We start from the raw sequence: 125,750 nt of genomic DNA, 5'->3' as shown, positions 1-125,750 counted from the left end.
CTAAATCTGACAAGCACTGGGGGTGTGGGAAACCACCCAGGTTTAACCACAATGTAACATGAGAACAACAAATCTCCTATGTATTTGTCAGCACTCCTGTAGAAGGTAAGCACCTTGAAGGTAACAGTGGCAATGCACAACTGCTTGTGTGTCATGTTGTGGGATGACCTATTCTAATCATCTTGCTTACCTTTCTGAATCATAGCATTATCGAATGATAGAGTATCTCAAGTTGGAAGGCATCCATAAAGCTCAAGTCTAACTCCCTGTTCCTCACAGAACTACCTAAAACTAAACTATATTACAAAGAATGTCGTCCAGATGCTCTTTGGCCTCTGACAAGCCCAGTGCTGTGAGCACTTCCCTGGGGAGACTGTTCCAGTGACTGAGCACCCTCAGTGAAGAACCTTTTCCTAATGTCCAATCTGAACTTCCCCTAAGGCAGCTTCATTCCATTTCAACTGAATGAAAAGACAATAAAAAAATGTTTCTATAAATACATCAGCAACAAAAGTAGGGCTAAGGACAGTCTCCATCCTTTACTGGATGTTGGGGGAAACAAAGACAAAGGGCAAGGAAAGGCTGGGGTACTTAACGCCTTCTTTGCCTCAATCTAATAGTAAGAACAGTAGTACTTGGGGCACCCAGAGCTGAAGACAGGGAACGGGAGCCAGGGGCCCCTGAGCTTGAAGACAGGGATGGAGAGCAGAATTAAGCCCCCATAATCCAAGGGGAAATGGGTAGTGACCTGCTACTCCACTTAGACATGCACAAGTCTATGGGCTGGATGGGATCCACTCAGGGGTACTGAGGGAGATGGCAGAAGTGCTCACCAAGCTACTTTCAATCATTTATCATCAATCTTGACTAACTGGGGAGGTCCCAGTTGACTGGAAGTTAGCAAATGCAATGCCCAGCTACAAAAGGGGCCAGAAGGAGGATCTGGGGAACTACAGGCCTGTCACTCTGACCTTGGTGCCAGGGAGGGTTGTGAAGCAGATCATCCTGAGCACCATCAAATGGCATGTACAGGACAACCAGGAGATCAGTCCCAGTCAGCACTGGTTTATGAAAGGCAGGTCCTGCTTGACCAACCTGATCTCCTTCTATGCGAGGTGACCCACTTAACGGATGAGGAAAAGGCTACGGATGTTGCTTACCTGGACTTTGCACCTTATCTTGCCTTTGGCACTGTTTCCCACAGCATTCTCCCAGGGAAACTGGCTGCCCATGGTTTGGACAGGCGTGCTCTTCGTTGGGTAAAAAACCAGCTGGATGGCCAGGCCCAAAGAGTGATGGTGAATGGAGCTCAATCCAGTTGGCAGCCAGCCACTGGTGGTGTTCCCCGTGGCTGAGTGTTTTGTTCAGTAGTTCATATCAGTTTTGTGTAATATATTTATCAACGATCTGGATGAGGGGATTGAGTGTGCCCTCAGTAAGTTTGTAGATGACACCACATTGGGTGAGGGTGTAGATCTGCTTGAGGGTAGAAAGACTATATAGGGATCTGGACAGGCTGGATAGATGGGCTGTGGCCAGTTGTATGGGATTCAACAAGGTTCAGTGCTACGTCTTACACTTGGGTCATAACAACCCCAGGCAATGCTACAGGCTTGGGGAAGAATGGCTGGAGAGTGGCCTGGAAGAAAAGGACCTGGGGGATGTTGGTCTACAGGCAGCTGAACATGAGCAGCTTGTGCCCAGATGGCCAGGAAGGCCAGCAGCATCCTGGCCTGCATCACCAATGGTGTGGTATCAGGACCTGGGCAACAGTCATCTCCCTGTACTGGTCACTGGTGAGGCCGCCCCTCAAATTCTGTGTTCACTTTTGGGCCCCTTAATACCAGAGATGCACTGAGGTGCTGGAGGGTGTCCAAAGAAGAGCAATGAAGCTGCCAAGGTATTTAGAGAACAAGTCTCATGAGAAAACTGGGGGTTGTTAAGTCTGGAGAAAAGGAGGCTAGGGAGACATTACTGCTCTCCACAGCTACCTGAAAGGGGTTGCAGCAAGGTGGGTGTTGGTCTCTTCTCCCAAGTAGCAACTGATAGGACAAGAGGAAAAGGCCTCAAGTTGCTCCAGGCAAGGATTAGACTAATGAACAACTTAGAGAAGGGAGTGTACTTTTGAACTGGATCTCAGGAGAACAGAGAACCAGGGGAGGTGTTTGAGAACAAGTAACACTTTTCTTGTGCTGAGATCTGCACACGGGGGTTCGGAGGCTAAATATGTGGAGAGTCTAGCAATTTCTAGGTCTTTCAAGAGAGCATGGAATTCTAGATCACTGTGGGTGTAAAAATCACATAAAGCATGCAATTTAGGAGTGCCTTTTTCAAAACCTGGGAGTTGGGACCAGAAGACTCTGCTTTGTATTTCTGTAATTGAACAGTGCCAGTCGGTGGACAGAAGTGGTATTGTTAGCTAACAGAACAGTATCTGCTTAACATCCAAACATCCCAAAGCATACCAAAACCTGCAGGTAGGGATATCACATCCACTGAACTCCAGCTGATGCTTCACATGAGTACCATTTGCTAGAATACTTTTTTTACCATATAAAACATGGTGTATAACATTTTTGGAAATTCATGGAAAAAAAGAAAGCTTGGTAAAGTGTGAACCCTCTCTGTTTAAGAGTCCGTATTAGCACTGTACAGTCCAGGGTAGGTTTATTTCCTTCAGCCAACCAAACTCAGTAGAGAAAGGATTTTGAATACCTACCTTGTCAGTAGTACTGCAGGGATTCTCATGAATTTTAAGTGCCAAAGGTTAATCATTAACTACTACCATGCTATGCTTCTCTGTTGTGTAGTAAATATCTTGAAGTAATGGGTGCTCTCTCTTTATAAAGTCAGCATTATCCTGGTGACAGTGTGATGCTACATGTTTTTTTTCCTACGAGTCTGTGATTTCTTCTATGATGCTGTATTTTTTCAGACAAGACAGTCAGAATCCTGAGTGCACCAATAAGCCTTAACTGCCCTGAACAACCTCACCTGCACCCTCCAACAATGCAGTCTCTGCCCATTGCCCCACAAGCTGGGGCAATTGATGCTCAAACCTAGGCACAAATTCCCTTTTAAGTTACATAGTAGGTAGTGCCTCTTTACGTTTCTTGTTTCATAGAATCATAGAATTGTTAAAGTCGGAAAGAACCTTAAGATAATCAAGTTCCAACCCCCATACCATGGACAGGGACAACCCTCACTAAACATGTCACCCAAGGCTCTGTCCAACCCAGCCTTGAACACTGCCAGGGATGGAACATTCACAACTTCCCTGGGCAACCCATTCCAGTGCCTCATCACCCTCACAGTAAAGAACTTCACTCCTTATATCTAGTCTAAACTTCCCCTATTTAAGTTTGAACCCATTACCCCTTGTCCTACCAGTACAGTCTCTAATGAAGAGGTCTTCCCCACCATCCTTATAGCCCCCTTCAGACACTGGAAGGCTACCCTATGAGGTCTCCACACAGCCTTCTCTTCTCCAGGCTGAACAGCCCCAACTTCCTCAGCCTGTCTTCATACGGGAGGTGCTCCAGTCCCCTGATCATCCTCGTGGCCCTCCTCTGGCCTTGTTCCAACAGTTCCATGTCCTTTTTATGTTGAGGACACCAGAACTGCACACAATACTCTGAGTGAGGTCTCACGAGAGCAGAGTAGAGGGGCAGGATCACCTCCTTCGACCTGCTGGTCACACTGCTTTTGATGCAGCCCAGCACAAGGGTGGCTTCTGTGCTGCAAGCGCACACTCATGTTCAGTTTCTCATTGACCAACACCCCCAAGTCCTTCTCCTCAGGGCTGCTCTGGATCTCTTCTCTGCAGAATCTGCAGCTGTGCCTGGGATTGCTCTGACCCAGGTGTAGGACCTTGCACTTGGCTTGGCTGAACTGCACGAGGCTGGCCTCAGCCCGTGTCACAAGTGTGTCGAGGTCCCTCTGGATGGCATTCCTTCCCTCCAGGGTATCAACCGAACCACACAGCTTGGTGTCATCAGCAAATTTGCTGAGGGCGCACTCAATCCCACTGTCCATGTCGCCGACAAAGATGCTGAACAACACTGATCCCTGAGGGACACCACTTATTACTGGTCTCCAAATGGGCATTGAGCCATTGACCACATCTCTTTGCATGTGGCCATCCAGCCAGTTCTTTATCCACCGAGTGGTCCATCCATCAAATTGATGTCTCTCCAATTTAGAGACAAGGATGTCGTGTGGGACAGTGTCAAACGCTTTGCACAAGTCCAGGTAGATGACATCAACTGCTCTACCCCTGTCCATCAGTTCGGTAGCCCCATCGTAGAAGGCCATCAAATCGGTCAGGCAGGACTACCCCTTGGTGAAGCCATGCTGGCTGTCACCAAGCACCTTGTTGTTTTTCATGTGCCTTAGCATGCCTTCCAGGAGAATCTGCTCCAAGATTTTGCCAGGCACAGAGGTGAGACTGACTGGTCTGTAGTTCGTTCCCTGGGTCATCCATTTTCCCCTTCTTGAAAATGGGGGTTATATTTCCCTTTTTCCAGTCGTTGGGAACTTCACCTGACTGCCATGACTTTTCAAATATGATGGTCAGTGGCTTTGCAACTTCATTCGCCAGCTCCTTCAGGATCCGCAGACGGACTTCATCAGGTCCCATGGACTTGTGCATGTTCAGGTTCTCAAGATGGTCTCAGACCTGATCCTTTCCTACAGTGGGCCTAAGGTCTTCATTCTCACCGTCCCTGCATCAGCCTTCCAAGACTTGGGTGGTGTGGTCAGAGCATTTGCCAGTGAAGACTGACACAAAGAAGTCATTAAGAGCCTCAGCCTTCTCCAAACCCAGGCTAGCCAGTTCTCCCAACAGCTTCCAGAGGGGGCCCACATTGTCCCTAGTCTGTCTTCTATTCGCTACGTACCTATAGAATCCCTTCCTGTTGTCTTTCATATTCCTTGCCAAGTTTAATTCTAACTGGGCCTTAGCTTCCCCAGCCTGGTCCCTTGCTTCCCGGACAACATCCCTGTATTCCCTAGGCCTCCTGTCTGTCCTTCCTTCCACCTTTTATAAGCCTCTTTCTCCCCTCTAAGTTTCCTCAGCAGCTCCTTATCCATCCGTGGAGGTCTCCTGGTCCTCCTGCTGGATTTCCTTCTCGTCTGGACGCAACACTCCTGAGCTTGTAGCAGGTGATCCTCGATTATCAACCAACAGTCTTGGCCCCCCCTGCCCTCTAGGGCTATATCCCATGGAACCTTACTATGCAGGTTCCTGAAGAGGCCAAAGTCTGCTCTCTTGAAGTCCAGGGCAGTGAGCTTGCTACATGCTTTTCTCACTGTCCTGAGGATCTCAAATCTGACCATCTCATGATTGCTGCAACCAAGACTGCCCTGGAACATCACATTCCCAACCAGCCCCTCCTTTTTGGTGAACACGAGGTCAAGTATTGCACCTCTCTCCTTGTCAGCTCCTCTATTACTTGCCAGAGGAAGTTGTCTTCCACAAAATCAAGGAACCTCCTGGATTGCTTGTGCCGGGACGTACCATCCCTCCAACAGATACCAGGGTGGTTGAAGTCCCTCAGGAGGACAAGGACCTGCAAGTGTGAGGCTGTTCCTATTGGTCTATAGAGTGCTTCATCCACAGAGTCCTCTTGATCAGGCGGTCTGTAACAGATCCCAACAGTAATGCCCCCCATTGCTGTTCTCCCTTTAACACTGATCCACAAACTCTGTGTTAACTGATCACCTGTCCCCAGACAGAGTTCCATACTCTCCAGCCTAACGCTAACATAAATAGCACCACCCCTCCCTGTCTGCTGGGCCTGTCTTTTCTAAAGAGAGCCTGTAACCTTCCATTCCAACACTCCATTCACAGGAGCCATCCCACCATGTTATAATTGATACCAATTATACCGTATCTCCATAGACGTGCACACATCTCTAATTCCTCTTGTTTGTTCCCCATACTACGGGCATTTGTACAGAGGCATCTGAGCCGTTCTCCAAACAAAGCCGGCTCATTGGCTTGAGCGGCTGAAATATCTCTGCATTGCTCCAAGCATTTATTGCAGGTGCTGGCAACTGACTGGGAGTGCTGGAATGGATCAATGCCCCCCTTCCCAAACACATCTAGTTCAAAGCTTTCTTAGGCTGGCAAGCCAACTCCACCAGACTCCAGTAGACCTGGCCTCCCAAATCAAGTCCCATGTTCTAAATACCCAAACCCCTGACTGTGGCACCACTGTTATAACCATTTATTAACCTGACAAATCTGCCTCGTCTTTTTAAAGTACTTCCCTTTATCCTGGAGAATTGATTAAAAACCTATCTGAGCTCCAGAGCCCCTGACCACCTCTCCCAGGGCTCTGTAGTCCTTCTTAATGTTCTCTGGGTTCCTGCTATCTGTATTACTAGCACCCACATGGACCACTAGAAGTGGGTAATAGTCAGTGGCACTTACTAGAGCAGGCAGCCTCTCTGCAATATCCCTGATACGAGCCCCTGGGAGGCAACACACCTTCTTTGAGACTGGTTCAGGCCGACACATGGGTGCCTCTGTGCCTTTCAAAGTAGAGTCCCCTACTTCTATGACCCGCTCCTTTTCCCTGGCAGCACCAGTAGTGATCTTCTTAACCTGTGCATCATCAGCCGGTAGCTCATGTGGCAAGATGTGTGCTTCCTCCTTAGCCCCCTGCAGGACAGCAAAGTGGTTCTGGGTGGGAACAGCAGATTTAGGAGGAAGCCCCTTGTTTTTAATGGTCCTCTTCCTCCCAAACAACTTTTTTTGTTACTAGCTCCCAGCTCCCTGGATTACTGCCCTTCTTTCCTGCATGCACTATGATGGATGCTTGAAGCCCCTTCACAGTTTGGGCCTGGAGTAAGCAGTGCTGCTTCCTCTCAGCTTCCCTCACATCTTGCAGCCTATTGACAGCGCTCAGCAGCTCAGCCCCTGCTGCAGGAGGACCTCCATCAATGCAGACCGAGTGCAACCCTGCCCATTGTGCACCTTTCCCTCACAAGCACAGTGCAGGCACTCTCTACACTCCGAGCTCTGCAGTGCAGCCTCCCCTCTCATCGGCTCTGTCTCGGTGCCTACACTGCCCAGCGCCAGGGCAGCGAGAGCAGAGCTCCCATACCAGATCCTGGTCATGAGGCAAGAGCCCTCCATCGCGCTCACTGCCGCTCTGAATTGAGGCTCCTGGACGCTGAGCTTCCCCCCCGCTCTGGTGTTCAAGGCGTCCTCTCTCGAGCTACTCAGCTCAGCAATCGGCTCGTTGCTTCTGACTTGCTCATTTGGATCACGGATGGCACAGGGTCTTGACTTGTCGCTTTGTGTTTGTCTAATGATCAGCTGATGGAACTTTTCATTGTCACCAGCCCTGCTCGTGTACTGTGGGACTGTTGCCTTATTAGTGAGGATGCTGCTTCTGCCTGCTTTGTTGTCGTCTTCTCTTGTGGGAAGAATTGCTCTTATTGCTCCCTGAAAAAAACAACATTAATGTCCTCATTACAAGGTCCTTTAAATTGTTGCCTTCTTTTTCTTAAAGCATTGGTGGTAAATTCTGGTTACAATAATTACATCTTTTTATGTAAGTGCAGTTCCTTTGCTGGGATATATCCATGGGTTTTACACACTGGAAAATTGCAGTCACAACTGGTGAAACAGGAATAATCTTGGGACGTTAAAACACAAGACCCAGTTTTTCTTCTGTGAATGAAATTGCTACAGAGAAACGTCATCCTGATTAATTTCATTTGGACTATATATGGTGACTTGAGACTAAGCAGGGTGGTCTTGCCTAGATGCCACCTGCATAAGAGAGAGCAGCACTTTGACAAGGTATAATCAAGTAGGAAATCAGCTGTAGAAAAAGAAGTAAAAGTGGTGAAGTTGTTGCTGTGCTTCAAGCACATTGGCCAGGGCACTCACATATATATATATTATTTTATTTTTTTACTTTTCATTTTTATTTATATATTCATATATTTATATTATCTATTTTATTTTCATTTATTTATTTTTATTTGTGCATGCAAGATTTATGGTGCCGTTGTTGCATCCTTACAGTTGATTTTGTGTCTGCTTGGAGAGGACGTAGTGTATGGCTTGTCTGTGCACAAAATGCAGATGAGGAAAAGGATACCTCTCCTACAGTAGCTAATGTAATCTGCTTGCAGGGAGGTGCTTTCTAGTTGCACGATCACGAAGACGAACATAGATGTAGTTGAAAGATTTCTGTGTGTAACTGCAACAGTTTGCATACTTGAATAAGCATTCTTTGGCTCAGAGAAAAACCATAGTTTTAAGAAAAAGCTGCAACTTCAGATAAATACAAGACTGTTCTTGAGACAAACATGAAGGCTGAGAAACCTCACAGGACCAAGCTGACATGGCACCTTTGATCTGTTTAACTCTGTAGTGGAGCAGCTTAGTCTTGAGGGTCTAAGCAGGAGCCGCAGAACAAGATAAATTCTCTTCAGGGAACAGTCAGAAGCCTTTAGGCAGGCAGTGAGGTGGGTTCTGAGCTAGAGAGAGGTTTTGGTTTTCAGACCTTACCCAAGGGTAAGCATTCATCCTGCAGTGCCAGGATGCTTTCCAAAAGTGGCCCACTGAGCGCTCACATTCCCAAGCAGCTGTTAGTTGTGTTCATGGCTAGCTGTGAGGCTTGCTTTAGCAGCATTTGTACTGATGGAATGCTCAGAGGTAATTTTAGTGGTCTGACCCATAAATTCATGAAACATACTACGCTGGAGGGAAAAAATCCTATCCTGTAGGGGAGTTTTCAGGCTCAGAAGCAAAAGAGAAAGGTGAGAAGTCCAAAACCATTTTTCTGCTAACAGTGAAAACTAATGGTCCCTATCCTGATAGGCTAGCAGGCAGTCACTTTGTGCAGTCTACCCCGATAGCAGCTCTCTCTCTCTCTCACGATAGCAGCATCTCTCTATCTCTCTCGATAGCAGCCAGGCAAGCCTGGCTTCCTCTTCCCTGCTGTTGTCCATTCTACCTCAAACACATTGCGTCTGCGTTATCCTGCTACCTGGTGGCGGGCTGTGAGCCAAATGACTGTGCATCAGCACTGGTGTTGGAGCATACTTTGGGATGTTGTGTGAACCCTTACAGGAGCGTTTGGGAGAAACTTCAGCCCGGTCCTTGCATCATTGTCTAGTGTTCTCCTACAGCTGTTCTAGATGACCATGCCCGTAGTTGCAAGCAGAGGGGTTGGTGTGATGGACCATCAGTCTTTCCTTGTTTCTAGAATGGTGTGCCAGGCAATCCGAAGTTGTACAGGAAACCAGAGGCCAGGACTAAGCGTGCTGATCTGCATTATGGCTCTCAGCAATACTATGCATGTCTGTTGTTTCTGTTTGAGTACAGAGAGGCTGTTAACAACTGAAATTGCTGCTTCTTATGCTCAGTGTTGTAAGTATGAGCAAAGGTCTTGGCAAAGCCTGCTTGGATCATCTCCAAAGCTAGCTCCTCCGAAGTCCAGACTTCCAGATATCACATCTACATCATTGTAAGTACATCCCTATAATCATGCTGTTTACCAAACTCATTTTCAACTTCGACTAAACAGCTTCAAAAACTTGTGAAGAAAAGACAATAAGTATTGTTCTGTGATTTCAGGTATATATCTGTAAAAGTTAGTAGTGTTCAAGCTATGGAGAAGCCCATGTATATCTTAGTTATGGCATTTTATTAATGTTTATTTAAAATCCTTTATCTTTCTCTATGAAAAAGTCAAGGCACTCAGATTTAAAAATGAAGCAGTGAAGTTCTATGTGTGCTTCAGCTTGTGGGATATTTTTCTATTTCAAGTAGTAGTCTGGTTATGAACAGAACAGCACAGGGATGCTTTGGGACCTAATTCTTGTTTATGGACCTAACTTTCGTTTAAGGCTCCCTTCTTTACCAGTGCAGTGTCTTAAAGTGAGTGTCAGTAACTGCATGAGTTCTTTACTTAAGGTGAGATAGAATCATGAAATATAATAGGGTTTGTGTACATTGTTGCACAGTGAAAGGAAGCCTGATTAACAGATTACACTCATCAAGCTAGGAGAAAGTTATTAATGTCACTTAGATTCAGCCCAGATGTTTAACTGTTTGTAGAATCAGATTCTAGTTCATTTTAGCCAGTATGTAATAAAATTATTTGAAACATCTGAACAGTGCAAAAATGAATGGGTAGATCTAGAAATAGCGACCTTCTTTCTTTCAGTAACAAGTGCATTTTGAGTGCAAATATTAAATATATTGTCATATCTGTTAATTAAAAGTACCTTAAATGTATATGCCTCTATCTTGCAATACCTTTAACCAGAAAGATTTCCTCCTTCTCCCATATAGTCCTGCTGATCTCATAAAATACAAGCTGAAATGAAACACTGTGGCCCTGGTTCTGAAACACATGTTCTTGGAATCTCATGTGCGCCCTGGAATTTTACAGCTCTTAAGATCCAAAGGAAGATGACCATATTCCATATATATGCTGAGACGGAATATACCTCTGGTATATTTGTTCCATTCCCCTTTCCATGCAGCTCTGCTAATGCAGAACGGGAGAACGGTGGGAAATACAGCATCAAAGGATCACTGTGAGCACCCATTGATTCCAGCAGAGGGCAACATTCCCCTTCGAAAAGAAAATAGTTTAACTAGAACAGGATCATCCACACTGGTTCTAAAAGTTTGAGAAGGAAGGAAGCTGATGAAGGTCTGAGCATCTGTATTGCATTTGCTTTTTCCCAGAAATCAACATTCTGGCAGTCACCAATACCAAAGAATAATTTTACTTGGTTAAAACCAACATTTTCTGGTTTATTCTTGAAAGAAAAGGTCAAAAGAAGAAATCAAACGTGAGTGTGAATAAAAAGACAACTGTCACTTATAATAATACTTTGTCCCACAGAGCAAGAGTCAGAGTCAGTTTCAAACTGTGTTTCCAACAGACACTTCAAAGTGCTTGAAATTTGTTGCAGGAAGGAGCTTGGTTTTCAGCATAGATTTAGCCGTTACAGAGATGGATGCCATTGGTTTAGGAGAAGCATGAGAAGTGAACCTATATAAGGGCCTTGTAGGGGCAGGCACACTGACTATTGGGGCACAAATGAGGATGTGGACGGCTTGGTGTGTGTCCTTGTGCTTCTTTGGAGCAAGTAAGCAATCAGTAAAGCCATGAGAGCTGCTCTGCTGCTGGGAGAATGTAGCTTCCTTGTTTTAATATGTTTCTGTTCTGCTTTGTCTTATAGGAGCTCGAGTTACACAAACCTCTAGTCTTGTGCTGAAAGAAGATGACAAAGCTACTCTGACATGCAGTCAAAATGATAATCACGATGCCATGTATTGGTATCTGCAGCAGCCAGGGAAGGGGCTGCAGTTGATCTATTATTCCATAGGTGCAAATCAGGAATTTGAGGGTGACTTTCACACTGGATACAAAGCTCAACGGCCAAACCTCTCAGACTTCTCCTTGGATATTTTATCTGTGAAGATGAACTATTCCGCTGTCTATTTCTGTGCCAGCAGTGTGAACACAGCACTTCAAAGTCACTTCCTTTCTTTACATAAACTTCTCCTTACCGGCACTTTCTCTCAGAAGGGAGCCACTCTCAGCACAGGAAGAGGGTCTGTAGGTCGATAGCCTGTTCACAAACCAGATGTTGCCAGGGTGCTGGAACAAGAGAGGTAGAACAGGTCTTTGAAGTGCAGGTTAATTGATGAACTCACCTGTCCTGATCACTGTGTGCTCTCTATCTCATGTGAGCAATCAATAAAGATTGTTAACAAAAAGCAGTCATAAAAGGAAGGAACTAGAAACTTTAAAGATACAAGAAGCTAAGCAGACAGACGCGCCACAGATGAGCTTAAAATGACAAAAGAGTATCCATTACCATGGTCTTCAAGTACATAGACACAGTCCTGAGAATTTCCATGTGTATGGAGGCTGTAAAGAGGAAAGGGAGATAGCACAAAATAGAATGCAACTTAGAATAAATTCACATTCAAGGAAAATACTATAATCAAATGGAGGGAGTGAAGGTCCCGAGTCCCAGCAACTGCCTGGGATGCCACCATTCCATGGGGCCAGCTACAGAAAACAGGAGCAGGGGGCCCTAGAGAAAAAGAGGAAAAACTTTAACTCATATTTGGCAAGTGAAGGGGAACATGTGGACCACATTCTAACAACCAGGCTGCATGGGCAGCTTATAGCATCCCTTGGACAGCTTTAGTCCTTTTATGGAGGTGGTGTCATTATCATGAAAGAAACATCTTGTAATTTTCTTCCTGGGTTCCTTTCCTCCTTGGGCCATGAATGTCCCAAATCACTCCTGTGAGACTACCAAGCAGACTGCATGTCTAAGGCCAGTTTCCTGGAGATCCACAGTGCGACCAGAGCAGAGCAGAGGAGAACAGGATAGACCAGAACAGAATAGAATTCAGTTGGAAGGGACCTACAGGGATCATGCAGTCCAACTGCCTGATCACGTCAGGGCTTATCAAAAGTTAAAGGGTGTCATTAACAGCACTGTGCAAATGCTCCTTAAAAACTGACAAGCCAGGGCCATCAGCCACCATTTGAGGAAGCCCCTGTTCAGGTGCTTGCCTCCCTCCCGATAAAAAAATGTTTCCCCTGACACAGCTTTGAACCATTCCCATGCATCCAATCTGGATACCAGGGAGAAGAGATCAGCACCGCCCTCTCCCCTTTCTCTTCTTTAGGAAGCTGTAGATAGTGATAAGGCTACTTTGTGATGTACAACAACACAGAACACAAGAGAGTAGGTTCATTTGGATTGAAATCCTGTTTTGAAACACTGACAACATGGGATTTGAATCCAGATGTTCTTCTTGAACATTTAACCCATTCTGTTATTCACATATGTTAATACACTGTCCCATAGAACAAGAGTCACAGTCACTTTGAAACTTTCTGTGTGTTTCCAACACAAACAATTCAAACTGCTTGAAATTTGTTGCAGGAGCTAGGTTTTCAGCATAGATTTAGCTGTTACAGAGATGGATGCCATTGGTTTAGGAGAAGCATGAGAAGTGAACCTATATAAGGGCCTTGTAGGGGCAGGCACACTGACTATTGGGGCACAAATGAGGATGTGGACGGCTTGGTGTGTGTCCTTGTGCTTCTTTGGAGCAAGTAAGCAATCAGTAAAGCCATGAGAGCTGCTCTGCTGCTGGGAGAATGTAGCTTCCTTGTTTTAATATGTTTCTGTTCTGCTTTGTCTTACAGGAGCTGGAATCACCCAAACCTCCAGTCTTGTGCTGAAAGAAGATGACAAAGCTACTCTGACATGCAGTCAAAATGATAATCACAATGCCATGTACTGGTTTCTGCAGCAGCCAGGGAAGGGGCTGCAATTAATTTATTATTCTGCAGGTCCAAATCAGGAATTTGAGGGTGACTTTCACACTGGATACAAAGCTCAACGGCCAAACCGCTCAGACTTCTCTTTGGATATTTTATCTGTGAAGATGAACTATTCCGCTGTCTATTTCTGTGCCAGCAGTGTGAACACAGCACTTCAAAGTCACTTCCTTTCTTTACATAAACTTCTCTTTACCAGCACTTTCTTTCAGAAGAGAGCTTCTCTCAGCACAGGATGATGGTCCGTAGGCCAATAGCCTGTTCACAAACCAGATGCTGCCAAGGAGATGGAATAAGAGAGGTAGAACAGGTCTTTGAAGTGCAGGTTAATTGCTGAACTCACCTGTCCTGATCACTGTGTGCTCTCTATCTCATGTGAGCAATCAATAAAGATTGTTAACCAAAAGCAGACATAAAATGAAGGAAATAGAAACTGCAAAGATACAAGAATAGAAACTAAGCAAACATGGTACAGATGAGCTTGAAATGAGAAAAGAGGATCCATTACCATGGTCTGCATGTGTATAGACAGAGTCCTGAAAAGTTCCATGCGTATGGAGGCTGTAAAGAGGAAAGGGAGATAGCACAAAATAGTATGCAACTTAGAGTGAATTCACATTCAAGGAAAACAACATGTAGATTGAAATTTATTCAGAAATTGCTCTATATAGTTTACGTCTGGCTACACAGTGAAGAATATGCTACTACGTGTCTTACATCTTTTTATGCCTCATACTTGTACCTCTTTCACAGCTCAATAAGAACAACGCAGTCCAGATTAGACTCTGATTAGAGAAAACAGAATGTATTTTGTGATTATATTTTCCCTCACTTTGTAAAAGCAGGTCAGTACCTCCCCCAAACCCACAAGTCTTTCCTTTGCTCTCTGTTGCTCAACAGAAACAGCAGCTGCAGGTGCAAACCCCATCCGCAGACTCCAGTAACAAGAAGATCGTTTGATAACAGGAGACAAAACCCCCACCAGGTTTCCTAAGGCCCATATGTGTCACTATTTCTGTCCAACTGTAATATGGTGAGCAGAGAGCTCTACCTTGAGCCTCATCCTGAAAGACTGGGGAGGGGTGGTGTGCTGAGAGGCCAATGCATTATCAGAATGATTCTTTTTGGGTGAATGTCAAACCACATCCTGTTTTGCTCAAATTCAGCTGCTGTTCCCTTAAAGAGATGTTTTCAAGCAACTATTTGCAAGTCCCCTGCTCTGATTCTGAGGTACCTTTTTCTGCTGAGCCCTTCAGAGATACGTCTTCCTTCTGTTGAAGACCCTGGCTATTTTCAAAAAGAATATGGGGAATAAGGAAATCCTCCCGTTGGGTCACTGGGTTCAGACTAGACCCCCTTGCTTTCTAAACTTCCTCTCAGAGAGGAGTCTGGATGTGGCTGAACCCAGTCTTAGTCTCAGACCTGGTTTATGTCTAGAGGATGACAGATGTAAATTAGCAGCAGTATGTATTGCTAAGGTGAATCACAAAATTTCTAAAAGCACTCGACTATTGAAGCTTTTATGCATGCACTTACAGTTAAGCGTCTATACTAACACAAGATGCTAAGAGATGTGTGGATATCTTGATGTAGAGATGTGTTACATATATAGACATACGTATATTAAAAATTCCTCTCAGGAGCAGTGAAAAGGGGTATTACTAAGACTATACTCACGTCAGCTTTGTCAGCCTTCCTCCAGGGGCGAAGGCCTCGGTGTCAGTGAACTACAGTGACAGCCCAGGCAGATGATCCCCCTATTGTATAAACCTTGAGAGTTCACAGGCTCTGAGCAGCATCCTACTCAGAGGGAGACAAGTGCCCTCAGTGGTCCAGGAGTGCTCAAAGGGGTTCTCACTCAGGACCACTATTTATAGAGTGGTCGATGATTGGCAGTAGTCTGTAAATCTTCATCCTGGTATCACGGCTTTGCTGGGGAATGATTTGCCATCTCAAAAGAACTCCTCATATGGTAACAGAGTATTCAGGCCTTTCGGTACCTCCCTGTGGCCCTTACTGCCTTTGTTAAGCACTAGAGTTAAAGGGCAGGGCTGTGCCCAGCCATCCAACTCCTTGCGTTTTTGCAAAGGCTAACAGGAATTCTTGGGGAAGCAGAAGGGTTCAGGAGACAGCGGGAGAGAAGCACCACTGCAGTCTCCTGTCCCAACCAGAGATGGGACAATTCTGTACAGAGTGGAATCGGTTCCTCTTCTTGGACCTAAGCGTCAGCCCCATCACAAACATCCCATTCAAAACACTCTTGAAAATGAGCATGATGGACACAGATTTCCCAGCTGGAGCACTTCTCCGATCGTTTGCTGAAAGGGAAGGGAGAAAGCAATAGAAAGCGACAGAGAAAACAAATACTTATTTAGAAAACTTGACCTGACAGGGACAGGGTCTTTTCATATTGCTGGTTAGGATAACTTCATCAGGGCTCTTTCGCACAAGCTTGGATGCCCTCAGCTGAAATACCACGTTAACTTGTCATTGTAGCGGAGGAAGCGGGGGAGAGCCTGTGCAGCAAGGGCCGGGATCGAGGACGGAACCCGGTGCCGCCCAGTGCAGCGGTTGCCACACGACGGGGGCTCCGCGCCCCGCTCGACCCCTGGGTACCCCCGGCTGCGGCAGCCGGCAGGAGGGAGGCGGCGGGGGCCGAGTGAGCCGGCAACGGAGGGAGAGAGGACGCTGCCCGCCGCCACGGGGCCGGGAATGGCGGCCGCCGCCTCCGTGCGGGATCGCGCAGCCCGCTCCCACCCTCGTTTGCTGCCGATCGCTGCTGCGCTGGGCCGGGCCTCGGCACTGAACAGCGCTGGGGAGGGGGGCAGCAGAAGAGGAGGGGCGGGGAGGGGAGGAGCGGGCGGCAGGGGGAAAGCAGCGGGATGAGCCCGGGAGAGGGAGGGGAGGAAGGGGAGGAAAGAGAGAGGCAGCTCCTGGGAAGAGGGAGGAGGAGAGAGAGAGAGGGAGAGAGACTCTTGTAGGAGAGCGGGATCGGGGTGAGAAGAGGAGAGGAGAAGGAAAAGCCGCTCCTGGAGAGGAGTGCGGGGAGCGGGACCGCTCGCAGGCATCCAACCCGTGGAAGGCATCGGTCGAGGGCCAAGAGCTGTGCCCGGGGCCAGGGGACAAAGAGGCAGTGGGCGCAGAGCGAGAGGGACCTGGCGCTGGCCCATGGAGGCGGTGTCACTTGCACCGTGAAAATGGTCTTTGTCCAAGTTTCCTGATGCCGGGAGAGCGGCCGGCATGGCTCTAGCGGGAAGGGCTCCTGCGAAAACTACATGAGCGATGCTGGGAAGTGGAGGGGGTGATGCTGGAGCCCTGCAGAAGGTATTGTGGCGGGCGGGCCGGAGGGGAAGGGCATTGTGAGCCTGGCCGGAGAGAGCTGAGAAAGAGCCGTGGTCGAGGATCTCCTCGGATCTCTGCGTTCGGGAGGGGGGGAAGGGGAAGACCCAAGGAAGGAGTGAAAGGGATTAAAACTCCGCAGGCTGTGGGGTTTCTGCCCTTTGCTGCTGTGTAAAGGCTGTTCCTGGGAGTGGGGAGTGCCCGCAGGGGCCGCCCCCGAGCACACCTCTCCTCTCTCCGGCCGTGTTGGGGCTGGGAGAGAAAAGCTGCATGAAATTGGTCACGGTTTCCGTGCTCACGGAAATCGCTGTCGAAGCCAGAGCCCTTCCACACATGCATGGGGTGCTTGGTCTGCTCCCATGGGTGATGTTGCTCCCTGTCTCTAGCTCCTTGAAGAGCCCTAGCTAAATTCTGCCTTTGGAGTCTGTGAAGCAGGAGGGCAGGGGTAGGTTGGTGCTGCTGTAGGTTCCCGATCCTTGTGGAATGATGCGATGAAGTCTGTGTGTCCTCCTCTGTAGGTAGGGTTGTTTAATGCTCTTCTGGGGGACAAATCTGCTTTGCAGTTATATTGTGACTGATAATCAGTGATGTGGCTGTCAGTAATCAGTCAAATTGTGCAGTACACGAACATTTGAAGGGTAGATGAATCGTGTGTAAAAAACGTTTGCCTTTCCCTAGTTTGGCTGGGACACATGCACATGAATTAATATTTCCCTTGTAATTCAATGCTTTGCACCCAAACTTCTTTCCTCAGTTGTCACTGGCCAGTTGTAAGCTTTCATTATAGGCTCAAAGGTAAAGGAATAGCTAAACTTGTGCCACTTCAGTGGAGCTCCAGTCTAAATGTGTTCATTTATCCATTTTGTAGGAGCCTGCCTATACATTCCAAGCATTTTGACACTCGTCATGCAGATTGACTGCTCGCGTTCTTAAACCAGTTGTTAGTGCAGTGCACCAGGATATGGAGAACATTTAAAAGTTGGTTTGGATGGGTTCAGATCCTGTCATGAAACAATGACAACATGGGATTTACATCTAGATGTTCTCCTTGAACATTTAACCCATTCTTATTGCTGTCAACCATTTCTCTGCCCCCAGTCCCACATCAACCCAGAGGAAACCTGTTTTCTATGTGAAAGGGAGTATTGCTTTCCAGCCTGTTAACCTGCAGCTTAGGACAACTTTTACAGCAGATCTGCTTAGGTACCTCATCAGGCTGCTTCCCACACTGGTTCCCTTCCTTAGCTGCATTATGTTGGCTTTGGGAAATCCTAGTCTCAATCTCAGCTCTGGGATCTTTCTCCTATAGGTAAAGAACTTGTGTGTTCCTGAGTCAACACTTTCAATTCAACATTTCACAGTTGCCAGTTTAATGACTGACAAACTTGTTTCTGGTATATTAGTTCCATTCCCCTTTCCATGCAGTTCTGCTAATGCAGAACTAGAGAACGGTGGGAAATACAGCCCCTAAGGATCACTGTAAGCACCCATTCATTCCAGCAGATGGTATCATTTCACTTCAAAAAGAAAATAGCTTAGATAGCACATATCTTCAGTTGGTTGATTTCGGGAATTCAGTCTGAGGCCTCACTTCAAAGCACACTAGCAAATGCAACTAGTGTGATGGTTCCCACTGAGCATCCAAAAGCCATGGTAGGACAGCCATCAGCCTTCTTAACACGGGTTAAAAGACTGTGTCAGAGACAGTGGCATACTTCTGAATCCCGGAAGCTGGGTTTAGCATTAGTACAGGTACTGCTGGCACAACTAAGGGAAAAGAAGTTGTCATATGTTTACTTCAGGATCAAGCCAAGTCTCCTTCACCTGTGGTGTGCTAAGGCTACAAAAGACTCATGTACAAAGCTCCTTCCAGAACAAGATCATCCATACTAGTTCTGAAAGTTAGAGAAGGAAGAAAACTAATGAAGGTCTGAGCATACTTATTGTATTTCCTCATCTCCAGAAATCATCATTCTCCCTGTCACCAATACCAAAGAATCATTATACTTGGTTAAACAGAACATTTTCTGGTTTATCCTGGACACAAAAGATCTAAAGTTGAAATCAAACATACAAGTGTGAATAAAAAGACAATTGTCACTTATGATAATACTCTGTCTGATAGAACAACAGTCAGAGTAAGCTTGAAACTTTCTGTGTGTTTCCAAAAGACACACACTGCAAAGTGCTTGTAATTTCTTCTAGGAAAGAGCCTGGGTTTCAACACAGATTTAGCTGTTACAGAGATGGATGCCATTGGTTTAGGAGAAGCATGTGAAGTGAACCTATATAAGGGCCTTGTAGGGGCAGGCACACTGACTATTGGGGCAGAAATGAGGATGTGGACGGCTTGGTGTGTGTCCTTGTGCTTCTTTGGAGCAAGTAAGCAATCAGTAAAGCCATGAGAGGTGCTCCGCTGCTGGGGGAATGTAGCTTCCTTGTTTTAATATGTTTCTGTTCTGCTTTGTCTTACAGGAGCTGGAATCACCCAAACCACCAGTCTTGTGCTGAAAGAAGATGACAAAGCTACTCTGACATGCAGTCAAAATTATAATCACCTTTATATGTACTGGTATCTGCAGCAGCCAGGGAAGGGGCTGCAGTTGATCTATTACTCTGCAGGTGCAAATCAGGAATTTGAGGGTGACTTTCACACTGGATACAAAGCTCAACGGCCAAACCTCTCAGACTTCTCCTTGGATATTTTATCTGTGAAGATGAACTATTCCGCTGTCTATTTCTGTGCCAGCAGTGTGAACACAGCACTTCAAAGTCACTTCCTTTCTTTACATAAACTTCTCCTTACCGGCACTTTCTCTCAGAAGGGAGCCACTCTCAGCACAGGAAGAGGGTCTGTAGGGCGATAGCCTGTTCTCAAACCAGATGTTGCCAGGGTGCTGGAACAAGAGAGGTAGAACAGGTCTTTGAAGTGCAGGTTAATTGCTGAACTCACCTGTCCTGATCACTGTGTGCTCTCTATCTCATGTGAGCAACTAGTAAAGATTGTTAACCAAAAGCAGCCATAAATGAAGGAAATAGAAACTGCAAAGATACAAGAACAGAAGCTAAGCAGACAAACATTGCACATATGAGCTTAAAATGACCAAAGAGTATTCATTACCATGGTCTTCAAATATGTACACAGAGTCCTGAAAAGTTCCATGTATATGGAGGCTGTAAGGAGGAAAGGGAGATAGCACAAAAGAGAACGCAAGTTAGACTGAATTCACATTCAAGAAAAATAACATGTAGATTGCCACTTATTCAGAAATTGCCCTGATCACAACTCCTGTGGTCCCATGAGATGACGATGCCCATAATCAAATGGAGGGAGTGAATGTCCTGAGTGGCAGCAACTGGTGTGGATGCCAATGGTCCATGGGGCCAGCAACTAGAAACAGGAGCCAGGTGCCCTAGAGAAGAAGAAGAAAAAACATTAACTCATATTTGGCAAGTGAAGGGGAACATCTGGACCACATTCTAACAACCAGGCTGCATGGGCAGCTCATAGCATCCCTGTGGACACCTTTAGTGCTCTTACGGAGGTGTGTGTCATTATCATGAAAGAAACATCTTGTGATTTTATTCCTGGGTTCCTTTCCTCCTTGGTCCATGAATGTCCCAAATCACTCCTGTGAGACTACCAAGCAGACTGCATGTCTAAGGCCAGTTTCCTGGAGATCCACAGTGAGACCAGAGCAGAGCAGAAGAGAACAGGAATGATCAGAACAGAATAGAATTCAGTTGGAAGGGACCTACAGGGATCATGCAGTCCAACTGCCTGATCACGTCAGGGCTTATCAAAAGTTAAAGGGTGTCATTAACAGCACTGTGCAAATGCTCCTTAAAAACTGACAAGCCAGGGCCATCAGCCACCATTTGAGGAAGCCCCTGTTCAGGTGCTTGCCTCCCTCCCGGAAAAGAAATGTTTCCTAAAGTCAAGTCTGAACCTCCCCTGACACAGCTTTGAACCATTCCCATGCATCCAATCTGGATATCATCCTATCTCTCCCTTTCTCATCTTTAGGAAACTGTAGAGAGCCATGAGGTTACTTTGTGATACACAGCAACAGAGAACACTGGAGTTGGTTCATTTGGATTGAAATCCTGTTTTGAAACACTGACAACATGGGATTTGAATCCAGATGTTCTTCTTGAACATTTAACCCATTCTGTTATTCACATATGTTAATACACTGTCCCATAGAACAAGAGTCAGAGTCACTTTGAAACTTTCTGTGTGTTTCCAACACAAACAATTCAAACTGCTTGAAATTTGTTGCAGGAAGGAACTTGGTTTTCAGCATAGATTTAGCCGTTACAGAGATGGATGCCATTGGTTTAGGAGAAGCATGTGAAGTGAACCTATATAAGGGCCTTGTAGGGGCAGGCACACTGACTATTGGGGCAGAAATGAGGATGTGGACGGCTTGGTGTGTGTCCTTGTGCTTCTTTGGAGCAAGTAAGCAATCAGTAAAGCCATGAGAGGTGCTCTGCTGCTGGGAGAATGTAGCTTCCTTGTTTTAATATGTTTCTGTTCTGCTTTGTCTTATAGGAGCTGGAATCACCCAAACCTCCAGTCTTGTGCTGAAAGAAGATGACAAAGCTACTCTGACATGCAGTCAAAATTATAATCACCTTTATATGTACTGGTATCTGCAGCAGCCAGGGAAGGGGCTGCAGTTGATCTATTACTCTGCAGGTGCAAATCAGGAATTTGAGGGTGACTTTCACACTGGATACAAAGCTCAACGGCCAAACCTCTCAGACTTCCCCTTGGATATTTTATCTGTGAAGATGAACTATTCCGCTGTCTATTTCTGTGCCAGCAGTGTGAACACAGCACTTCAAAGTCACTTCCTTTCTTTACATAAACTTCTCCTTACCGGCACTTTCTCTCAGAAGGGAGCCACTGCCAGCACAGGAAGAGGGTCTGTAGGGCGATAGCCTGTTCTCAAACCAGATGTTGCCAGGGTGCTGGAACAAGAGAGGTAGAACAGGTCTTTGAAGTGCAGGTTAATTGCTGAACTCACCTGTCCTGATTACTGTGTGCTCTCTATCTCATGTGAGCAATCAATAAAGATTGTTAACCAAAGGCAGCCATAAAATGAAGGAAATAGAAACTGCAAAGATGCAAGAATAGAAACTAAGCAGACAAACATTGCACATATGAGCTTAAAATGACCAAAGAGTATTCATTACCATGGTCTTCAAATACGTACACAGAGTCCTGAAAAGTTCCATGCATATGGAGGCTGTAAGGAGGAAAGGGAGATAGCACAAAAGAGAACGCAAGTTAGACTGAATTCACATTCAACGAAAATGACTTGTAGATTGCCACTTATTCAGAATTGCCCTGATCACAACTCCTGTGGTCCCATGAGATGATGATGCCCATAATCAAATGGAGGGAGTGAAGGTCCTGAGTGGCAGCAACTGCCTTGGATGCCACTGCTCCAAGGGGCCAGGAACTGGAAATAGGAGCCAGGTGCCCAAAAGTAGAAGAAGAAAAAACATTAACTCATATTGGGCAAGTGAAGGGGAACATATGGACCGCATTTTAACAACCAGGCCGCACTGGCAGCATGTAACATCCCCGTGGACACCTTTAGTGCTCTTACGGAGGTGTGTGTCATTATCATGAAAGAATCGTCTTGTAATTTTCTTCCTGGGTTCCTTTCCTCCTTGGTCCATGAATGTCCCAAATCACTCCTGTGAGACTACCAAGCAGACTGCATGTCTAAGGCCAGTTTCCTGGAGATCCACAGTGCGACCAGAGCAGAGCAGAGGAGAACAGGATAGACCAGAACAGAATAGAATTCAGTTGGAAGGGACCTACAGGGATCATGCAGTCCAACTGCCTGATCACGTCAGGGCTTATCAAAAGTTAAAGGGTGTCATTAACAGCACTGTGCAAATGCTCCTTAAAAACTGACAAGCCAGGGCCATCAGCCACCATTTGAGGAAGCCCCTGTTCAGGTGCTTGCCCCCCTCCCGGTAAAGAAATGTTTCCTAAAGTCAAGTCTGAACCTCCCCTGACACAGCTTTGAACCATTCCCATGCATCCAATCTGGATACCAGGGAGATCAGCACCTCCTTCTCCCCTTTCTCTTCTTTAGGAAGCTGTAGAGAGTGATAAGGCTACTTTGTGAAAGATAACACCATGGTATACTACAGGGTCGGTTCATGTAGATTCAAATTTCGTCTTGAAACACTGACAACATGGGATTTGAATCCAGATGTTCCTCTTGAACATTTAACCCATTCTGTTACTCACGGATGATAATACACTGTCCGATAGGAGAAGAGTCAGAGTCACTTTGAAACTTTCTGTGTGTTTCCAACACAAACAATTCTAAGTGATTAAACTTTGTTGCAGGAAAGAGCTTGGTTTTCATCAGAGATTTAGCTGTTACAGAGATGGATGCTATTGGTTTAGGAGAAGCATGTGAAGTGAACCTATATAAGGGTCTTGTAGGGGCAGGCACACTGACTATTGGGGCAGAAATGAGGATGTGGACAGCTTGGTGTGTGTCCTTGTGCTTCTTTGGAGCAAGTAAGCAATCAGTAAAGCCATAAGAGGTGCTCCGCTGCTGGGGGAATGTAGCTTCCTTGTTTTAATATGTTTCTGTTCTGCTTTGTCTTACAGGAGCTGGAATCACCCAAACCACCAGTCTTGTGCTGAAAGAAGATGACAGAACTACTCTGACATGCAGTCAAAATGATAATCACATTTCCATGTTCTGGTATCTGCAGCAGCCAGGGAAGGGGCTGCAGTTGATCTATTATTCGTTAGGTCCAAATCAGGAATTTGAGGGTGACTTTCACACTGGATACAAAGCTCAACGGCCAAATCGCTCAGACTTCTCCTTGGATATTTTATCTGTGAAGATGAACTATTCCGCTGTCTATTTCTGTGCCAGCAGTGTGAACACAGCACTTCAAAGTCACTTCCTTTCTTTACATAAACTTCTCCTTACCGGCACTTTCTCTCAGAAGGGAGCCACTCTCAGCACAGGAAGAGGGTCTGTAGGTCGATAGCCTGTTCTCAAACCAGATGTTGCCAGGGCCTTGGAACAAGAGAGGTAGAACAGGTCTTTGAAGTGCAGGTTAATTGCTGAACTCACCTGTCCTGATCACTGTGTGCTCTCTATCTCATGTGAGCAATCAATAAAGATTGTTAACGAAAAGCAGACATAAAATAGGAGATAGTATCTGTAGTCTACACAGACAGAAATTATTGTCCTCTAAGCCATCTTTTTTCCTTATGCTGAACTGTTTCTTGAAGTGTACGTATGTGTAAGTCTGAAATACTTCAGAGGTAGTGTCTCTACTTCACTCATTCCTCTCTGAATCCTATCAAGCAGTGAAAGCCACAATGCTTTTCATTCTGCTTGGAAAGGTTCCCCTAATGACAAGAAATCTGTATTGCTACGACAGTCAACAGTAAGGGGAAGAGGCCTGGGCAAAGATTTAAGAATAGGAGATAAGCAGAAGTAACATGCCACAGATGAGATTAAAATGACAAAAGAGGAGCCTTATCATGGTCTGCAAGTGCACAGACACAGTCCTGAAAAGTTCCATGTGTATGGAGGCTGTAAAGAGGAAAGGGAGATAGCACAAAACAGTATGCAACTTAGACTGAATTCACATTCAAGGAATAACATGTAGATTGCCATGTATATAGAAATTGCTTTGACTGTCCAGTTTACCTCTGGTTACATAGCGAAGCACAGGCCACTATGTGTGTCACATCTTTCTCTTTATGTCTCGTACTTGTACCTCTTTCACAGCTCAATAAGAACAACGCAGTCCAGATTAGACTCTGATTAGAGAAAACAGAATGTATTTTGTGATTATATTTTCCCTCACTTTGTAAAAGCAGGTCAGTACCTCCCCCAAACCCACAAGTCTTTCCTTTGCTCTCTGTTGCTCAACAGAAACAGCAGCTGCAGGTGCAAACCCCATCCGCAGACTCCAGTAACAAGAAGATCGTTTGATAACAGGAGACAAAACCCCCACCAGGTTTCCTAAGGCCCATATGTGTCACTATTTCTGTCCAACTGTAATATGGTGAGCAGAGAGCTCTACCTTGAGCCTCATCCTGAAAGACTGGGGAGGGGTGGTGTGCTGAGAGGCCGCTGCATTATCAGAATGATTCTTTTTGGGTGAATGTCAAACCGCATCCTGTTTTGCTCAAATTCAGCTGCTGTTCCCTTAAAGAGATGTTTTCAAGCAACTATTTGCAAGTCCCCTGCTCTGATTCTGAGGTACCTTTTTCTGCTGAGCCCTTCAGAGATACTTCCTCCTTCTGTTGAAGACCCTGGTTATGCTCAACATAAGCTCCCTTCAGGGTCTTCACTCTATGCCTCATACTCCTTGTGTCTTGCTATTGCATTCCCAGCTGTTCTGCTTCCAAAGCCCCACAAGTACTCCTCTATCTCAGTCTGCATTAATCCTGTCTCTACTGAGGATGCATCTATATGTAAAAGTTATGATTCGAAATATGATTCTCCATTTACTTCAGAGTGCTCTACCTCTGAATTACCAATTGCTTAACTCGCACCATAAACTAATAGCTTAATGAATTGCAACATGGATGAAAGATCTCCAGAAACACTCTCCAGGATTAGCAATCCCTCAGTTTCGCAGTCCATGCTGCACAGAAATGATGCCCACAAACACAGCTTTAAAGAACCACACTGGTTCCCCATTCTCCTCCCCCACAGATTAGATGCTCTTCCCTTTTTCTGAGTTACATCCTTTTTTCTTTCTTTCCTTCTTTGCTTTTCTTGGTCTTTCTGGGTTTTTTTTATACTCCCTAATTTTCTTTTCTAAGCTTTACTTTAAAAAGACCACACATTTTGATGTGTGTGGCACCCAGCCATCCAACTCCTTTCCTTTTTGCAGAGGCTAACAAGAATTCTTGGGGAGGCAGATGGGTCGAGGAGAGAGGGGAAGCGAAGCACCACCACAGTCTCCTGTAAACCTAGAATGTGTCAGGACAACTCTGTACACAGTAGAATCTGTTCCTCTTCTTGGACCTAAGCATCAGCCCCATCACAAACGTCCCAGTCAAAACACTCTTGAAAATGAGTATGATGGACACAGATTTCCCAGCTGGAGCACTTCTCCAATCGTTTGCTGAAAGGGAAGGGAGAAAGCAATAGAAAGCGACAGAGAAAACAAACATTTATTTAGAAATCTTGACCTGACAAGGACAGGGTTTTTTTCATACTGCTGGTTAGGATAACTTGTTCAGTGCTCTTTTGCACAAGCTATAACTTGGATGCCCTTAGCAGAAATACCACATTAACTACTGATTGTATTTAACTCTTGGTAACTAGTGATTGAATTTTCACATTCACTTGGCATGACTGATAAAGAATTGATCCTAAGAATTAAATGTTGGAGGAGGCATCAAATGAAACTGGATTTTGAGTCTTTCTCATGGGAATATAATTTGTAATAGCTCTGCAATATATTTAAGGAGATAATGTACTGTAGAATGCAGTGATTTACCACACTGCCCACTAAAATATCAATGTATCTTTGTGCTACAAGTAGGTCTGCTGCTCTAAGAGGTGTTTTTCATACCGAAATGTTGAGTTCTAGTAGTCAGTCTCATGGAAGGTTTCACAGCAGTAGACAGAATTTGGATGTTCACATCCATGCACGTGTATTCAGGGAGAACATGAATGGATGTGTCCAGGCATACAATCATGCATCCAGGCATGAATATCTGTGAGTGTCATCAAAAGCAAACACAAGACAGACTGAGACATTCACACACAGAACACATCTCTCTTTGTATACACAATTGTATGTACAGATAAACAAACGCACTGTCAAGAGAGGAAAATGAATTGTTTAACTTACCTTTGAAGACACTGCAATCAAAACCATAAGAAAATAAATAGGAGATATTGTTAGCACCCACATATCGTCAGCTCTTTTAAAGTGCTCTGTTTGTGCAGTCACTTGTATAATAGAGGGTGGGTGCGGGGATCAAAATTACATGGCTTGTAGCAAGTTTGGAGAAAACCAGGATTGGATTCCTGTTCTTGGTCTCAGTTTCCTGGGGACTGACAGATCTGAGTTGTATAGTAGCCTGGCAAGAAACATGCCCTCAGTAATGGCTGCTTACTCTAGATATAGGAACCTACAGAGGATGACCTCCATATGCACATATATTTTACTCATCAGCATCACATTTGTGTATCAATTCTAGTATTCCATTCTTAAAAGAATTGGCAAAACTCACAGGAAGTTGTGTTGCAGGATATTATTGCTACAAAACACCGAAATAAAAACCAGTAACTCACGCTTCTTGAATGGAAAAGAAGCTAAAACTTTATTCCAAATACAAGGATGGGTTTTCAGCCTCTGAGCATTAACAAGGTGTTAATTTTAAAGATATGATACTATAAGATACATACGACACGGTGTGATACGATATGATATAGAAGTACAGGGAAAACCCAAAAGTGATTACAACAAAGTGGAAAGGACATTGAATCACCAAGAAATAATATTCAGAAGTTCTTAGGCAGAAGAATAGATCCTTTGCTATAGAAAAGTAGAAATTCTAATTTGCTATGTTCCTGCTGATGGCCACATCTTCATTCATTCATTACGACAGTTCTTCACTTATTCTCTATAAAACTTGCCACCAACCTAATTGAAAACAAAACAGAATAAATATATAATTTTTAAAAAAGGCAAAAGGAACAAATAAACAATATAGGAAATAATAGACCGTACTTATCAGTGTCTCAACTGTTGTGTCTCCTGAGAGCAGCAACAGAAATAACCATGTTGAATGTTCATGCTTTCTCCCCTTTTGCACCAAGCAGTGTCTTAACCTGTACAGATTATTTACTTACACACTGAATAACTTTGTATGTAAGATCTGGTGGCCTTCTGTAGTGGAGTGACTGCATCAGTCACCAGTGACAAGGGAAGAGCTGCGATGTCATCTACCTGAGCAACCTCAATTAGTGAAAGATGTTCCTGCTCATGGAGGGGCTCATGGTGTGGGACCAGATGATCTTCAAGGTCCCTTTCAACCATTCTGTGATTCTATGATTGTGATCTAGTAAAGTACAAAACCTACTCTCTCTAGTATCCTTTTAAAAAGACACTAAACCATAGCTGAGATTGTGTTCATACTCACCCTTTAACTCTAGCAGGTCACTTTCTGAAATATATCTCCCAGTCCTGCTTCTAAAAGAACAAGCACTGATGCTTCCACTACTCTCACCAGAAATATCTTTCAGCCACATGAGAAACTTAACGATTAAAAGTATTTCCTATAGTTAGTTCAACATAGATTCATAGAATCAGCTAGGTTGAAAAAGATCTTTAAGATCATCAAGATCAACCATTACTGGGAAGATCATCACTAAACCATGTCACAAAGTGACTCATCTACATCTTCATCCCAGTTGGGCCTATTTTGCTGGTGAGGAGGTGTGACAGGTAGAAAGGGCCTTGGCTCTGAGTAAGCACAGCTCGGCAATAGTGAAAACATCCCTCAGTTATCAACACTTTTCAGAATAAACCCAAAATATAGCCCCATTCTAGCTACTATGAAGAAAATTTAATTTATACCAGCCCAAATCAGCACAAATATTCAAAGTCTAGCAGACTGTAAGTCTGTAAGACAGTAAGTTTATCACCATGTAAATAGTGATGTATCTCTCCCATTTGTTCAGATTTAGCCCATTGTTCTTTGTAAATCTTCGTTCAGATTTATCCCCCATATCTCCTGAACCCCCCTGTTTATTACTCTCACTGCAGTCATAAGTCGATACCTACAGAGAAGTGCGGTGTATCTGATATTTCCCTTCTTTATTTTCTAGAGAAGTTGTCCTTAATTCTCATATTTTTTCATGTGTTTAAAGACTATTTTGAGGAGGAATTTCTGTGCTAGATAGCATTGATTTTATTTGAGTTCTGGAAAAACAGAAAACTCATCACTTGTGATTTTTCAAACCAGCCTGCCCAAAGCCTGACAGAATACATGAAGAACAGGTCCTCAGCTGAGAACAGATTTTTTCTGTACCCACTGACCCTTGTATTAGTGAGTAATCTCAACCTGCAAGTGGCACAGTAGCCTACCTTGACTGTCCACACCAGACCGCTCACCAAAACTGCGTAGAGCAAGGCTTTGCCACAGAGAATGAGGTAAGTGAGCTTCAGAGAATTTCCATACCGCAAGTAGGACTCTGCAAATCAAACATCATTTGTGCATTGCATCCTCATCACAAGAGACTAGATCTAATGTAGCTCTAATCAAATAAAACCCCTTGAAATCTTTAGCCAGGTGACACACGGGAACTAGAGCCAAATGAAATGGCTCTGTTGATAAGACACAGTAGCAGATGGGAAAGAACACTGTGATTCAAACAACCAAGAGAAAGCAAGTCTAGGAAAGAGAGAGAATGCCTTAATGCTAAGGAAGTAATTCCTGATTGGGAATGTTTAACCATTGTGTTGCCATACCTACTGAAAAACTAGGCTATTCATGTGAATCCCTCTTAGGAACTTCACTTGAGCTGAACCGCAAGATACACATTTTGTTTTCATGCATTATTGTCTGTGGCCTTGTGAGTGCTGCTGCTGTATCAGGGAAGTTTTACACAGCCCACAGTAACATAGTCTCTAGAACTTTAATTCTTGTGGATTTTTCACTCTTAAGGAATTGCAGTTGAACCTGGTCTTGGTTCAACCTTAAGATTCCTGAAGCATAAAAGAAGTTGGTGAAAACCAGGACTGTGTAAAGATGCACACATAGATATAGATATCCTTGCAGTCTGGAGGGGAATGGGACTTGTAATGAGAAATATTCTGAATCTGATACTAAGAAATATTCAGGATTCTGAATCTTAATGTGATAATCACTTGGCTGAGTATGAATTTTTGCTTTCATGGCTGAGCAAAAAGCTTCCCAACAGAAGGCAATGTTAAGGACTGGAGGAGATGATAAAAAGAGCAAATTATGCTCTATAGGGAGACGCAACAATTTCTTCTGCTATACCAAGAGAATCATAAAGAAGAGCTAAACCCCTCAAACCACAGCTACATACAGTGAGAACATACAAACCTCTTGAAGCATGGGGTTTTTTATTCTGAAGTACAAATCACTTGGACGGGGAAGTAAAAGCCATTATTCTAGTTGAAGTCTCACAAACCTTGTACTTCACATCAGCAAAACTGGGATTAAAATACATACAGATACTTGCCTGTGAGAAGACACACATACCTTCCGTGAGTGCACAGCCTGAAAGAGAAAAAGGGACTGAAAGTCATATTTCTCTTCAATCCAAACAGCACCAATTTTTGAAGTTCAGTTTACAGTACACCAGCTAATTAATTTTACTATACTATAGATTTTATGATACTGCACATTTACCATAATACAGGAATTTCTCAGGGAAAATCTGGAAGAAAATTTGAGAAACTATAGCTGTACAATGATAATGTGGATCCAGAGTCCCAGGACTATGAAGTGACATATGCAGATACCTACATATTTACATAAATATTTGTGCCATAACCACACCCCGTGTTGAAGTTGTATAGAGATACGTTTCACACTGTAACCCACACCCTTTTGATTTATTTGGGATTTCTAGTTTGTGATACACGTTTTTTTTCTCACCAGCATCACCGTAGATTAATTTGTGTATTGATTCCGGTGTTCCATCCTTAAAAAAGTTGGCAACACACTCAAAGCGATTTGAAGGGTTGAACCATTCCTGGTCTGAGATCCTCAGTCTGCTGGTCAATGAGTAGGTACTCCCATTGCGTGTGGAAAACTCATCTGTCCCCACCCCTTCTGTCCTCGTAGCACCGTTCACCTTCCAGACCAGATCCAGGTGGTCAGGGTAGAAACCAGAGGCCAGGCATACCAGTGTGGCCTTGTTCTTCTGTTGGATCTCTGCCTTTGAAGGGGAAAAGATGGCCACGGCTGGAGGTATGATTTCATCGTTCTTCCCTGAAACAGAAAGCAATATGGCCCAGGGCTTCCGTAACTATCTTCAGTGAGAAACTGCTTAAAATTTGTGCTTTGTGACTCCTGATATATCTGGCCTTTTAACAATTGCCTATTAGACCATTTGTATCTGTTAGATATATACAGAGACCAGGAAACTGAAAGCATTTGTCTTCTCTCATTACAGAGAAAAAGAAAAGGTCTGGCTACAGAAATGCATGAGTGTTTAAACTTCTAATATATCTCTGTCAGAAGAATAGGAAAGCTAAAAGAACCTGAGCAAACGGATAGGCAGAAAAGTACCCAGTGGTGCTATAAGGCCTGTATTTGTAACATTGTGCCAGTAGCTCAGAGTCTGTGTTAAACAGCACAAGCATCTTCAACTGATTGAATTACATTCCTGGAGATGTAGTAAGACATGATGATTATTGCAGCATTCAGAATTATACTGCTATGTGATACCCTACTGGGACCCCCACACCCCATCTGAGAGGAGACTTGAAAGGAAGCAGTTAATCTTTCTCACTGAAGTGAAGAACACTCTAAGTAGGAAACCTGAATCTGCCTGGGACAAGTTTTGCTTTCTGTCTTAACTTGCTATCCTTCTGAAGAGTATAAAATACAGAACTCTTTATGTTATTTATTGTTTAGGTATGAGAAGCCCTGGACTACGCATCTTCCCAAACTGATGCAAGATTCTATATGCTATATGCTCACAAAACAAAAGTTGTCTCCTGTCCTAAAGTATTTAATACCTTCAATACCTACATACACGACTAAAGACAACAGACTTCCACGATCAAAAGGATGTACAAGGTAACAACAAGGTATTGCTCAGAAGCTATGCAGTGACCCTAAAAGCCACCTCTCCGCAAGCCATCTTTATTAGAGTGACGTTTTTACTCATCTAGCATAATAAACCCACCAGACTGCACGTGGAAACAAAAGTGCCAAAGGGAAAACTTTCACTGCTTTTCAGTGTGAAGACACTACAAATTGTAGATGCTCTTCCTGATCACTCCCTCCTCTTTAGAGTGGAGAGAATGAGTAGAATTAGCAGCAACTTACATCTTGCATAGATCTTGACCTCTAAGCCCCAGTGTTCGCTTTCCACTGTTAGCCAGTTAAGGCTAATGATTGTCAGTGCCTACAAAGATCTCTGGGGTGCTTCTGTGACCATGTGTGAGGTGGTACAGACTTCAGGAGAGATCACTGCATAGTAATGCAGATAAACCCCTAGAAGTCTGGTGCTGCTCCACTTTGCTTACAGTGGATATGAGGAGAGGTTGATCACTTTCGCTGCTCCCTTCTAGTACTTGGCTTTAGGAATATTTTTCTGGTACAAGCAAGAGCAGTGACAATCAGGAAAAAAAAGTGCTATCGACAGCCCATTCTGTTCTGATCTTCCGCAGTGTTCATGGCAGCTGCTGTCATAATGCTCAATCATTTCCATGCACAAACTCATACATTCTCTGTCTCACATTCTTCACCCACCCAAGAGAAAAGAATAACCACAGTTCTTCCATTCTCATCATGGCAAGGTCAGTTTCATGATTTCTTGTTATTTTCACTCCTGTTCTCATGTTGAGATCATTTGTGGATATGCTGCCCGTCATTAATGCAAGGGAAATCTTTCAGTGTTCTCCACATTGAGCGCTCGGGTTAATCACAGCTACTTACCTGTAACTCTGAGCATGGCACCAACTCCAAAGATAACAAGCAGAGCTAGACACAATCAGACTATAACCTACAGTGTGATTATGTTCTTCTTGCCAGCCACTTAGTTCTTTCAAATGGTGCTGTTTAAAGGAGCAGGCATCTGTGTGTATTTCTACAGTTTGCTATAACGTATATATATATATACAGTTCGCATAACATATACAGTGACAGTAGCAGATGGAAAAGGTTTTTTTTCCCACTGGTTCCAAAATGCCTTGATATAGGGGATGTTAAATCCTTTCCTGGGAGGGTATAAGGCAGAGAAAGCAAATATTGAAAAGGAGAAAGAATAGAGGAGAAAAGTGCACTGAGACAAAAAGAATATGATGCTTTTTGAGAATTAGAAGCCATGAAAAGGACTGTTAGAAGAAGCCCGTGCCCAAAAGCAACTCCAGGCAGCCTGCCCACCATCTATGGAGAAGGGGGCAAAGTACCAGCTTTTCCTGTCTGATTCAGCAGACACAAGAATCCACACTCTACCTCTGAAATGCTGCATTTCTTACACAGATGAACTGCAAAAACTCACACAGCAAAGGAGAATCTTTCGTCCCCAACCTCCATGTTTTCTCAGAGAATTGGAGGAAATAGAACTATTTCTACCTTTCTCCTTCATGAATTATTTCTACCTTTCTCCTTCATTTCCTTCATAAGGAAATACAAAGGCAATAGAAGGATCTCAAAATCTGTGCCTGCAATTCCTACACTTCCATATCAGCGCATCTCATTTTAACAAGCAACCAATAAAGCATTAATCCTGTCCTCATGCCTGTATGAAAAATGATCATTATTCTGCTGCTAATTAAGAATGCTCTTGTCCCCTCAACCGGCATTACATAGATCACAGAGATTGGAATTCTATCTTACCTACGACTGTGAGCTTTGTCCCACTGCCAAAAGACAATCTTGCATTATTCACACTGTTTTGCAGCTGCAGGAAAACCTCTCCTCTGCTGTCAGTCTGAGCCAAGCCTGTGGACTAAACCCTGCCCTCATGTAGTACCAGCAAATGAAGAAACACAAAGTACATTTAAGGTCCCCTCCAAAAGGGAGATGTCTGTAAGGAAAAGGGAGCGCTACCACATCTGTGTGTCTAACCAGGTGAGTTCAGTCACAAAAACACCTCTTTCACAGCCCTTTTGCTTCAGGCTTAGATGAATTGATTGTTACAGTTTAGAGGACATTTATCTATTTATCTAGCTGTGCTATCAGAGAATATTTCCCATATTCAGAGGCAATAATTGTCTTTGCTTATTTTCAATCAAACAGACTAATTTCCTTAAATGCCTCATTTTCTTTCAACATCAAGAATATTCTTCTTGTGCAAAAAAAAAAAGCCTTTTATTGTTTTACTTACAAAATAACTTTCAACACACAGAATCCCCATTTGATTGGTTCCTGAACACCCCTCCCTTTCTCCTTCCCTGGAAGGAATTCTCCTTGCTCTCTTATCTATGATTATTAAAGTTAGCTGCATAATTGACTGTGGTCAGTGAGGGATCAGTGTATTGATTTTCACCAGCTCAGGGACCTCAGATTCACACTGGATTTCAAATAATGTGCTGATCACTGACTTTGTGGAGGTTGAATTTTATCACTTGCAGTCATTTGATTCTATAGTGGAATGCTATGATACGAAAGCCTAAGACACCAATATTTCTGACTCCAGAAGCAATACAATGAGATCACTATCATTTATCAGAAGCAGACTTGTTCTCCCAGAAGTGTAGCCCAGATAGAAACATTCCCTGAGAGCTATTTTATTTGAAATGAATGATATATTCACTTTTGTAGTTTTCAGTGGCCTTTTGGCGTCTCCTCTGAAATAGGAAGGTCATTGTCCTGATGAGTCTGTTTTCTGGAAAAACTTGCTAAGTTTTCTGTGGACACCTGGAATTAAACAGCTGCAGAGAGCTGTTAACATTGCTTATTATAAACTTGGGTGTCTTCTATTTTATCAGCTGGAAATGCTAGTACGCTTATTTGTCTTTCTTGGTTACCTGAGTTAACACATGCTTTAGTTTACCCTGGAAAGATTCAAAGTCATTTAAGTTTGTAGAGTCCTTATTTTGTTTTCTAGACCTGTCCAAAGTGTTACTGTAACTCAGTTTTTTCCAGACAGATAACCTTTCATTGACTTGTCCTTCATCATCTATAGCACCAGAAGAACTAGCATTATGGAAATGCATATATTTTTAACCCATTCCTCATTCCAATTCTTTCAATGGTCAACTTTTTCTTCACTGAAAAGGCATTCTTTCAGTTCTCCAAAGTGAAAAGTGTGTCCCTACCTAGAGTATTAAATTTAGTCTATTCTTCAAATTACAGTGGGTTACTAGCACATCACAAACCCACCAGTTTTATAATGAAAGGGACGATAAGGTTGAAGTTCTCTAAAGAAAAGATGGGGGATTTGAAGTGATTTAAAAGAGAAAACAAAAATATCTTACCTAGTACTGTAAGTTTTGTGCCAGCACCGAAAGTCAAGCTATTTGTGGTCACAGTGATGAAGTGTTGTACTATAAGCCAAGAAAAGCAGAAGCTTAAGCAGTGTTTACTGCATCTGAAATCCCAAAGATTCCCAAGAACCCTTGATCTCTGTCTGAAGGGATTTGGCTGAAAACCAGCTTGAAATACCGTTATATAATCTGTATGATAATTTATAAAAGAATTTCCAGAGTTTTTTGATACTTACTTTCACTGGCTACATTTCATCTGAAGTTGTTTTACAACCTTTCTGTATTCTGCATTTTATCTCATTGATATAGAATCATAGAGTCATAGAATCATAGATTGGTTTGGGTCTAAAAGGACCTTAAGATCATCTAGTTCCAAGAGCAGAGATGAGAGGCAGGATCACCTCCTTCAAGCTGCTGGTCATGCTCCTTTTGATGCAGCCCAGCACATGGATAGTTTCTGGGTTCAAGCATGCACTGAAGAGGCTCATGTTAAGTTTTTCATCAGCCAACACCCTCAAGTCCTCCTCTGCAGACTGCTCTGAATCACTTCTCTGCCCAACCAGTAGCTGCTGTGAAGCTGCTATTTTCATTTTGCAAGTGTAGAAACCATACAGATGTGCCTAGAGTGGAGGAGGCTAGATGTCAGTCTTGTAAGCTAAGCACTGTGAAGCCTTCCATTCTGCACCTTGAGGAGGTAATAATCAAGTAATATTTGCTTTGTGGTTGTCATAGTCACATGCCTTTTCACATAGGATGTTCACCTTTTTTGCACTGAACTAAAATCCATTTATTTTCCCTTTCAATGGCAGGTGAGCCATCCTGAACAGTCTTTTACAATCCCATTCAATTTTCTGATAGCTTAAAAGTAATTCACACAAGGGCAGTCCAGAAGAGTAAGTTGGCTAGTCTGAGACAAACCCTTGATATCCATTGGGAAGTACTCCATTGAGACAGTGTGGAGAAGGTTTAGAGAAAACCTTTGTGCGCACAGGCATGAGTCAGTCAGTGGGCACTGGACTTACTTAAGAAAGATACAGCATATTTTGCATAGTGCCTCTGAGAGATGCCTGCTAGATGTCAGAATTCTTCTTCTAACACTCTCATCACATGAATAAAGAGCCATTGTTTATCGCAAACATTATCATGTCATAAGAGAAAAAACACAAACACCAATAAACAACCAAACCAACCTAATTCTCTGCTTCACATACTCGGATAGGCTTTAGGTGCACCTGCAGCCAATCATCCGCCTTACTGAAAATTATTTCAATGTCTCAGAATCCTGTTTTCCAGAGAGGGCAGGGTGGCTCTCAGATGATGAAAGGAAGTCCTAGTATACCAGGTCTGTCAAGAAAAACCAAGGCAGAACATACCTGCTGAGCTGCAGAGTTCTCTGTAGCTGTCTTAACACAGGTTAACCCTCCCACAAGGCACAAAGGGGTTTTTGTAAAGGCCTCCTGGAGAACATATCATTGTGGGTAATCTGTCCCCACAATGATACAACCTCCTACAAAAAACAATCCCACCCGTGGCTCCGCCCTCCCATTTTTGTCACCGTGAAAGATTGCCTTGGGAACCACAGGCCACATCCTTCCTTTGCCTGTTTGCGTGTGACGGTCCAATTACCTCTGAGTGTAGACACTATCCCTGGATTTTTAATTCCGACATTTTTCTCCTATAGAAAAAAAAATATACTTTTTTTATGAACTAGTTTTAAATGCAGTTATTTTGCACTTGGTAACTTTATGACAGTGTTCATGCTGCTTTCCTCCCAACTATTTTTCTCCTGTCCCAGAATGACAAACAAACCTCAAGCCCACAAGTAACTCCTTTGCACTGAGAGCAACTTGCTTGCTACAAACCAGTGTTCCTGTTTGTAGCCTGGTCTGGTTGTGAATATCCACTTTGGTCTCTGCTGTGCTTGTCACAGTTGCTCTGAAAGGGAGGGAAGTAGGAGGCTGAGCTCTTAATTTTGTATTCCTCTGACTGTATTGTTATAGGAAGCTTCTCCCAGGTGCCTGTGACCCTAGCTATGAAAATGCTTCATCTAGGAGTGTGCTTTCAGTTTGGAGACTGACCATAGGGAGCATGGACTGATGGTGACAGGTAACAGATGCTTTTATCTCTCTCCCTTACACATAACCAAATGAAGATAGAAAGTCATATTCTTCCTCCCAAGAGGGCAAGATCTGTGCCAGTGAAGCTGTGCATGCCAACACACACTGAGGCAACACAGGGAAAGATAGCTACATGAACAAAGGTTTGGGACAGTCTAGGCATATCAACATTTTCACCACTGCCTCCCTTCCCTCTTCCACATGCCGGCCACCCCACACCCCCAGGCAGAGCAGCTCCAAGCCAAAACCCCCCATGGAAACAAACTGCAGCACCGCAAACAACACAATTCCCAGAACAGAGAATATGCTTGGCAAGAGGGATGACTCCCAACCTGAGACTCTGTCCAGCAAAAAGAGCTATGGAGCCAAGCGTCACGGCACGTTGAAAGCAGTTACTGCCAAAACCGAGGGATGGATGCACAAGAAGCCTGGCATCAAGACATGAGAACGTAAGGATGCGGGGAAGAAGTTCCAGTCTGTGAGACTGAATGGCCAGGGAGCTGAGCTGCTGACTCAGCCTGGAATGATGGCACAGACGAGGATCAGCGAGTACCGTTGGGGACGCGAGACCGCTCCACGCTCGAAGCGCATCAAGACCAGCACTCGAGGCCCTGCAGGTAGCGCCCGGGGTGCGCCTTCGTGCGCGCAGACACCGAGACCCGGGTAAGGGCCGGGACGCAGCCGACGGGTGACGCGACAGCCACGGCCTGGCTGGAGCTGCCCTGCTCCTCACGCTGCCCCGTCCAGGAAGCAGTGGCTCCCTTTGCCTGCCCACAGGGGCTGCTCCGGGCACCCCTCTCCCCTGCGCTGACCTCACACCCCTTCCTGCATTTCACACCTCAGGATCTCCTCCAGCTCCCAGTCCTTCCACTTGGCTTTCAGAGGGACACGGTCTGCAACCACCGCCGACAGAAAACCCGTGTCAGCCGCTGGCACCTTCTGGCCCTCGGCTGCAGAACTTCTTGTAAGAGTTTCATCATTTGTGATCCATGTTTTATTGGAGTCCCTGTGAATGTAACAATGCCCTTTCTTCCCAAATTGTCCCAGGGGCATGCACCACTCCAAATGCATGCTTTGGACCAGTATAAATGGTGACTCTTTTTCCATGGCTTAACCCTAAGGCTCAAGTCAAAGCTATTAACTCTGCCTTTTGAAGAGAAGCATTACTAGGCAGTGCTCTAGTTTCTAGTATTTGGGTATTGGTTACCATTACATATCCAGCTCTTTGTTTTTCTTCCACTGTGTAGCTGCTGCCATCAGTGAGAATCTCCACAGCAGCATCATTATGAGAGCATCAGCACGGGTTTAATTTGCTGGGATGTGATCAAAAGGGGAAGGAAACCCTCACAGTCAAGAAATGAATGACAACATGAAGGCTGTGAAGAGCTGGCAGCAGATGTTATAGCAGAATGTAAGAAAGAACATGTAAGGTAGTTGTGGAAACTACTAGAACAGTTGTTATTTCCTTTATCATTGTTATTATCGGTGGTAGCAGTAGTGATTTCTGTTATACCTTAGTTACTAAACTGTTCTTATCTCAACCTATGGGAGTTGTATTCTTTTCAATTCTCCTCTCCGTCCCTCTGGGAGTAGGGGGAGGGCAAGAAGGGATTAAATATTTGATCAGAGTGCCATTCCCTGCGCCTGTCCTCCGTATCACAGCCTATGGGGCTGCTCAGAGAAATGCTGCACAAAGAACGGGTGCCTGAAAGTGTTTATTTTTTCATAAATTTTGTATGCCCAGTCCCAAAACAGAAGAAAAAGTTGAGGAGAAAAAGCAGGTCAGGTAGAACGGGAGGGTCTCAATAGGCAGCAATGGTTGCCTTGATCCAGGAGACGTAATTGCAGACCTTAGTGTAAACCCCAGGGTAGCCTTTCTGGGCACATCCAAGACCCCAGGAAACAATGCCCTGGAGTTGCCCGTTGCAGACCACTGGACCGCCGGAATCCCCCTGTGCATATAAAGGATGTGCAAGTGTTACCAGTGTAAGTGATGAGCCAGAGATCCCAGAAATCACTGACACCTGAGGGAGCCCCATCGTGGTTTTTCCATAGAGAAGTTCTACAAAGGCCAGTTCTGATTAGCACTCTACGTCTGATGCTACTGTGCCTGCTTTAGCTCCAAGCACCGCGCAGCTAAGGACGAGGAAGCTGCCTGTTTCTGACAGATGCAGTCCTTGGCAGATGATTAGGCTGTGTTTGTCTTAAACATTATTCTGCCAAGTATTTCCAGGGAGCTTGGCCCATGTCAAATGCAGAGCGATTGCCAGGTACGGCCGCTGGCCAGACTGCCTGGTGTATTGGCTAGTTCATTTTGGTAAGTCCAAAACTAACATTTGTGTCCTAAGCTCTAAAGTCCCAGTGGTTACTGTTCACTCTCTGGTGCAGTGCTCCTCCTTTTTTAATAGCCTGAAGTGCAGAAGGCTGCTTCTAGAAATTTAGTGCAGAGTTAGTGCTGTCTGAGAAGGAGGCAATGACTGAGTGTTAGAAACCCAGCCTCACGCACTAAGGAACTTCGTTCCTACGCCTCCACTGGTGTTAAAAAAACCAGTAACCTTCAGACATGGCAATGCAGTGAGTCTAGTAATTCTCTAGTAGTAAAGCCTCTTCTGTTGGAAAAAGGTGGGAGAGAAACGTAGGTGAAAGGAGAGGCAGATACTTTACCTGGCAGGAGTCTTTTCCTCCCTCCAGGAATCCTACACATATCATGTTATTTGTAATTTCCCCAGGGTAGGCATTGCTGCATGCACTTGAGGAGAGTACAGGAGCCTTCAGGCACTGCAAGGTATCTGGATATGAACCTACAAGAAATAGGGATAGATGGTTGGTATCATCTCTGATTTAATTTCAGAGCCTGGAAATGAGCTGTCTGAGCAGAAAAGGAAGCACCAAACATCCTGGTTCTGCAGTTGTCACTTCTCCTCTGAACAGTAATCACAGCATGGATGGAGCAGGTTTTAGCCATGGGTCCACAGTTCTACGTTGCAGCCACACTGATTTTTCAGGTACTGTATTGGGTTTTCATGGTAAAGTTTTGGTAGTGGGGGGACTACAGGAGTGGCTTCTGTGAGAAGCTGCTTGAAGCTTCCCCTGTGTCCAACAGAGCCAGTGGCAGCTCACTCACCACTAGCTAAGGCTGTGCCCATCCACAACACCGGCACCCTGCCCATGGTAACGTAACCCTGAAGGGGGGGGGGAAACCCTGCACAATTGCAGTGGGAGAGTGGAGGGATTATATGTGAGAGAACCAGCTCTGCAGACACCAGGGTCAGTGAGGAAGGAAGTGGAGGAGGTGCTCCAGGCACCAGAGCAAAGATGCCTCTGCAGTCTGTGGTAAAGACTGCGGTAGGGCAGGCTGTCCCCCTGCAGCCCATGGAGGTTAATGCTGGAGTCGATACCTCCCTGCAGCCTGTGGAGGACCCCACGCTGGAGCAGGTTTGCTGCAGGGGTGCAGGAAAGGCTTTGGTGGGCACCTGGCATCCAGCTCCGGTCAAGCACCACAGTCTGCTAGACAATCATCTGTTGTCAGGTCTGGAGCTGAGCGCTACTGTGAAGCACATATACTGGAGGAAAACTGCGCTTCAGGAAAACCATCCTCTCGCTGCTGCAGCTTCAGTTGTCCCCAGTGGATTAGACACCAGTCACCGTCCATACCTCTGACCACTGGTGTAAGAAAACAGAACTCTCTTGCAGTCATTTGAGACCACAGTCACATATTTATGTCTTGCGCTCAGAGAAGCGACAGCTCCATTGACATCAGTTAAATTGCTTGTGCTTGGCACTGCACAACTGAGAGCTCCAGACCACAAAATCTATGGCACAAAATCTATAACATTGTGAACAGCACGTGGATGACTTAAGTGGTTCCACGTCCATAAAACAAAAACAGAGGAAGATCCTTACAAAGGCTTGCCTTTAAAGTAGTCACATGGTTCCTGTCCTACAGGGACCTACCACTCAAAAAGACCTGTCCCACACCACTTGTCTGTTCTTTACCCTGCACTGTTGACTGTGAGTTAAATGTCTCCCAGGCCCTCATGGTGCCATACATGCCCACAGGGTACTCACTTCCACTGCTGCGTGTGTTTCCCCAGCCAGAGATGATGCATGTGGTGCCTGCGGTCACGCAGCTGGTGGGCAGAGAAACTGTTTGTACAGCTGAATTGAGCTGGGCTGGTGTGGCGAGTTTGATGAGCATAATGTCATTGTCCAGCGTGTCGGAGTTGAAACCAGAGTGACGGATGATTTTAGATGCTCTGATCACCTGCTGTGTCGATTCTTTGAGTGCCAGGTTATGTTTTCCAAGCTGTACTTGCATGGAACTGGAAAAGACAAGAAATGGCATATATTTATGGCTACCGACAAGTTAGAAGGAACCTCCCTGTCACCTTATGCACTCACTGCAACACAGCTGTCGTAATAGCTGCTTTTGTGCAGGTTACCTTTCTTGTCCTAGGAATCCACACTGAGATCTTACCCATTCCCAGTTCCAATGGTGAATTTCTGCAGGTTTATTTTGTTGAGCTGAAACAAGTTGTATGCATTACCGTGCTTTATACAAGCATTTGGGGGAAAGACAAACTGTCACCCTGAGCTCGTTCCTCTCCCTCTTCTCCAGTGCCTGAGTTTTAGCAAGATTAATGGAATCCATAAGAAATCACAGCCTGTAACTCACTGCTCAATGGTCACACTGTCATTTCAGAAAGTGCTCTGCATTCAGAGACGTTTCCAGAAGTGGAAACCCCCTTATGATGCTTCAGCCCAGCTTTCTGAACGAGATGCCCATTCCTTGAACGGCATCACTTACATACTTGGATCTCACAGCTCCGAATTCCTGCTGGAAGTGAACTGGGAGAAAGAAGTAGGTTACAGAAGATCATGGTTTTTCCACTTACTACTTGTAGCAGTGAGCAGCTGTCACGACCCACTGGCTGTTGATCAGGGAGCCTCCACAGAAGTGATACCCAGAGTTCAGGGACACCTGAAATGGGACGGAGTTCGCTGCACAGGTGTAGCCTCCGACAATCTTGTCATCATCATCATCATTGTTGACGGGGAAGGCAACTGGGAGATAAGAGATAACTGTCACCGTCTAGCATAAGGAATCTTGTGCCCCTGTGACTGAAGCATCTCACTTGCCCATAGTCCAATGATTTACTGTGACTTTAGGACTTCATGGGCCAGAGGTTGTGTCTTTATACTTCATAGAGCTTAATAGAGAGCCTGTCTGGTTTTGAAGCTGTGCGCACATTTCAGTACTCCTGGGCCAAGAACCCCTATGAAGTCATTTCGTTCCCCATTTTGAGACACAAGCAAATATGATCAGAGGCAGCAGACAAAAGAAGTTGCAATGCTCTCCCTTAAAAGTTTTGCAAGTTGAACCTGGGCTTCACTTTCCCCCTGTCGAACACCTTCCAAACTTGCTCAGGAAATGAGCTTCCTTAGGAATTCCAAAAAGAAGTAAAAAGTATACTCACCTGCCACGCCAACAAAGGCGACAAACAGTATGTATTTCATGATGGTGACACAGCCCCACGGCCCGACTGGTGGACTGGAAGCATGAGCTGCTAGAAATACGTTTTTCGAAACGGCCTTATCTCTTGTCCAAGGTTTTCTCCAGGCAAAAAGTACACAGTGGAAAATTGGAAGATGCAAATGTGGGGATTGAGAGGCATTGGTAGAAGGTGCAAACCATAGATCAGTTAATCATAAACCTTTCCTCATAGGGAGCTATTCTAAGTTATTGCAGATGGTGCCCTTCAATTTAAAAATACATCTGGGCTTTGGAAGATGTGTAGTGGTTCGGTTGTCTCATTCTTCTATGAACAAAAATACTGTGAGCACAAATACTGAGATGTGCTGAAATCCTTCTCTGAAAGAGTGATAATTCCTGTCATGATGCTGAATTTGCTAAAGTTTAAAGAGTTGGGTGAATAAACCTTTTTTGAAGCAGCTGCTAACTTCATCACGTTAGCTGCTGGGAGACATGGGATACCCAAGTGACTGTAAACGCAAGTCGTATGTTTTGAGATGCTGACTTGGTGTGACAAAGTAAGGAATAATAGTTTTTCTTCATTTTAATTCCTGAGAGCCCTGAGGACGGGTGCACAGTGCCACTGCCCAGATGGGAATTTTCCTTCACATTAAAGTACAAGGGCAAGGCCAGGGTCTCCACCTTATCTTGTGCTTTACACTGGTATCAGTGCACAGTTCTGTTACAAACATGTTTTATCCTGGGGAACAAATTAAGATTAGAAGCTTTCTGTGGAAAAAGGTAAAATCCTGTAATGGGACTAAGCATGGAAAAAAATTTACCAAAACTATGTAATCCCACCATGCTTATGCAGAGCACGAACAATTCTTGATCTGCAATAGTATTTAATTTGTTCTCCTTGTGAATTTATTATTCCTTTGTCCATAACATGCCATTGGCGATAATATTGCTTTAACCTATTGCTTTAACCTTTAACCTGAGATATAGCTTTAACCTGTTGCGTAATATTTAGGCTATGAAGGACAGCTTCATTTTCCTTCATTTCAAAGAGTTCAATATTTGGTTAAGCATCCACCCAAATTTCAGGAAAATCCAGTAATTCAGAGTACAAATTGGGAAGATCAACCATACCTGCCTTTATCTTGGCACTTGTTTTTTGTTTCCCACTGTTACTTATTTAATCTACTCTGATCTTTAATTATCAGTTCTTCTTAAGAGCATGAAAGACATCATATAGGGATGTCTGGTAACCCCCTTGAAGACGAAGGTCTCCCTGAGTCTCTTTATGCTACTTGCTTAAATCAACAAGAGAAACAATTCCCAGGCTTCTGCCAGAGCTCACAGCAAAAGTTTTGGGTCATAGTTCCTGTGGTGCTAGTGTGCCTAAAATCTTGATGGTAGACATCTAGTGAACATACCTCATCCAAGTCCCCCTCATTCTCCTGTCTGCCTCTCAGGGGCCTCTTCTAGAGGACCACATGAATCCCAGAAACCCAGGGTGCTTGCCAGCAGAGCAGCTCATGGAGAAAACTGATCTCAAATGAAGGTAAATGGGACATTTGTGATACACAGCCCAGAGGTCATCAGGCAGCCAGACTGCTTCAGAACAGCCCTTCAGGCCTTTCAGTGAGAAAGATAAACAGGCTCCTTTGCATTCAGGCTGAAATTGGAACGCCTATTCCTGCCCCATTCTCCTTCCTTTATGATGACAAATTGCTAAAGAAATATAAATATCATCTTCTGCTCAATGCACAGACGCATTGTAAAGACTTTTCCATGGGCTTTCAAAATATACACTCCAGGATGTACACCTCCTGCTGCAAACAAGTCTCTCATTGAATGCAGTGATGCTGCAGTAGAATGCTGGCAGCTCCAGAGGCACAAGGAGGAGGAGGACTGGCAAATGGAAGGCAGCTGTGTTAGATATTATCAATGGACAAGCAATGGCAGGTTGCACTTCTAGAAACCTGTGTTCCAAGTTCAAGTATTTCAGTCAGCCACATCATCATTGGACTCAGATAACCTAAACACATTAGCCCAGGCTCATGCAAGCTCCTGGGAAAGAGGCACATGGTGAGACCATGGGTTGACAGAGACAAAACTTCCCAGGAGCATGAAGTAGAGGAGCTTCTGAGGCCAGTCCTTGTACATCTCACAGAGCTTGGCGGCAGAGGCACAGCTAATTCTCTCCTCCCCAATCTCTCCTGCACAGGAGGAGCTGATTGAAAGACAACCCACCTGACCCAGGAACATCAGGTCCCTCGATGCTGGAGGCCAGCAGGGTGTCTGGGGAAGGGAGGGTTTGCATCTTTTGCTCTTTGTATCTGTAATGGACGGTGAGAGATAGGCTCCTGGTTTAGGATGTTCCAGTGCAGTGGTCTCCAAAGTGGGGTGCAAGCCCACTTGTACCCCCATGGGCATGTACTAGACAATCCACTGGGGCATGGGAAGAAAACATTACAACTTTGCTGTTACACAGAAAACATTAGAACTTCAGTATTATATGCCTGTAATTCAGCATTATATGCATGTAATTTCAGTTACTAAATACAGCTATACTTGGGGTGGGTGCTCAAAAATAGTTTACCATTAGGGGTGTGCAATCAGGACTGTTTGGAGACCACTGTTCTAGTAGTTTCCACAAGTACCTTGCATGTTCTTTCTTACATTCTGCTATAACAGCTGCTGCCAGCTCTGCAGAGCCTTCATGTTGTCATTCATTTCTTGACTGTGAGGGTTTCCTTCCCCTTTTGATCACACCCCAGCAAATTAAACCTGTGCTGATGCTCTCATAAACGACAGCCTCATCTGCCGTGTTTCATTTCTCAACCTACATGAATGTGCTTTCCGCCATGACACAGCTGCTGCATCCTGCTCCAAAGGTGTCAGGTGAAGGCTGCGTATATTTCATTTGGGATGCTCTTCAGCAGCCTCTGCTCTTCCATTCTCTTCCTGCCTCAGAGTGATAAAGACAAAGCCTCATGTTTCAGAGTGGCACAGAACTCAAGAGGAGAATTTAGGAGTTGCTGTGAAGACTTGTGAAGTTTCAGACTCTTGTGGCTCTTGCTAATTCCTCTGTAGCCCAGTGGCTGCTGCTGCTGCACTTAAAGAGAAGGGATTCAGACCTTGTGCTTGTGAAACTCGGATCCTCTTTCTGTCAGCTCCTCTTCCTGGGGATGCTGATGGTTGTGGGAGGCTACAATTGGCCAGAACATTCAGTTCCCTACCAGTGTCCTTGAATGTTGGGAGTTGCTCCTGTGGAGGTTCACTCCCCCAAAACAATGGATCCTCTCAGCTGCTCAGTACTTGAAATTGTAAGTATGGATTGGGTCATGTATCTGGATTCCAGTCAAATCTTGCAAAGCCACCAGATTTGGAATATGGTGCCTAGCAAAAGAAGAGAATCCACAACATCAAAGCAGGGTGTATCTGAAAGGAGATAGGAGAAAGCAGAAACACTACCCTCTGTCTTACTGCATTACATGATCTTTCCAATATTCGTGCACTTTTGATATCCTTTTCTGTGCATCCTAACCTGCTTTTCTGGGCACATTTGTCCATGTGGCTTATCACTACTGTTTTGTTCTTTTTAGTTCCTCCAGGCATTCTCCATGGATCTCTTTTGTCCTGAATTTAAGGCATACCTCTGCAGGGAGAGCACAGATCAAGGACCATGCTCCTCTGTAACAGCAAACGTAATCTTCCTTCCGTAAGCATTGCTTAGAGCCTCAGGTGTCTGCAGTGATGCGTCCATGTTTGCATCAGTGCCAAACTTGCTGACTGGTGGTGCACTGGACAGGATGCCCAACTAGCAAGGCTCTCCATACTGTCTGTCATGAAACCACAAAGCTCTGTGACACACAAACCTAAAGTATTGGAGTACATTTACTGAAATTAGAAAAAAATTCCCCTGCATGATGCAGCTGTGGAGATTCTCACTGATGGCAGCAGCTACACAGTGGAAGAAAAACAAAGAGCTGGATATGTAATGGTAACCAGTACCCAAATACTAGAAACTAGAGCACTGCCTAGTAATGCTTCTCTTCAAAAGGCAGAGTTAATAGCTTTGACTTGAGCCTTAGGGTTAAGCCATGGAAAAAGAGTCACCATTTATACTGGTCCAAAGCATGCATTTGGAGTGGTGCATGCCCCTGGGACAATTTGGGAAGAAAGGGCATTGTTACATTCACAGGGACTCCAATAAAACATGGATCACAAATGATGAAACTCTTACAAGAAGTTCTGCAGCCGAGGGCCAGAAAGTGCCAGCGGCTGACACGGGTTTTCTGTCGGCAGTGGCTGCAGACCGTGTCCCTCTGAAAGGGAAGTGGAGGGGCTGGAGAAGAGACCGAGGTGTGGAATGCAGGAAAGGGTTTGAATTCAGCGTAAGGGAGAGGGGTGCCCGGAGCAGCTGCAGGGCAGCTGCAGCCAGGCCGTAGCTGTCGCGTTGCCCAGGTCTCGGTGTCCGCGGTGCTCTGCGCGCATGAACGCACACCTCCAGGACCTCAAGGGCCCGCACTCATTGGCAAAGCACCGACCGGGCGCTGCTCTTGATGTGCTGCTTCAAGCATGGAGAGGTCTCTCATCTCCAATGGTACTCTATGATCCTCTTCTGTGCCATCATTCCAGGCTGCGTCAGCAGCTCAGCTCCCTGGCCATTCAGTCTCACAGACTGGAACTTCTTCCTCGCACCCTTTCATTCCTAGGTCTCGACGCCGAGCTTCTTGCGCATCTGCCCCTTCTTTTTGACAGTTACTGCTTTGAGCGTGTTGTATTATTCTGATGGTATGAAGCAATGAGCAACGCAGCAGGCAACCTGCTATTGGCAGAGATGGGACAGGTAGCAGACAAGGTAAAGAAGTGGGAGATGGAAGCAGTGTGAACAGGCCACAGTTTCAGGCAGGATTTCAGTGTGTGCCTTGTTCCTTGGCTTCTGCAGGTGCTGCATGTGGCTTTGGTTGTCCCTTTCCTCAGGGCTGCTCTCAGTCTAGTCTTCCACCCATCTTTTGATTGCCCTCACCCACATGCAGGACCTTGCACCTGGGAGGCAAAGGGAAAGAAATAAAGGAAATATACATCACTATCTGTACAGTGAATGTGTATTGGGTCTGGCTGGGATGGAGTCAATTATCCCTCATAGTGCTTAGCTTGTATTTGTATCTAGAAAGGTGCTGATAACACACCAGTGTTTTGGATACTGCTGCGAGTTGCTCAAACAGCATGAAGGTTTTGCTCTCCAAAGTCACCACTTCCCTGCCCCACCTCCTACTCCAAAGGCCACTATGCTGGGTTTGGGCAAGAGTCTGGGAGGGGACATAGCCAGGATAGCTGACCCAACCTCACCAAAGGTATATTCCATACCTTATGACATCATGCTCAGCAATAAAAAGCTAAGACAAAAAAGGAGAGAGGACATTCATTATTAAGACATTTCTCTTTCAAATGCTTAAATGCCTTCTAAGGTGCTCTGAGGCCCTACTTCCCAAGAAGTGGCTGAGCATCACCTGCCGATAGGAAGTAGAGAATCAATCTCTTTATTTTCCTTCATATCTTCATGTGGCCTTTGCTTTTTCTTTATTAAATTGACTTTATCTCAACCTATGAGTTCTTTTTCATCTTATTTTCTCCCTTCACCCCTGTCCTGCTGAGGAGGAGGAGTGATAAATGGGGTTTGGTGGGCACAGGGCAGCCAGCCAAGTTCAACCTACCATAGGATGTCATCTTAAATATCCTCTCCTTTCACTATTTGATCTTTTCAGTGTGCAGATATGCCCTGAGGAGGGGTTGCTGCTTAATTTTAGGGCTTCGTGGTCAAAAGCACAGAATGTTTATGAAAAGAACTTCCTAATATCCCTAAAACAAATCTGCAAAGCTCAGGGAGTCTCTGTAGTTCTGCCTGTTTCTTTGTAGCTGATTCTTCTCTAAATGATGAAGGATAATCCAGAGCTGATATAAATGACCCTATCACAACTTCTCTGTGAAATTCCCCAAGTAAAATGACACCACTGTGAGAAAATATGGCCTTAAATGTCTCTTGCTTGCAATATGCTAGCCCTTCCTTGTTGTCTGAAGCTTCATACAGCTTGACCCATGAAGCCTCCTATGAGAGACCTGGAAATGAATATCAAGGAACTACCTGTCATATCTCCCTCTCACTCATTTGAATTCATGGTCTATAAGGCTCTTCCTTTTGGCAGGTTGCAGGTGAACGTTAAAGTGGGACAAGACTGGTCTCTGCTGGTCGTTCTTGGGAATTGCCTTATGAACATGGCCTGAGGAGGCGTCAGCACCGCATGGAAACACTCCTTCAAACCAGTACTGGGGTGATTAGCTTGTTTTTAAATAAAAGGCGGCATGGGAAAGAGAGTCTGTTACAGGCAGTGAGGACATTGAGCTGTAGACTCGAGAACGAGACAGAATCATCTTCAATGAAATGTAGTAGAATGGTCTTGGACCCTGAATAAACAGTGCTGAGATCAGAGGCAGACTAAGACCAAGGCCAGTAAATAATATCTCACTGTTATTATTTAGGCAGAGACAGACAAATAAAATCCTAAATGTATTTCTGAAACTAACTCAATTGAAACAAAGACAAACATCTGCAGTCATGCACAGTTCACTGTGCGGGTGGTGAGGCACTGGAATGGGTTGCCCAAGGAAATTGTGAATGTTCCATCTCTGGCAGTGTTCAAGGCCAGGTTGGACGGAGCCTTGGGTGACATGGTTTAGTGCCAGGTGTCCCTGCTCGTGGTAGGGGGGTTGGAACTGGATGATCTTAATGTCTTTTCCAACCCTAACTATTCTATGATTCATTGCCATGAGTAGTCACTTAAGCACACACTTTTGCTGCTGTAGAAGAGAGGATACTGAAGGGGCACCTGAAATCACCTTCAATATCTTGCATTCTGCAGTTCTATGCCTTAGTGCTAAATGCTTCAGCTTAATCTATGTTTCTCATTCCCTTCCCTGGGATACAAAGAGCTGTGTCCACTGAACAGGACATAAAATGGGTGAAGGAGAGGTGGTTCGGCCCATGAGCAATCCTAGAGAGGATCAAGCAGTGCTGTGAAAATGGTGGAGGTGGTAAACAAAGCACGTGTGCCATGTCAGCAGGTGTGTGCTAAAACATCCTTTCAGCATCATTAAGGTACGCACAGGCCTTTAAAGATACCTAGGCTAGCCATGACGGATCCAAAGGAAACAGTACCCAGCAGAGCAGCATCACCCAGACACACAAAGTTTCAGGCTGCCACTCTGCTTACCAAGACCTGCTCGCTTCCTTTTCAAACATGGTCCTCCTGTACCAGTCCTCTGGCTTGAGTGACAGACACCACCACCACCAGGGACTTTCCTTGACTAGTCTGGTTGGATTAGTTATTTAGGTTAGCTTAACAGTCACTCCAAACTGAGAAATTGCAACTGGAAGTGAAACCTCTGACTACGTAATTCTCAACCATGATTAGCAGGGAAACTAGTATCCGTGGCTCCCTTTTTTGCCAGGACTGCAAGATACAGCCTACTGCAGCAAAAGGCTAGCATTTCAAGAGGTGATTCTGGAATTAATTTCTGCTTGGAGCCTAAAAACCCTGTCTGTTTTGCAGCACTGTATACAGAATTTCTGGACCGTATTTGCACTTACCTCCAGCTACCATTCATCGCTCAGTTCCCCTCAGTTCCATCTTCTTGGTGCAACTTCACACTCTCTTCTCCCTTCTCTTCCCCAGGAATCAAAAAATGATCAAAAATGTATTCTTGAAGAGCACTGAATCCCCCAGTGAAGAGAAATGGCAAACAAGCACAACCAGATATGACAAAAGAAGAAAACACACCCTAAATAGGAAAGAAACATGAGATTTATAAGGCTAGGAATTGTTCCAACCCAGATGTAGGACCTTGCACTTGGCCCGGTTAAACTGCATAAAGTTGGCATCAGCCCACCTCACAAGCATGTTGAGGTCCCTCTGGATGGCATTCCTTCCCTCCAGCGTATCAACCGAACCACACAGCTTGGTGTCATTGGCAAACTTGCTGAGGGCTCACTCAATCCCACTGTCCATGTCGCCGACAAAGATGCTGAACAAGACCAGTCCCAACACCGATCCCTGAGGGACACCACTCGTTACTGGTCTCCAGCTGGACACTGAACCATTGACCACAACTCTTTGTGTGCAGCCATCCAGCCAGTTCTTTATCCACCGAGTGGTCCATCCATCAAGTTGATGTCTCTCCAATTTAGAGACAAGGATGTCGTGTGGGACAGTGTCGAACGCTTTGCACAAGTCCAGGTAGATGACATCAACTCCTCTGCCAACAGTTCCATAGGTTCATCATAGAAGGCCCCCAAACTGGTCAGGCAGGATTTCCCTTTAGTGAAGCCATGCTGGCTGTCACCAAGCACCTTATTGTTTTTCATGTGCTTTAGCATCCTTCCCGGGAGAGTGTGCTCCAAGATTTTGCCAGGCACAGAGGTGAGACTGACTGGTCTGTAGTTCGTTCCCTGGGTCATCCATTTTCCCCTTCTTGAAAATGGGGGTTATATTTCCCTTTTTCCAGTCGTTGGGAACTTCACCTGACTGCCATGAGTTTTCAAATATGATGGTCAGTGGCTTCGCAACTTCATTCGCCAGCTCCTTCAGGACCCGTGGACGGACTTCATCAGGTCCCATGGGCTTGTGCTCGTTCAGGCTCTCAAGATGGTCTCAAACCTGATCCTCTCCTACAGTGGGCCTAAGGTCTTCATTCTCACTGTCCCTGCGCCTGCCTTCCAAGACTTGGGTGGTGTGGTCAGAGTCTTTGCCAGTGAAGACTTACACAAAGAAGTCATTAAGAGCCTCAGCCTTCTCCAAACCCAGGCTAGCCAGTTCTCCCAACAGTTTCCAGAGGGGGCCCACATTGTCCCTAGTCTGTCTTCTATTCGCTACGTACCTATAGAATCCATTCCAGTTACCTTTCACATCCCTAGCCAAGTTTAATTCTAACTGGGCCTTAGCTTCCCCAACCTGGTCCCTTGCTTCCCAGACAACATCCCTGTATCCTTCCCAGGCCTCCTGTCCGTCCTTCCTTCCACCTTTTATAAGCCTCTTTCTCCCCTCTAAGTTTCCTCAGCAATTCGTTATCCATCCGTGGAGGTCTCCTGGTCCTCCTGCTGGATTTCCTTCTAGTTGGGACGCAACACTCCTGAGCTTGTAGCAGGTGATCCTTGGATATCAACCAACAGTCTTGGCCCCCCCTGCCCTCTAGGGCTATATCCCATGGAACCTTCCAAAGCAGGTTCCTGAAGAGGCCAAAGTCTGCTCTTTTGAAGCCCAGGGCAGTGAGCTTGCTGCACGCTCTTCTCACTGCCCTGAGGATCTCAAATTCGACCATCTCGTGATCGCTACAGCCAAGGCTGCCCTGGAGCGCCACATTTCCAACGAGCCCCTCCCTGTTGGTGAGCACAAGGTCAAGCATGGCACCTCTTCTTGTCAGCTCCTCTATTACTTGTCAGAGGAAGTTGTCTTCCACACAATCGAGGAACCTCCTGGATTGCTTGTGCCAAGCCATACCGTCCTTCCAACAGATAGCGGGATGGTTGAAGTCCCCCATGAGGACAAGTGTCTGCGAGTGTGAGGCTGTTCCTATCTGTCTACAGAGTGCTTCATTCACAGAACCCTCTTGATCATGGAGCCTGTAACATCCCCACAGTAATGCCCTCCATTGCTGTTCTCCCTTTGACTCTGATCCACAAACTTTCTGTTGACTGATCAGCTTCCCCAGACAGAGTTCCATACTCTCCAGCCTATCACTGACATAAATAGCAACTCCCCCTCCCTGGGGAGGAAAAGACATGCTGGGCCTGTCTTTTCTAAAGAGCCTGTAACCTTCCATTCCAACACTTCATTCACAGGACCTATCCCACCATGTTATAATTGATACCAATTATACCGTATCTCCATAGACGTGCACACATCTCTAATTTCTCTTGTTTGTTCCCCATACTACGGGCATTTGTACAGAGGCATCTGAACCGAGCTCCAAATGAAGCCGGCTCATTGGCTTGAGTGGCTGAAATCTCTCTGCATCACTTCGAGCATTTATTATAGGTGCTGGCAACTGACTGGGTGTGTTGGGATGGAATGATGCCCCCTTCCCCAGACACATTGATTTTAAAGCTTTCTTGACCAGCCTGGCAAGCCTCCTACCAAAACCGCGCTTCCCATCAGCTCCACCAAATCTGGTAGACCTGGCCTCCCAAATTGAGTTCCATGTTCTAAATATCCAAACCCCTGATTATAGCACCGCTGTTATAAAAATTATTAACCTGCTAAATCCACCTAGTCTTTTTAAGGTCCTCTCCTTTATCCTGGAGAATTGATGAAAAACCTATATCTGAGCTCCAGAGCCCCTGACCACCTCTCCCAGGGCTCTTGGTTACTGCTATCTATATTACTAGCACCCACATGGACCACTAGAAGTGGGTAATAGTCAGTGGGACTTACTAGGCTAGGCAGCCTCTCTGCAACATCCCTGATCCATGCCCCTAGTAGGCAACACACCTCAATTGAGGCTGGTTCAGGCTGACATATGGGTGCCTCTGTGCCTTTCAAAATTGAGTCCTCTACTACTATGACCTGCCACGTTTTCATGATGGCACCAGTAGTGATCCTCTTTACCAGTGCATCAGCTGGTTGTTCATGTGGCGAGGTGCGTGCTTCCTCCTCAGCCTCCTGCAGAACTGCGAAGCAGTTCCAGGCAGGGACATCAGATTTAGGAGGAAGCCCCTTGCTTTTAGTGGGTTTTTTCTTTTTTTTTTTTTTTTGTTTTGTCTTTTTGTTGTTTTTTTTTGGTTTTTTTTACTAGTTCCCAGCTCCCTGGATTACTGCCCTCTTTTCCTGTATGCGCTATGAGGGACGCTTGAGGCCCCTGCACAGTCTGTGCCTGGAGCAAGCAGTCCAGCTGCATCTCAGCTTCCCTCACATCTTTTAGCTCAACAACACCGTCCCACAGCTCAGCCCCTGCTGCAGGAGGACCTCCACCAGCGCTGACCAAGAGCAGCCCTCCCCATTGTGCACCCTCCCCTCAAGAGACCAGTGCAGGCACACTCTACACTCCGAGCTCTGCACTGCAGCCTCCCATCTCATCGGCCCTGTCATCCGCCTGGGCAGCCGGAGCAGAGCCAAGCTCACAGGCTGGACCCTGGTCATGAGGAGAGAGTTGCTGCAGAGAAGAATGAGACAACCGAACCACTACACATCTTCCAAAGCCCAGATGTATTTTTAAATTGAAGGGCACCATCTGCAATAACTTAGAATAGCTCCCTATGAGGAAAGGTTTATGATTAACTGATCTATGGTTTGCACCTTCTACCAATGCCTCTCAATCCCCACATTTGCATCTTCCAATTTTCCACTGTGTACTTTTTGCCTGGAGAAAACCTTGGACAAGAGATAAGGCCGTTTCGAAAAACGTATTTCTAGCAGCTCATGCTTCCAGTCCACCAGTCGGGCCGTGGGGCTGTGTCACCATCATGAAATACATACTGTTTGTCGCCCTTGTTGGCGTGGCAGGTGAGTATACTTTTTACTTCTCTTTTTGGAATTCCTAAGGAAGCTCATTTCCTGAGCAAGTTTGGAAGGTGTTCCACTGGGGGAAAGTGAAGCCCAGGTTCAACTTGCAAAACTTTTAAGGGAGAGCATTGCAACTTCTTTTGTCTGCTGCCTCTGATCATAATTGCTTGTGTCTCAAAATGGGGAACGAAATGACTTCATAGGGGTTCTTGGCCCAGGAGTACTGAAATATGCCCACAGCTTCAAAAACAGACAGCCTCACTATTAAGCTCTATGAAGTATAAAGAGACAACCTCTGGCCCATGAAGTCCTAAAGTCACAGTAAATCATTGGACTATGGGCAAGTGAGATGCTTCAGTCACAGGGGCACAAGATTCCTTATGCTAGACGGTGACAGTTATCTCTTACCTCTTATCTCCCAGTTGCCTTCCCCGTCAACAATGATGATGATGATGACAAGATTGTCGGAGGCTACACCTGTGCAGCGAACTCCGTCCCATTTCAGGTGTCCCTGAACTCTGGGTATCACTTCTGTGGAGGCTCCCTGATCAACAGCCAGTGGGTCTTGACAGCGGCTCACTGCTACAAGTAGTAAGTGCAAAAACCATGATCTTCTGTAACCTACTTCTTTCTCCCAGTTCACTTCCAGCAGGAATTCGGAGCTGTGAGATCCAAGTATGTAAGTGATGCCGTTCAAGGAATGGGCATCACGTTCAGAAAGCTGGGCTGAAGCATCATAAGGGGGTTTCCACTTCTGGAAACATCTCTGAATGCAGAGCACTTTCTGAAATGACAGTGTGACCATTGAGCAGTGAGAAACAGGCTGTGATTTCTTATGGATTCCATTAATCTTGCTAAAACTCAGGCACTGGAGAAGAGGGAGAGGAACGAGCTCAGGGTGACAGTTTGTCTTTCCCCAAAATGCTTGTATAAAGCACGGTAATGCATACAACTTGTCTCAGCTCAACAAAATAAACCTGCAGAAATTCACCATTGGAACTGGGAATGGGTAAGATCTCAGTGTGGATTCCTAGGACAAGAAAGGTAACCTGCACAAAAACAGCTATTACAACAGCTGTGTTGCAGTGAGTCCATAAGGTGACAGGGAGGTTCCTTCTAACTTGTTGGTAGCCATAAATATATGCCATTTCTTCTCTTTTCCAGTTCCATGCAAGTACAGCTTGGGAAACATAACCTGGCACTCAAAGAATCGACACAGCAGGTGATCAGAGCATCTAAAATCATCCGTCACTCTGGTTTCAACTATGACACACTGGACAATGACATTATGCTCATCAAACTCGCCACACCAGCCCAGCTCAACGACGCTGTACAAACAGTTTCTCTGCCCACCAGCTGCGTGACCGCAGGCACCGAATGCCTCATCTCTGGCTGGGGAAACACACGCAGCAGTGGAAGTGAGTACCCTGTGGGCATGTATGGCACCATGAGGGCCTGGGAGACATTTAACTCACAGTTAACAGTGCAGGGTAAAGAACAGACGAGTGGTGTGGGACAGGTCTTTTTGAGTGGTAAGTCCCTGTAGGACAGTAACCATGTGACTACTTTAAAGGCAAGCCTTTGTAACGCGCTTCCTCTGTTTTGTGTTATATATGTGGAACCACTTAAGTCATCCACGTGCTGTTCACAATGTTATAGATTTTGTGCCATAGATTTTGTGGTCTGGAGCTCTCAGTTGTGCAGTGCCAAGCACAAGCAATTTAACTGATGTCAATGGAGCTGTCGCTTCTCTGAGCGCAAGACATAAATATGGGACTGTGGTCTCAAATGACTGCAAGAGAGTTCTGTTTTCTTACACCAATGGTCAGAGGTGTGGACGGTGACTGGTGTCTAATCCACTGGGGACAATTGAAGCTGCAGCAGCGAGAGGATGGTTTTCCTGAAGCGCAGTTTTCCTCCAGTATATGTGCTTCACAGTAGCTCTCAGCTCCCAACCAAACAACAGATGATTGTCTAGCAGACTGTGGTGCTTGACCGGAGCTGGATGCCAGGTGCCCACCAAAGCCTTTCCCACAGCCCTGTCTTCTTCCTGGGATTAAATTTCCTCCCACATTCTCTACCTCCTCTCCTGTAGCAGTGCAGGGAGTCAGGGAATGGGGGCTGTGGTCAGCTAATCACACGTCTCTGCTGCTCCATCCTCATGCCCTTCCAGCATTAACCTCCATGGGCTGCAGGGGGACAGCCTGCCCTACCGCAGTCTTTACCACAGGCTGCAGAGGCATCTTTGCTCTGGTGCCTGGAGCACCTCCTCCCCTTCCTTCCTCACTGACCCTGGTGTCTGCAGAGCTGGTTCTCTCACATATACTCCCTCCACTCTCCCACTACAATTGCGCAAGGTTTCCCCCTCCTTCAGTGTCACATTATCATAGGCAGGGCGCCACTCAAGTATCTCTCACCACCCTTAACTGGTGGTGCCTGAGCTGGCATTGGCTCTGTTGGACACAGGGGAAGCTTCAAGCAGCTTCTCACAGAAGCCACTCCTGTAGTCCCCCCACTACCAAAACTTTACCATGAAAACCCAATACAGTACCTGAAAAATCAGTGTGGCTGCAACGTAGAACTGTGGACCCATGGCTAAAACCTGCTCCATCCATGCTGTGATTACTGTTCAGAGGAGAAGTGACAACTGCAGAACCAGGATGTTTGGTGCTTCCTTTTCTGCTCAGACAGCTCATTTCCAGGCTCTGAAATTAAATCAGAGATGTTACCAACCATCGATCCCTATTTCTTGTAGGTGCGTATCCAGATACCTTGCAGTGCCTGAACGCTCCTGTACTCTCCTCAAGTGCATGCAGCAATGCCTACCCTGGGGATATTACAGATAACATGATATGTGTAGGATTCCTGGAGGGAGGAAAAGACTCCTGCCAGGTAAAGTATCTGCCTCTCCTTTCACCTACGTTTCTCTCCCACCTTTTTCCAACAGAAGAGGCTTTACTACTAGAGAATTACTAGACTCACTGCATTGCCATGTCTGAAGGTTACTGGTTTTTTTAACACCAGTGGAGGCGTAGGAACGAAGTTCCTTAGTGCGTGAGGCTGGGTTTCTAACACTCAGTCATTGCCTCCTTCTCAGACAGCACTAACTCTGCACTAAATTTCTAGAAGCAGCCTTCTGCACTTCAGGCTATTAAAAAAGGAGGAGCACTGCACCAGAGAGTGAACAGTAACCACTGGGACTTTAGAGCTTAGGACACAAATGTTAGTTTTGGACTTACCAAAATGAACTAGCCAATACACCAGGCAGTGTGGCCAACGGCCGTACCTGGCAATCGCTCTGCATTTGACATGGGCCAAGCTCCCTGGAAATACTTGGCAGAATAATGTTTAAGACAAACACAGCCTAATCATCTGCCAAGGACTGCATCTGTCAGAAACAGGCAGCTTCCTCGTCCTTAGCTGCGCGGTGCTTGGAGCTAAAGCAGGCACAGTAGCATCAGACGTAGAGTGCTAATCAGAACTGGCCTTTGTAGAACTTCTCTATGGAAAAACCACGATGGGGCTCCCTCAGGTGTCAGTGATTTCTGGGATCTCTGGCTCATCACTTACACTGGTAACACTTGCACATCCTTTATATGCACAGGGGGATTCCGGCGGTCCAGTGGTCTGCAACGGGCAACTCCAGGGCATTGTTTCCTGGGGTCTTGGATGTGCCCAGAAAGGCTACCCTGGGGTTTACACTAAGGTCTGCAATTACGTCTCCTGGATCGAGGCAACCATTGCTGCCTATTGAGACCCTCCCGTTCTACCTGACCTGCTTTTTCTCCTCAACTTTTTCTTCTGTTTTGGGACTGGACATACAAAATTTATGAAAAAATAAACACTTTCAGGCACCCGTTCTTTGTGCAGCATTTCTCTGAGCAGCCCCATAGGCTGTGATACGGAGGACAGGCGCAGGGAATGGCACTCTGATCAAATATTTAATCTCTGTAGTGCCTCTCAACTAGCACGATCTCAGAACATTTTGTAGACTCATCTTCAGGAGTTTCAGACCGTCACATTGTCGTGGTTTAAACCAAACCAGACAACTCGTTCACTCACTCCCCCCCTTCTTGCTCTCCCCCTACTCCCAGAGGGACGGAGAGGAGAATCGAAAAGAATGCAACTCCCACGGGTTGAGATAAGAACAGTTTAGTAACTAAGATATAACACAAATCACTACTGCTGCCACCAATGATAATAATGATAAAGGAAATAACAAGGGAAGATAATACAACACCTCACCACCAACCAACCGATAACTCGCCCACCCCAGCCCGACCAAGCACCGACCGATACCTCCTCCAACCCCGCAGTCTCCCAGCCCTTACGGCTAACTCCCAGTTACCTCCTGGGCATGACGTGCTGTGGTATGGAATACCTCTTTGGTCAGTTTGGGTCAGGTGTCCTGTCTCTGCTTCCTCCTGGCTTCCCCTCCTCCCTGGCAGAGCATGAGGCTCACAAAGTCCTTGGCCAAACCAAAACATCGGTGTTATCAGCTCTGTTCCCAGGCCGAAAGTCAAAACACTGCACTGCACCAGCTACCAAGAAGGAGAAAAATGACTGCTACTGCTAAACCCAGGACACACATGCAGCTGCTTTTGGAGCAGAACATCTTTTCTGCTTGTCAGCACATCTCAGTGCTATAAAACTGCCAAAAACCATTGAGAGAGCACCCTGAATAACACGGGCAGCACAAACCTACTGTAGAAACCCACAGGCAGCAACACAAATGCTCCCCATTGTCTCCCACTCCCACCTCCAACAATATGACTTAACATTCCCTAACGGAACTTCCCTGAAAGCCCTACCTGGGGAATGAAACAATCCCTGACTAGGACATGCTCTCCTCATGGGTCAGTGCCACTGCAGCTGCTGGCTATGCTTTTCTTCTCAGTTAATTGGTCATACTGGGCTTGCTTAAATTTCCTGGAAGAGTCAAAAGGACAGAGATATTCCTGGGTTCTGTATTTATCTCCCACTACCCCCAACTGGCACTGGAATTGAAAGTCCATGAAAAAGCTCTCATTTATTCTGGCATTAATGAGGAGCAATGTTTCCTCAGGCACTGCTGGTGAAGGCTAAATATAGTATGAAAAGGAAAGTAAGGAACCAGCTATGGTGTGTCTTGTGACCAAAAGTACTCACAGCAGCAGCTCCTACTCATTTTCAGTTTCTGTCATGTCCACCAACCAAGTTTCACCATCAGCATGAGCTGGGACTCCAGGGTGTCAGAGGGCAGGCTCACTTCTGGAGTGCAGTCAACATTTTCTGGACTTAAGTTTCACACAAGACACAAGTAGCTGCTTGCATTTCAAGTGAGCCTCAACTCTTTGCTATTGAAAACTGCCTCTCCTGACACACACTTTTTCACAGAAAAAGGGTTTATTCTTCTTTAGTTACTGTGCAATGGACATCTGGAGAGAGGGACATAGGAATGGCACTGCAAATGCTTTTGCCAGAGCTGGCAGGAAGTCACATCAGGTTATTCTCCTAAATGTCTGCCTTCACATCCCTACGGGGAAAAAAACAATCTACCCATCACAAAACCCAAAGAAACAACAATACCAAAAGGACCCTAAGCTTCACTTTTGCTTTGAAAACTGCTAAGGCCTCAAGCTGCACAAGTGGAGATTTAGACCGGAGATCAGGAACAATTCCTTCCCCAGAGGGTGCTCAGGCATTGGAACAGGCTGCCCAGGGCAGTGCTGGAGTCACCGTCCCCAGAAGTGTTCACACACCGTGGAGACGAGGCCCTCAGTGCCATGGCTTAGTGGCAGCCCTGGCAGTGCTGGAGTCAAGGTTGGACTTGATGAGCTTAAAGGTCTTTTACAACCAAGTTGATTCCATGATTCTGTGAACATCTGTACTTCTACCAGTGGGTGGAAGTTTCTCACACACAGCAGGTGTTGTGAGTCGCAGTTTAAGACAGGCCAGAAAATAAGCACCGCACAGCAAAACCCTCCACCTCCCCCCCTCCTCCTGGCAAAAAAAATGGATAAATGTAAACCCCATGTGTTGAGATAAGAAGAGTTTAATAAATAAAAAGGAGAGAGTATACGAAACTAAAAGGGGAAAGGAAAAACATCAGTAAACACAGGTGATGCACAATAGAATTGCTTAGCACCCACTGACCAATACCCAGCCTGGCTCAAGGAGCAATCATCCCTTCCAAGGGACTCTGCCAATTTCTATACTGGGCATGATTTGCTGTGGCATGGAATAGCCCTTTGGCTACACCAGGTCAGGTGTCCTGTCTCTGCTTCCTCCAGCCTTCTTGTGACCCTCCTCCCTGGAGGAGTTTGAGGGCTGCTCTCAAAAGTTGCTGCAAAGAAGAATGAGACAACCGAACCACTACACATCTTCCAAAGCCCAGATGTATTTTTAAATTGAAGGGCACCATCTACAATAACTTAGAATAGCTCCCTATGAGGAAAGGTTTATGATTAACTGATCTATGGTTTGCACCTTCTACCAATGCCTCTCAATCCCCACATTTGCATCTTCCAATTTTCCACTGTGTACTTTTTGCCTGGAGAAAACCTTGGACAAGAGATAAGGCCGTTTCGAAAAACGTATTTCTAGCAGCTCATGCTTCCAGTCCACCAGTCGGGCCGTGGGGCTGTGTCACCATCATGAAATACATACTGTTTGTCGCCTTTGTTGGCGTGGCAGGTGAGTATACTTTTTACTTCTCTTTTTGGAATTCCTAAGGAAGCTCATTTCCTGAGCAAGTTTGGAAGGTGTTCGACAGGGGGAAAGTGAAGCCCAGGTTCAACTTGCAAAACTTTTAAGGGAGAGCATTGCAACTTCTTTGTCTGCTGCCTCTGATCATAATTGCTTGTGTCTCAAAATGGGGAACGAAATGACTTCATAGGGGTTCTTGGCCCAGGAGTACTGAAATGTGTGCACAGCTTCAAAAACAGACAGGCTCTCTATTAAGCTCTATGAAGTATAAAGACACAACCTCTGGCCCATGAAGTCCTAAAGTCACAGTAAATCATTGGACTATGGGCAAGTGAGATGCTTCAGTCACAGGGGTACAAGATTCCTTATGCTAGACGGTGACAGTTATCTCTTACCTCTTATCTCCCAGTTGCCTTCCCCGTCAACAATGATGATGATGATGACAAGATTGTCGGAGGCTACACCTGTGCAGCGAACTCCGTCCCATTTCAGGTGTCCCTGAACTCTGGGTATCACTTCTGTGGAGGCTCCCTGATCAACAGCCAGTGGGTCTTGACAGCGGCTCACTGATACAAGTAGTAAGTGCAAAAACCATGATCTTCTGTAACCTACTTCTTTCTCCCAGTTCACTTCCAGCAGGAATTCGGAGCTGTGAGATCCAAGTATGTAAGTGATGCCGTCCAAGGAATGGGCATCTCGTTCAGAAAGCTGGGCTGAAGCATCATAAGGGGGTTTCCACTTCTGGAAACGTTACTGTGAATGCAGAGCACTTTCTGAAATGACAGTGTGACCATCCAGCAGCAAGATACAGGCTGTGATTTCTTATGGATTCCATTAATCTTGCTAAAACTCAGGCACTGGAGAAGAGGGAGAGGAACGAGCTCAGGGTGACAGTTTGTCTTTCCCCCAAATGCTTGTATAAAGCACGGTAATGCATACAACTTGTCTCAGCTCAACAAAATAAACCTGCAGAAATTCACCATTGGAACTGGGAATGGGTAAGATCTCAGTGTGGATTCCTAGGACAAGAAAGGTAACCTGCACAAAAACAGCTATTACGACAGCTGTGTTGCAGTGAGTGCATAAGGTGACAGGGAGGTTCCTTCTAACTTGTCGGCAGCCATAAAGTGTATTCCATTTTTCTGTTTTCCAGTCCCATGCAAGTGCAGCTTGGAAAACATAACCTGGCACTCAAAGAATCGACACAGCAGGTGATCAGAGCATCTAAAATCATCCGTCACTCTGGTTTCAACTCCGACACGCTGGACAATGACATTATGCTCATCAAACTCGCCACACCAGCCCAGCTCAACGACGCTGTACAAACAGTTTCTCTGCCCACCAGCTGCGTGACCGCAGGCACCGAATGCCTCATCTCTGGCTGGGGAAACACACGCAGCAGTGGAAGTGAGTACCCTGTGGGCATGTATGGCACCATGAGGGCCTGGGAGACATTTAACTCACAGTTAAAAGTGCAGGGTAAAGAACAGATGAGTGGTGTGGGACAGGTCTTTTTGAGTGGTAAGTCCCTGTAGGACAGTAACCATGTGACTACTTTAAAGGCAAGCCTTTGTAACGCGCTTCCTCTGTTTTGTGTTATATATGTGGAACCACTTAAGTCATCCACGTGCTGTTCACAATGTTATAGATTTTGTGCCATAGATTTTGTGGTCTGGAGCTCTCAGTTGTGCAGTGCCAAGCACAAGCAATTTAACTGATGTCAATGGAGCTGTCGCTTCTCTGAGCGCAAGACATAAATATGGGACTGTGGTCTCAAATGACTGCAAGAGAGTTCTGTTTTCTTACACCAATGGTCAGAGGTGTGGACAGTGACTGGTGTCTAATCCACTGGGGACAATTGAAGCTGCAGCAGCGAGAGGATGGTTTTCCTGAAGCGCAGGTTTCCTCCAGTATATGTGCTTCACAGTAGCTCTCAGCTCCCGACCTGACAACTGATGATTGTCTAGCAGACTGTGGTGCTTGACCAGAGCTGGATGCCAGGTGCCCACCAAAGCCTTTCCCACAGCCCTGTCTTCTTCCTGGGATTAAATTTCCTCCCACATTCTCTACCTCCTCTCCTGTAGCAGTGCAGGGGGTCAGGGAATGGGGGCTGTGGTCAGCTAATCACACGGCTCTGCTGCTCCATCCTCATGCTCTTCCCTTTCTCCACCATGAGGTCCCCCCATGGGAGGCAGTTCTCCATGAGCTCCTCCAGTGTGGGTCTTTCCCATGAGCTACAGTTCCACATGAACTCCTTCAGGGTGGGTCCCCTCCACAGAGTGCAGTCCTTCTGGAAAAGGCTGCTCCAGTGTGGGTCCTTTCCTTGGGGTGCATCCTTCAGGAACAGGCAGCTCCAGCGTGGGTCTCCCACAGGGTCACAAGTCCTGCAGCAAACCTGCTCCAACGTGGGGTCCTCCACAGGCTGCAGGGAGGTATCGACTCCAGCATTAACCTCCATGGGCTGCAGGGGGACAGCCTGCCCTACCGCAGTCTTTACCACAGGCTGCAGAGGCATCTTTGCTCTGGTGCCTGGAGCACCTCCTCCCCTTCCTTCCTCACTGACCCTGGTGTCTGCAGAGCTGGTTCTCTCACATATAATCCCTCCACTCTCCCACTGCAATTGTGCAGGGTTTTCCCCCCCCCTTCAGGGTTACGTTACCATGGGCAGGGTGCCGGTGTTGTGGATGGGCACAGCCTTAGCTAGTGGTGAGTGAGCTGCCACTGGCTCTGTTGGACACAGGGGAAGCTTCAAGCAGCTTCTCACAGAAGCCACTCCTGTAGTCCCCCCACTACCAAAACTTTACCATGAAAACCCAATACAGTACCTGAAAAATCAGTGTGGCTGCAATGGAGAACTGTGGACCCATGACTAAAACCTGCTCCATCCATGCTGTGATTACTGTTCAGAGGAGAAGTGACAACTGCAGAACCAGGATGTTTGGTGCTTCCTTTTCTGCTCAGACAGCTCATTTCCAGGCTCTGAAATTAAATCAGAGATGTTACCAACCATCGATCCCTATTTCTTGTAGGTGCATATCCAGATACCTTGCAGTGCCTGAAGGCTCCTGTACTCTCCTCAAGTGCATGCAGCAATGCCTACCCTGGGGATATTACAGATAACATGATATGTGTAGGATTCCTGGAGGGAGGAAAAGACTCCTGCCAGGTAAAGTATCTGCCTCTCCTTTCACCTACGTTTCTCTCCCACCTTTTTCCAACAGAAGAGGCTTTACTACTAGAGAATTACTAGACTCACTGCATTGCCATGTCTGAAGGTTATTGTTTTTTTTAACACCAGTGGAGGCGTAGGAACGAAGTTCCTTAGTGCGTGAGGCTGGGTTTCTAACACTCAGTCATTGCCTCCTTCTCAGACAGCACTAACACTCTGCACTAAATTTCTAGAAGCAGCCTTCTGCACTTCAGGCTATTAAAAAAGGAGGAGCACTGCACCAGAGAGTGAACAGTAACCACTGGGACTTTAGAGCTTAGGACACAAATGTTAGTTTTGGACTTACTAAAATGAACTAGCCAATACACCAGGCAGTCTGGCCAACGGCCGTACCTGGCAATTGCTCTGCATTTGACATGGGCCAAGCTCCCTGGAAATACTTGGCAGAATAATGTTTAAGACAAACACAGCCTAATCATCTGCCAAGGACTGCATCTGTCAGAAACAGGCAGCTTCCTCGTCCTTAGCTGTGCGGTGCTTGGAGCTAAAGCAGGCACAGTAGCATCAGACGTAGAGTGCTAATCAGAACTGGCCTTTGTAGAACTTCTCTATGGAAAAACCAGGATGGGGCTCCCTCAGGTGTCAGTGATTTCTGGCTCATCACTGACACTGGTAACACTTGCTGACCATGCATATCCTTCATATGAGCAGGAGGATTCCGGCGGTCCAGTGGTCTGCAACGGGCAACTCCAGGGCATTGTTTCCTGGGGTCTTGGATGTGCCCAGAAAGGCTACCCTGGGGTTTACACTAAGGTCTGCAATTACATCTCCTGGATCAAGGCAACCATTGCTGCCTATTGAGACCCTCCCGTTCTACCTGACCTGCTTTTTCTCCTCAACTTTTTCTTCTGTTTTGGGACTGGGCATACAAAATTTATGAAAAAATAAACACTTTCAGGCACCCGTTCTTTGTGCAGCATTTCTCTGAGCAGCCCCATAGGCTGTGATACGGAGGACAGGCGCAGGGAATGGCACTCTGATCAAATATTTAATCTCTGTTGTGCCTCTCAACTAGCACGATCTCGGAACATTTTGTAGACTCACCTTCAGGAGTTTCAGATCATTACATGCAGCTGCTTTTGGAGCAGAACATCTTTTCTGCTTGTCAGCACATCTCAGTGCTATAGAACTGCCAAAAACCATTGAGAAAGCACCCTGAATAACACGGGCAGCATAAACCTACTGTAGAAACCCACAGGCAGCAACACAAATGCTCCCCATTGTCTCCCACTCCCACCTCCAACAATATGACTTAACATTCCCTAACGGAACTTCCCTGGAAGCCCTACCTGGGGAATGAAACAATCCCTGACTAGGATATGCTCTCCTCATGGGTCAGTGCCACTGCAGCTGCTGGCTATGCTTTTCTTCTCAGTTAATGGGTCATACTGGGCTTGCTTAAATTTCCTGGAAGAGTCAAAAGGACAGAGATATTCCTGGGTTCTGTATTTATCTCCCACTATCCCCAACTGGCACTGGAATTGAAAGCCCATGAAAAAGCTCTCATTTATTCTGGCATTAATGAGGAGCAATGTTTCCTCAGGCACTGCTGCTGAAGGCTAAATATAGTATGAAAAGGAAAGTAAGGAACCAGCTATGGTGTGTCTTGTGACCAGAAGTACTCACAGCAGCAGCTCCTACTCATTTTCAGTTTCTGTCATTTTTACCAACCAGGTCTCACCATCAGCATGAGCAGGGACTCCAAGGTGTCAGAGGGCAGGCTCACCGAGTTGATTCCATGATTCTGTGAACATCTGTACTTCTACCACTGTGTAGAAGTTTCTCACACACAGCAGATGTTGTGAGTTGCAGTTTAAGCCAGGTCAATAAATCAGCACCATGCTGCAAAACCCTCCACTTCCCCCCCTCCTCCTGGCAAAAAAAAATGAACAAACATAAAACCCCACGTGTTGAGATAAGAAGAGTTTAATAAATAACAAGGGGAGAGAATATGAAACTAAAAGGGGAAAGGAAACACATCAGTAAACACAGGTGATGCACAATAAAATTGCTCAGCACCCATCAACCGATACCCAGCCCAACCCAAGCAGCGATCGTCCCTTCAAAGGGACTCCGCCAGTTCCTATACTTGGCACGACATGCTGTGGTATGGAATAGCCCTTTGGCTACAGCGGGTCAGGTGTCCTGTCTCTGCTTCCTCCAGGCTTCTTGTGAGGAGGGGGGGGTAAACATTACTAAAAACACTGATGTTCCAGCTGTTGCTATCAGCGTTATGCCCAGACTGAAGCTGAAACCCAGCACTGTATCACCCACTAGGAAGGAGAAAAAAACCTACACCTGTTACAGCTGAAACCAGGACACTGTATAAAGTGAGTGGGTGAAAACATGCAGTGAGACAGTGTAGAGCCTGTAGTTTTTGGTCTTACATTAGCCTGGGCTTTTCTACTTTGGACAAAGCTCCAAAATCGCATGAATTATGCTAAAGATTTCCAGCAGTGGTGGTTACTTAACCCCAACCGCTTACTATTTTTGAAGGCTGTTGCTTTTTTTTATTTGGAAACAAAGTCAACGGTATCAAGTGTCAAGGAATTTTCAAAACCACTCCCTATATAAGACTTCTGCATGCCTTTTAAGTTTTAAATTGCACAGGAAGAATGATGCGTACCGGATGAACTGGTAGTTTCTGGGAGCAGTTTTAGCCTATTCCTCCAAACAACCATTTTTTTTCCACCATTATTTTCCATATTAATAACAGAAAGCAAGCCTTTGTCCAAGCAGGAAGACAAGCTACAGTTTTACCCTTTCCCTGATACACATGACAAAGGACATCTTTGTGTGGAAACTTCTCACAAAGAGGTAGACAGCATCATTGAAGGTGCAGTGGAAAATCCATTGAGGGTGCAGTGAAGAAGGGGTTGCGACTTAAATATACAAATAAATAAATCATTTCAAGTTAATGATTAGTTTTGGGGATCATTTACAAAATTTAAAGTGTAAGAAATTTAAGTATGTATTACAAAAAGATGCGACAGAGCTTTTTTAGCTTATTTAAGAATTCTCCACCCATGTTGCTGTTCAAGGCCAGGCTGTATGGGGCTTGGAGCAACCTGTTCTAATGTGAAGCATCCCTGCCCATGGCAGGGTGTTGGAACTGGATGATCCAAACCTAACCATTCTATGATTCTACAGTCTATATTATATAATATATAATAATATATATCCAGTTCCAACCCCCCGCTTCCATAGGCAAGGACGCTTCACAGTAGACCATGTTGCCCAAGGGTTTGTTCAGCCTGGCCTTGAACACTGCCAGGGGTGGAACATTTACCACTTCTTTGGGCAACCTGTTCCAGCACTTCACCACCCTCACAGGGAAGAACTTCTTCCTTATATTGAACCTGAACTTCTCCTGTTTCAGTTTAAACCCACCACCCTTTGTCCTGTTCCTACAGTCCCTGATGAAAAGTCCCTCTCCGGTATCCAGAGCCAGCAGTGTACCCTGGCAGCAAAGGCACCCAACAGCATCCTGGGCTGTATTAACATGGTACTTTTTAATCTTTGATTCTTTTTGAGCTTCAGTGACTTCAGTTTTCAAGTTTTCTTTGCAGTCACAAGCAGCCTAAAAACATATTGTTCTTTGTATAGCAATGGGTAGACTGACATTCTTTTAGAATACTGTGAAGCAGAAGCTAAGACAAAAAAGGAACCTTAAAAGTGCAAAAAATATCAAAAGTTCTAGAAAAAAACCCAGAGATGAGAAAAGGCACCTGGGTTTGCTGAAGATCAGCTGCCCTTCTGTCTGTAAACAAGTAGTGATCTAACATTGCATAGAAAGCTAAACAGTTTTTGACTTATCTACATTCATGTAAATGAACATGTCTTTGTTAGTTTCTACATGTGATGAAAAAGACCTTAACTCTTACATTTCGTGTTAGTGTCACTGTCCCTTCTAAGAAAAGAGCAGACACTGGAAACAGTTCAGCTGGCCTTCAAAGCATCCACTTTATGGATGACTTCAGTGCTTGTTGGAAAACCTCCAAGAGAAAAGGTGGAAGCTTCTTCAGTGTTGAATTCTACAGCTTCTCTTCCATTCTTGTTTGTTCCACAAGGCAATTCTTTGCTTATGATTTAAGAGATGAAGCAAAAGAAAAGCACACAGGTAAATTATTATGTCTTCTCTTCTGGAAACTGAACTGGTTATACACAGTGCAGGCTTTAAATACTAATAAAGTATAAGATGAATTAAGACATTTCACATGATCCAAAGCAATCCAATTACAACAGGTAGGCGAACCATGGTATCTGACAGCCAGTAGCCATTTTACCCAAATTATCTGTATATGGTTAAAAACATTTCCCTGCAACTGCAGCACGTTAAGAACATTTACTCATTTATTGCCAGCCACCTGCTAAGCAGCTGGTAGGGTGTGAGGCTGTCCTGACTCCATGACTTTAGATCACTTAACTAGGTATTAAAGACACCGCTTTTATGCAAAGGTTGAGGTACAGTCTTAGTACCAACTGTGCACCACCACACATGAATGTGATGCTGCTGCTATTTCTTCCACACAGTAATACCAGATGCTTTTTGAGTTTTCCCTTTTGAGGACTGCAAATAGAGCTCTTATTTGACAAGCAAGGAAACTGGAAGTAAAGGGAAATTGCAGTGCAGGAAGTTAGAACCCAGCTAGTTCAAGACTACGTGCCCTACTTGCCAACTTAACTCGCTCCATGCAACATGCATCAACATCTAAACAGGCTGATAACCAATAAAGCATACACAAAGCTCACATCAGTGTGTCTGTCTTGGTGTACACAAACAGTAAAAAAGGAACCAACTGGATGTGCCAAGCCAGCATCATCCAGTCTTTGCTCCTGTTTCGACAGCCCTACCCATCCCTTCTGCTAGTCTCTAGCTCAGCATCACTCCAATCTAGGATAAACTGCCAGCAGTCTAGGAGAGCAGCATATGGTAACACATGGTACTCATCTCTGTAGACAATAAGAAAGAGAATTATGTCCCTATTTTAGTTCTCACAAGGTTCCTGTATAGGCCTGAGGTATATTTTATTTATATCTTTAAAACCCAAGCAGGTTTACTGCTTTACCTATGGGTGATTTATACCAGCTTGATGGACTGAAGAACGTGATTGAGAAGGCAGCCTGGTGGGGTGCTGCTGTTTGTGTCTATGCAGTAAGGGCCTGAATATGAAATTAGCATCCTCCTCATTTTATAGCTGTGGCAACAAGCATCAGGTTTCACACTCCCTACAGAACATGCAAAATGTTCTGTCCCCACAGAGCTTGCAAACTGCACCAAAGAAAGCACAGTTACATATGATGCCCTGACATTACATAATACAGCCATTTCAGATGCTAAACCTAAGTGCGACATAGGAGCACGGTTTGGCCAAGTGTGTGCCTGTGCAAAGCAGCACATCACATAGGCCAGGAATAATTTGCCAACTTACATCATTTGGTCTTCAGTATTACCCACTGGCAACTAACAGGATTTGCCTTGGATACCACAGCCTCCTCTCCAGCTCTACAGCCCTGTTTTAGGTCTGTTGCCTTGTTTCATGACAGTTTCATTGGCAGTTTCATCTACATCACTGAGTCAGGTTTCTTCTCATCAGTCTTAACTCACTCCCACCCTTCCGCTCATCCATGTTTTCTCACATTTGAAAATGATTGCTGGTTATCAGAGAGAGGAGATCAACACCTCCCGCTCCGCTGCCCCCTTTGAGCAAGGTGCAGACTGTGATAAGGATACGGCTTTCATTTTGCAAATAACAAAACTACTTTTTCCATCCGTTCCTTTCTTCCCTCACCAAGTTTATTTGCTAGAGCTAACCTAACTTCACATCCCACCAAAACTTTGTTTCTTCACAGATGTTCTATTTGTCAAGTACTTTAAAACTAGCTATGCTCTATGTAGAGCAGCCAGTACTGTCAAAGGCTCCAGCTCTGGGAAATCAGCGGGCTCAAAGTGCAGCAAATCTTCACAGTGTGAGAAAGTAACAGCTTCATGCAACACATTTCATAGGCACATCTCAGCCTGTCCTGATATCCCTGCAAAAGCCTCTCTCACCCCCCTAGCCCCTTCCCGTCTCCTGCCCTTCCTTCTACCTTTGATTCCGTCACTGACCAGCATCCCACCCCTCCAGTATGTCAGCTCAGTGCCCTTCAGAGCCCTTCACGATCTGATTTAACCTATTAGTCTCATGGGCAATGACCCAGGTTTTTCTGCTGAGTCACTTTCCTGCTACTTGAGTTAGCTTAACTGGCTCAGAGGGGTGAGATGAATACTAAAGCTGTTCCAAAGAGCAAGACCTCCACTTTTAGTGATAGTAAGTGGCTAGATTGGTTCAAGCCATCCTACAAACGATAGTCTCTGTGGAACAGTTTTCATCCATCTACAGTAAAGACAGATCTCCCTAGAGTCAGAGTAAAGTATGCTTGAGCTATGGTAAACTAAAGCAAGCTTCTCCAACATAGAAAAGTTGATTGCCATCATTAGATGGACTCAAAGTTCAGCAACAGTTCTCAGTATCACCTAATCTACATAAGCTTTACAGACATATCAGCAATGAGAAAGTGTTATTACGTATTTACCTACAGTTTTACATCTAAAAAATCTTACACAACTGCAGCGAAATTCTTTCCAAGCAGGTCAACCTGCACTTCAACTATATCCCTTGGGAATCGAGGGATTCACAATTATTGATGCAAGCTGATTTCACTTCTTCATGCTGCCACTGAATCTGTTAGGCTGACGAAATTACTTCTATCGCCACCACCTAGCTATCATGCAGGCCAAACTCTTTGAGATACAGCGCTATGCTTTAACTATTCCAACTGGTAGCTTCCTGTCTCATGGGTATGAGTTGAGCACAGCAAGTTGTTGGATCAGATTCAGCACAAGATATTTAAGAGGACTTGGTATAGGCCTGTCCCAGCAATAAATAGATCTTGAGGGCAAGCTTTATGATACTCTGAATAAAGGTAGTGAAGGCACACTTGGATAGGAATGGGAGGCCATAAATACTCAGTAAATAGAAACACATAGCAAATGAAACACCTAGTCTGAAGGAGAAATACACAAATACAAACTACAACATTTCCCAGTACACAGAGCCCAGTGTCTGAATGCACAAAGTTTAGTATATTACTTCTTTCAAACCTATTGCCCTTGCCTAAGTTGCACTGGTTTCTTCTGCTGTGTTTACAATACATCCCAGAGTCAGAAACTTCCTAACATTCTAGAGAAACTCCGTTCAGTCATCTTGAAGCATGTTGAGCTCCATTAGGAAGTACTATACATACCTCTTTCGCATAGAAATGCTACTATTACTGCAACTGCCATGCAAATAACAAAAGCTGCAATAAGACCATCTCTGCTTCTTTTGTGATGGCTGTCTCCTTTAAACAAATAAAATAAGGATTGGTCAGTTAGAAAGCAACTGTGTGCTACACTACTTCAGAACAGATACAACCCTGAGTATCTTTATAGGTATTTGGTTTTTAAAAAGTAACCTCAAGAAATTAATGTACCAGAATGAGTTATTAGCAAAACCCTACATCAGCTGTGGTAGTTAGACACTAAGTTCCTTAGTACAGCAAAGGCACATCACCACTTGAAAGTCAATGCCCACCCCATTTTTTGGCCTATGAAAGGCTGAGCCAGAAATCAGCCAAATAAAATTTCATCAAATATCTTCTCTTGGGTTTGCAAGCAAGGTTTTGGTAGCAGGGAGACTTTATGGGTGGCTTCTGTAAGAAGATGCCAGAAGCGGCCCCCATGTCAGACAGCCAGGGCCAGCTGGCTCCAAGATGGACCCACCACTGGCCAAGGCCAAGCCCATCGGCAACAGTGGTAACACTTCTGCAATAACCTATTTAAGAACGGGTAAAAACTGACATGCAACAGCAGACAGAGGAGTGAGAATGTTCAAGAGAAACAGCCCTGCAGACATCAAGATCAGTGAAGAAGGAGGAAGGAGAGGAGGTACTCCAGGCACCAGAGCAGAGACTCCTCTGCACCATGGAGAGCCATGGTGGAGCAGATATCCCCCTGCAGCCCATGGAGGTCCACGGTGGAGCAGATATTCACCTGCAGCCCGTGGAGGGCTCATTACTTTTTTTTACCTGAAAAGCACTGAGTCAAAGAGATTTCAGAGCTCTTTTCCGTTTGAGAGAACTTAATGAAGCACACAGCTTTCGTGGAAGCACCAACATCCTTCTTAGGGATGAAAACTTCTGGGATGTGACGAACGATTGGTGGATTGCCATTCAACTTCCACGTGTAATGCAGAGGCTTTGGGAAATCTGCTGTACATTTCAACACAAAGGCATCCCCGCTGTCATTGCAACTTGCTTCAGGTTTTGAAGGGGGAGCTAGAAAGAAGAAAAAAGAAAAACAAAGACCATACTATATTACTTTGGTAATAAACCACCTTGAATTTTAGCACAGACAACAAAAGCAGCAGGAGGGTGCATAGATAAAAACATATATGTGTGTGTGTGTGTGTGTGTGTGTGTGTGTGTGTGCGTGTGTGTGCTCACGCACATCTGTGAGAAATCTGTTTCTAAAAGCAGCCCTGTTTGTGGTGGTTCTGTGCCTAGTTCAAGACTCCTCATGGTTCGCTGTCAAGAGGATTAATACAAACACTGGCCAAATACATTTCTCAATGTAAAGCTGTCTAGATCTGCACAGGATAATACCAAAGATATTTAACTATGTATAGTATGCCTGAAGGAACATCTTTAGTAGACAACTAATGCCTGGGATAACTTGGGTGAGCTTGCTCAAAGAGTTTGGTTATCTACCTGAAAGTACACAGCGTGCCATCTATACTCATTCAAGAAATCATTCCAAGGTGAGCAATGACAGGCACATGAATTAGATGCCACCTTTGGAAATCTGTTTAAAGTGCCAAAGCAACTTAACAGAGCCAAAAGAACAGCCTCCCACTGTTGCCATTCGCTTCCCTGACAAATAAACAACCCCCTTTCTAGCCTTCTTAAAGCAAATAAAGTGGTGCAAGTTCTTCATGCAGTTCTTCCACTACTTACGTAGCACAGTAAGTGTGAAGGTTAAGGGAGAACTTTCTTTCTGAGTACTGAAGTACTCCAATACGTATACGCCAGCATCACTGTTCTGCAAGTTAAATATAGTCAAGCAGCCATTCTCCTCATTAAGGAAGCTTCTGTTACGGAGAGAAGGAAAATACGTCGTGTTTTGTCCTTCCCATTCAGCCACTTTATCCTTGTTTTTCGTCCAAATTATTTCATCTGGGTTTTTTTCTATATTCACTGGAAAAGTAAAATTTTCTCCCACGATGCCAAACAGGTCCTGGCAGCAGATGCCTGCTACAGAGAAAAAAAAAGAAAAAAGTTACTTTAACAATTGTTTTATACGCTATTGCCTGACTAATACTCTATGTACTACCAGATACATTCAAATTTAGGTTAGAAGCACATCACGATGTTGATAAATAAGGCATGCATCAGTTAAGTATTACTCAAACCTGGGCTTTCTGCACAACTGCGTGACAAGCACCACAAAGGGATGCACTTTCCACATAACGGTCCCAGGTAGAATCACTGTCCGAATCTTCTTCCCTACCCTAAGCTCCTCTGTCCTCGGTACTTTTCCTTTATTCACCTGAATTAGGCCTCCTGCCTATGGTCTGATGAAAAAAGATAAAATGAAGAGTTGTCATCACCAGCAAAATCTGTCTCAGCATCCTGCTGCAGAACACCCAAATGGAAGATCCTGCTGAGCAAATAAACTGCAATTTTTCCAGCACGAGTACCCACAGAGTTAGTAAAAAGCACACTTCCAACACAAAGTTGCTACTCTGTTCAAAGCATCTGCTCTGAACTCATGGGGATCCTAGGGACTTCCCCTGGAAACCTCACTTCATCAAGTATATGTTAAGTAACTTCCCAAGCAAGAGAAGGGGAATGTCCAGAAACCCTTACTGCTATGAGTGTTGAATCAATTGTACTCTGCTCAAAAAACCTAGACGTTCAATACAAACCAACACACAACAAGAGAAAAGAAGAACAGCAAGAGATTTTTCCTTGTTTTTATTAAGGACAGCTACACGTGCTAAAAAATCGACTCATCTAACAGATGTTACAACATTCTGCTGTGGGGAAGGGATACTGTAAGCCATTAGCACCTCTGTGTCCCTGCTCCGGTCTTCAGCAATCACTTCCTACTTCTACTTCTGAATGGCTCTAACAGAAAAGAAAATCACAGGACTACTGCCGTGGCAGGCATGTATGTGCACACTGACAAAAACATGGCAATACTGAGTTCAAATTACACATGCAATTAAGGACTTGATTCTACTCCACTACTAAGTTGAAGGAAGGGCATGAGTATAAATACAGTAACTGCACACAGTGAAAAAGAAATATTTCGTGAGCTTATTCTTCAAGACAATTGCTCCCATGTGATAGCTACTATTTTGGGTTTACTTCTGTGGTTTTGGGGGAGGTTTATTCCTAAACGGCATCAAGTCAAGAACTCATCAATTCCTGTATCATTCTGTGCTTCCCTCCCTTTTCATGCCATCTTCATATGAAAACTACTGTTCATAAAATCATTGTGGATACTACAGCTTTATCGCATCAGAACAAGCCACTTCACTGCGTATGAGTCCAGAAAACAAACCGCAGGCCATGTCACTCCACATCCGATCTCCTTTCCACAGGAAAGCAGTCAGGAGGTCAGCATGGCCAGTAATTAAGATTAGGTTTCCCACAGGCAAAGAACAATGCTTGACAGCATGCTAGAGCATTCTGCTCTTTGGCCTGGTGTCACACCACAGAAACTTTCGCAGAGAGAGAATGAAGACAAGCAATGGGAAACACACTTCTGTGTGCCAGGTACAGAACTCCACGCACAGAAGGTCTCATCCAGGCCTTACTTATGGACCATCCAATCTGTTTGCAATGAGTACTGTTCTCATGCCATTACAGTTTCTACTTTTGTTGTCTGCACTTACACAGCAGCCTTTTCCAGGCACAGGAACTGGAAAAGCAAAGAGGAGAGAGGGCTCAGCTACCACTCCCACATCTTTTCATGACAACCCTGCTGCCTTTGTCTTCTCTCCTGCTGAGACAGATTTAAACATTTCACTTGCTCCTGCTGTTCCAATATGAGCATCTCTTTCCACTCATCTCAATTAGCAATTTCCAGAAAAGCACAGAACCCAGGATCTCCAAACATTTGTCTTTGGAGACCACAAGGCAGCAGGATGCTGTGCAAAATGAAACACTGTTTTGATGTGATGAAGCTTTGGTGTCTTGTTAGAGATTTGTTTCATAAAGGCAATGCTTAGGAGTGCATCTTCATCGAGAAGTCCTCTCTTACTGCCTAGGGACCTACAGTGCTCCTAGCATGGTGTCATGGTTTAAAACCAGTCAGGAACCTCGTTCACTCACTCCCCCCCCTTCTTGCCCTCCCCCTACTCCTGGAGGGACGGAGAGGAGAATCAAAAAGAATGCAACTCCCACGGGTTGAGATAAGAACAGTTTAGTAACTAAGGTATAACACAGATCACTACCGCTACCACCAATGATAATAATGATAAAGGAAATAACAAGTGAAGAGAATACAACACCTCAGCACCAGCCAACCGATAACTCGCCCCCCCCAGCCCGACCAAGCACCGACCGATACCTCCTCCAACCCTGCCGTCCACTCCCTTCCAGGTAACTCTCAGTTACCTCCTGGGCATGACGTGCTGTGGTATGGAATACCTCTTTGGCTAGCCCGGGTCAGGTGTCCTGTCCCTGCTTCCTCCTGGCTTCCCCTCCTCCCTGGCAGAGCATGAGGCTCACAAAGTCCTTGGTCAGGCTAAAACATCGGTGTTATCAGTTCTGTTCCCAGGCCAAAAGTCAAAACACAACGCTGCACCAGCTACTAAGAAGGAGAAAAAGGACTGCTACTGCTGAACACAGGACACATGGAAAAATACTCCCTGCTCTACCAACCATGAAACTATGCCTCTCATTAACTTTAGCTCACAGACCCACAGCCAGACTGAGGTGGCTTAATGTATCAAGCCACAGCGCTGTTGGCACGAGCAAGGTAATGCAATTCCCTTCTGGGAAGAAAGCAGCCATTTTCCAGATACCAAAAGAACAAGCAAGGAGAACCACCACTGCTCAGCCCACCACTAATAACTTCCTAAGCCTGGGTATTGATGCATGTAAACTCTGTATCATTGCTCTCGAAAGTTAGTCACAAAAGCTAGGCTGGAGTTACAAGAGCAAGGTTGTTTCTTCTTCAAGCCCAGAAATGAGACTGGAAGAAAGCAGAGCTGAAAAGAAAACGCATTTTCCCTCCACAGCTGCTACTTGGTATGGGTGATCACTGTCCTCTTCAGCTCACTGTTGTTTTGTTGGCTGCTGAAAAAATGGCATGGCAGCAAGGAGCTGAAGAGTTCCTGCCCAAGGACACTCAGAGCTCCCAGGAGTAAGACAGGATCAACATCACCTCCTCCCCTCTAAAACCAGGGGGAGTGAGAGATCACTCACTCACTTCCCTGCTCTGCTGTACTAGTGACAGTCTGAACAAACCTCCCACTCAATGCTGACAGCTTCCTTTTCTTCAAGGAAATGATGTATAAGGTCTCCACCACTGTTTCAGCTTCTAAAGAAAGCAAGTGCCATTGTATGTTTCCTAAATTTCCCAGGGATTTCCCCCCCTCTTTTCTACTTCATTTTATAAGGGGACAGATCTCCCATTTCACAGCAGTTAACCTCTCTGCTGGACAAACACCTTTAACCACACTTGTCAACTCTCAAGATCCAAGGAGCCTGTGCATCAATCCAGAGATGATCCTGGCTTTCCAAGGACTAAGACCATTAATCACATTAAGCTAAGAAACTCTCAAGTAACATTTTTCACTCTGCGTCCATCCTGTCGCATTAAATGTCAATGGAAAAAAAAACGCACCTATTTGTTCCTTTTTGGTATTAATCACAGCCACAGCTCTGGAGACAAAGATTTATCAAGAGCTTTTAAGCAGGCAGGAGAGGATTCTTTTTTCCTTTTGTGAGGAACTGGACAGGGCTTTGAGCACCCTGGTCAAGTGGATGGTGCCCCTACCCACGGCATGGAGGTTGGAACTAGACGAGCTTTAAGGTTCTTTCCAACCCAAACCATTCTGTGATTCTATGAAATTCAGGGCTTCCTGTTTATTCAGGAAGATTCAAGAGTAAGATAACAGGACAACACAATCGGTGTCAGCTTTAGGCAGCTGATGACCGATCTTTCAATTCATACCATTTAAAACCATGTTTAGCGTTCCTATTAACAACCTGCTGAACTAACCACCTTCTACAAGCAACACGGATTTCTGAGAAGCCCAGAGTTTTCCCCATTCACCAGAAAGGCGCTGGGAGCTGCTCTAAGGTCTCCCCGGAGCCTTCCCGTTCCCAGGCTGAACAAGCCCAGCTCCCAGCCCTCCTCACAGGACAGGAGCTTCATCGCCCTGCTCATCGCGCAGTTCCAGCACACGCGAGAGGAAGCGGCGCTGCCGACCGCCTCCATTCAAACGGACTGGAACGGAGGAGCCGCCCTCAAAGCCGGAGCCCAACTTTCTCAGCCGCCGCTCCAGGAGGGGGGGGACGGTAACGGGCGCAGAGCTCCTCCGCAGGGACGCCGCCAACACTCGCTGCCCGCCCCGACGCCGGTCAGGGGAGCCGGGCGGCAGGGAAGGAGGGAAGAGAACACTCGGAGGGCTCAGGAAGGGTCCGCCACGAGGGCCTCCCCCCAACCAACACTTACCTAGGAAGACCAGCAGCCACAGCAGCAGCGGCACCACCGGCCGCATGGTCTGGTCTGGTCTGGTCTGGTCTGAGCGCGCCGCCCGACTGCTTGCTCGTTCTCCTCTCCTCCGCTTCCTCACTCACAAGCGCTGCTCACCCTCCTCTCCTCGCCGCCTCTCCCACGCATTGCGCAACCACAATCTCAGGAAGGGCGAGAATAGCAGGGCCGCCTCGCCCCACCCCTTTCCCTATCCCCTCCCTCTTTTTTTCCTTCTCCCAGTCATCTCGCTTTCTCCTTTTCTCCCTATTCCCTCCCTCTTCTTCCTCCTCCTCTCTCCCCTTCTTCATCTCCCTCTCGCACTCTCCGCTTCCCTCATCCTCTCCCTCCCTCTTCGCCAGGCGACTCGCCCCAGGAGCTGGGTCCGCCTGCGGAGCCGCCGGGCCAAGGTCAGCAAAGGGGGTTTCGGACCGTGCCGGTGTCTTGGTGGGTTGCGGCTGGCAGAGAGGAGCTGAGGGGGAGGTGGTGCTGCGAAAGGTTGGGGGGGGGGGGGTCTGCTTAGTGGGGTGCAACTACAGCGAACGCGGGCGGTACAAGTTGTTGTGCTGCCATACAACAGGGGGAGCATCAACGCTGCTGGCTGGAAAGCTGACATGAAATCACATAGAATCATTCGTGTTGGAAGGGACCTCTGGAGAGCACCTGGTCCAATCCCCCTGCCCAGGTAGGGACGCCTAGAGCAGGTTGCGCAGGAACGCGTCCAGGCGGGTTTGGGAGCCACACAGGTTGGGGGAAGAACAAATTTCAGCAGGTAATGTGCAGCTCACTGCCTCAGAAAATGATGCTCATCCAAACCTAGTACTCCCTGCAGCCTGGCGTTTGACGCCGATGGTCCACAAAAGCCTGCTGCTCGCTTTGAGGGACACCCCAGCAGTATCCCCTTCTGAAGGCTGATCTCGAGGCACAGTGTGTTGTCCTGGAGGAGAAGATCCCAGCTGCCAGCAGGTCCAGCTTACAGCCTCAAAGCATGCAGTTCATGTTCAGCTGCCTGCCCCAGGGAACACCAGCACAGCACTAGTACAGGACCGGGAGGCTCTCGCCATAGTTTTATGTCTTGGCTGAGAGAGACCAGATTGGAGCCGGTTGCTGGGAGGATGCCACTTCCCACCTTGTACAGGTCAACTTTCCTGTAGCTTATGAGATCTTTGGGGTTAGCAGAGAGAAAACTGAAGTAGAGACTGACACTGTCACTTAGAAACAGATTATTTTAGAGTGGAAGGAACCACAGGAGCTCACCCACATGCATCCAAAGCAGGACTAAGTTCTTCCTACTGAAGAAGAACTTCCACATTGTGACAAGAGCTTCACAGGGCAAAGAAAGTGAGTGAAGCAAGAGAGAAACTTGAGCCTGGTAGCTGGTGCCCTGACCTAGGCTCCTCTGGTTTTGGGAACTATAAGGATACGTGGCAAGGATACATTCTTCCCTCATGTGCATATTTATATAGTCATACTAGGTAACATGCCCCTAAAGTACTCATTAAAGAGCAAATGACAGGTTTTCCTCCTTTCCTTACTGAGTACCCAATGAGCCTTGCCCATGTCTTCCCTTCCTCAGTTGCTGAGTCAATTTTTAATGCTTTCTTCCTACCATCTCATAGTTAGGACACTCTTCTGAAAATCAGGAGTTTGAATGGCTTTTTGTTGACATGAGAACTAAACCCTGTTCCTCTGTTAGTTCTGGAAACAATATCCTGGAGCCTCCATGCTGCTAATCCATGGTTTCTACTCCATAGGCAAAGGACAAGAATTACCAAAGCTGTGATACCAACTATTCTGGCAGCAGAATGGATCCAGGCCTTAATGTACAGTGAGACAAGCTCTGCATGTGTTTCATGCCCTCCCTTGTATGCAAAGACCACAGAAAGTAGTTTTAAATAGTCACCATTTGCATAATTCACAGTTGGTTTCCTCCAAGGTCCCATGCTGCCACCCTGATGGCGTTGGTATCAATGAATGGTTTTCCAGGATAAGTGAATTTTCCTGTGATCAGATTTCCACTTGACTACTGGGCGCTTGCAGTGCTCGTATGCCTCTGCCAGCTTTGTGGGTGGGAGAATGACATTCCCAGTTGAGTTGGGCACTTGCAGCATTTGCTTGAATGTGCAGACAGTGCAATTTATTTTCAATGTTTTTCATGAAAGGAAATTGTGTCTAAAACGGAGTTTGTTTGCTTTCACTATCCTGGACTCATTCGCAAGTGAATCACACCATGAGGAACTGTTGGAAGAAATCAGACGCAGTGCCTTTGCAGCGTTGCCATTATCATCAGTTCCATAGGGGGGTACCATGAGTGACACCAAGGGTAAATTTCTGAGCCAATATAACTGTAGTTACTGAGTAAATAAGTTCACGGATAAAAAGAAACCCCTTCTCACCAAAATTGTTTTTGGAGGCAAGAGCATTTTCAGCACAGAGGAAGCTAGTGGCTTTCACTGTTTGCATGAGGAGCCACCGCAGCGTGCTGATGTAATACAGAATTTCTTGGAATTACTAAACCTGAGATTACAGAAGAAAACCCAAATGGAAAACGCAACACAAAACTGCTCAGGAAACAGAATTTTCAATGTCATGAAAGTGCTGGGGGGGTTGTTTCATTTTGGGTTGGTTTTTTTTTAGCGTTCCAGGATGTTTTTGAAACAGTGTGCATGTTATGTGTATAAATCAGATGCGCACGTCTTGGCAGCAGGTTTGTTCTTTTCTAAGCTGTGATACCCAGTGCCTGCCTTATATTACATGGTGTTTCATAATGTCCATAGAACTTGGCAAAGAGTAACTGTCGCAACCTGCTACACAGAATGGGGCTTATTGCCAGAATTCTCAATAAAAAAATGGAAAGACGTGTTTGCTGGTTTTCTTTAGGTGCTCCAGTTTGTTTTACCTTAAGAAATTAGTAATTTACGCAATTATCCTGTTGCCCTGAAGCCTTGTATGGACATATCATTGTCTGTTGGTATTTCACAAGTTTATTTCCTTCTTTCTCGATTGAGGGATTATCCAGATCACTGGAATTTGTGGGTGTAACGAAGGAGTGGGCCCATTGTAGTCTATGGGCTTTTATCTTATGGTTTGTGAATCATCTTGAATCTAGTGCTGGGATTGGAAAGATGAAAAGCAGGCTGGAAACCAGGATTTGGCTATTTCTATTGCAGCTTTCATTCTTGGAGAACTGACTGGCCTGACAAACTCAATCACATATTTGAAGAGACACTAAGAACCTGCTTCTCTGACAATAAGCCAGCTTGATTATGGAGCCAGGTATTTCAGGATCAGAATGTATCTGTATATGTGTCTCTAGGAGATACAGATGGGCAGGGATTTAGTAGCCCTCCAGGCCAGGCAGCTAATGCTGCCTAACTTCCCTGTGAGAACTGGACAAGTTTCTCTCAGGAGTGACTTGGAAATAAAAAAGCTCTTCTGCCTATAACAGCCCCAAAGCCTTTGGCTGGAGAAAATGAGGGCAAGGAAATGACTGCTATTGCAAATAATTGCAAAGGAAGATAACATTTGATGCTTCTGGAAAGATCTTTGGTCATGTTTCTGATCAGACTGAACCAATTTCTTCATTTTATTGTTCAAATAAAGCAGCTGTAGAATAGTGCCTGGACAGGTTACTGCTCCTTCACTCACAGAATCACCAAATCACCTAGGTTGGAAAACACCTTTGAGATCATCAAGTCCAACTATTCCCCTGGGACTGCAAAGTCCACCACTAACCCATGTCACTGAGGACCTCATCTACATGATTTTTGAACACCAGGGATGGTGATTCCACCAGTGCCCTGGCAGCCTGTTCCAATGCCTGATGTTCTTGCCATTTAACACAGTCAGGGGCAGATCTTCCCTGGGCTTCTGCAGGGAGGACCAACACACACCAATGAGACTTAGGAAACAGGCATGCTCTTACCAGACAGTTTTAACGCAGCCAGGGAGGTGGTACCACCCCCTCATGAATGTCGGGTGACTGACTCCTGGTTACATATTTGGTTCTTCACTTCTGCTTCTCCATCTGTTTACACCAAACAAGTAAAGTTTTTTAGTTCTGAGATCTGTTTGAAGTCTTTGCATGCTTACGAAACTGGTGCATTACTGAGATGATGCTTTTATTTCCTATAGTATCTGAAAATGAACTCTCCAAACGAAAAGTTAAGAGTGTCCCAGCCCTAAGAAATGTACAGTCTGAGTGTATTATGGTGAAATGGCCACCAGTTACATTTTACTTTTCAGAAGCAATCTATTGCTTTGTGGTCTTTTAGCAGTTACTGCTAAAGTTAGAAATACAGGAAAGAGACAACAATGCAGTAGGAAAGTACACAGATGTGAAACTGATATGAATCTTCCTAGCATGGACTTACTGTGAAGTCTTGGACAAAGCAGTGTCCCTAGTCAGAATTTAGCAGGCAGGTCTAGGTGGCAAGGACAAAGCCCTATATCTCTGTCACTTGTTGGGGCTGGTTTCACTAGCCCATCTCTGAAATGGGAAGCTTGCCTTGAAGAAATGGAGGTAGGAAAGAAGCGTCAGCATGGTTTTCATCTGTTTCTGTTGACACAGACTACGGCAAATGGCCAAGTAAGAGCAGAGGTAATTGCCCCTACCCTTTTTTCCCAAAAGCCCACAGGCTGGTTGATCATTAACACAGTGAACATGATCAAGCAACCCATGATGGCTGTTTTTGCCTGGTACTTGGAGTGGACTAGCAGGAAGATGGTTGAGGATCCAAAGAGAAAGCTGCTCACTGTTCTTGCTGTCCTCTTGCTGCTCAACTCAGCACAAGCAGGTAAGTAAAACAGGAGTGCCTGGCAAAGGGATTGAAGGTTTTACATAGAAGGATTTGAATTCAAGTCTCCCCAGACAACCTGTGTGTCAAAAGATCCTTGCTATAATCTAGTTAGGTGCCAGGAGAAAGGGTGATGCAAGAATGGTACTTTCTTCTCCCATGCTTTGATTCAGTCTCAGTGATTGAATTCCACTAACCTGATGTAGGAGAGTGATCTGGATTTACTCTGAAGCGTAAGGAAGCGAAAAAGGGATTACTTGACTTCCGGCACTGGCATCTCATGCTTTGAAAGCAAGTGTAGCAAGTGTAATCTGCAGTAGCTGAGAGAAGATAAACAGGCACCATGCTTCTATTTCTTTCTTCAGTTGTGCTGGCAATGACTCTGTTATCATCACTGCAGCTCCACATCACCTGCATCACACTGCTTCACAGTGTGCCATATCTTTACTCATGATCCCTCTCATTTTACACCATTTCTGACCACACAGTGCTTGCACTGAACCCGCTCTTCCGTGTTAAGCTGCCTCAGGAGCTGCCTTTTCCCCAAACTGATCTCAGAGAACATGTTTTTCTCTCTTGCCTTCAGTACACAGGAAGGCCAAAATAAACCACAGAGGAATTGTCACTTCCCACAAAGGGGAATCTGAATATTGCATCTCATTGTGAGACTGTGCTGACCCTTAGGCCATGTTCTGCCTTAGCTAGTGTAAAGTATCTCTATAGGTACAGCCAGCGCTTAGGAACATGGTTGTCTGATTATATATCTATTCTATCATTGTACACGCAGATTCAAGGCTGTTTCGCTTCTTCCAGTCCGGGAAAGTGGCTGCACTGTCATCACAGCAGGATGCAAATATGCCACTTCATACAATAACACTTTTTAGGTCAGAAGGGATCATATAATTATTTAGCTTCCTGCTCATTGCAGGTCAATAAATTTCACCCCATTACTAAGCCTTCCACTATTTGAATACAAATATCCCCATTCAGTGGTGCCTATCTGTTGGCAACCATTTTTTTCTCAAAGATCTAGTAGCCAGCTCATAAATGTATGTAGTAGCTGTAACCAAAACCAACAGAACATCGTTCACATCTCAGTAAAACCACTCTCAAGTCAAAGCTACCATGACATCCACAGTTACTTCCCCAGGCAGTGCTGGAATTCCATTAAAATACAGAAACAGCTTCATCAGACTAAGTTTCCAGAATAGGCTGATTATAATTTATATTCTATCCTTTTTATCAATAGAAGTGAGAATGCTACTTTCTTTTTCCTAATGGATCAGAACAAGCTTTTATTTTTCCCATTGCAGAGATGCAGACTGAATATGCTGTTCACTGCCTTTCATTGCAGGGAATACAGACAAACTCCCAGGGCATCACTGTACTGACTTCCAGACAGCCAATTTCCTTCGGGGCAGTAAACTTAAGGTCCAGTTTCTTCTGTTCACCTCCTCAAACCCCAGCTGTGGGGAGCTGATTTTAGCTGGTGATGGCATCAAGAACTGCAGCTTCAACAGCAGCTTGGACACCAAGATTATAATCCATGGCTTCAGGTGAGAGAAAGAAGAGCACCCTGACTAAGCTTTCACTGCTAAAGTAGATGCTGCTGGGGCATTCCAAAGTGCTGGGTGCGGCCGGTAGGGAAACTTCCTGCTCCTGTGACTTTCTTAGTCTCTCAGCAGAGGGGCAGCAGGCAAAACACCTAAAGATAAGAGTCGGGAGTGCTCTGCCCAGTACTGGACCTGGGGACTGTTGGTGGGCCAGGGCAGAGGCATGGAAATTGGTGCTGACAGCCTTCATTACAATGTAACTTGAAGTCCTTTAGTTTGTGGCCAGCTGCCTTTTTTGTATGTGTTTCACATTTTTTGGAGCTTAAAAAAAGTCAGGAAATTGAAATCTCTTTATTTCTGTATCTCGTTCCCGTAACTTTCCTGCATGTTCTCTCTTTCTCTCTCCTTATTTACCTCTTCCCTTTTCTGTCTTTCAACCTTTTTATTTAAGTCTTTTCTTCAAGATTGTTGCCCCTTAAAATTGTCTTCTTGGAGCTCATGTCCTTACTTATCAACAGCCTGGTTTAGGCAGCCATTTAGGAGCCCTGCCAGACACATTAACCATTCTTGAAAGGGCAGCGATTTGAGCTGGGTTCTTTTAAGCTGTCACCATTCTGCAAGCTTATTTTACTTTCCAATTTTCAGCCAGATGTGACCATATAACACTATTTTGATGTGCAAAAGCCTGAATAGAAAGTGCATAGAAGACCAGGATGAAAGCACAGATGATGTTGCAGGGTCTTTCCAGAAAACCGGCTTTTGCCCTCATGTGACATAGCATGCCTCTCACCAGGTGGTAACAAGGGAAGTGGGTAGAATATAGCCCCCTCTGTTTTCCTTGAATTCTTGTGCATAGATTTTATCGGGTTTGGGGTTTTTTAATTGCCTACAGGTGAGGAAATGTAGCAGTGAAAGACAAGGTGATTTGGCCAAGGACTTCCTGCCAGTTGGTAGCAGAGCAGGATCCAAATGTTCCTGGTCAGCTCATGTACTTGAGGTGGGCTCTGTGGTGGCACCACAAGAAGACTGAGATCTCGGTCTAAGCCCTGCAAATGTTACCTCATTCATTAAAGTATGTGGTTCCCTTCTGAATCAGTGTGCTCTGGAAGGTGTTACTACACCACTGCAGATGCCAGCTATTGGTGTCCGGACCCAGATGTTTCAACAACATCTGGCAGCCTCCTCCAAGACATGTGAAGCCCCAGCACCAGTGAACAACATATGCCCTACTTTGAAAGGCACCTAACATACTCGTTTCTGATGACTCCACAGGGCTTTGGGCACTAAACCTTCCTGGATTGAAGGGCTTGTCCGTGCCATACTGAACACAAGCCCGGTGAACGTGATTGCAGTAGACTGGGTTTATGGGTCTACAGGAGCCTATCCCTCTGCAGTGGAAAATGTCACAGAGCTGGCCCTCTCCATCTCACAATTCATCAGCAAGCTCCTGGTAAGATACTGTGCATTTCCAGTGTGGGGGGGAGCATGGCCAAAGAACATCATTCATTCCAAAGAACATCATTCATGCAAGAGATTCAGAGACCTGCTCCCAACCTGCTGTCTCCACGAACTTTATTCCAGAGTGAGAACTGTGTAACTCTAAAGAGATTTCTTCCCCCCCTCTCTCAGTGCAGACTTCAGCATGCCACTGGTTTCCATCTTTCTCTTGAGTTTTGACATTTTCTGAAAACACACCCCTGTTGTCATTTTATATTTGCTTTGGGCTTCAGATATACTTTCCAGTAGCTGGAAAGCCCCAGATGTGTCACAGTTAGTTTGTGCACAGCACAGCTGAACACCCCTAACACAGTGAACGTGATATATCTTTGTGCTAACCACCTATGCATAAACTCCCCGTGTAACATTTGCACTGCAGACCCAGACTGCCCAGCATAGGAGTTCCTGGGTATCTACACACCACAGCCACACGTTTCTAACCTATTGCTGTATGGCTACCCTTGGATCCACTGTATCATCAGAAGGATGGGGATGGGATGGAGGGGGAGAGGACTATCACACTCATTACTGATTAGGTCATAGAGTGAACAAATGACTAAGCTGGACAATGTCCTCACTTCTCATTCCATATCTGTGCTGAGCTGTAGTCTAGTTACTTGAGGACTTTTTCAGTCCTACACTACACCACAGAAGGCTGTATTCTCCTCTCATAAGTTTCATTACTGCTCAAGGATATGGCCTCATTTAAAAGTCAGGATTTTTCATCTTTCCCTCATGCTGTCATGCACCATATGCTCTCCCACTGCATGGTGCTACAACATGCAGGCCAGCCTGCTGGCAACTGAATTCCTGTGCGTGGAGTCATCTCACATCAGATCTAAGTGGCTGTGCTTTACCTGGCAGTTCAGCTCATGGATAAACCCTTAATCTCTGCAAATATCACCTGAAAATACTAATCAGTATATTGGCACAATGGTGGTATAAAAGTGACAAAATTTTCTCAGTTTTACCAAGATTATTCCCAAGGCGAACATGGATCACTCAGCTGAGAGAGGAAATTTCAGCCTGAAACAAGCTGTGGAAAGAGAAGCTACAGGCCATGTAGTTATAAAGGGGAACATCTGACCTGACCAACTTGGTTAGGGTTGGGTTTGCATCTATGGACCTGAATAAAGACTCTGAAAAACGGAAAGGGCAATACCCATCATTCCCACAGCTGTTTGGTTCTCTACCGTACACCTCAAAGGCAGTCCTATGTTAGAAGAGCTACAGAGCTGCTGTATGGACTGAGACAGGGTATTTCACCTTTCTGCTACAGAAACATTAATTTGAATTATCATCAATCTGCAGGCCCTGGGAGTCTCAGGGACATCCATCCACATCATTGGGGTAAGCCTTGGGGCGCATGTCGGGGGCCTGGTGGGACACTTCCATGGCGGTCAGCTGGGACGCATAACAGGTATCATAAAACTGAGTTTTGGGTTCTTGTCTGCTCTTCAAGGGAGAGAATGAAAGACCAAGGAAGGGGAGTCATCCATAGTGGTCTTTTAATTGCATAAGGGCTCATTAGTTCCAAGTTTCCGGGCTTCTTCCTAGCTTCAGAAGAGCCTAACAATCCCTTTCCAGCCATCAATCCCCTCCGCACTGCCAAAAGAATTCATGTACTTGCAAAAGAGCCCTTCCACCCCTGCTCCACTCTTCAAATTGGCTGCCAGCATAAAAAGAATACAAGGCCTCATGAGTAATGAAAGCCCACAACACCCCCATCCTTTGTTTCCCCTTTATACCTGTGTGGTTCTTAAAACCAAAGCCCACAGTGCATCTCATTGTGTGGAGCAGCAAGGGTCAGCTGCTCTGCAGGAAAAATGTGAGCTGAGAGCCAAGGAGACAACCACGGGCAGGGGCAGTGGCCTCACTGACAAGTGGCATGGTCCTACCGTGTCCGGGCAAGAAGAGCAGAGGAGGTCCAGGGACGGCAACCAGGGTTATCCACATTTGAGTGATCACCAGGCAAATCTGTAGTGATGAGGCAAGCCCGAGTTTAGCCAAGAAGTCCTGTCACGATAAAAGCAGGACACCAGGCTGGGCATCGCATCCCTACAACACAGCTCCAGCAAGGACCAAAGGCAAGAACCTGAGCCAGTGTTGGGAAGCCCCAGATAAAGCTTCTTGCTGCTCTCTCCCACAGATCAGCTGTTTTCACAGTAGACTGAGCTAAGGCCACCCAGCTGTACCAAATCAGAGCTGACATCAAACAAAGAGAGCCAGTCCCCTGGATGTGGGGAAGAGGTTGCAGTGGGGAAATTACAGGGAAAGATGGTTAGAGCCTGATCATGGCATTTAGAGCTTTCTGGTTCAACTCAGCTGTTTGATATGGAGTGTGAATAGAACCACAGAGTGATTTAGGTGAGAAGGGGCCTTAGAAGATTTCTAGACTACCTCCTACCCCCCCTAAAAAACCACAACCCAGGGCTGCCTTCTCAGTTAGATCAGGTTGTTGATGGTCTTGCCAAGTTCTGGGAATTCCCAGGGATGGAGATTCATTTTGATAGAGGGAAAATGTCACCAAGAAGGAAACCCTCTCACAAACGCAGACATGTCAGCTTGTATATTGTTGATATTGCCTTCTCCATAGAGAATTAATGGGACTGAGTCCAAGGCAGTGAAACTTGGCCAGCTGGAAACTGGCATGTGAAGCAGAGCTGTTTCTTAAACTATCGATGTTGCCTGGGGTGTAGAACATCTTGTGAGATTTTTTTCCTATGAAAAGTGAACAGAATAAACCTCAGCTAGAAACAAACAAACAAATCTCTTTAACCTTTTCTGTGGAATTGCCAGGGATAATTTCCTCTATTCCTCTGACTCCCCGGAGGTTGCTTCAGGAGCAGGTTTTGGGCAAGAATGTAGATGCTTAAGGACTCTATTTGTGAGAGAGACCTCAGAAGCCTCTAAGGATGTTTGATAATATTGAAGCTTTGTAATGCGTGGATTAGTTAATACCTGGGATGCCAGATTCATCACCCAACTGATGATCTTCAGTGACATTGCTCAGACTGTAGTGTTAATACAAATTATGCTCCACTTAGGGAAGGTGTTAAGAGTTCTATCCTCTTTCACTGAAAAGCCAAGATGCTCTGTACTCGCTCTGTCAGAGCTATTTGAGGTTCAGTCACAGCTTTACAGCCTAGAAACTTGAGGTATAAAACTACTAAGGGGGAGTGGAACAGTGGAGGACAAGGTAAGGAAGCTGCAGTGGAAGCTGGGGTGGCAGAAACCATTCTGGAGCACAATCAATGCAACCTGGGAATAATTCATCACTTCTGCCTAGCAACAGTTTAAAGGTTTTACAAAATAACTGGCCCAGAAATAAGAAAGAGAGGCTGAAGAGCACTGCTTGTTGAGGTGTTTGATTTTGTTACAGGCCTGGATCCTGCAGGCCCTAAGTACACCAAAGCCAGCCCTGAGGAACGCCTGGATCCTGGGGATGCCCTCTTTGTGGAAGCCATTCATACTGATGCTGACAGTAAGCTGTCTTCCATCTGCTTCGGCCCATGCTTCTGTTCGTCCTGCCATCATTATTCCTGAGGAGCCTCTATGTCATTGTCCCTTTTTTTTGCCAGATTACCAGAAATTCAGGCTCACTCTGAGGAAGTTTCTTGGTGAGATAGGCTTTAATGATTAATTCATTGGCATGTATCCATACCACAGAGCACTTCAAGCAACAGCCAGGTGGAGATTAAACAGAGGGCAATCCTTCAGTGAGGTTTTTTCACTCAGCAAAGTGAGTTTATGCAGAATCAGCTCAGCATGGCTTTTGCCATATGGAAGGAATTTACCTGTCTAGTCTCACTTTGCTTTTTCCCACCTAAGGTAAGAAAGGTGCCGCTGCTAGCCCTGAGGGAAAGTAAGGAGTTAAACCAACAGCTCCTTCCACAAGAGTATTCTAAAGCACTTGGGGTCTGTGTAGGCAGAACATGTGCTGAAGAATAACACCCTGCCCTTGAGTCATACCTCTTGCCTGTAGATCATGAAAACCTCTACCAACGGAACTCTCAACCATGACACATTAAGGCTGTGGTCAGTTTTGTTCTCCTTTGCACAGAATCAAGAACCTGAGTCACAGAGGTGGTGATGAAGCTGCAGTTCCCGGTCATTCTGATGGCAGGGCCTGGGGCACTTTCTGCTTCATGCAGCAAAGCTGCATAATCACAGAATCATAGAATAGTTGGGGTTGGAAAGGACCTTAAGATCATCCAGTTCCACCCCCCCTGCCGTGGGCAGGGACACCTCACACTAAACCATGTCACCCAAGGCTCTGTCCAACCTGGCCTTGAACACTGCCAGGGATGGAGCATTCAGGTGTGTTGGAACAGGAAATCTGTCCTTGCTGCCTCCAGCACTGGAGCTGGGTCCAGCACTACTAATCAACCAGTTACTGGGGCCTGTCCTATACCATATAGGGTAAAGCCTACAGAAGACCAAGTGTAGGAATGAAGTAGCATTTCACCTCCTTTCAGATTTTGGGATCCGGATCCCTGTAGGCCACATCGATTACTTCGTCAATGGAGGCAAAGATCAGCCAGGATGCCCCCGATTCCCCTCTGCAGGTGAGAACACTGTGGCTTTCATGGCCATTTACCAGCCTGTGAAAATGCTATTTGCCAACCAGCTCCTGCTGCAGTCTGGGCAGACATCAAAGCGATACAACATGTATTTGTAAAGATACATGGTGGTGGGATTCATAGCCCCCAGCTCCTCTCAGCAGTACATCAGGCAGCTGAAATGAAAACCACATACAGGTCAAGTGTCTTTGCAACTGTGGTCAAGAGAGAGATGGGATTTTAGTGACACTTCTGTATGAGCCAAAACCCTAGAGTCAGTAGAGTTTGCATCAACAAAGAAAGCATTTTTGCTAGGAAGGCTCTTGGGTACTACTGGGAAAGACTTCTTTTTGTAGTTCATGCTGCAAGCTGTGTCTATACTTAGAAAGACAGCTTGTATGATTACAGCCCTTTGAGAATGGGACTTCACACGGTAAATAGAGTGGATAAATATTCAACTATGTTCTGCATGGGGGCCAGGTTATAGGGGACACCTCACTTCCATAGCTGGGGTCCCAGTGCAGGTGGGATCCAAAGCTATTGTACCCCCTTGCAGAGCACCTGGGGCCTCATTGATAGCACACTGATGGAGACATGGCAGCCCAGCAGTCCCCATCTTCTCAGGGACTCCATTAGCCTGGGAGATGCACTTCTAACTTCCTACATAACTTCTGTTGCAGTGGGGATCTGGGCTTGTCACAGAGAAGCGCTGCAAAATGTTATTAACGGGAAGGGGATTGCTGCAGAATCAGTAAGAGTGTTTCTTGGGAACAGGCAGAAAAGGCTGAAGCCAACAGGAAGGCTCACGGCTGCTGTTCTCTGGGTGCGTTTTGTCTTGCAGGCTATAAATACCTGATCTGTGATCACATGAGGGCAGTACATCTCTATGTCAGTGCCTTGAAAAATTCCTGTCCGTTCCTGGCTTTCCCTTGTGCAAGTCATCAAGATTTTTTAAATGGTCGTTGCCTGGACTGTGCGGACCCCTTCCTGTTCTCCTGTCCCAGAATAGGTACAGTACCAGCATGAGACCTGCCTGGAGCAGATGACAATACATTCCTGACGGGTGCCAGTGCAGAGCACAGTACGCAGTTCAGATTACTCTGAGCAGGATTTGCCTTGAATCTCTTTGGGGATAGTAAGAAACTGGTTCGGTTTCAGGCTTCTATAGAGAAGCTCTAAAAGCTCATATGTTGCCCAAGACAGAAGACCAAAATCTTGAACTTCTGACCATGACAGTTTTCATTTCACAAACGAGTTTCCGGAATCACCTGCCAAACAAGTGGGCAGTTAACTCAAAAAGGGTCTTGTTGAGAGAAGCAGCTGGAAATTTTAGCCCAAGCCTGAAGTCCCATTCTCCCGCAAACCAGTCACTGTTGCTGTGTCACGGTCATCCCATAGATAAACTCCCTGGACTGGGAGAAGGTAATAGTTACCTCTAGGCTTCTGAAACTGGGCTGTGGCTCAAGGGGAGGAAGTGTCTTCTAGTGCTATTTGCAGTCTGGTACCAGAGGAATATAAGGAGAGGGCTCTTCTGGGATAGGTGCTCTCAGATCAGCTACTCCTTCCCCATGTCACCCAGCCACACTGTCAGCTAGTCAGTGGTGCAGGCCTCAAGTTATGGTGGTCTTCTCACTTGACCAACAAGTTAAATTTCCCAGTGTTTGCACTGTCATTTACATTTGCACTGAGTTTCCTGACTCAGTAGTAGTTGTGTCCCTCATTTTGCACACTGATAACAGTCTATCATCAGAGGAATGAGATACCACCAAGAGTTATTCTGATGATGATCACCTGGGGTAGCCAGAATAAGCTTTTTGAGGGAACATTAACCTGCCAAGCAGAAACTACAAACCTGCACTTGCTCTGATTTGCACTGGTATAAACCAGGGTCTGTCCCCCAAGACAGTGCAGTTGGGTGGGGTGAGTGGAGGAGAATTGGGAACAACTCCGTTTCTGTTCTGGGTCATTCATGGCTTTCCCTGCACTGGGTTTATCTCCTCCTGCAGGTCTGCTGGAGCAGGCAGGTGTCAACATGACAAAGCTTCCCAAGGAAGTAAAAGTGTATTTAATGACTGGTCCTTCAGCTCCATTCTGTGGTAAGTAGCATGAGAACAAAAATGAGTCGGAATGGTGTTGACCAAATGAGGTAGATCCGGGTAGTTAGGACCTACGATCCCCATGAGAATCAGCTCCTGTGGCCCAGACGGTCTGAGACACACAGCTGAAGAGCCCTAACCCTGCACATCTCCCCTATAAAGCCCTTCCCAGTGGATTTATCAGTGTGGGTAGAGCCCTGGGTTAACACAGCCACATGGCTTCAGGACTGAGGGGGGGGGTGAGAATGCCTGTTTATACTGGAGTGCGCAGACCTGCCTGCTGTGCCTCTCCTAGCACAGAGACTTCTTTATGTCAGTTTGTTTCTTAGTGCTGGTGGGGCCGGGGAACCAGTGCTAGAAGACTTCTCTTGGCAGGGGTAGGTCTAACTGACAATACCAGCCCTCGCTCCCACATAACTTTGCCTCTTGCTCAGTCCATCACAGCCTGGTTGAGTTCCATTTGCAGAAGAAAAGAAACATAGTCACCAGCATTGAGATCACTTTCTGGAGCAACAGCACCAAGGACACAGTGAAGATCACCATGTGAGTGACAGTGCATGCTTTTGGCCTGTTTCATTTTTCCAGCTCCATGTTTAATGCTGTTTATCCCCAGTCCAGGAAAAGCACAACAATAGCAAATCTCCCTATGGGGCAGTCACTGCGTGATGAACCACAACCTTTCTTCTGGAGCCTCTCCACATTTACCTTGTATGCTCTCAAGAATCAGGCATGTGCTACCATTGCTCAGTAACCCGAGGCAGGCCTGCCTCCTCCCTGAGTGCAGCAGGTATACTCTGGGATCCCCAAATTGGCACTTTTGTGTTGCTATGCTACTTCGTTTTCTACACCATTCACATGTCTGGTGCCAGTTCTAACCACAGCCAGATTACTGCTCTGCCAGTCAGAGATGGCTACAGCAAGACCCCATCCATCAGAGGTTCCAGGCTTAGACAGCTCTCTTGATGCCTGACAGGACAGCAGTTACAAAGAGGAGAAGTGCATCTCTGCACAGTCAGGAATGTGTTCAGTAGCTTGTTGCCCCTGCAGCGATGCAGCAAAGCTCTCAGGCTCTCACCATAGGGAATCATCCAGGGGGCAGAGGATGAAGACCATGTGTGCAGACAGACAGATCTCTCTTGAAAGCACCTCCCTTCTCCAAACTGTATCTGAATGAAAGGACCAAACTCAGGTTCCTGTTCCACAGCCCTTGCCACAGGGTATTTCTCCACCGCAGAACTTCCCCGGAAATCTTTCTTGCTTCTTCCTATCCCTTCTTTCCCACTGCTGTGGGCTGGGAACCACAAGGTGGACATGCAGCTAGCACGCACTGCTGGCTGCCTCAGGAAGCAGGAAACCTGTCTGCTATAGTGCGCCAGCCAGCTCTCATAGGATCAGAGGGGTTCCGGCACTGGCCTCCACACAGTCCTTAGTGCTACACCAAAGCACTGTGACCTGAAGCTAACTGTGTTGCCTGGTCCCGGGCACCAGGAGGTAGGGATGAGAACCAGGGAAAGGGAAGCCACACTCCAGGGTGCTCTCCAGACTGACATAGCTGACTGGTGACAGATTTCCAGCCAGGCACTGCCATCTGGATTAGTACTCCTGCCTGGTGCAGCTCAGTCTGTTCGACCCCTCTCTAACTTGGAGGCCAAATCCGCCTTTCCCAAAGATGAAGAAAGGGAGGAGATTGTAACACCGAGGTCAAGTCAGGCCCCGTGCAGTGCCTCCGTTTGCAGCTGCGGCACACGGGGTTTGGTGTCCCGCAGGAGAAGTGAGACAGGCAGGCAATCCCCAGGCTTTGATGTACCCTCAGGTTTTAATGAGACACTAGAGTTATGGCAGGGTAACCTATCCAGAGACACCCTCACCCTGAGAGAACAGCAGTTGTTATCTCATTTAGGTGCCTTCCTAAGAAGCACAAGGCTAAACTGAAAAATAGGCTTACAGCAATAAACCTACAGATTTGAGAGTATAAAATTGAAGATATCCCTGCTAATTCACACTGTAACAAACAGATTTCCCCACTCCAGGCAAAGCTCTGCCCTCCAGTGCAGGCAAGCTCAGTGCCTAATGGGCGTAGGTTTTCAGATAGCAGTGTTCACTGACTCATTTCAGGTCATCTGACATGCGTGTCATCCTGCAGCTCCCCAAAAGTGCACAGGGACTGGGGAGTGTTCAGCCAGTCTCATACTTTCAGCAAGTGACTCGTGTGGTTGTGTCTTGCCTCATATTGCCCTTCTCCTCCAAACATCAATTCCAGTCTCATTCCTTGAGATGCCATTACCCCACTGGTTGCTCGGAGTGCCCCAAGAAACATGTCCTCAAGCCCCATAACTGCCATGGGTCTGGCAGAGTAAGGAACTTATTACACAGCACACTTAGCTGCACTAACATTGCTTACACATCACACAACATCATCCCCCATATCCAAGAATCATAGAACCATAGAATGGTTTGGGTTGGAAAGGAGCTTAAGATCATCCAGTTCCACCCCCCTGCCATGGGTCTGGAGCCAGCCAAGAGTCCTACATCCATCCAAAGGTTGTGTGGGGTTTGGAGCAAATGTCAGTCCCAGGAGTGACTTTCTTTAACCTGCTTAACCTTACCGTGTTCCTCTGTCCTAAGGCAGGGCTGTGTCCTGCCCATGGACAACACACAGTAGAGAGATGGCCTCCCCTCTGTTTGTTTTCCATTTGCTATCTATTATTCACTTTTATAACCACAATTTCATGATGCTTCCTATTTTTGGCAGCTTCAAGCCAGGCACAGTCTGACACACAAAACCTCCAACACCTACCGCTGTGGTTTAAGGGAGGGACTGGTTGTGCTGGTCTGGGTTGGCCACTCTGGCCTAGGAGGATGCTGAGTGCAACTATCAGCTCACTCCCAGGAGCTATGTTGGTTAACAGAAATGTAGGCTCTTCCTGAGCCTTTTGTCAGCTCTCTCCTTTCCCTACCATCACATTTCCACTCAAGCAGTCACCCAGGTGCTTCTGGGATTGTGCTGAGTCAGTTACACACATATTCTTCATAGGCACAAAGAAATCTATGATCTCCAGGCTCTTCGAGGTGCCAAGAAGATCAAGCATAAGTCCATTGGATGGACTTTACCTGAGGGAGGTGGTCCATCTACATAGAATGGCTGGCCTGTACCCCTTCATAGCACACAACTGACTGGACTCTAATCGCTGCTTACCAAACCTCTGGTATTTCTCAGTTCATGTTACCTGGGTAAGAGTGTAGGTACAAATATCCCTCTATCCAAGCATCACACCTTCAACATGGTCAAAAGCAAATACCTAGGAAAAGCATTAAAAAAAAAGGAGTGTAAGCATGTAGCAATACTCCTCAAATAGTTTCCCAGTGTCTGAGAATTGGATCTCAGGGACTTCAAGAGCCAAAGGTGGATCTTTGTCCTTATTAGCTTTTCTCTTCCATGAGCTTGTCCAGTCCCCTTCCCTTGATTTGTACAGCTACGTAAACTTTCTAGCATTCACAACATCCCATAGCAAGGATTTTAACAGCTTAAAAGGAATGGTACTCTGCAGTGTGCAATCTTTCTGAGCCTGCCATCTCCTCACTTTCTTTGATCAGCCCTAGTTTGTGTACTGGAAAACATGGTGAAAAACCAATCCCCATCTGTGCCATTCATGATTTCATAGATGTTGACCACTTACCTCTCTGTGGCCATTGGGGCAGTGTTTCAGTTTATGTGCAACAGCAAAACCAGTTCTTGTAATTGTGTGATGGAAGGAAGGGTATTTATCTGTAAATAGTCTTGACTACGGAGATGCACCATGGAGAGACAGCCAGATGAGTCTTCTCACTCCACTGTATTATGAGGCCTTCCCAATAATACCTCAGGTTCCCCCAGTGTTTCAACAGCTCTCCATACGGCTTGCATCTGCAGGTTGATTGAGTGCTCTCCCTCACATCTCTCACGCTGCCTTGCAGACCGAAGCACCAGGAGGTGGGCAAACGGCTGCTGGCCCACAGAGTTCCCCTCTGCCGCATAAACAGTGTGACTCTCAAGTATCTCCCCAAGAATCAGTTTTGGAGGAAGGATGAGGCATCCATTGATGGCAAGTTCTGTGCAGCCCCACTGCCTCTGGATAGCAAGTAAGTCACTGGAATAACTTACTGGGACCCACTGAGGCAGTGCATGCAGCCTGTGGTTTGAAACAATGCATTCTCTCCCCTGTTTAGATAAACACGTAAAGAGGTCCCTCCCATCACCTCGGTGACCCTGTGTAAATCATTTTCTACCTGTGAGGGAGGAAAATTACTAAGGTAGTTTTCTAGGAGTTTTCTACACTTATTCCTCAAGGATAAAAGCATTGCACTGTGAAAGGAAAGTGGCTGTGACTTACATCACCTTGAAGATGCTTAAGTCACAAACCATGGTAAAATCTTGTACTAACTGGAATTTATTCCTTTTGTCCCTGAATACTCTCTCCATCTTTCCTCTGTCAACAATGGGCCCCCATCTGAAACATGACAAACAAGCATTCTTCAGGATGAGACAACAGAAGACCAGTAATATATTTCTGCTTCTCCTACTGCACAGCTTTATAAAGCACTAAGGCTAAAGATAATTATTTGGGGATTTTCTAGGCCATGCATTGTAGAGTATATGCCTTCAGCCATGATTACCTTACCTAGAGTAGAAGCAACCGAGTCCTCATCCTGAGAGACATAAAGGTCTTCTCAACAGTATAATATTCTTGCCAGGAGTTTTGCAGATCCAAAGTTCCTGCAGGCACGGCAAAGTAGCTGGGTCTATACTGACACATTAAACTCTGTTGCTTCTGAGTTGACTTTTATGCTGCATCCAGCTGAAGCAAGCTACCGGGTACTTCAAAACAGGAAAAAACAGAAGCAGAAGGCAAAATGGGCTCACATTCAAATTCTGTTCTGATGGGCAGGAAGGAAACTCGAGCACAAGGCAATAAAAATAGATCCAATAGACCCAGATAGGGGAAATATAGAGGCATTCCTATGTAAATACCAGGCACTCCCTTGAGCATAAGGTCTATTCCTTCCTAGCATGCTTTGCAGAGCAAAGCACTCTAAAGTTAGAATGGATGTGGAGATACGTGGCCTTTTATTACTTATGAATGGCAAACCATGGCACATCGTCTTAAAGGGGTGCTAACCTACACTGCTGGAAACCCTGGACCTGGCTGCAATGGAGATAGAGAGCTGTAGAGTTGCACAGGTTCACAGCTATGCTCTTGCCACTAAACTGAGAACACTCAGGGCAGCAATAGCACTGCTGGCAGAAGTGGGGGTGTGTGTGTAGAAAGATGAAGAACACAACCCCATACAATTCATCCCAATTCACCCTCCAGCCAATTGATCCTGGCAAGAGCACAGCACCCTGTTCATCATGCCCTTGCAAAGCAGTACAAGGTCCATCAGCATTTTGCTTGCTCCTGTGTTAGAATAGCAGCCACCACTTGCTAATGCCCAGCCTGATTTCCTTGTGCTCTTCCCACAGCAGGATAATGTCATGCCTGCCCTGGAACCTCACCCTCCCCAGCAACACAGACATCTCCTATGAGCTGCACACTGCTTGTGCCTAGCCACTGCATTTGGAGCATGCATGCATACCCTAGAATGGAAAGGATCCCTAAACCTATTGCTGCTGCCTGCTCACAGATGATGCTTTCACCATGAAACTGGATGGGTTATTTACTTCCTGCATGAGGGACAGGATGTCAAGGAAAAGCAGCAGATCGGAGAGTACAAGGTTGACTGGTTACAATAAGACCTCTCAGTTAAAAGGCTGGATTTGGACTTCTATCTCATGGGTTCTGTACCCAGCTCTGAGGGCAACTATCAGCCCACTCCCAGGAGCTGTGTTGATTAGCAGAAATGTGCTAAGTGAGTACTGAGTGAGTGAGAAGATTTGGATGAAAGAAGAGATATCATTCTTCCTACAACAGGAGTGTTGGAATGATTCACTTGTGGTTTATATTAAAGTGTCCTGAGGTCTTCATGTTAAAGGTGAGAGGTATTGTTTTTCCTCAGCAAGGGGAAATGAGGTGGTTCAGGGAGTTATTCTTAGCCAATGATCCAATGGGAAATTCAGTAGGCCCATCTATAAGACACTTTCAGAGTGAGACCCTATTGATTTCATGTTAGTGCTCCTGCTAAGTAATCAGAATAGATCCCCTTCCCTGACAAGCCTGGAGCAGCTCTTCCGGCTGTTGGCTTGTTTTCTTTGAAATCTTGCTTCAACCAACTGCCCAGAACAGAAGGTCCGGCTGTTGGCTTGTTTTCTTTGAAGCTCACATAAAGTTAAACAGACACCAGGAACATGGCAGTGCTCTTGCAACCACTTTTACACTGCTTCAACCAACTGCCCAGAACAGAAGCCTCAGTCATTTGTCACGAGCTGTCACTATTGCTCCACTAGACATCGTCACTGCAGAGTTAGCTCCTGGTGTCAGCACACAGCCAAGCTTTTGGGCCCTGAAAGCCACCTAACAAACATCATCTCCAGCTTACACTCAGGAGAGGGTCAGAGCTGGACTCTGACAACCTGACAGAGATCCAGGTTAGTCGGTGCCATGACTGAAGAGTTTCCAGGGAGAACAGACTGGAACACAACCTCAGCGGGCACCTGTGGAGGGCACCATTCAGCTCAGCCCATTTACTCCATGGGTCCCACATATGAACCACTTCAGAGCCCTCTCCAGACCTCAGCAAGAACAGAGGTCTTGCTGAGATCCCAAGGGCAGATCCCAAGGGCAGAGATCTCACCCATCTGAGTCTTGCAAGACATGCAAACCAGTCTCTGTGCCACAGAGAGAGCAGCACAAGGCAGGTAGGGCTGCCTCCACCAGCCCAGGGCTGACATAAAGCCAGCCCCACACACAGAATGGCCATGTCCCCACACCTCTCTGCCAAGAGACACAGAGAACACCCTGCCTGAGTGTGCTGATGGAGGGACTGATGGTCCTCCCTCCTGGATATCTGCCCTGGAGAGGCTCCTACCCTCACCACCCAGCTTGGCTGCACCAGGCTCTGTGGGACAGTGGATTCCTCCACCAGCACTGCCATCTCCAAATCCCTGACAGAGGAGATGGCTGGGGAAGCTCATCAGCCAAAGCCCATTGCAGCTGAACCTGAAGAGGCTGTTTCTCCATGCTATTTTCATCTAAGATTTTGCACTTCTTCCTGCCAGTGGCTGCTCTCAGCAGAGATGTTTTGTACTCACTCACTTCTTCACTCAGTGGGTGCATCCTTAGGTCATCCCCTGCTGAGCACACACACACAAAAATAAGGGGGGGTGGACAGACACAGACAGATTCAGGCTCTCCTTGTCTACACCTGCCCCCAGTCCCAATTCCTCCCCTTTGTTACTTCACATAAATCAACTCAAACACCCAGAAATTCACCAGAAGTCAATAACTTCCTTGAGAAGTGATGATTGTCATAAATGAGAAATCCTAACCCCTGGAAAAGTAATTTCTGGTCTTATTAGAGTGGATGCCCACTCTGAGGTGCATGATACCACATCTCTGTATCATGCTCTCCATTGCAAGCCCATTACCAAAGCCGTCCTTTCCCTGTCCTTTCCCTCCATGCCTTAAGATCAGCCCAAGCCTTTCAAACAGTGTCACCTCCCTCTCCAAATCCTCAAACACTAGTAGTTTCATCTCTGACTTTAATGAGAATCATTAAATCAAAGGGAACACAGATTCTGTGAGCAGGCTGGTACCGCCTGCAGCGATACCGGTGTACCTTGGTATCAGAGCTGCCCACACACCTCAGAGATGCAGGGCTAGAAAACAAACTGTGGAAGCACACTGGGGCAGGCAGCTCTGGTGAACAACCATGGGGTGGGAGGTGCTGGAGTGTCACACTGCAGTCTCATGCGTGTAATTCACGTGCTCCTGAGTGTACACGTCTGCAGGCAGACGTCTCTGTGCTTGCTGAAGAGTGTCTCTGGTCAGAAACCTGTGTGAGCATACGCTCCTTTGGAGGGGCTTCGGGATCAAAACAGCTTGTTGTTCCCTAGAGTTCGGGCGTCTGAGTGGGAGCCAGAGGGGCTCGTCCTTTGCAGAGAGGGCGGGGAGAACTCCGGAGAAGGTTTCCGGATGCTGCAGAGAGAAGGAAGGCAGGAGAGGGGAAAAGGACAGGGAGGAGAGGGAAGACAGAGAGGCAAAGAGCACACCATTATTATCAGAGGAATAAATCTTACTTCGAAATTTTCCCAAGACACGAGCCTCATGGAGCCCACCATTACTTGTCTTTCTCCTTTTCTCTCCTAAATTACCATTCAAAACAATTCTTCAGCATGTGATAAATCAGAAAATGGAGCATCCTGAGACAGCAAAACCAGCTTCCTCCAAAGCACTTTCTGTGGTATGAGTGAAACAAACCCCACAAGTCCTTGATTTTGCTCTCAAAGCAGGTGTAAAACAATTCTTACTAACTTCGAGTTAACAAGCTACAGCCCATCAAGCATCCCTCCCTCCATCCACCTCAGCCACTAAACAGAAAGCCAGCCCCAAGATACATATCCATGCAAACCTAAGTAGCAGCAGCTTCACATCTTGCAAGCACTTGACAGCAGCAAACTAGAACAAATGCAATATGGAAAGGAATAAAAAGCAGGTGGTTTGTGCTTGGCTGAATTTCGTGCAAGGAATAACGCTTAGTTTGCTATGGAGCACTGAGCTGTACGGCAGTACACGGCTGAAGCAAATCTGGAACAGAACCTTCACCTGCCCCTCTCAAAGAGGCAGCCTGTAAGTTATTGAAATCTCTCTCTTCCTCAGGGAAATCATGTGCTCCTCAGTGTGGTATCACAGTCTGTCTTGCTCGTAAACAGATTAGAAACTCTTTCCAAGAACCTGGATTATAAGAATAATAGGCCAATATACATCCCAGGAATATTGTGTTCTGCATGACTTTTGCAGCACTTTGAGCATTCAAAAATTGCCCTCCTGCGTGTGGTATTGCAAGGTGGCCAGTGTAGTGCCAGAAAATGGAAAGGAATGTGATCTATAGAAGCACTTCAGCACAAGGAATTTTGAGAGCTGGAAGTTGATTACTCAGGTTGGAAGCTGTTGGGGAAGGAGATGAGGGCACAGACCAGAGAGAAAACCCCAGGGGAGCTCTGATCTCTGGGACCGCAGCTATCACTTCAAACAGCGACACTGCAGGGAATATACCTGTTTGTTACAGACATTTTCACCATTTCCAAGGGAAAAGTTATGAAAGTGCTTTCCCTAGGCCATGGCAGACCTGCTCAGGTCATCTTCTGAGCTGTGGCAAGTGCCTGGCCAGAAGGGGAAACTGCAGCCCCTTGGTACCACTGAGTTTTGGGGTTAGGCACCCAAGTCGCTGTGGAATACTCTCTGGATGTGAGAGTTGCTTTTGTGCTCTGGGACCTAAAAGGATGCTGGAGAGGGACTATTCGTCAGGGACTGTAGTGATAGGAAAAGGGGTGATGCGTTCAAACTGAAACAGGGGAAGTTCAGCTTAGATATAAGGAAGAAGTTCTTTACTGTGAGGGTGCTGAGGCACTGACACAGGTTGCGCAAAGAAGTGGTAAATGCTCCATCCCTGGCAGTGTTCAAGGCCAGGTTGGACAGAGCCTTGGGTGACATGGTCTAGTGTGAGGTGTGCCTGCCCGTGGCACGGGGGCTGGAACTGAATGATCTTCAGGTCCTTGCCAACCCAAACCATTCTGTGATTCTATGTGATGTGATTAGCATACCCAAGCAGAGTAACAAGGAAGCACTTGTTCCACTGTTACAAACACACTAAACAGTTTGTGTTTCCTTTCCTAATTACCTTTGAAATTAAAATACCACACTGGCTCTTGTCTCCAAGGAAGACCATCCTCCTCTCCCACCCCAAACACTGGCCTCTGAAACATATGGGCTTTTATCACAGGTCTACTGCAAGTATCAGCACACCTTGATGTCCTCACACACAAGATACAGAAAGACAAAAGCTCCCAGCTTCCAACTTGTTTTAAAAGGGTTGTGTGAAAGGAAGAAGAGCTTTGTGCTGTGTGGTACAAGCTTGCCCCAACATACACAAATGCGCACACCTTGTGTACGTTCACAGGTTTGACTCATTACTAAAAATGAGTGGAAAAAAAACAAGAAGCAAGAAAAGCTGTGCTGTTCCCTGCCTCCCTCCTTCTTAAACTGCATGGCACATTCCAGTTTCACTGAGCTGGATCAGCTAGGAGAATTCTGCCAGTGACCTGAGAATGGATACCCTTCTGCTGAGGAAATCTGAGCAATGCACTAAGTGACCCCACCACGTTTACAACACAACCTGCCTTCAGTTTTGATTGCATGTATCCAACCAACACGCCTGACAAGGGGATGCTTGTCTCAGTGTTCTTGCCTCGCCAAGTAAGGACTGTCAAAGAGCTAAGCTGCAAATCCCTCTCTCCAGCAGTGGTACCAGCAGGACCAGGGACTTCACATTCCCACAACCTCTACGCTAGAATAAAACAAACTCTTTTTGTCTCTGTGCAAATGAACAAACAAATGAAGACAACCCGAATCAAAACTCTCGCCAGCTTTGTATCCAATTCAAGCGAAACCAAACTTGCTTTTTCCCCTTTTTTTTCCCAGGCTGTTTTTCATATCCGAGATGTTAAGTTGGGAGGAACGGAAGCAGTGCAGGAACAGGCATATGAGTCAACTCAAAGCAGAATTGTACAAAACAGGAAGATCTTCCAGTTCTGCTTTCAAAAGAATAGAAGCTGATGGAACAGGGAGAAATGCCTTTTCCACAAGAGGCCTACTGCAGACAGCAAGTGTGGGCTGACCCAGGCAGCCTTACCACGCAGAGCATCGAGGAGGACTGTCCCTTTGCTGTCACAGCAGCAAGGCTTGTGCATAAGCACAGAGGTAGGGAAGATGACTGCAGGGAGTCAGTGGGTCCTGGGTCAGAAGTAGACCCAGGGAAGTGCCAAGGTGTGATGGTGAACCATGTTCATAGGTGCCCACACCCAGCCCTGCATGCAGACCCAACTGGGACATATATAGTGGTCGCTTCTAGGACAGAAATCCCTGCCCCAGGCTTGGTGTGTGGCTGCTGGATGCCAGAAAGCAGCTATGATGGGGTGGTGGTAGGTCTGCAGCTGGCCTGCAGTGGCTGGCTAAAAGTGATGGAGTGTGGAATTTCTCTCTGGGCCACTTGTATCTGAATTTCAAGCCCGAGCCACCTTCCTCTCTATTTCTGTTTGCCTGCATCGCTCCTCTGCCCTCACATCCACCAGGCCTGGGAATCTTTCCCTTGCAGAGTAAGGAGCTGGCATTTTGGAAGAGAGCATCTCCTTCCCACTCAGCAGAAAGCAGAGTCTGGGGTATGCTAAAACTGTTTTTAGCCTGTCAGTCCACCCAGGGAGAGTGTAGGCAAGAGCTGGGCCACAGGCAGTGGTAGAGCTCAGCTCCCTGAAGAGACAGGGCAGACTTTTCAACACCTTACTGATCTGGCTGAGATGAGGCTCAGCAGAAAGAAGGACAGAGCAAATGTGGGGATGAGCTGTGGCGGGCAGGAGGAAGAAGGACTGAGCTTTCTCCCCCTTGCCCAGACTGAGCACGTGGAGGGTGAACAGCAACTCCTTGCTATTTACTCCTTGTAAACCCTGGAGTTGTTTCTACCCCTGTCAGCATCTCCTGGCTTGTTTGCTCTTTCACCTGTAGACATCTTCCTCAGCTCAATACTGGCGTATCTCTAGGCACAACTCTACCTCATGGCAAGCCAGGTCAAGCCCTGTGGGGTCTCTGCGAGCATTCATGTACTACCCAGCAGCCTGGGCATCATTTCGGTTTCTCTGCCTCTCCTCTCTCTGATGGAAAGGAAAAGCTTCCTATGGAAAGGTTATGGGCCCTTCCACCCCACAGTGTGGCTAGTACCTGGAGTCAAGCCCCTACCCTGCTGCTTTTCCTTGAGACAATCAATCACAGTGCTTGAGCCCACCTCCCGGGATTCCCTGGGGCAGCAGGCAGAAAGGGGCTATGGACCAGCAAACCCGTGGCAGAAAAAGGGCAAGAGGTGGAGGCTACCCCTCTGCCCAGGCAGCTGCATCCCGGGAAGGACTTGCTTCCACAAGCGGGTACTTACGCGGGGGTCCCACACAGTGTGAGGCGTGCCCGTGCCAGGAGTGCCCTCATTTCATATACTCCCCTTCGCTCACATAGTCCATAAAAGACCCCGGCAACTCAGCAAAATCTTCCAAGACAAGACTGGTGGAATCCTCACCCAGCAGGTCACTGTCAGGCCGGGATGCCCGGGGCCGAGGAGCCGGTGGTGGAGGCGGCGGTGGCTGTGGAGGGGGCTCAGAGCCATCAGCCTGGCCAGAGGCAGGCGGTGACTCCTCGCAGTCCTCTGACTCCCCCTCGGAGGAGGCTGGCCCGAGGACGTGGTACAGGCTAGGCAAGCGGATGTCGAAGTGAAGGCCAAACTTGGCAAAGAGCTTCTCGTTGAGGGAGTAGAGCTTCTCCGAGATGTCGTAGCCCAGGTGGGAGGAGAAGAGCCGGGCAATGTAGCGGTCCTTCCTCAGGAGGAGATACAGCTTCTTCCTCGGCCAGGTGATGAAGCTGCAGTCGGTCTCAGCTGTCAGCGTGACCTGAAGGAGGGAGCAAAGTAAGCTCCGTTGCCTGGTGGGGGGTAACTCACCTTGGGGCTGCATGCTTCTCTCCAGTGAAGGCTCCCAGCCCCTTCAATGTATGGTCTCCTTGGAGCCAGATCATCCAAGCTGGTCAGATACATCCTCACCTACCTGTTTTCCTCCCCAAGAAGCCTGAGGCCAGGTTTTCCTATGCAATTAGTGGCATGCCCTTGCTTAACCTAGCCAAGTGGCTGGCTAAATATTGATACCAGGAAATAAAGGGTTAACACTGTGCCTGCTTGCTTAAGCAGTCGCTGTTCTTAGTGAAGCAGAACCGTAGGAGTCAATGTTGCTAGAATGGTGAAGCAGAATTGTAGGAGTTACAGCTGCTAGGCAGAACTGTAGTAGATAAGATTCATAACTTTATATTTAAGACATTCTTGTTCAAACAGGATCTTTAGAAAGAAAAGGAACAAAAGATAGCCAGAGTAACAAAATTTACAAACTTGACAAGTTTCTGCTTTAAGATATATAAAACCGGCTTGAACCGAACCTGAGGTTTGGACAGGAGCCGAAACCCTATTGAGTCTGTGTGAAAGCAAGAGGTTACTCGCAGTGATGAAGAGGAACTACAGGCCCTCATCCTCATAACGCCCTAACGAACACCACCAGGAGGCACTGCGCAGGCGCACCAATGGGATGAATGCCAGAAAACTAATTATAATACTCGACAGGAATAGGTTTTGCATATGTATTAGGCGTGAAGCAATCTCATGTTTAGGTAATCATTATATGTAATATAAATAAACTGAGTAGCAGAGGAAAGGCACGCATGCTTTTGGAGGAGCAATCCCCATGTGCCTCAGCACTGAATAAAAGCATACCTACTTTACAACTCTAACGAGTTGTGGAGTCTATCCACGTATCAATATCACTCTCTCACTTTCAAATGATGCTCCCTATTGACACCTGAGTGATACAACTGAAGTGAGCAGGGCAGCATAGACTGGGTTCGGAGCACAAGTGTGATGAGGAGCAGCTGAGGGACCTGGGGGTTTAGTCTGGAGAAGACTCAGGTCGGGGGGACCTTATCGCTCCCTACAGCTGCCTGACAGGAGGATGGAATGAGATGCAGTCAGTCTCTTCTCCCAAGAAACAAGTGATGGGGCAAGAGGAAACGGCCTCAAACTGTACCAGGGGAGGGTTAGGCTAGAGATTAGGACTTCCTTCCCCAAAGGGTGCTCAGGCACTGGAACAGGCTGCCCAGGGCAGTGCTGGTGTCATCATCCCTGGAAGTGTTCACACACCATGTAGACAAGGCCCTCAGTGCCATGGGTTAGTGGTGGCCTTGGCAGTTCTGGGAAATGGTTGGATTTGGTGATTTTAAAGGTCTTTTCCAACCTGGTTGATTCTATGATTCCACAATGTCCTCATCCCTCCACAGACAGGCTGCAGATGGGGTGTTCTGCATGCCCAGCCAGCCCTGTGGCAGGCTGCCAGCCCATCCTGCTGCTGGATTGCACAACCCCTGTGCCGAGAAGGCCCTGGGAGTGGGAACGGCCATCTGGAAGGCTTGCCTGGTCGTCCTGCACCAGAGGGACAGCCTGTCTCACCAGGTCTGTTGGGTGCTGTAGGGCTGGATGGCTTTGAAGGAGGTGCGGTACAGCCCAGTGAGAGGGGTTTACTGTGTGTTTAGGTAGGGAGCTCACCTGAGGCTTTGTTGGGTTGATGTTAGAGAACACTTCATTTTGCTTTGGGTTTTGCCAATGCAAACAGAGCCATTTTTCCCGCTAGCTGTAAGACCAGACTATTAATAATAAAAACCATTATAGAATACATGAGTGTCTATTGTAATATAGAAATATAATAATTATATTAATAACAGTAATAGATAAGAAAGACAGGGAGGGTCAAACTGCTTTGGGCTAAAGAAGGACATCCGAGTGTAATGAAGACACCAACATGTGAACAAGTGCGGGAGCCAAAATATCCCGGGGGCTCCCTTTCACCCTGCATCAGGGGTCTCCTTGGCCAGCCACCATGGCAGAGTGCCACTGGGAAGCTGAACATGGCCTGGGCGCATGTGTGTGTCCTTGGGTTTGATATTTAATGCCACTGCCATGCAAGCAGCTGCCTTATGAAAGAAATACAGGAGATAAAATCTGAGAACTTTCCCAGGCTGAGGTGAGCAAGAGGAAGGGTCACACAGAAACTGAAGTGACCAGATTCTCATTTTCCTAACCAACTTCTGGCACAGCAGTCAAAAGCCTCTGCTTCTCATGGGGGATTAAATGAGATGTAATATGAAAACCTGCCTCCTAACCAGGACAGCAGGGCAGATTCCACTCATGAATCCCCTTGGCACAAGTGCTCTGGCATTGGTAGAGCCCATAATTCAGTTTTCTGGGAAAAAGTGACAGCCCTGAAACCCAACTCCTTCAGGCTTTGGGAGCCAGCAGTCCTGTGGGAAGAAGGCATAGCCAGAACAGAAAGCTCAAGGAAACCAGCTCTCCTTGGAGACCACATTGAGTTTCTGCCATTTTTTTATGCATTCAGGTTTGAAACTGCTCAATCCAGACAGCCATGGGGTAAACTTGGGCAGGAAAAACCTCCCATGCACTTCTCCAGCAAAGTCCCAGAGTCAAATGTGCACTTTTGTAACGAAATGATTGTGATGCTAGGAATAAGGGTTGAGATATACCACAGAGTATTAGTACTTACTCAGGTAAGACAGACTAGCGGGTTAAACAGCTGCCAAAACCACCACATCACCATGGTTAAGAGTGGCCATCAAAAGTAATGTCCTGCCAGGAACATGGACTGGTCAAGTCTCACGTGCTGAATGCTGGTCTCACACAGGCTGCTGCTTCTTCAGAGAATCCCAGACTGGTTTGGGTTAGAAGGGACCTTAAAGCTCATCCAGTTCCAAACCCCCACCATGGGCAGGGACACCTTCCACAAGAGCAGGTTACTCCAAACCCCGTCCAACCTGGCCTTGAACACTGCCAGGGATGGGGCAGCCACAGCTTCTCTGGGCACCCTGTGCCAGCGCCTCAGCACCCTCACAGGGAAGAGCTTCTGCCTAAGAGCTCATCTCAGTCTCTCCTCTGGCAGGTTAAAGTCATTCCCCCTTGTCCTGAGTAATGTTCCTCAGTAAGCAGATGTGGGTTTGGGCAATTCCTGCACATGGCTGCAGCCTCTCCCCACCTAGGGCTCTGCCTCTCCATCCTGGTTGTAGGCAGAGCCGACCTCCCTATCCAACCCTGTCTCACCAAGCATGAGAAGGACCAAGAGCATGGTGCTGGCAGGGCTGGTGCAGCCTGGCACTGGCTTGGTCCTGAGCTGTCTCATGCACCACTGATAAAGACACTCAGGAGGTTTGGGAACATTCAGTTCCACAGAAATTAGCTCAGAAAATGCTGCCGAGGTCTTTGCAGGTTGCAAGCCATCAGACAGCCATTTCTCTGCCAGGAGCACCAGGCAGCCATTGGACTCTTTGCTTGACTCTGAGGCAGATAGTCCAGGAGCTAGCAGCAATTTGCTGCTGGATTTAAACCCCGTGCAAAACATGAAATACCCTCACCCCTAGCACAGCCATGCTGTTGTTAGCTCGACATGACTATTTCTGTAGCCCTGCGGTACAGCTGCACCAGAAGCCATCTCCTGCAGTTGCTCCTCTTGCAAGGCCATCATCACTGGTGATGGCGAAGCTTTCAGGAGCAACTACCATGACCCTTTTGTACATGGGACAAATTCAGACCTGAGGAAAGCAGGTTCAGAGAGCTGCCCTGGTTTAACCACCTCAGAATGTGGCTGCCCTCATGAGAAAGCCTCATTGTTCTTTCATGACTGTGCCATGTTCCCAAGGGATTAGCAAAACTCCTCCTCATATGCCCTAACTGATACATTCTAGATAAACCTCCTGACAGGGATCAGCCTGTCCTGGAATGTGAGTTAAAGGCAGAGAGATGTGGGCTTAAATAACCTCTTCCAGAAGGAAAGACAAATACTGTGGGGTGTTGACAGCAAGAGCAAAATCCTTTCAATTGCTCAAATAAGAATTGGTCTGATCTCTCAGCGCAGGATTCTTCTGCTCAGAAAGAACCATATTCGGGTGTGAATCATCCTTTCTGCCTCTCCACCCAAAACACATAACCATCAGAAAACTTCTGTGAGGAAGAGGATATTTATGGGTTTACATCACTGCTGCATGTTGCAATGACTGCCATCTGATGCTGGAATGATACACCCTGCTAGCAGTGCCCAGGGCAAATGTATCAACACAGGTACTAGGGAATGCTGTAATGAAAAAGAACCAGCAATCCAGCACCTCATCTGCCTGCTAAACTGGAAGGAGCGCCATGCTCCACCATCCCTGCTGTCAGCTGATAGGAGCATGCACTGAGCTCTTCAGAAGAAGGTAGGAATGAAGGTAACACAACTGATCGCACCATCCTGTGCTGGCTAACCCATGAGGAAGGGGAGAAAAGCATTCATGGTTAGCTTTGAATGGCATCATGAGCCCCCTCCATCCCCTTCTCAGACACACAACGAAGCAGCAAGGAGCAAAGCTGGGTTACCTGGAAAGTTCCTTCCTCAGAAGGTCGCAGCGACTCCCATTCTGGAGAGTCCAGGAACTGGTATGGAAAGACGTAGTGAAGGAATTGTCCGTCCTGGCTCACACGGACCCTGCAGAGAGGACACGCTTAGGCCACAAAGGAGACGTCACACAAACCTCATCAACTCACACAACATGCAGGCAGCTAGTCACACCAGGGAGGAAAAGACTCCTTATCTCATGCATGTCTCATACCCTCTCCAGGACAGCTGCAAATGCTCCAGTCTACAGGGCTGTTGCTCCTTTCTCTGTTGGAAAGGATATTTGTTGCCACTTCCCCATATTCCTTCTGGTTTCCATTTCCTAGTACAAAGCCACCCCTCTCAGGTGCAATGCTTGGTCCTAAAACAGCCCTTCTCACTCTGCAAGACTGCTGCTGCTTTTCAAGAGTTGTAAGCCAACTCTTTGTGCCTGCATCTTCTTCCTGTCTCCAGGGTTGCACAAAGACATTCCCTGACTTGATGCTGGGAAGCTGTTACACCCAGAGCCCCCAGAAACCACCTTGGCTATCGTTCCTGACACATCACACTGCCAGCTCACAGTTAGTTGCACATTACCATTCAACCTCTCTTGGAGTCCCAAGTATCCCTTCTGCTCTACTTTTGCTACAATTGCCTACCAATGTCAAGGTCAAACCTGCACCCAGCCCTGCTGTGGGAGCAGAGGAGGAGCTGTACAGGCCTGGGGCAATGGCAGGGCATTCTGGAGCTCTATTCATAGCTCTGCACCACCAGATTTGGGGCCTCTTTCCTTCCTGACACCATCTTCCCCTGTTGTACAATGCGCAAAGACAACTCGGCATGAGCAATTCAGGAGTTACAAGGCTCAGTTCACTGCTGGCTTCCAGTCAGCTGGGAGTGCTGCCTGGAAGGGTCAGGGATCAAAAGGCACATTTCTTGATCCAGGCACACTGTGCATTTCCAAGTCCCCCTTGTCTTGTTATTGTTCAGTTTAAGAGGGAGCATCTTAATAGTAGCAATCCTCTGCTGGGTCAGCAAGGACCACGCAAGGCAACAGCGTGGATACCAGGAAATACAAATCCAATCCCATCTCCATAGAGTATCCCGTACCAGCCAAGATACACACTTCCCACTGCAAAAGAGCAGAACAGCTACCCCAGCAGCACCATCTTACTGACCATTGCAGCACCTTCTTGCTCAAAGAGCAGCATCAGATTATCCAGTGCAGGGCAAGACAGCACAGACTCTTCCCACTGACATTATTTGCAGATAGGTAAACTTCAGAGCATGCTGCTCAGCACAGAGGTTTGGTAAGGGGAAAGACGCCTAATGGAAACACACATTCCCCATTTCCTCACAGTGCTTTGCCATTCAGCACTGGTGAGTGGTCCCAGGATACTCTTAACACATCCTAGAAATGGGACAAACACCAAGAAAAGGAAAGACAAGCCTTCTTTACACATCCCCTCGCCAGAGAGGATGGACCATCACAGTAAAACGTAAGTCCTAGGGTGATGCTGGGTTTGTCTTTCTAAAGGAAAACCCTTATGAAATACAACTCCTACAGCTCAGCGCTGCTCCCATTTACAGATCTCCTTCCTTTCCCACTCTCACTTGACATTCAGTGCCAAGTGGCTGGCAGCAGCTGGGAAGCTAGTATCATTCCTATTTGTATGCATTTGGGTTTTGCACATCATGAAGAGAAATACTCATAAAGGCAAGCCACAGGATCCGTAGGGAATAAATGCCAGTACTTGCTCAGCGCAATTCACTCAATAAATACCGAGTGTGACTATCTAATGGTTCTCAAGGTCCTTCTCGGTAGTCCAGAGGGAGGAACATCATGAATGCATGACAGCACAGGGAAAGAAAGAGGCCTGATGAGGCAGGATCCACCACAGGAAAGTGTGCTCTCTTTGGATAAAAGGACCCTCAAAGTGAGACATTTCAGAGCCCTGAGGGTTGAGGTGATGGGAACAGTTGTGGGACCTCTCCCTGAACACTGCTGTCTGGGGCAGCAGGTGGACTCAGCGCACTCAGTGCACAGCTGTTCACATCACAGAGGTGTGTCTGGTACCCCCAGAGACCACAGGTCCAGACAACACTGCCTTGAGAAACACCCTCTGACAGCCAGTCTGCTCCCATCAGAAATGAGATAACTTTAAAATGACAGAGAAAGAGGTACAGATCCCCCAGCAGTATCACAGCACGGCTGAGCTGGGTGCTTCACCGCACATAGTGCACATGATTCTGGGACCCATTCCCTGAAATACCCACACTGTCCCCCTTCCCAACAAACAGAGGCATATCTCAAAGCCCTTTCAGAGGAAGGAAGCAATCCTCACCCCAGAGGATGAAACCACAGAGGGTGAAACCACTACAATAAGCCACAGCACTTTGCTGTCAGACTTTGCTCAGAAACAGGAGAGCCTTTACCTGCCAGACAGCAGCAATGAGAGGCGGTCAATGGGCGTCTTGCCCTCCACCGCATAATTCTGGTCTCTGACGAGGGACTGGACCTGCTCTTCACAGCACTTCACAATTTCTTTGTAGACATCCAGGGGCACCTGCAAGGGCAGGTACACGGTCTTGTAGAGGAGGTTAAACTCTTCGGGGATGGTGTCTCTGCGGAGCCGGTAAGCTAGGTGAGCCAGCTGAAGCAAGCAGGCGAGGACGAGCAGCATGTTCCAGATGAAGATATCCAGTCCGCAGGCGCTCAGCCAGCCCCACAGGGCATAGCAGAAGTAGCCTGGGGCCAGGAGGCCAAAAATATAGAGAGACCCAAAGATGCCACTTCCTCCCATGTAACCCAGGAGGACAATGCAGCTGGCCAGATGATAGGCTGCCCCCTCCAAAGTGTCCTTCCAGGCATCACACACCGGAGGCTGGAGAAGAGCCTGGTCCCACGAGAGGCTGCTTGAGCTCATCCTTCCCCACTCCCCACCCTCCCTGGCTGTCCTGTGCTCAAACTGAATTGTCATACACAAAGAGTGCTGCAGAGGTCTGAAACCAGAGCTGCTGTTCCTCCTCCTCCTCCTCTTGAGCACCAGCTGGTCCCACAGCAGCGAGCTTCAGAGTGACATGGTAAAACGCTGCTGAATGTTTTTGCACCCAAAAAACAATCCCAAGAGGGCTCGTTGCTTTGTGTCTCACAGACCGGCGGCTGGCCCGCTCCTTAGCCACAGCACTGAGAAAAGAAATTTGCAAACAGGAGGTGAAAAGAGCTCAATCAAAGGAAGAGCAGAGGCCATTAGCTGGAAAACTCACAAACAGGACAGAGATCTCCTTGCACTCGCTGCTCTCTCGCCTGCCCTCCGGCAAATGAAAATAGCGATCGTGAGAGAGCAGCAGAGGGAGCTGGTGTTGACTGTGGAATGTGTATCACTTGGCAGCGGAAAGGAGAGAGACCCCAAATGGATAACCATGTTTGGAATTGAAATCCAAGGAGCACAAGCAGGGAGGAGAACAGAGAGCAAGCATGCACCCGCTACTTAACATAACTCAGGCACCCAGATAAGCCCGGCGCAGCGCGAGGAGGGGAAAGGAGAGGGGAAAACCAGCTTATCGCAGCGAGCTCCGGCCACACATGGGGCTCTGCACCGCTCTGTGCTCCTGCAAGAGAGCGACTGTCACCCAGCACTAAAAAGGGAAAAGGTCACCCCCTTCTCCTGCTGTGGCTTGCAGCACTTAGCAGGGGAGGCTGGTTCTCAAGAAATGCTTTCCAGGCGCGGCAGCAGAGCCTCCCCCATGCCCCAGGGAGCTCCATCTCGTGCGGCGTTTTGGGCCAAGGGGCACAAGGTAAAGCTCTGCACAGGCAGAGAGTTGCAGCAGCAAGTTTAAAGCTACAGTAAATGAGCCATTGGGGCCAGCTTCATCTATCACAAAGAGGAAACTATCCTGCCTACAACTGCGAGAGTGTAACACTTGGGAGCATGCTTTGTGGGGAAACCCTAGTGGAGGGAGGATTCTCCCAGCCCACAGATAACAGGCTCCGTAGGGAAGCATCCTCGGGAAACGCCATCTCACATTTTTATTTCTTCATAACTATTTCAGACCTTCATTCAATGTGAAAAGCAAACAATTCCCACTTGGGTAACCCAGGACACAGGCACGAGGGACCTGCCGAGTCCAGTCCTCCGTGGTCAGCTACAGAAAAGATGCATAAATGCAATTTCTCCCTTGCTTTGAGTAACACGTTGTGAGTCGTACAGGCAGGATCTGCTCTGTTGCCTGGAAGCAGTTACATTTCAGGCTTTGACGCAACCCGCATGGTCAGTCAACAGTATGAAGTCAGCCTGCATGGGTCAGTGGAGTAGAGATAGGGTTTCAAGGGTGGTCGTGTTTCAGTCCGAGCTTGCAGCTGCCCTGCCTAACGTGCCATTCCCACTGGCACCATTCACTTAAAGACACACTAATCGCCTCTTCTACTAATAGCGCTCCGGATAACACTGTCTACTGGGCAAAGCTGAATCAACGCTTTATGGCAGCCTGAAAAAATTCATCACAAGCTTGGGCAGTACAATCTCCCTCTACAATGATTAGGCCACATATAACACAGAGTGGTATCACTTCTAGAACAGCAAAAGCTGTGTGTGCCATCTTGACAGGTTGTCATGTGTGAAGGAAGGAAGACAAATAAAGCTTTTAACAGGGAGGAGAGTACAATCCATTCAGAAAGATGCTTTCTGTTAAGAGTGAAGTGAATCAGGGAACCTTTTCTCCAGTGGTCCCTTATAAGAGATCAATCCTACAGACTGAAGCAGAACAAGACTCAGCTGCAAGAGGTATGGAGAAATGAAAAACTTGATTTCTCTTGACCTCTGCAAAAAGGGAAGGATGATCTTTTAGGTGAAGCACTACAATAAAAACCTTAGGAGCCAAGTTCTGTTTTTCATACCATTGTCATGTACTTGCTAGATGAGCTCAACAACTTGTCTACCTTTAAGCTTCTGAAAAAAGATCAGTATTATAAGGGGTCCTCTGAGATAGGCAGACAGTTGATAAAATAGGGATATGGGATGTCAAGACTGGGAACACTCAGGAGAAAGATACTTCACGTAAGACCTGTGAGACAAAACTGAACTGCTGTGAACAGCAGTGTAGAACAATGTTAGAGGAAGCATTCTGAGAGGCAACATCGCAATTTCTCCCCCCTTTCCATACTACCAAGAAACTTTTGCAACAACATCAAAGAAAGAGACCAGAAAGAAAGTTACTAATTTCACTCCTCGGGTAAATTCCTGAGCTAGAAAATCCTTTGGAACACAACTTTAACGACTTGTTAGGACAAAGGTGTTACCTCAGGCATCCTTCAGAAGACAAAGAGTGGTGCTCCAGTAACCCCAGAGGCACGTGCTGGGGTCAGAGTGCTGCCAGGGATGAGGACAGCCTGCTGTGACCTCCTTACAGAAGGCAGATAGGAAGCTTTAAGCCCACAGCAGTAACAGCACCAAGCTCCCACTGGAAACCATACAGCCTTTCTGCAGGGGCTGAAAGTGATGCTGTAGAGAGAATGCTATAGCCTTTTAAAAGGTAGATCTCAGAGCACAGGCTAGAGATTGATTTAGGTGTTCTCAGGCCCAGTTTTTCTCATAAAATAAGGAAGATTTGTAAAGTGGTTGAACCACCGAGGCTCAAATCTTCCTTTCTCCCTAGAGCGCACCGTGGCCATACAGTCTCCACAGCACTTTCAGTTTTCCACCCAGCACGAGTTCAAAAAGCTCTTTATTTTCCAAAGAGAAATTCTATTTTCATGCCTTGCCTTGAGTTAGAACATGTGCTTTCCCTCCAGGGAAGCTGGGGTTCATCCAAGATGAGCATTCAAAAGCCAATACCAGTTCACAGGGGAAAACCACACAAATATTAAAAGGGAGGTACCGAGGCCCAAAACAATTTGCCATCAAGAGAGCAAGTGCACAGAAAACACCTGAGCAGCATTAACGCTATTCCCTGGAAGAAGACACGTAGACATTACAGCAAAATGAGTCTGTGAAGAAATAAAATAGACATGTCAAGCTTTTCAGCAGTGAAACTAACAATCTGTAAACAGATACTCCACTGGTTTCCCCACTTACAATGAATTCAACCAGTAGCATATTATATTTAGGCCCGTGAGATGATGCAATCCAGGTACAGGCTGCACCATGTTTGTCAAACAAATCCTCTGTCCTGCAGCACTTCACTGAGAGTTTATCAGTCCCAAATCTCACAGCAGCTGGCTGTTTTGCCCATCTTCAGGAAGTCTACAGATTCACTACTGATCCCATAAGCTGAAGATGACTAGTACAATCACCTGTGTTGAGGACAGTAAGACCTTGACAACTTAAAGTCAGAGAGGGCATAATCAGACATTTTTGATTTCTGTAGTAATTAAAATCCTTTTTGATTTATTATGTAGTGCATCGCTAGCATTAGTCTGCAAAGCCGTTACTTACACACTAATAAACCCTGTAGCTTCAAAATAGTCACATATATAGTCACATTTGATTTACAGCTGTTGGGAAAGGTCTAAAGCCTACTCCAGACTACCTCATAGGGAATCACAAAGGGACATGTACTGTATGTAGCTGAACTGCTACACAGTTCAGTCCCATTTCGTGCTACTGCCACGTTTCACACCCTCACAGGTACATCAAACACCCGGTGCAGGGTAGTGTCTCACCAGCTCTATTGGTAACTAGTAACACAGCGCCAGTAACTCCCACTCCCCTTCCCCAAATCAAGCTTTGAATCCACTCCCCAGGAAAACTGTAGCAACAAATTGAGCTACTCAGCAAGAAATGTGATTTGACTACAAGTTTTTGTTGCTTTAAGTATAGAGCTGTCCAGTACCCTTTCTGTCCATGTTGTATATGGGTATCACAGGATCACACTCATCATCTTCCTTCCAAAAGTTTTCCATAGTATCTTACCATGCTTTTAACTTCAGGCATGCCAAGATGTTGCATTTCTTGAGTTTACAGAATTTGTAAATTCTGTAAATGCATTTTTTCCTTTTCTTGACCCAATTTAATAGCACTGCATCTCATTTGATGACCTCTGACCCCTGCCCCACTCTTTACTCTGTAACACCATTTCTACGGTTTATTATGTCCAGACTGGACATGCTACCACAAAGCTGGCTCTCATCCACCTTTTAACATTCTCTTCAGTTCAAGCTCTGGCATGCATTGATTCAAAAATAAATAGCATTATTTAAGTTTCCACCTCAAGATAAGAATAAACATCATGAGGAATGCCAGGTCCTGCTCCCCAGACAGCTACAGGCCTTCACAGAATCCCAGACTGGTTTGTATTGGAAGGGACCTTAAAGCTCATCCAGTTCCAACCCCTGCCACAGGCAGGGACACCTTCCACTAGAGCAGACTGGCTTGTCCAGCCTGCTCCGCATGCATTCCTTCTCATAGGCTGGAAACCAACATGGGCACAACTCTTACCTCAAGACAGGAGAGTAGACAAGCAGCAGAAAACTAAGTCTTAAAAGCCCAGCTTGTCCTTGGCAGCCATTTTAAAGCGCAATTCCTCAGACTCCAGGACCTTCATGAAACATTTCCAGCAGCAGTCAAAACTCCTCACACAACCTGACAGTCTCAGCAGACACCACCAAGCGCTACACTCTAACCATTCACAGCCTATTCATTGCTACTCATTGCTCAAAACATGAAGAACCCAGCAGAGAAACGATGACTGCACCCATCCCTCCAACAGGATCAAAGCCAAGAAAAGGATCAAGACAAAGCACAGATTTTGTATCTTAAGTCTCTGAAAAGCAAACTCAGCAGAAGAAGGAAGCAATCAGTGATGCTGTCTTAAGCAAAGTCAACTCACCAAAGGAAGACCACCACCACTAGGGTTGCACAGCAACACAGTATGAAACCAAAGTCCCTGCACAAGTGTAACAAATTAACAACTGCACTTTCAGCTCCATTGCAAAAAAGGAATCAAAGGCCACAACCACCCTCCCACTGTCATCTCACACAGGTGAGGAAAAAAACATTTAGAAAATACAAGCCCATGCACACCTAGCACAAGACCTTGAACACAGCAAAAATTGGCATAAAAAAGCTTGCTTTTCAGGCAAATTTACTGTACATACATCTGTAGTCCTCTGCTCCCTTTCCCTTTATGAACCACTGGCTCAAGAATTTGAGTTTGATAAAATTAGAAATAATGCAGCCTGAATCCTAGGGTAAAGCTATTCAAAAGAAGGTCATATTTTGGTACAAATATAGTTACATTCACCAACACAAACCGCACTACAAGCTCCAGCACGACTTTGCTGAAAGCAGTAACAGATCAGTGTTATTAGCATGATTTCTCAATTTGAATCAGTGAGAAAACCCACCAAAGGCGTATATGTTCAACCACAACACCAGAGGAACCTGTGTTCTCATGTCAATGAGCAAGCAGGCTTTTCTCACTCCCTCCACTCCTACAGTGCCCTGTTTGCCATGAGGGGAGCAGTGTCATTTCTCTACTTAAAAAGAAACAGAAGTCAGGAACACTGGTCATTTTCAGACTTTTATTAAGAGGAAAAAATATATTTTCTATAGCAGTGATCAAGAGCTAACAGTGGAAAAGCCACAGATGTGATGCACAGTCTATCATTAACAACTCTTTATAAATAGATTCTTTATATTTGCTCTTTGAAGTAACTTGCAGAAATAATTTATTTTGCAGCTCTCCAGAACACAGTCACACCACAGACATCACCTAGAAGAGAGAGGAAAGACAGCTTCACAAAACATGGATTTCCACTGGATATTGAGGGGCTGTTCAAAGATAAAAAAAAACCCAAGCAAACTAACCACCAACAAACCCACAAAACCCTGGCATTAGATATCCACGGTGAAGTTTGGATCTACTGGAAGACAACAGAGGCAGAACCATACTCTGCTGCTGAAGAGCTACTCACAAAGGCTGTATGCTGCCAGGTGGCTTCACCACCCTCATGAGCACTCCAGGGTCAGTAAGGAGTACTCTGCCTTCCCTCTCACAAGGAAGACACTTTTGCCATCATGAACAGTACTCTGGGCCTTCCAGCGGCAATAACTGAGACACCAGGGCACTTCAGAGGCAGAGGTCCTGAAGGCTGTACTCACCACATTCACAGTCCTGCTCATCTCATATCTTGAAGCCCAGGGCTCTCAAACACTCTTTGTGAGCTTCAATTAGGTGCCCACAATTTTCTTCGCCCTTCTCAATGATGCTGCAAAACAAAGTGATTTCCAAGGTTCAACAACAAATTTTTGTTTGCTTACTATTAGTCAAAGCCGCAGAACTGACAAGCTGCTGGAGACAATTAGAAATCCCTATTCAGCTTCAGAGATCTTTTTGCCTATCCTGTTCAGGGCAGTACTATACTTGCCAAAAACTTTATACCTCTCAGAAAGCTGCCACAGTCTGGAGCTACATACCTAAATATCTGATGAAATATGTAATAGACTTTCCTATTAACAGGCCTGTGACTATTCTGGGCAAGTCTAGACAGGGATTTGTTATACAACACGAAGCTGTCACATCACTTCAAGTATGCCGATCTTGCCTGCAACCAGGTTCAAATCATTTGGTACAGAAGCCACAAAATTTCTTCAGTAAGAGACCAGTACAGAACAGAGTGACCAGTAAATGATGTTTCAGTCCAGCTTCAGCTGGTATTCAGGGAACCTGAAGGAAAAAAAACCCTGCCCAGCAACTGCTAAAAAAAATATTCACCACATAGGTAACTTTTGATGTTACTCATCCATCCAAGTGTCTAACACGTATCCAAATAATGGTAAGAACCTAGCACCACTTATGTATCATGTATACCACAAAAGCGGTTCAGACTCATTCTTTGATGGACCGAAGTGCTTCCTGTCCCCAGAGGCGGGGATTCCAATACTCTGCAAAGCACAGTTCATGGGCCTGATCAACTCTCAGATGTCATGTTATGTCATTCTTGCCATACCAAATTGTGAATAATTAAAATATCCTATTTTCTAAATCATTTGATCATAGAATGGTTTGTGTTGGAAGAGACCTTAAAGCTCATCCAGCTCCAACCCCCTGCCATGGGCAGGGACACCTTCCACTAGAGCAGCTTGCTCCAAGCCCCTGTGTCCAACCTGGCCTTGAACACTGCCAGGGATGGGGCAGCCACAGCTTCTCTGGGCAACCTGCGCCAGCACCTCAGCACCCTCACAGGGAAGAGGCTTTAAGCTTAATTACACTAAGTAGGGCCAGGTCTGCTGGCTGCCCTGGACAGCACCATATGACCCAGTACTTGCATCCTACCACTCTTTTCACATGGAGCCCTGGACTCACCTTCACTCTACCACATAACTAGACACACAGCCCTAACTTCAGCAAAATACAGTGTCCGGCATCATGTCACCTACCGAACAACCAATGTACCGCCTATCAGGTTAAAAACAAAGAAATTATAAATGCAGCTATATATCTAATTGTCAAGTTTTCACCTCTATGAAAAATGTCATCCTGAGACCTAAACCCCAAAATATTTTATTTAAGAAAACGGCACTTGTAATTAATTAAACAATAAAAATGCTACTACCTGCTGGTACTCGTTGCTTTAGTCAGTTAACGGTAGGGAAGATTTGTAAGCAGCATTAAAAGCTAATCTCTGAAACCTGTTTTAAACCAGGGCTATGAAACATTAATCTCTTAATTTCGAATTTATCCCTTTAAAGCACGTTCTCCTCCTCCCTCTCCCATCACTCTTGGCTGCTCCAGCACCCTCCGTCCGTGTTGGGGAGAGCTCCCAGCATCACCCCGGCAACGTTGTCAAGGGCAGGAACTCCTGGAAGGCAGCAGGGAGGGGAACGCACCGGCCCAAACCGCGCACATAGGGCGGAAGCGGGCTGAGGACGGGTTAAAGCTAAACCGCCCGTTCCAAGCAGCTCGGCTGTAGGCCGCTCCCCCGGAGGGCAGTAACCGCACAGGAGCTGCCGCCCGCCCCGGCGGTCGGGGCCACCACAGCCCACAGCAAGACCCCGGCGGCGGCTGGGGCCTCACCAGGCGTCCCGCGCTTTCTTGGTCTCGGGGCAGGCGCAGCACGGCTTCAGCGGCTTCTTCTCCGCCCGCGGCTCCCCCGCGCCCTTGGCGTCGCAGCTGGCGGCGGCCATCGTTGACATGGCGGGCGGCTCCCGGCGAGCACAGCCTGTGGGGCAAGAACGTGGAGAGAGAGGCCTGCGGCGCTCAGCTGGTTCCGGGTGCCCGGCCGCGCCAGCCGCCCCTTCCCGGCCCGCCTGCTCCCCGCGGCACGCCGGGAGATGTAGTCCGGCGGGCTCCTGCCGCCTCTCCCTGTGCCTGCCGGCCCTTCCGGCAGCGGTGTTGTCCGTTATCCCGGCGAGGGCAGACCAAACGTGTCACCCAAACGGATCCCCACTTCTGTAACGATAAAGGAGGTGTCCAAAGAGGCGCTTCCCCAGGAACACTTAACGGCCAGAAAGAAAAGGGAAGGGGAGAGCGGGCAGCAGGGTAGAAAATGGCGTCGGCAGCGGAGAGGAGCTGTCACCAGCGGCACTGTTAGCTGGAGCATCAACAGAGAGGATTTTAGCTCTACCAGAGCCAAGCGTCATGATCAGAACGTCGTGGCCAGCTTCCTAAAGCTCTTTTTTGCCCTATTCAAGCAGTGGGGAAAATGGGCTTAGTTCTTCATCGCAGTTGTGCACTGGAGACCTGTGGCAGTGAAGGACGTGGCTAGGCAGGTATCGCATGTATCACACAATCACAGAACAGTCTGGGTTGGAAGAGACCTTCAAAGATCACCTAGTCCGAGCTGCCTGCGAGGAGCAGGGACATCTTCAAGTAGATCAGGTTGACCAAGAACCACATCCAGTCCTCTGGGCAACCTGGGCTAGTGTTTCACCACCCTCATTGTAAAGAACTTCTTCCTCACATGATGAAGAAATAATGCTCAATAGCCATCATCATTAGCAACATGAAATATTGCTGTCTCATGGCTGGCGGCTGGCTGGTCCCTGCCATGGGCAATAGGGGAAATGATACAGAGCTGCTTTCCCTTTGCAATCTGCCCCAAACCAGGCATCAGCAGCCAAGTCTTGCCTTCCAGGTCTCTGCCATATAGAATCCCAGACTGGTTTGTGTTGGAAGGGACCTTAAAGTTCATCCAGTTCCAAACCCCCACCATGGGCAGGGACACCTTCCACCAGAGCAGGTTGCTCCAAGCCCTGTCAAACCTGGCCTTGAACACTGCCAGGGATGGGGCAGCTACAGCTTCTCTGGGCACCCTGTGCCAGCACCTCAGCACCCTCACAGGGAAGATATTTTTCCTCATATCCAACACTAAATTTACCCTTTGTCATCTTAAAGCCATTCCCCTTGTCCTGTCACTACAGGCCTTGTCCAGATTTCCTGTCGGCCCCTTTAGGCACGGGAAGCTGCTCTAAGGTCTCCCCGGAGCCTTCTCCAGGCTGCACAAGCCCAGCTCTCTCAATCTGCTTCCATAGGAGAAGCTTGGCTATTCTGCCACAGTCTGTCAGCTCCCTATGGCAGCCACGTGCTTTACTTGTGTTGCAGCCAGCCCTGATGGTGACAGGGTTACACACACAGGTATAGACTGGCAAGCACGTTGCGGAGCAAAAGGACATGCCACACAGGTAACATGAGAAGGGCTGCACAGCAATGGATGTGACACTGCTGAGAGCTGGGAAGAGAAAAGGACTATGCCTACTGGAATACAGCTGCTGTGCCTTTTAATGGGGTGTACCAAGAGTCAAAGACTAATTGGCAGCTTGTATCATAAACTAAGGGGATCCAAAATTGCAGGAACACTGACAAGAACATTTGGAGGGACAGAAAATACTAAATGACTTTTAGGATGAGGTTTTTACATCTCATGGGCAGGTGATTCCATACTTGTCAGTCACAGAAGTGATGAAGAGTAAATAGCAATAGCTCCTATAAAACAGGTTACATGCTCTCAGTCTCTGCAAAACTTAGGAACTCAAAATATCTCCTAGGGATCAGAACACTCCAGTCAAGTAAAAGATTGAAAGGTGCCCTGCAAAGCAGGAAATCTCAAGCAGCTCCACTGTTTTCAGGAGTCCTAGGCAAGACAGAGAGAATGATTTCTATTTTTTTTTTTTCAGTACTTACCCTTCCAATAAACCAGGCCAGAAGCAAGAGCATTCTGTTGAGATTTTGGTTTTCTATTTCTCTGGGTCACCAAGGTGAATGCCAACATCACTCACTTGGGCTACCTGAATGAGTAAATGATAGGAAAGGATTCTTTTTCGATCCACTCATTCTCACATAGAATTCCAGAGACAAGAGGCAAAACCCAGCGCTTTTGCCAGAAATCCAAAGCTCCGCATTTTTCTTGCACAGGTAAAAGAGTCTCTCCTGTTTCCACCATCAAGGCACCTGACAATGGCAGCCTGACAATGAAACACATGCTTCTGAGGAGATCGCCATCCTACTTCTGAAATGGTGCCATGTAACACTCACCTAATTAGCCACCCACATAATTACCCACAAAGCTCAGCTCAGTAGCCTGTCCCCAGCCATCCCCTTTGGCTGAGAGGGTTGTTCAGACACACAGCCTCCTGGTTCAGCATGTGAGGCCATGAACTGGAAGATGTACAGGTTGCATATGGTGACCAGAATATGCTTTTCCCACATCCACGCAAATATGCCTCAAGATGGAGCTTATGAAAAGCACACATCAGCTCTCCAAAACGGTGCCTTGGTACAAGGGTTTTTTTAACATATTAATCATGTTTTTCTTTCAAATTAACTAGCTTTGTCTTTTCTTCCTAAAGCTTTATTTGCTGGCCACTATCCAACAGCTGAGGGCTAGTGACAGCAACACAAACTCTGAGGGGAAGTCTGTAGTGAAAAAAAATCCTCAAAGGGAGCTTCCCAAGTCTGCAACTGAACTGTATCTTTTATTTAACATCTTTTATTTAAAGAGAGAGTTTGAATGACATCTATTTGGCCTGTAGAAACCAGGAAAAGACCAAACAAAACACATTTTATTCTTGTGCCTAAGGACTGATTGTTAACTTGGTGCTTCTTGTTTTCCGTTTGTACTCTGCCTGCTGACAGTGGCAGAAGAACTATATTAAAGAGCATGTGTCAGGATGAACAGATTTATCTACCAATCAAAGTGGAATAGCTAAGGGCAGGCTACTGTGCTGGAAAAATTGTCAGGTCTAGTACCTAGGAAAGGAGAGTCAGTGAAAATCTTGGTCTGTGAAAGAGATAATGAAAAACAGACCCTCAATCTACCGTGGCACTTGGCAGCTTGGTGCCACGTGTGAAATTATGAGACTACAGATAGTACTGGCCATTTACAGCTCTGGGGTTCAAGGAGTCCCACTTACACTGCCCAGTGGCATGGGTTTCATGGGGTTCCATGCAGGCCTTTATCAGAATTCAAGAACATCCAACAGTGACTCATGATGTATAAACATCACAGTAGCATGGCAGTCATTGCGTTGCCTTCAGTTACACCGCTAAAAGAATGGGTGTCCAAAAAAAGAAGTACTTGTCTGTTAGACTCAAATGGACATGCTTTTCAAGAAACCTCAAAGCTATACTTGCATTCAGTGTTAGGCAGGGTAAACCCCAATCACTAACAGTTAACGGTAGCAGTCTGGGGTTTTCCAGATTTCTTACACTTCTGATACCCATGACAGAAGGTAACTGAAGCTGTGGAAAATCTGTGTGGTGAAACAGAACTATTTTGATATCTTTTTCATGCACTGCCTATTCTGGGAACCACTAACCCGTTATCAACTTGCAAAAAAGAAACTGTTTAATATTGGTCTAGAGAGATAGTTTTGTCTTTGTCTTAGTATAAACAGGAGACAGCCACCGCCCCAGCAGCCCAGACAACCATATGTTGTGTTTAATTGTCAAAGTTGCCTGTGTTACAGGACTTCAAACCTCTGAACAAGATGACCTGAAAGGGCCCTGTTGCCTATTATATTAACTGCCCAAGTACAGCGTAGAGTTTTTGGTTTTGAACAGCTGCAAAGTATACCAAATACTGTCAGCTCAGCAGTATGGCCTGAGAGAGAATCAGTGCTGGGATAGAAGGGCCTTTGCTCTGGTCTAGTACACAATAAAAGAGACTCTAAAGTGATTAATTACATCCCCTCTAAGCTTCAAACTCCATCTTTAGGTGAAGGCAAGTGGCTCACTGGGGTAAAATCACCTCAAGAAGTGATGTGGCAGTCCCTTCCCAGGCTGAGAAGCAAATTTCCATATTTCAGGACTACTGCATGCAGAGATGCTGTACCACAGGACTGAACCATCCCCTCCTGATAGACAGCCCACAAAAGGCTATATGGAAAGAGTCTGCTTTCATACTGGCAAGCAAGCCCTTAAAGAAACAAGTGTAGAATGAAGATTACTATTAAGGCATTTCTGTCTCTTTGAATGCCCTACAAACTAGTATTGCAAACAGACCATCTCTTGCCAGAAATTTGGTCACATCTTCACAGCATCAGAGGCTGGAGGTGGAAGGTAGTTTGCAAGATTGCAGTCATTTTCCACTTTAGAACCCGAACTTAATCTGACATTGCAGGACTCGGCACACAGCATCTCAAAAATTCTGGGATCTCATGCTGGGATCAGGACTCTGTGGCCTAGGGTTAGGGTGTAAAGACTCTCTTACAACAACAAGCAGAGCAGAAACTCTTGGCCTAGTCAAAATTTGCAGCAAAACTAATTTAAAGAATTGCACTGCTTGCTTTTGCTCAGAAACCATGGTTTTTACAGTAGAGTCAAGACACTGTTTTCTGCACATCAACAGTTTATGCTAAGACTATGACCACTATCACTTTCGTTACGCCTTTTCCTTTCACTGCCTGCTGAAAGCATATCCAAACACACTAGTAAAGATAATGGATTTGCCATGCATGCAACACTGCAAATTCAGCATGCAAGCTCCCCGGGAACATGACAAAAGAAGGAATTTTGAACTCTGCCACAAAGTAACCTGCCTGTTCCACATGCATTGGAGGCAAAACCAGCCAAGCCTTTGGATATGTGTCAGCTTTCCCACAATGCAGATAGGGAGCAGCTGATGTTGGATGAACGTTTTAAGCCTGGCTGGGCTTAGTTTTGTGCTTCCTCAGCTGCTCCCTTCTATGGGGGAAACACCCTTGAAAATCCAAGCATTCTGGAGTAGATCCCATTGCGCAGACTGGTGGGAAGGAAGGACCAGGTGTTTGTACTCAAATGGCTGCGTGTGCTACCAACACAACAAAAGAGCATGGCTGAAGAAGACAAGTGTGTATTGTCTGACAGTCTCTATGCTTAGTAACTCAGGAATCAGAAAATCCTAACTTGCATTTGAA

General features: G+C 46.2%; 6 protein-coding genes, 2 long non-coding RNA genes and 3 gene segments (V, D, J or C); 5 read left to right on the top strand and 6 right to left on the bottom strand.

Moving 5' to 3' along the window:
- The first annotated feature begins 11,059 nt into the window (after positions 1 to 11,059).
- Positions 11,060 to 13,395, top strand: LOC130602746 (T cell receptor beta variable 19-like). The segment is given in 3 exon segments: positions 11,060 to 11,133; positions 11,227 to 11,602; positions 13,224 to 13,395. Coding segments are annotated over 3 exon segments (471 nt in total).
- A 5,555-nt stretch (positions 13,396 to 18,950) lies between these two features.
- On the top strand, positions 18,951 to 21,399 carry LOC130602745 (T cell receptor beta variable 19-like). The segment is given in 3 exon segments: positions 18,951 to 19,079; positions 19,173 to 19,548; positions 21,253 to 21,399. Coding segments are annotated over 3 exon segments (471 nt in total).
- A 5,574-nt stretch (positions 21,400 to 26,973) lies between these two features.
- LOC130602754 (T-cell receptor beta-2 chain C region-like) lies at positions 26,974 to 35,162 on the bottom strand. The segment is given in 6 exon segments: positions 26,974 to 27,374; positions 28,821 to 28,927; positions 29,965 to 29,982; positions 30,364 to 30,699; positions 34,863 to 34,975; positions 35,146 to 35,162. Coding segments are annotated over 6 exon segments (618 nt in total).
- Positions 35,163 to 38,725: 3,563 nt separating this feature from the next.
- Positions 38,726 to 42,591, bottom strand: LOC130602744 (trypsin I-P1-like). The gene is made up of 5 exons (XM_057415937.1): positions 42,466 to 42,591; positions 41,884 to 42,052; positions 41,057 to 41,310; positions 39,653 to 39,789; positions 38,726 to 38,940 (listed from the first exon to the last, which is right to left on the bottom strand). Exons 1-5 carry the CDS (start codon positions 42,503 to 42,505, stop codon positions 38,791 to 38,793), a joined length of 750 nt encoding a protein of 249 aa, XP_057271920.1. The 5' UTR covers positions 42,506 to 42,591; the 3' UTR covers positions 38,726 to 38,790.
- Positions 42,592 to 53,910: 11,319 nt separating this feature from the next.
- Positions 53,911 to 64,816, top strand: LOC130602753 (transmembrane protease serine 9-like). The gene is given in 10 exon segments (XM_057415951.1): positions 53,911 to 54,028; positions 54,451 to 54,619; positions 55,193 to 55,465; positions 56,749 to 56,920; positions 57,633 to 57,779; positions 60,487 to 60,703; positions 61,125 to 61,293; positions 61,869 to 62,122; positions 63,745 to 63,881; positions 64,596 to 64,816. Coding segments are annotated over 10 exon segments (1,728 nt in total). The 5' UTR covers positions 53,911 to 53,988; the 3' UTR covers positions 64,746 to 64,816.
- A 5,216-nt stretch (positions 64,817 to 70,032) lies between these two features.
- Positions 70,033 to 73,287, bottom strand: LOC130602810 (lymphocyte function-associated antigen 3-like; the record flags this gene model as incomplete). The annotated part of the gene is made up of 4 exons (XM_057416038.1): positions 70,033 to 71,327; positions 71,402 to 71,410; positions 72,054 to 72,302; positions 72,981 to 73,287. Coding segments are annotated over 4 exons (681 nt in total), but the record flags the coding sequence as incomplete, so codon positions are not given.
- Positions 73,288 to 78,079: 4,792 nt separating this feature from the next.
- LOC130602812 (uncharacterized) lies at positions 78,080 to 80,272 on the top strand. Its single transcript, XR_008972986.1, has 2 exons — positions 78,080 to 78,146; positions 80,150 to 80,272. It is a non-coding gene; the product is annotated as an uncharacterized LOC130602812 (long non-coding RNA).
- A 1,936-nt stretch (positions 80,273 to 82,208) lies between these two features.
- On the top strand, positions 82,209 to 98,144 carry PLA1A (phospholipase A1 member A). The gene is made up of 11 exons (XM_057416029.1): positions 82,209 to 82,532; positions 83,887 to 84,088; positions 85,358 to 85,535; positions 86,894 to 87,002; positions 88,965 to 89,066; positions 90,061 to 90,150; positions 90,986 to 91,153; positions 92,151 to 92,240; positions 92,675 to 92,783; positions 96,195 to 96,359; positions 97,741 to 98,144. The coding sequence occupies exons 1-11, from the start codon at positions 82,253 to 82,255 to the stop codon at positions 97,823 to 97,825; spliced, it is 1,578 nt and encodes a 525-aa protein (XP_057272012.1). The 5' UTR covers positions 82,209 to 82,252; the 3' UTR covers positions 97,826 to 98,144.
- Positions 98,145 to 99,898: 1,754 nt separating this feature from the next.
- POPDC2 (popeye domain containing 2) lies at positions 99,899 to 113,169 on the bottom strand. Of its 2 annotated transcripts, none has more exons than XM_057416034.1 (4): positions 111,853 to 113,169; positions 109,419 to 109,527; positions 104,490 to 104,856; positions 99,899 to 100,351 (listed from the first exon to the last, which is right to left on the bottom strand). In XM_057416034.1, exons 1-4 carry the CDS (start codon positions 112,395 to 112,397, stop codon positions 100,266 to 100,268), a joined length of 1,107 nt encoding a protein of 368 aa, XP_057272017.1. In that variant the 5' UTR covers positions 112,398 to 113,169; the 3' UTR covers positions 99,899 to 100,265. The 2 variants fall into 2 exon arrangements, with proteins under 2 accessions (XP_057272017.1, XP_057272016.1); XM_057416033.1 differs by having other exon boundaries at positions 104,352 to 104,856; positions 111,853 to 113,168.
- Positions 113,170 to 117,923: 4,754 nt separating this feature from the next.
- On the bottom strand, positions 117,924 to 120,670 carry LOC130602809 (cytochrome c oxidase copper chaperone). The gene is made up of 3 exons (XM_057416037.1): positions 120,433 to 120,670; positions 118,518 to 118,624; positions 117,924 to 118,128 (listed from the first exon to the last, which is right to left on the bottom strand). The coding sequence occupies exons 1-2, from the start codon at positions 120,549 to 120,551 to the stop codon at positions 118,540 to 118,542; spliced, it is 204 nt and encodes a 67-aa protein (XP_057272020.1). The 5' UTR covers positions 120,552 to 120,670; the 3' UTR covers positions 117,924 to 118,128; positions 118,518 to 118,539.
- A 1,861-nt stretch (positions 120,671 to 122,531) lies between these two features.
- LOC130602811 (uncharacterized) lies at positions 122,532 to 124,884 on the bottom strand. Its single transcript, XR_008972985.1, has 3 exons — positions 124,604 to 124,884; positions 123,984 to 124,106; positions 122,532 to 122,638 (listed from the first exon to the last, which is right to left on the bottom strand). It is a non-coding gene; the product is annotated as an uncharacterized LOC130602811 (long non-coding RNA).
- Positions 124,885 to 125,750: the final 866 nt, after the last annotated feature.

Source organism: Pezoporus wallicus, unplaced genomic scaffold (genome assembly GCF_028554395.1).
Source record: "Pezoporus wallicus isolate ANWC-B61680 ecotype Strahan unplaced genomic scaffold, APGP_CSIRO_Pwel_v1 contig_6814, whole genome shotgun sequence".
Classification (NCBI taxonomy): Eukaryota; Metazoa; Chordata; class Aves; order Psittaciformes; family Psittacidae; genus Pezoporus; species Pezoporus wallicus.
Note: the sequence above shows the minus strand (reverse complement) of the source record. Positions and strands in the feature narration are given on the sequence as shown.

What these genes read in the sequence shown, in the direction of transcription:
- LOC130602744 (XM_057415937.1), bottom strand. Translation starts at nt 42,505, where the DNA reads ATGAAATACATACTGTTTGTCGCCTTTGTTGGCGTGGCAG. An exon ending in CGCCTTTGTTGGCGTGGCAG is followed by an intron (nt 42,053 to 42,465) that starts GTGAGTATACTT and finishes CTTATCTCCCAG; the next exon opens with TTGCCTTCCCCGTCAACAAT. An exon ending in AAACACACGCAGCAGTGGAA is followed by an intron (nt 39,790 to 41,056) that starts GTGAGTACCCTG and finishes TATTTCTTGTAG; the next exon opens with GTTCATATCCAGATACCTTG.
- PLA1A (XM_057416029.1), top strand. Translation starts at nt 82,253, where the DNA reads ATGGAGGTAGGAAAGAAGCGTCAGCATGGTTTTCATCTGTTTCTGTTG. An exon ending in AATTCATCAGCAAGCTCCTG is followed by an intron (nt 85,536 to 86,893) that starts GTAAGATACTGT and finishes ATCAATCTGCAG; the next exon opens with GCCCTGGGAGTCTCAGGGAC. An exon ending in CCCCCGATTCCCCTCTGCAG is followed by an intron (nt 90,151 to 90,985) that starts GTGAGAACACTG and finishes TTTGTCTTGCAG; the next exon opens with GCTATAAATACCTGATCTGT.
- POPDC2 (XM_057416033.1), bottom strand. Translation starts at nt 112,397, where the DNA reads ATGACAATTCAGTTTGAGCACAGGACAGCCAGGGAGGGTGGGGAGTGG. An exon ending in TCATTGCTGCTGTCTGGCAG is followed by an intron (nt 109,528 to 111,852) that starts GTAAAGGCTCTC and finishes TCCTCTCTGCAG; the next exon opens with GGTCCGTGTGAGCCAGGACG. An exon ending in CTGAGGAAGGAACTTTCCAG is followed by an intron (nt 104,857 to 109,418) that starts GTAACCCAGCTT and finishes TCCCTCCTTCAG; the next exon opens with GTCACGCTGACAGCTGAGAC.
- LOC130602809 (XM_057416037.1), bottom strand. Translation starts at nt 120,551, where the DNA reads ATGTCAACGATGGCCGCCGCCAGCTGCGACGCCAAGGGCGCGGGGGAG. An exon ending in AAGAAAGCGCGGGACGCCTG is followed by an intron (nt 118,625 to 120,432) that starts GTGAGGCCCCAG and finishes TTTGTTTTGCAG; the next exon opens with CATCATTGAGAAGGGCGAAG.